This window comes from Phodopus roborovskii, unplaced genomic scaffold (assembly GCF_943737965.1).
Source record: "Phodopus roborovskii unplaced genomic scaffold, PHOROB, whole genome shotgun sequence".
Classification (NCBI taxonomy): Eukaryota; Metazoa; Chordata; class Mammalia; order Rodentia; family Cricetidae; genus Phodopus; species Phodopus roborovskii.
In genome coordinates this window covers 280,652-400,278 of record NW_026126409.1, presented here as the reverse complement: position 1 = coordinate 400,278, position 119,627 = coordinate 280,652, and the positions used below count along the sequence as shown (strand labels likewise).

General features: G+C 44.8%; 1 protein-coding gene across 1 annotated transcript; it reads right to left on the bottom strand.

Moving 5' to 3' along the window:
* Window positions 1-21,722: 21,722 nt before the first annotated feature.
* Window positions 21,723-73,722, bottom strand: Lzts1 (leucine zipper tumor suppressor 1). The gene is made up of 4 exons (XM_051181913.1): window positions 73,569-73,722; window positions 31,456-31,925; window positions 28,472-29,269; window positions 21,723-25,215 (listed from the first exon to the last, which is right to left on the bottom strand). Exons 2-4 carry the CDS (start codon window positions 31,798-31,800, stop codon window positions 24,553-24,555), a joined length of 1,806 nt encoding a protein of 601 aa, XP_051037870.1. The 5' UTR covers window positions 31,801-31,925; window positions 73,569-73,722; the 3' UTR covers window positions 21,723-24,552.
* Window positions 73,723-119,627: the final 45,905 nt, after the last annotated feature.

Sequence of the window (119,627 nt, the reverse complement as noted above, 5' to 3'; positions counted from 1 at the left end):
TCAGGTTGCATTTATTAACAAACCTTGATTAAGACAGATAGACTTGGGCCGGGGCTGGAGCTGGAGAGATCATTCAGCAGTTTAGAGCACAGACTGTTCTTGCAGAGTTCCTGAGTTCAGTTCCCAGCTGTAATGGATCTGGTGCCCTCTTCTGGTGTGCTTGAAGACGACAGAACACTCATACACAAAATACATGAGTAAATAAATCTTTCAAAAAAAGAAAAGCAGTCAGGGCTGTTGGTTAAGTAGCACTCTTGCTAGTTTGTTAATTTTTTTTTCTTGGTGAAAACGTTTACTAAGGGAGCCTTCTAATAAAGAAAAATTTAAATGGCAGATATCTTCAAACAGCTGACTGCTGCTTCGTGGATATTTTGTGTAGGTGAAAGACCTTTTTACAGATTAATGTCATCAGTACCTCACCAAGGTGCTGCTTTCCTGTGTGAGCCATGAATGTTTGAAGTCTTTGAGCAGTCTGCCTCTGAAGTCTTCTGAGGCTGGAGTGAGGGCAGGTGGGCTCAGTCTGGTAAAATGGGGTTCAGTAAGAAGACACCAAGAACAGTATAGTAGGTAGGTCTGGTGAAGCAAGCCTGAAGTCCTGGCAGGCAGGAGAATCAGATGTCCAACATCATCCTCAAGTACATAAATTCAAGGCTAATGTACTGGGCTGTATTGTCCAGAAAAACAGGAAAAGAACAACAAAGGCACTTCTTAGTGGGAAGTAAGTGTGTGTGTGTGTGTGTGTGTGTGTGTGTGTGTGTGTGTGTGTGTGTAAGAACATAAGTAGAAGGAAACTTTTGTTTGCTGGCATTTTAAAACAAAACAAAAGTGATATTCCGTAGCCAAAGTGACTTTATACCAAACCATTTTTCCATTCAGGGTTGAGCACCTGCCACATGCTCAGGGAGCCAGTGATGCCCCTCTTCCAAGGCAGCAGTTACCCTCATGACTCGTGTTTGGGAACAATGAGAAATCTCTTCCAGTCACCACAGATCTGTCTCCTTGCCAGCATTTGTTTGCACTACTAGGAATTGTCCAGTCCACCTGATCAGTCAAACATACCTCCTGTTTTGGAGATGCAAACATCTACCCGGTTACCCTTAGTCTGGGTAGACTCAAGACTGGGGCTGGCTGGTCTGTAGGAGTCTGAGGGCTGCCAGTCTGGGTTGGAACATGCATGACCCTGGGTTCAGTCACAATAAGTAATATACATGTCACGCTACTTTTCTCCTAAAGGATTTCACCTCCAGATGACCAGAGCATTTTATAAATCGGTTGGGTTTTAAGTAGAAATGGCATTGTTCCATATCAAAAAAAAAAAAAAAAAAAGGTGGGGTTGACACTCATTGTCACACAGGGAATATCCTTTAAACTTAATCAGTTGTATTTCCCATAGTTCTGTGTCTCCTCCAGCATCCCCTTCTTAAGTCCCTGTGAGTTCCCAGCACTCTTGAGCCAAGGATTTGTCTGAAGTCCCAGAACTTTAGTAGGATACATAAAGGTATGTGCATGCTCCACCATCTCTGATAGTCTAGAGTCTCCAACATAGATGTTCATATCAGAGTTCTGCCTGTGAAATGAAGTAAGGGAATTAGGGGTATATAGACAAGAACCTGAAATTGCATATCCTTGCCTGTGGCTCTGTTCACTTCCACAAAGCAGCACAGGCCACACTGAGCTCCCGAGAGGCTGGGCAGTCAGTGACTCACCTGTGGAGCTCCACCTGTTGATCAGTGCTCTAAAGAATGTGCTCTAATTAGTTACAGTTTTTTAACTTTTATAAGCCAAGCAGGATATGAAGGTGATTCAATGGGTAGGTCTTATGTGTAGGCTTGTGCATAGAACCTGAGTTCAAGACCCCATTCCACAAAGTGGCAGAAGAAAACAACTCCTAAGAGTTTTCCTCTGACCACATGTGTGCTGGCACACTCCTGCATGCAAACAGTACCTCATTTCATGGGCAATAAGGCTTTTACCTATTCCATCACTGAGCATTGTAAACCCAGATCTTTCCTTGAAAAGGTACATTGTTCAGTTTGTATTTATTTGTGAATTCCCTGGAAGGCAAATGGGATGTAAAGGCTCAGCCCCTGAGAATCCAAGCCCCCCCCCCCAATGTGGGTGGCCAGAAGGTGTGCAAGTGCTGAACATGGCCTTGAGACCAAGCCAGTGAGGCCAGGACTCTGATGCAAGCTGAAATGACTGGAAACCTCACTGTGCTTTGAGCTAAGACATTCTGTTGCCTGGTTCGGTTGAGCTTTTCCTAGGACCTACTCTTCAGCAGCACTCAGACATAGCTCCTTATCGCTTCCTCTAGGAATGTGCTTTTGACCAGGAAAAGAAACTTCTTTATCACTTCAAGCATCCTGAATAGAAGAGTTTTTAGAATGGAAGAAGCATGGAGAAGTTAGAGGTAGGGCAGGGTTTTTAGTGTGGAAACAGAGCAGTAAAGAGCACAGGAAATAAAGGGCATGACCCTCAGACTGGGTGAAGTTACTATAGAAATCTTTTACCCCCTCCTTTCCTAAGAAGCATTTCACCTTTGGAACCCTGGGGAGGGGCTGGGGCTGCCCCCTCAGGTGAGAGGCAGAGCCAGCCCTCCTACACCCATGCCATCAGGGCCAGCTCTCCCATGCTAAAGAGTGACGGTTCTCTTGCTTCCGTACCCAGCAGAAAGCAGGCCAGCCCAGCATGGCCCTCTGATTGCACCACACATGGTTTCTATGGCCCCTGTGGTAACATGGACCACAGACCTCAGCTGCATTAGGACCACCGATCCGGACATGGCCCTCTGCAGCAGCTCGGGCCTGGACAACATCATGGCTCCTGGTGATAGCACAAGTCACTCAGATCAACATGGTTCTGGTGGTAGATCAGCCCTCAGATACCAACAAGGCCACAGGTTGCAGCCAAGACCCAGACTTCCTCACATGGCCTTTGCTGGCAACACTGGCCTCAATCTTCAACAAAGATCCCCTCCCCCTAGCTGCAGTAGGACCAATGGACATAGACATGGTCCTTGGCAACAGCTGGGCCTGGATGTCACCAATGCCCTAGGTGTCAGGGCAGACCACTTAGATTGTCATGGCCCTCAGGACACCAACATGGACTCAGGTGGTGGCCCAGACCTAGGACATCATATGGTCTTCCATGGTAAGCAGGAGCCATGGACATGAACACAAACCCTGGCTGCAGTAGGGCCACGGGGTCATTTCACTCTTAAGCGCCTCAACACCTTGTGAAAATATACCATAGTTACCCATGCATTTTGCTATGAACTATGAAATATGGGTTTTAAGCCATGAGGGAATTTAATAAACGTTCAGATTCATGTGCTCACATAGGGACATGAAGTATAGAATGTGCCCTGAGTCACTGAAGGAGATGCAGAATACTGTACAATCTCCCATTTAAGTACACGCACTGATCTTTAGCATAGTCTTAGACCCTCATATCTATATTCTCCATACATTCCGTGCTGTACCCACCATAAGTCATTCCGTATTTTACCCCCAACTTTGCTTGTCCCAGGCAACTGTCACTGACCATCCTATGTGGATTGCCTATTCTATCTTTTTTGGAATCATAGTATGTTGTTCTTTGTGCCTGCCTTATTTTACTACATGTTAAAACATGTCACACTTCATTTACTTTTGTTTCTGAATAATATCCATTAATAAGTATATTATATTGCACATATCTAGTCATTGATTGGTGGTTCGTTTACACTTTGGGATTACCATAATAACGTTTGCATAGGTGCTTTTGTGTGGGTGTGTTTCATTGGCTTTGTGCATATATTATGTAAAGAACAGATCTATCGTTTCCCTTAAGGGTTAACCCAGTGTGGCAGACCAGGAACCTGACTAGGAACCATCCCTAGAAAGACAGGTCCCCCTGATTATACTACTTTTTCTTCCCACAGTCCCCACCCCAATGCGGTCCCTAAGAGCCACAAGGGGTCTGCCCATTACCCTAAAGAAGAGCTATCCTTTTCCTAGCTATGCCAGAGCCTAAGCACGCTCTTATGCTTTCACTGATGCCCTGGGCTTCCTTACACCTCCTAAAGCTACCCACCCCACCCTACCCCACCCCCACTACTGCTGTCAGTGGTTGGCCTTCCTCCGGCTTCTTTTTCCATTATCCATGGCCCCCCAGCTGCCTGCTGACCTTGGAGTTTTCCTCAGACTTTTGAGTCCACTCCTTGTTTTTGAGCTTCCATTCCTGTCTATTCTTAAATTCCTTTACTAATGAGACTCAGAGTCCCAAGTGACACATTTCCCAGGTGTCATGTGATGGCCCTGCTGGGACTTCCCAAGATTGCAGGGTCACATGGGAACTATATGTTTAGTATTTTCCTAAAGGCCCTAGTGGTGTGTGGGACAGGTTCTTTGTTGTTTTAATGCTAAAGGATCTGGTTTGTTTGGGAAAGGACTAACTTCTAGAACTCTTTCTGGCTTTTTAAAGATAAACATACTTAATGTCATTTTTTTTTTTAAGACCAACAAAGGGCTAGAGAGATGGCTCAGTGGTTAAGAGCACTGACTGCTCTTCCAGAAGACTGATGTTCAATTTCTAGCACTCATATGCTGGTTCATATCTGTAATTTGAGTTCCAGTGGATGGGATACCCTCTTCTGACCTCCTTGGGCACTAGGCATGCATGAAGGAAAAACAAAACGCTCATACACAAAATAATTTTAAAAGTTCTCTGAAAAATGAATGGTGATTTATAGTCCTACCCTCAGGGGTCATTTCCATTCAAAAGCACTAGTATTCCTTCCTCAAAAATTGAAATTGAATGTTAAGAAAAATTTCCTTTTTAAGCTGGGTGTGGGAGTAAACACTTGAGAGGCAGTGACAGGCTAATCTCTGAGTTGGATGCCTGATGGGAGATGTCATTCTGTAAACATGTTTCTCTTATTGGTTAATGAATAAAACCCTGTTGGCCAATAGGAAAGCAAGATAGGAGGACTAGGAGACAAGGAAGATTCTGAGAGATGTAGTAGGAGAGTCAAGATGTAGAGACTTGAGGAAGAGGTCTGAATCCTCTCTTCGGTAAGATAAGGCCATGTGGAAATACTTAGATTAATAGAAATGGGTTAATATTTAAGACAGAGCAAGCCAATAAGAAACACTAGTAACAGGCCAACAGCTTTATATCTAATACAGCATCTCTGTGTGTTATTTGGGGCTGACAAGACTCTGGGACTAGGCTGGCAGGGAAACTGCTTGTGACAGATGCCAGTATGGCCTACAGAGCAAGTTCTACACAGAGAAAGCCTGTTTTGAAAAACTCCAATTTCAAGGGGGAAAAAAATGTATTAGAAGTATAGCAGTATATATAGAAAATTGCTTATGTAGAGAAGACTGTTAGTGTGGCAATGTGATAACTTGATCAGTGTTCACAATGTGAATCCCTGCATCAGACATTGCACACTGGACAAGACATTTCTGGCATTTCAGAAGTCCCCACTCTGCCCACCCCACCCCACTCTACCCTTCTGTATGACAAACCACTGTAGAAAATCCAGTATCCCTGACATCAAAAGCCATATAGAAAAAATTACCAAAACTCAGAAAAAACAGCTTTCTAATTCAATGTGCAAAGATGCTTACTGTTGTGCCTAGAAAGATGCTCCATCCATGGAACTCACATAAAGATGACAGACAGAACCAACTCCCGAACGTTGTCTCTGTCCAAAACGTGTGTTGTGGTGCCCTCACTCAAAGAAACAGTTGTTTTGTTTTTGAGTTAGTCTTAAATCATAGTAAACCATGTCACTGCTGGCTCCCTGAGTTTTCAATTACTTGTGCTTCTGGAAGCCTGGGGCATGTGCTTTGCAAAGGTAGGTGCACTTACTCTAGTGTCCCCAGTTAGGCTAGAGAAAGCAGGAAACCACATAATTTTAATTCCGAGAATTTTCAGTTCGGGTCTGTGGCCAGTACAACATCCCTGGGTCCAGTATTCCTTCTTTGAAAACCAGTGACATCTCTTAGCATCTTGGTCTTATCCCTAGTACATTAACAGACCTGACTTGAGAGGATGCCATGTGAAGATGCTCTACAGCAACAACAGCATTAACCCAAGGAACATCATCACTACACTCAAGACTCCTACTCCTTCCTGACTGTTGTGTAGGTGGTAAGCACCATCTCCACACTCTCCACCTCAGCCTAGATAGAAGGAAATTCTTCTCAACTCTGGGTAAGCCATCTCAGAACAGACCTGATATATTCCCCCAGCTCTCTCCTTCCTGGACTTAGGTTCCCTGGTCTCCCCTTTATGTAGATACATAAAACAGAATAAGCAACTGACTTCAGCTCTAATTTGGGTGATTTGGGCTCTTTGGGTAGGCACTTTGTCCTCTGACAGTTATGTGGAAATTAAAGGGTTTGCTATACAGTCCCTTGGAAGATTCTGAGAGCATTGCTGTTCTCAACACTATCCCAAACATCAACCTATGACATATTTCTGCTCTTCACAGGGTGGGCAGAGTGAGCGTCCCTGTCCTCTGCCTGAGACTCAGGGAGGTACAGTAACTGACCCAGACTTAGTGGCAAATTGACAACAGTGCCCTTCTGTCATTTCATGTCCCTGCTGTGTGTACAAGCTCCCAGATTGTGACAGCTTAGTGCAGAAGGTGGTAGGCTTTGAGAAGAGCAGATCCAAGGTGGGATCTGGCTTCAGTCTAATGAAAATTTAGACAATATTGCCTTCGATTCTGCTTAATTAAGTTAGGACAATACCCACTCTATAGGTGTAACTGCAAAATCCCGCAGGGTATCTGCTTTACTTGCTTAACCACCATGACAAATGTTTAATCTCAGCCTCAGTTACTGTGTAGTCAAAGACCTTTTATTTCATGCAGCTTGGTCTTTTTCTTCATAGTGGTGAAATGGATTCATAACTATTGAGAAATCAATCCCCTCACTTTGGGCTCTTCTTTCCTTCCCCTGGAGGACAGTCTGAGCAAGGATCAGGCCCACATTGTCAGGTAGTTACAGAAATCTAAGCAGATGAAATCTACTTAGAAGGTATACTCTAAAATCCAATTCAAACAAGACTTCATCTCTCAGAAGAGCCTGTGCTCCACAGCCTGCTTCATTGTGTCTCTTGGTGGCTGTTGGGAGCTTCTGTTTTGTTAATGCTGGAACGGAAGCCAGATGGTAGTAACTTGATAAAGTTCACACTCCCAGGTTGTTCCCACAGACCTATGCTTTAGTTAGGATGTCATGACCAGGCCCTTAAAGCTTGTCAAAGACGTGACAGTAACCATGGATGTGGCCCATGGGGTGGACAATCTCAGGTCTTCCAGAATTGTATTCTTCAACAAAACTGAGGGAGAAGGGCACAAGACAAACATTTCATTAGAGCAAAATACAGTGGCAGACCATTGTGAGCTTGTGTGGCCTTTTCAATACTCACTACCACTGCTCCAAACCAGGTCAGAAGAGAGCAGTAGAGCCACAGCAAGCATGGTTATCACAGCCCCGGGAGGTCCAGTGTACCCGTAGGAAGAAGATCTTTCCTTTCTCCTACATGATGTTCAATGGGGGACAGATCTTGAGGGTGTGGGGTGGTGGCAACTAGGGAGCTCTTGTAGCTTCAGAACAAAACAGGATCCTGTGGTTCCTGGTAGAGAGCCAGAACAGCACAAGGAACAGCTCCCAACCTCAGAAAGCCACACTTTGCAGGCTCCATTGCACTGTATCCTCTGAGAAAGGGTCCCCTTTCTGAGGAAAGGCCACAGTACAGAAGGCCCGGCATCATATCCAGTTATCAGCTGAGCTTGCTCAAGAGAGGAGCCATTCTCCTAAGCTCTGGTGACATGTTCAGACCCAAGATCCAGTCCCTACTACTTAAAAGTTTGCTCATAGATAATGTCCAGAATATTCATCACCACATTGGTCATGAACTTGGAAATAGTCTCAACTATGGGAGAGAGAGTAGGGGTTGATACCTAATCCCTATATAGGTGACTGACATGTCACAGTGTCTCAACAAGTACTACTTGTTTCATGGAGTTTCGGAAAGGGCTAGGCATGCCTGTGCCAAGGCTTTCTTCCTTCTTCTTTGCTGCTCTTGGCATTGCTGGAGCCTGCTCTGCTCTCTTGTTGGCTCAATAGCAGCTATCCCACTGCTATTGTCACAGCTTGAAGCCCTTGAAAATCTTAAGTGTGTCTTAATCAGTGAAATGTTTAGGGACACTTAGTCCAGCTGTGTGCACTGATGAATGAGGAATATCCAATTTTTTTTAATATTTTGAAATAGTGATACATTCATATAATATGTTTTTTTTTTACCAAACTGGACCCCAATTCCCTCCTCTCCAATACATCCTCTACCCTCTCATGTGTTTCTCTCCCAATTTAAAGGGAGTCCACTTAGTGCTACTTTTATGTACATAGATGTGGGACTGTGAGTAGACTCCTAAGCCAACCATCCCTGAAGAAAACTGATTCTCCCTTACCCAGAAGCCATTAATTGCCAATAGTTTCTCAGGGGTGCCAGTATTCTTAACTCATTATAAGAGTAAAATTCTTAAAAACCAAACAACAGCAACAATTGCTGCATTTCCACTTTTCACCACAAGGTGTCAATAGACCATGCAGAAAAGCAGTTGGATTCTTTTGGGCAGCAGAGGGTACCTCTGATATTCCTCCCAGAGTCGCTGAGTGAAATTCTCCTAGAATTTTCTTTCTCTACCTCCCCCTGCTCTCTTTCCAATTGTCTGACTTTGTATTCTCAACTGTTTCACACCAAAGATCTCACCAAGGTTTCCTCCCCTAGGATGGAGAGAAGTGGCCAGAATCTGCACTTACTATGAGCCTGGCAGTGATCTCAAGGTTTACTGAAACTACTGGGTTTAATTGCCAAGGCAATTCTGGGAGCAGCCATTAGTTATGATAAGGAAGCTGCATAAGGAGATTTAGATCCCAATAGCCTTCCACAGGGCTTTTCCTACATGCCCCAGAGGTGAAACCTTAGCTCTGTTTCAAGTGAAATCACCAGGCTTTAAAGAATCTCATATGAATGCCTTTTATCCTCTCCACACTGTGACTAGAGCAGCCCTGGCCCTGTATCTTTTCCCAATGCAGACAAGCAGATGGGAAACATAGCTATTCCTGGAAAAACACATTCCAAGACACAGAAGGATGCCTGAACCTTTTATTCCCTCAAGCCACTTCATGGCTGTCATTGATCTATCCCAGTTTCCCTCTTTGTACTACTCTTGGGCTTTGACAATGAGCACTTTGGTGCTGTGAACAGCTCAGCAGACACTAAGGCTACTTCCTGTAAGTAAGGGGAAGGTGCTAGCTCTGAGTGGGAGAGAGATGGTGTCAGATTTTATTATGCTATCCAGAGGCATGTACAATTCAAAGCTCAAGGAGTGTGTGTGTGTGTGTGTGTGTGTGTGTGTGTGTGTACATGCATCTGTGTGTGCATATGTGTTTGTGTATATGATACACAAGGCCTCACAAATGCTAGAGAGAATATAGCTCTACCACTGAGCTACATCCCAGCTCTTTGCTCTTTCATTGTTTTTATTTCGAGACAGGATATTGTAAAGATGTCCAGACTATCTTGAATTCACTGCTCAGGCACACCTTGATCGTCCTGCCTTAGCCTTCCAAGTAGGTGGTACAGGTCTATGTTGCCAGACCGTTCCGTCTAATACATTTGAGCCATGGGAGAAACTGAGGGAGTGGCATCTCAAATAACTAGTGTACAGCTGGATGCTTTTTTCTCAGTGCTGCTTCCCCAAAGGTCTGTGGGTGCCAGTGGGGAGTATTCAGTATTACTGTTTATTTTTTAATTTTATAAACTTAGTTGTTTTGAAAAGTTGCAATTATATATAAAAAAAAAAAAATCACACACCAAGTTAACCAGACCAAAGTCTATACAACTCATGGAACACTTAGTATAGGCAGTTGGGATAGAAGCTGTCGACCTGCATATTATTAAATCTTACACTTTCAGTACTGGATATATTTTGCGCACTTTTCTACAACCAAACCAAAAATAAAGAATAAGCCCACAGCAGAATTAGAACTAGATAGACAATTAGCTTTACATCTTCTTTCACATCTGTGTCCATGCTTCATTCCGCCCTTCATCATCCCTTATATTTAGGGGACTGTATGCGTAGGAATAGTTTTCTTCTCATTCTCTTTTCTTCATGTTGTTCTGGACCTACATGCATACTTGTTCACATGTGTAAATACATTATTGTCTGGATTCCACATATGGAAATGAACCTGTGACTTTTTTCTCTCTGCAAATTGTATGACCTTACTTACTATTTATTATACAACCTAAGTCTGTTTTTTTTTTTAAGTTGGAACTGAGTAGTATTCCATTTTACATATATTTCAAATTTTCAATATCCAAATGGTGAGATAGTTTTTGAAATAACTATTCAGTTATCCCTAGGCATCAGGGAAATGCAAATTCCCTACTCTGAGATGCCGCCTCACCCCAGTCACAAGGGCTATCATCGACAAATATGACAATAACTGTTGGGGAGGATGTGGGGAGAAAGGAACTATTATTACTCATTGTTGGTGGGGGTGCAAATAAATATGGCCATTGTGGAAACTAGTTTGGAAATTTCTCAGAAAATAAAAAATAGAACTACCATGTGACAGGATTTCACCCCCCAGGTATATACCCAGAGAACTACATGCCCTACCACAGTCATATCTGAATCCCCTTGTTTATTGCTCCTCTACACTATAGCAAAAAAATGGTTCCAACCTGGTGCCAGATGGATACTAAGTGTTTTCTTAGGGCAAACTGTTCAGCAAACAATCCCATTTTATTGATGGGAAAATGGATAACTGGATCCAATCCTCAGATCCAACCCATATGCCCACTGCAGTCATTTCTGTTCTGATTCCCAAGCTCTGGTATTTGGAGCAGATCCCTCCAGTGTGGGGTGCTGGCTTAGGCGTCTCTCTCGTTTAAAATAATTAATAATAATAATAATAATAATAATAATAAGTATAAATAATGACGCTGATAATAATACCTCTGGGTTTGAGGTGGGACTGAAGGGGTGAGCTAGAGCAAGCAGCTGGGACGGCGATGACGCAATGGGCCAAGCCTGCACTTACTTCCTCATCACCAAATCACTCTCAGATCGAATCCCATCTGCTCCCCACCCCCACTCCTTTCTGCGACCGGCCCAGATGCCCCAAGGCTCCTGTCAGAAGGCTACTATTAAACAAAGGGCCACGCCCCCTCCCAAAGCCCAGGCAAAGCAGCCAGGACAGCCGTGTCGACAGCAGATTTCTAAGCAGATGCAGAAATGGGCCCGCAGCTGCCGCTGAGCACACCAGCGCTCTGTGTTTTCTAATTCCTTCTCCCTGCTAAGTGCTGATTGCCGGGCTCTGCCTGGGGCCCCCCATCCTTCCAACCACCTGACTTTAGCCAGTGGGGCACTAAGAGGACAGAGCAGCTGGCAGGGCGCACTTCCGGCGAAGGCCTAGCTGTGCAGCAGATGCGAAGCACTGATTATTCCGGGGGGGGGGTGGGGTGGGTTGGGGGACAGGCAGGCTCCGCCACAGACCTGTATTTGCACTTCAAAGGGGTCTGGCCCCAGTGCCCCACTCCGGGGACCCAGCCTTGTTCTGGGGAAAATCAAGTTGCTTTGAGTGAGTTACCCACCCCCTTCCTAACAGGGGGCGGGTTTAAACAACCCCTAGAAGTTAATGCCCACTTGCTAGACATCCCCAGGGACCTCCCCCAGTCTAGCAACTCTCTTAAGAGTGCGTTTCCATCTGGATACTCACAGGGACACAGCAAACCTAGCTCTATTTACACTGGCTATCTTTTTTTCTTTTTAAAAAGCAGCCTCATTATGTAGCCCAGGCTTTCCTTTCCCTCACAGAGATCCTCTGTGCCCACCTGTCAAGTGTCAGGATTAAAGCACCAGCCGGCTTCTGTCTCAATTCTTTCAATACCCCTTGTTAGGGTTTGGATTCTCTGTGTGTCCTTACAAGATAAGCTGATGTCCCAGTCCCCAAGCACCTCAGAGTGAGGCCTTATTTGCCTATGTGGTCATTGTATATGTGATTGGTTAAGATGAGGAAGCCAGGGCAGAATTTGGAGAGTTGTAGCTACAAAGAAAGAGACACCTGGAACTCTGAAAAGTGAGGAAGGATCACCCCACCCCACCCATTCCCCAGCAGTTTTGTGAAGGAGTATGACCCTGCCAAGGCCTCACTTAATCTTGGATTCCTGGACCCTACAATCTTGAGGGAACAAATTTCTGGTGGGGCAGCCAAGTTTGTAGTACATCTGGCTGGGAAAAAAATAAATCCCTATAAGTACGGAAGTACTCAGCTTATTTTATTAGTAGGAAACTGAGACCTGGACTGCCAGGTTTCCCTGTCCTCAGAGAGAGCTAAGGGCTATGTTCAAACATCACTTATCTAGGCAGTTTCTAGCTATCTTTTGTTAGTTGGAAGAACCAGCCCTGATTGTCCTTCTGCTCTCCATTCCCCATCCTCTCCATTACACATGTGCGTGTGGGCGCGTACACACACACACACACACACACACACACACACACACACACACACACCTTCCATGTACACAATGGAGCTTACAGTAATTAAGATTGACCAGGCCCCTGGTCAATGGAAAGGTACTGACTGAGCTATAGCCAGCTCCTCTCCTCCACTCTGCTCCTGTCTGTCAGTAGGCCTGGGTTATAATTATATGTGTTTATGTCTTAGCCAGACAGCTAATTCTGAGGATAGAATCCTGGAGCTCATCCCTTTGCCTCACCTCAGCAAATACCAATTTAATTTGGGAGCCTCTTGCACTGTAGAGTGTTTGGGATTCAAAGGAAATCAGCACCAAAGGAATTAGATTCTTCCAGCTGGCAGGCAGGAAAGCTGTACTCTTCCTTATGTCTGTGAGTCAATAGGAGGCACCTGACCCACAGAAACGGGGCCTGCTGCCAGTTTGGTCTTCACCTTTTTAGAAGCCTCTGTGACATAGTTTCCCCATACCCCGTGCCTCAGCTGGGAGGATCTTACAATGCATGAGTTGTGACACAGCGAGAGAAGCCAGGCTGAAAATGAAGGCTTCAGGAACCCAAGGGGAAATGTCCCCAGCTCCACTCCAAGCTTCCTAAGGCTCCCCCTTTCACAAATGCTGGCATTCTGGCAGGGACTGAACACAAGTTTTGGATAAATCCTGTTAAGTCCTGGATAAGTCCTATAACCTGACCCAACCCTCTTTCAGCGAGCTGGCAACATAGCTGGTGATGTTTCCAGAGTGTTTAGGGTACGGTCCTGAGCCCTGGCGAGCCCAGTAAATAAGGTGGTCTCTCATCCCAATATACCAAGTGAAGAGAAAAGTGACAATATTGAAAAGTACAAAAAGCAGATGTATTCTATGTGGTCACACTGGGAAGAACAAAGGAGTCAATGACCTCCAAGACTGCCTTTTGGTTTATTCCTGAGGTTTAGATTTAAATAAAATGCAAGAGGTATACATAATTAAGGAACCTTAGTCAGGTCACCAAGTCTCCAGTCAAAAGCCTGATGAGTTCCTTTTTAGAGACACCTCCTCCCCCTTAGACAAGGCTGGATCTTGGCTTTGCTGAAGAAAAGACTGTCAGGGTGACCCAGTGTGACACTGAGTTCAAGTTTATTGAGCACATTTTTAAAACTGATTGGAAGCACAAGAGTTTATAGGCAGAAAGGCGCTGGGGGAAAGAATAAGATGTGGATTTCTCAAAGAAGAGTCACACTACAAGGGTGACAGGCTTTTGGAAGCTTTTGGAATGCTCTCTTTCAATGGGTCCCTGAGTGACCCTTCCCTCCTTTATCTCTGTTTTTCATGACTGAGATCATATATAGGGTGGCTCCCAGGATGTCTGCAGCTGGACTATCATCTGGTGAGACAGATTCTAGAGTCACTGGGGGTTGCACAAGGGAGTTTGAACATGTCCTTGTCCAGTAAAGGGGGTTTTTGGTGCAGTCCAGCAAACTGCAGGTTTAGAGCTGGGAAGGGAGCAGGGCCTTCATCAAATCTTCATTCTGTTTGGATTCTTGTTTCTCAACTGGCAGGAAGCTTCAACTAGACTCTGGGGTTCCTTTCCTATTCATGTCCCCATAATTTTCCCTGTCTTCCTGTTCTGCTCACCATCTATACTAGTTTGCTTTCTATTGCTATGATAAATACCACAGCTAAAAGCAACTTAGGTAAGGAAGAGTTTATTTAAGCTTTGAATGGGGGGGGGAGGACCATGAAAGGACATGACTGCTCATAGCATGGTGGAGGAGGCTTATTGTAGATATGTGGAAGAGTATAGCCAGAGGCAGAGCTGTCAATGGGAGGGAGATTGGGGAGAGTACAGAGTGGACAAGTCCAGATTGAACTGGAAGGCAGGGGGTGGATGGAAGAGAGGAGAGAATGGAACCAGGTATGCAGTCAGGAGACCCAAATACAAAGAGAGTTGTTGGGTTATATAGGGAAGAGTCCACTGGGTAGAGTGTGGAGTATGCCAGCCAGGGGATGTTGTAACAGATAAGGACTGAGGGATGAGGGAGAACCTGGTGGATGTGGTAAATAGGCACCTCAGCCATTTGCCTTAGAGTTGAAACCTAACAAATTTACACTTCCAGCTAATTCATCACTCAGGGAAATCAGAGCAGGACAGAAGCAGGAACGGTGGAGAGGAGATGCTTACTAGCTCTGGTTCGTATTCAACTAGCTTTCTTACACAGCCAGGCCCACCTGGCCAGTATATCAGTGTGGATGTGTATATGTGTGTAGGGGTGGATATGTGTAGGTGCGGGTATATATGTGTGTGCTTATAGGTGTGGACATGTATATTATGCATGTAAGTATACAAGTATATAGAGGTAGATATCTTTGTTGGGGTTTTTATTGCTGTGAAGAGGCACATTGACCATGGCAATTGTAAATGGAGACTTTTCTCCATCTAGTCTGGGTCCTACTGGACTGGTTTCTCTCTGCCCATCAGGTCCTGGCAGCCACTGTGAAATAACCATTCAGAGACTTAATATTTATTTATAATTGTTTGGTCATTGGCTCAGGCTTATTGGCTAGCTCTCTCTCTTAATTATTAACCCATTTCTATTAATCTGTGCATTACCACATGGCCTTGGCTTACCTAGGTGATGCCCTAGCATCCTGCCTCCTTAGTGGCTACATGGCATATGTGTCTCTCTGTTCTTTCTCCTTGTCTCTTTGTTCGGAAGTCCTGCCTAGGAATTTGTCCATTGGCCAAAACAGCTTTAGTCATCAACCAATAGAAAAAACATGTAGTCACAGCATATAGAGGACATCCCCCATCACGTAACTCTTATAAGAAAGAAAACATTTAATTGGGGAGGCTCACTTACAGTTTCAGAAGTTCAGTCCATTATTATCATGAAAGGGAGCATGGCAGCAAGCAGGTCGATGAAGTGTTGGATTGTTGAGAGTCCTACATCTTGCAAGTTGACTGAGACATCTGGTAGTATCCTAAGTATAGGAAACCTCAAAGCCTACCCCCAACAAAGCTGTACCTGTTAGGAATAAGGTATATGGTGAACCTTGGTGGATTCCATGGCAGGCAAGGGTGACCTAGGTGGGGAACAAACATGCCAGACAGACAGAGCTTAAGTGAGAAGTTTTATTAGAAAGGGGAGGGGGAAGGAAAGAGAAAAGAGGTAAAGAGACACAGAGACAGAGAGAGGACAGAAGAGGGAGACAGGAAAGGTCCTGTCTGCCTGAGAGGAACAGAGGTAAAAAGAGTAGAAATAGAGTGGGAAAGAGAGGTAAGTGGACAGGGGTCTTTTTTAAAAAGGGTCCTTTGCACCTGCGTGCAGACTAGTAGTCATGGAACCCTTGGCTGACCAGGGTACTGCCTAAGTGCATTCTGCCAGGTGATGGGGCAGGCCAGCAAAATGCCTGAATCCTTACAATACCCACTCCAACAAAGTCACTCCTCCATGAGATTATGGGGGCCAATTACATTCAAACTACCAGTGTGAGGGTGTTTCTGCATATGAAACACCTCATTTCTCATTGTTTTATTTCACCCTGCCTTCCAGAGAACTTCAGTGTGCTTCACCATGTCTGTCCATGAAGCTGACCTAGCATGTGCTCAACCACAGTCACTAGGGCCCCTGCACTCAGACAGAATGGCCTAAGAACCAGAAGCCAGGCTGCCCATAGGACTCTTATCAGTTGTCTCAACACACTTTGAGCAATCTCCTTGACACTTAAGGGTCCAACTGCCTGTACATAGTGATCTGGAAGGTTCTTGCAAAACAAGTCTCATAGCCTAGCTGCCTGTGACATCACACTAGGCAGTGACTGGCAGAGGAAGAATCTGTTTCTAAGCTATTGTGCTCTTTAGAGCATCCTGGAAAAGGCCTGAGACACACATGTACATCCACCTATAAAAACTCACATCTATACCCACAGTCATATGTGTATATGTATACTTCTACATTATGCATACATCCACACTGACACACATGTATATCTACATGAAGATCTATACATAAATGTAGCCATACCTATACACATTCATACACATACATATATACACATATTCATTAACACATGTATAGGCATTCATACATGAGCATATACATACACACACATAAACATCACACACAATAGATATATCTATATTTATTCCCCTACACATTCATGTATACATCTGAACATATACATACTGTGGTGCTTTGAATGATATACATACCTCATAGACTTAGGATACTTAGTTCCTAAGTGCTGTTTGGGGAAGTTTAGGAGGTGGCATCTTGCTGAAGGAAGTGCATCACTGGGGATAGGATTTAAGAGTTTAAAGACTTGTGCCATTTCCACTTTGACTCTCTACTTTGTATCTGTGATTCAAAATGTGAGCTCTCAGATTGCTTCTCCAGACATCATGCCTAACTACTGCCTGCTTCTAAGTTGCCCCTGCTATTGAGGCTTAAACCCTCTGCAACCCTAAGTCCAAATAAACTCTTTCATAAGGCACTGAGGTGTTAGAAAAGTAACTAATACACTATTCACAAACATTCCCAAACATACAGCCCCCCACATCCACACACTCACACTCAACATACTTACACTTTCCACACATGAAAATATGCACTGCCTCCTCTTAAACTCAGTTTTCAACATTAACTTAAGACAGCTACAATGAAGCCTATTTACTCTCATGTGTGTACATATGTGTACATGGTGTGTCTGTGCAAGCAGTGGTTTTGAAAACCTCATGTGGCTGGACCTTTGGCAATCTGTAAGAGGGAAAATCACTGCTTAGCTATGACACACCAAGCTGTCCTGTGGGACTGGGCCCAAGACTACCATTTCCTTGGTGACCAGATGGCAGGGACCAGAAGCAGGGCTTTGGACTGGGAACCTGACTTGGTTTTCTCTATAGTTTAGGCCTCTCTGTGATGCCAGCTCCCATTCAGAGCTGGCCAGTTGGCATGCATGTGGCCCCTTCTGCTTGCTAAGTTGGTCTTTGGGGCCCAGTCAGGTGGACACCGGAGCCAACATTTCCCTGGAAAGCATATGACCCCACAGGGAGGGCTGAGACCTGTCTGATAGTGCTGTTGGGGTTTCCAGTGGCTGAGGTGTTCCACCCACAATGAGCCGGGCCTTCATTGTCTCCAGAGTGGAGGCTTGGAGAGCCATCCTTGCAGTTCCTCTACGTGGTAGTTTGTACCTCCAGGATGGTGGAGTTTCATGAAAGCGTGGCAGGGCAGGGCAAGCCCCTAGCTCTGGTATAGTATTTTTCAGGACTCAGAAGATGGTGGCTCAGGAGCACTTTAGGCCACTCTGATGAACATTGCTGGTCATTGCCTTTACATTCTTTCCTCCTTCACTGTGCACAGACATAACTTTATTGGCCAGCAATGAGTGGGCCTGGTACTATGGCTCAACCAAGAGCTGGATCAACAAGGTCACCGGACCCCTCTTTACATGGAAAATGGACAGAGGGCCCCAAAGCAAGTGAAAAGCTTGAGCATCCCCCAGCCTCAGCCAGAGAGCATTTGTCATCTCTTTTGGTAGACGTTAATAGTGTCCCTCCCACCTGCTGGGCTGGAGAGTTCTACTTGAACTGGGCATTGCCGGCTGTGTATTCCACTTTATGTGGCCCTGTAGTCCAACAGGGTGCCATCTGAGTGACAAGTCATTTGGGCATATTGACCTGTTATTTTTAGAATGAGGAATTTGACTGACCTCACCTGCCACTGACTACAAATTCTTAACTCTCCTTAGTTCTCAATTAGCTGCAACTGAGGCAATTTGAGTATGTGTGTCTGTGTGTGTGTGTGTGTGTGTGTGTGTGTGTGTGTGTGTGTGTGTGTGTATGTGTATGTACTTTCAGCAGGCTGGCACTGTGTAATAGATCTAAAATATCAGAACAGGGAGGGAAGCTGTGCTCAGAAGTGGTGGTGAGTGATGGTTTTGTTTCCTTTTTGAGACTCAGAGTCACAGGCTGCTCCTGTGAGTTGGGTCACAGGTCACTAACTTGAACCATGCCAACTCCAGCAAATCTCTTTGTTCTTTCTTCTCCCACCTATACCCTCTCACCCAGAACCTTGTCCCCCAAAAAAACAGTCTTCTAGAATTGAGGGCAGGATGCTGCGGGATGCTGCAGGATGCTGGAGAGTCTCTTCCCACAGGGCAGAGACTCAGCAGCCTAGGGAGCACAGGTGCAGCAGGCCTTCATCAGGGCCTGAAGCCGTGATATTATACCATCAAGCACCAATGATCATACTAACACTCAGGGTTGGTGGAGATAACAATGACAGTAATTCATGTCACACTGCTCAGCACCAGGGGAGTCTAGAGGTGAGTGTAGGCAACCCAGATTCTGCAGTTAATCACCACATCATGCTGTGGGGTTTAGAGTCGAGTCCAGGATTGATAGGCAGGTTAGGGTCTTTGGATGATGAGTAAGAGAAATTTCTCAGGGTTGCCTCTATTAAGGAGCCTTCTGAACCCCATGGCTGTTTCTGATACATGTTATCATAGAAGCCCTTAGAGACTGCTAAAGGTCAGTGGGAGATCAGTAGGAGCCATGGAAGGTTTTGAGAGGAAAAAAGGCATGATGGCAGGAGCCTTAGGGGCACATACCTGTTAACAGCAATGGGTCAATGGGCTTGGAATAAGGACAGAGGAGTGGAGTTAGTCATGGGGTCAAGCTTAAGCAGCTTCTTTGACCTCAAAACCAGCCAGACATCTGGTCCTTGTTTTTGTTTCTCTACTAAAGAGAGATGAGACTATCTTTCCAAGTGTCTAGGACATCTGACATGTTTGTTGACTCCTTGATATCCTCAGATTGGCCAATAGATGTAGGAAAAGAGGGATGAGCTTTAAGGAATGGGCCGGACTTCCAGGATCGGGGATTCGATAGGGAAAATGAGAGAGTGAGGAGTTAACTATGGCTTGCTTCCAAAGTGCAAGGCAAGGCTGATAGAACAGAGCTGTGCAGGAAGTGTGAAGCATACAACAGGCTGAACAAACACCTTCCTAGTGTGACGAAACAAACAAAAGCAACAGTATGTTTGGATAAATTCCTTTCAGCCCAATATTTCATTGTCAAATTACTTAATGAAGTCTGGAGTAAAGGTCAGTGGTAGAGCACTTGTCTCATGTGTGCAAGGCTGTGGTTTCATCCCCAGAATTAAATATAACTTTTTAAATTTGTTTTTAAATTTACTTATGTGGAGACAAGCAAAGAACTGTGTTGATTTTAGCATCACTGCAAGAATCATACCACTTAACAAGACTTCCACTTTTGGGCATGGAAGAACACATTTGAAGCTTTTCAAAGGCTGTAAGGTGATGGAGCTAGTACTAGATGGAAGGCAGGTGAGGTTATAGATTACCCAGGTGAGAATGGGAGGTGATAGGGATTATGGGATAAGCAGTACAGGGCACAGCAGTCAGAGAAGAACTGCAGGTCCCCTCACTAGGAAGATGTCTATTGAGGCTCTGAGAGAAGATTCTCAAGAAAGGAGTTGAGGAGACGTCCAAGCTGAGATTTTCCTTTTTCTGTACCAATGGCCTTGTTACATTCCCTTCAGACACATAACTGTCTCCATAGCCAGCATGTGCCACCCTGCTTATGACCTTGCTTGTGTAAAACTTGTTTGCTTGGAGAATGCAAACTGTCTTAGAAGAAAGGATTCTTTTGTTTGGTTTTCAGAGACAGAGTCTCTATGTATAGTGCTCACTATATAGACCAAGCTGGCCTCGAACTCCACTTGCCTCTGCTTCCCAAATGCTGGAGTGGTGCCACATGCCTTTGATCTGAGCTCTCAGGAAACAGAGGCAGACAACAGCTGGTTGGGGAGAAACTTCAGGACAGCATGACGTCCCAGAATCAATTGACTAAGTGTGTGCTACTGAAGAGGCTCAGGAAGGATCATGGACTGGTAGGCCTCCCTCCTTACGCCTGTATGCACAGGATTTGATATATTTGGATAACAATACCTGCTGCAACCCTGTGATGATGTCCGTGCAGGCTGGCCCAGGCTGAGGTCTGAGCTGCTTGCTATCAGAAGAGCTCTCCTCTCTCTCTCTCCTCTCTCTCTCTTTCTCGTTCTCTCTCTCTGAATCAGCATGGGATGATGAGGTGGTGTGGGGAGACCCCTTTGCTTCCCATTTTGCTGCCTCTCTTCAGTGGGAAAGCTTTTGTGTATGAAACTAAATAAAAATCTTTTTTTTTTTTAACCTTTTTAAGTGTTATGGTTCTGGGGGTCATGATGCTGGCAGGGTCTCTAAACAAATCTCTGCTGCATGTGGCTTTGGCTGGGTCCTAGCTGAGATGCTGGGATTAGGGACCTTCTTGCTCCAGCACAGTAAGAGGCTTCTGCCTTCTGACATGAAATCCCAGGGCTCCCAAGAAAGTTAAAGTGGAAGCTGCCAAGATTTCCAACATTTATGCTAAAGTTGGCAACATGGTTCTGCTGCTTAATTCCCCAGAGTCTGCCGCCAGTAAAGGGGAGGGGCCAATCTTCCAGAGTGTCATATTTGGGTTGGGTTATTATGAATACCACACTCCTAGCTGGCCACCTTCCCTAACATCAGCCTCAAATGACCTTCCTTTCCCCAGAGGCATTGTTTTTTGCCCACGGGCCTTTAATTTTCTCTTTGCTTGTCCCTCTGTCATCTGTCACAATAGTGGCTCTCTTTTGAGTCTAGGATCTGGACCCCAAACCAGGAATGCCCATCAAGGTGAACCAGGTGGAACAGTTAGTTTCAGACAGGCGGCACAGATGGTAGCTGTGTGATAGCATTCCCGCCTAGGGGCCTAGAGGATTGGCAACAATAGTTACTCTAGTCCCCTTGCCAAAAGCCCATGTGCCATGGGTCAAATATTGGCTATGAGGTGAGCAGCTGGTAGAGGGAGGAGCTGAGAGGCTATGGTTGGGAAGGGGCATATTTCTGAAGTCACTGGCCCCTGGTTCCCTCCCTCTTTCCTCTAGGTCAGCCCAAAACACATGTCACATGTAAGGTCACCAGACGAGTGAAGACAGGGTTCTCCAGGTCACAGAGCTGCCTTCCTCAAGGCCTCTAAGTGAGGACCATCCCAGCTGACACAAAGGGACATTGCCTTTCTGGCTCTGAAGGGAGAGGTCACCAGAAGTTGCCTGCTACATCTTGGCAGAGGAGCAGGGATTAGCTTGAAGAGACAAGAGTGACATGACTGTGAAGACATGAAAAATGGCATTCTTTATTCATAAATAAAAACATAAAATTACCAGAAATAGTTTACAGAGCCAACAAAGAACTTTGAAAATAAAACAAGATGAAGCCATCGAGAGCAAAGCAAACCACAAACAAGGGAGAGAAAAATAACTATGTACATAGTCTTCAAAATGCCAATCCCTTAGAAACCAGTCTCTGCCAAGGGCTCCAGAGTGGTCAAAGGGGAAAGCAGGTGCCATTGAGGGGTGCTGCGGTCTGTTACGTGGCATCTGAGGAGAGCTCAGGTCCTAGGGAAATCTCTGGTCCAGCCTGGCTTTCCCTTGGACATCTCTCTCACCAGAGACACAGCCAAGCTAGAGCCAGGGACAAGAGGATCAGCAAGCATCTTTTTTTTTTCAGAGGAGAGATGGCCAGTCCTCCAAATGGTCTCCTGCTGAAGCTTAAGGGCACCTAAAGAGAATAGAAGTGAGCAAGGGGAACAGCAGCATTCCCAGACCAGACACCTCTGGGGAACAGCATGGTTCTGAAAGGCAAACCACAGCAGGCTTACTTGTCTGACCTGAACCTACACATCCCATCCCCACTCAATGGCTGTTCAATCTGAGCCTCCCAACACGAGCATGGACCACAGAGAGTGAGGGTACTTTACCCTCAAGAAGCCCACAAGAAGGAAAGTCTACTGGGTTACAGCACATTTGCATCTTGGAGTTACCCTGGGATCTGGGGCTGTTAGCATCTTGGGTGGGTATCTGCCACGTTGATTGTTGGACAAGTCCCAGACAAAGGTCTCAAAGATGACCTGGGGTAGGACCATTGGGCAGTGACATGGGGAGAACTCCCTGTGAGTAGAAGGCACCTGACACAGATACAGAGTACAAGCTTTGTGCCTGTGTGCCTGCCCCAGGCATGGCACCCATGTCTTCCTGAACAAGGACTCCATGGCACAGCCCTGGACTTCTGGCTGTTCTTTCAGGGGGTGGGGACCTTCAGTCTAGGGAGGGACAGCTAACCTCCATCTTGTTCTCCCTCTGTTGGACAGTCTCAGTGGGAAGGAGGAGTCAAAAAAGGCACAGACTGGTAGAGAACAAAGGACCGAGGGCCATGATTTCTTTTTAACTGGACTGTGGACCTGTGCCCAGTGGAGGGTATGACTCTGCAAGTGGGGTGTGTGTGTGTGCTATCATCTTTGGCCTGTAAATTCCAGGTTTAAATTGAGCATGTGACTATGGGCAATGGTAGATCAGAGGACATTGGAAGTCAGCTGGAGAGAGGCCAAGCCCTACCCTCGGATCAGACAGCAGAGCCATCTACAGGGGAGGCATGTAGTCTGCAGACACTAGGAAGGGAAGAAAGCCCCTGGAAAGACAGGGTCCACCTAGGGACTCTAGGGGCCAGCATTAGGGAGGTAGAAGGGTTAATTCCTGGACTGCCAAGCACCCAGACCCTCCCTTGTATCTCCTATTCCCTGGGTCCCGCCCACCAGGCAAGCACATGGCTCAGGAATCCAGCAAGGGCTGGGTGTCCTACCAACAACAGCTGTGGTAAGAGCCAAAAATAGAATATGGAGCAGCCTGGCTGCCTGCTTATTCTGGCTTGCTTTGGAAATACAGAATGGGAGCTGGGAGGGAAGAGAAGAAGATAATCCCTTGAACCAAGCAACTGTACTTCCCTCTGTCCCTAGCACTAGATAATCTTCAAAAGACAAGTCCCACAGGTTCACTTGCTGTTCTCTAGACTGAATCTTTACAGCATGGGGCTACATGTGGTGGGAGTAGACTCTGTGCATGTGCCTTGTATCAAACCCCCAACCCTGGACTGCAGCCCACTCAGCACTGGTGACCCTTCCCAATCTATGCAAAGTCCTAACATAGCTCTGAAGATGCTGTAGGGGAAGAGATGCTGCTGATTAGGGCTACAGGCAAGGGAGGCTTAATGCCCAGCTCCCACGTATACTATCTAAGTGGATGGATTATTCTGGATCCAAGCAAGAGTGATATGGGGGGGCATTCTATATTGGCTGCTGGCCAACTGAACCATTCAGGGAAGCCCCTGGGGCCTTGCCTCAGTTAGACCAAGTAGGAGGCTCCCCAGGAACAGCTGGGAAGCTATGCCTCATGTCATTTCCGTGCATCCCACCAGGGGCCCCAATATCTATGGCTTTAAAAAGAGTGATCACTGAGGGTAAAGGGGCTGTGCAGTTCATTTTAGACTTTGAATCTCAATGTCTGCCATGGGTCTTTCCCTTCACCTCTACTCTGACCTCTGGGAGACCTGTGACAGCTCTGTAATGCAGAACTGTCCACCACCACCCCTCCTCCCATGGCTTGCTGACTATACTGTGTGGCAACCTAACCCCTCCACCTCCACAGTCAGAGAACAGGCTACAGTGAATAGTGTCCAAGGCTTCTGGTTACACATGGCTTCTTTCTATCTCAAGGCATTCCAATATGCCTAGGGGGTGACAGGGGTTTGGGGATGACAGAGAAGATGTTTCTGCCCTTGGGTGGCCATTTGGCCTGTATGGCAGTTGCCCCAGTGCCTGATGGACTGCCTGTCTCACTACTTCGAATGAGACCCAAGTTGAAGGAAACATCAACCAATCCATGGAGCTCCCTGAACACATCTCCAGGAGAGTTCAGGGTTCAGAGATCAAGGTCCAATAAGAAGCAGGGTTAGTTAGACTAAAAAAGGCAAGAGGGGAGGAAAGGCTATGTCGTGACCCCTACCCACCACTGAGGAGTCTGGGCCCCAGAGCTGACTTCTCTCTTGGAACAGGTTTAGCTCTCCCTGCCTTCTGGGGTCCAGTCGCCAACCCTCTGTCCCCTAGGCAGCCCCTCAGATCTCAGTGGCTATGATGTCCTCATAGGGAATGTCAGCTCCCTCCAGGTCAATCTCAAAGGGCTCCCCTGCACCATCCCCACGGGCCAGCTGCTGCAGGGCCTTCTCTAGACGCTGGTTGCGCTGGTACATGGCCAAATAGCTCTGTTGCAGCTGCTTTTGGTACTGGATCACTTTCTCTTTCTCTTCCTTCCACACCAAGCGCTCATGCTGGAAGCCTGAGGACATCTGGTCATGGCCTTGCCTCTCCTCCTTCAGCTCAGCCCGCAGTCGCTCCAGCTCCCGCTGCAGGGCAGGGATGTCCTCTGAGAAAGTAGGCCCCACCCCCAGAGGCCCCAGGGATGCAGCTTCTCGATGCAGGGCAGCCTGGGCCTGCAGCTCCAGCAGCTCCTGCTCCAAAAGGTTCACCTTCTCTCTCAGCAGTTCTGCCTCATTCTTCTTGCGCTGCAATTCATTCTCACAGACCTCCAACTCCAGCCCCTTGGTGCGCAGGGCACTCTCCAAGTCCTGTGTCTTCAACTCCATGCCCTCCAGCTTGCCCCGAGTGTCCTTCAGCTGTGCCTTCAGACTGAGGATCTCGCTGGCCTTAGTGTTCACCTCTATCTGGGACTCTTTGAGCTGTTGCTTCAGAAGAGAGATCTCACCTGACTTCTGGCACACCTGCCAAGGGTGGGGTGAGAAAGGGTGAGATATGGTGCCAGAAGTGATTGGCATCCTAAGATGACATCTCCACTTCCTAAAGGGTTCAGGCTGCCCTTGACTGGGTGCCATCAACATGGTTCTCATGAATGTAGACAATCTACTTTTCTTGCCTGCATTTTCCAAAGGCCTACCTCATCTCCACTTCAGGCTCCACACCCCAATCTGTGCCCCAACCCAAGGCAACATGCTACTCAATAATCAGTGGCTTACTCTGCCCACTGCTCTGGCTCTACCACTTACCTTTAACACCAGGGATCCAAGCTTGAGGGTACAAATGCCCAAACCTCACACCTGCATGTACTCAGCCCTGCACTCACCTCTGGGTAAAACCATTCCACTTTGTCCTGCTGCACCCCACAAGCCCAAAGGCAGTGTCCAGTACATATCTGCCAAACAATGAACTGTGGGCTTCCTCCCTTCCTGGCTTCTCCAACCACTTCAACACCCATTCATTGGCCATGAAAGCTAGGCCAAGAGCACAATTAAGTCAGGTCAGTGTGCCTCTGGGGTCTTGGCTCTTTGGAGTCATAAGCATTATTTAGGGCCATGGTATGGTTTGAAGTGTTGGTATACGCCAGCCTATTCATATCAAGCCCTTCTCAGATATCTCCTCTCACCTCCGACTAAAAAAGAAAGCATGAAAGAAAAAAAGTTTAAAAGAAAATGCCTGCCTAGCATGCATGGGGCCCTGTGCTTGATCCCCACCATGAACTTCTCCCACAAACAAGGAAGCCTGGTGACCAAAGCCAGTTAGACTAATAAAATGAAGGCCAGGGTTTGGCACTACAGAATGGATTCTTGGAACAAAACCAGAGGCCATCACCCCTGAATTTCCCCTTTCCTCTCCCAGTAAAGCTCCCGCTTTGTTCCCAGTGAAACCCTGACCAATGTAAAGGAGAACACAGTCTCACCACCATGCACAGCTAAAGCCCAGAGTTTCTTGACAAGGACATTGCCAAACCTCACATATCTCCCAAAGCCCACATGTTAAAAGCCTGGTTTCCAGTGTGGTAACACTGAGAGCTAGTGGAACTTCCTAGAAGCAAGGCCTAGTGGAAGATGTTTCATCATTGTCCCTTGAAGGGGACTGTGGGTCCTGGTCCCTTCTTTGTTCCCTTCTTTGCTTCCTGGCTATGAGGTGACAGTTGCATGGCCACATGCCCCAACCATGATATGCTGTTTCATCCCAGGCCCAAACCAACAGTTTGCCAGTGGATCATGAAGTGAAACCTCCAATACTACAAACCTTTCTTTGTTGTAAATTGCCTATCTTGTGCATTTTGTTACAATGACAAAAACAAAAAAACAAAAACAAAAACAAACAAAAAAAACCCTGTAACCTACCAAGCCTATATTAGTCTGAGGGAGTGAGGGAGTGAGGACAGTCTGAAGTACAGGCTTTGAATCCCACTTGGATCACTTATGTACCAGGTGAAGCTGGCACACATTAGCATGGAGACAACACACAGCTAAAAATGTGAACTCTGAAGATGGTTAAGGTGAATTGGCTCACAAGGTCAACTCATTTGTCTCCAACCCTGACGAGCTGGATTCTATCACTGGAACCCGCATGGTGAAAAGAGCCAACTCTGGAAAGTTGACCTCTGACCTCCACATTTGGGCTGTGGCATGTACATACCCACCCCCCAAATAATTAATAAAAATAAGAGCTTTCGGTCTTCATTCCTTTTGTTTGTTTTGCTTTTCAAGACAGAGTTTCTCTGTACAGCTTTGGAGCTTGGAACTAGCTCTTGTAGACCAGGCTGGTCCTGAACTCATAGAGATCCGCCTGCCTCTGCCTCCCAAGTGCTAGGATTAAGGGTGTGCATGGGCCACCACTGCCTGGCTCCAGTCCACATTCTAATAGTTAAAGCCTAAATTGGTCTTTCATATGTATCAGATGTTAACCAAGTCACTTGGCCAGATATTACTATTGTAACTAATCTGTGTGTCAGTTTTCTAATTATAAACTGAAAATCTCTAACATACCTACTTCATAATATGGTTATAGGGGTTAGATAGAAGAACACGGTATTTCCTAAATTCCCTGTAAATTAAATGGGTTTATAACAATATTTCTGCCACCATTTATTATTTTTTATTGTTTGCTATTATTTTGCTAAGTAGGAACAAGATCGTTGTAATATCCAACTTAGTTTTAGACTGGACTATAAAGATGGATGACAAAGACCAACACTCACTTTTTATCTCTGAAATGCACAAAAGGTCCCTTTCTTTGCCCTTCTTGTGACTCTTGTCACTTTACAGGCAGTCAGGGCCACACTGCTGATGGTGAGCCATTCCATCCAGGCGTGATGCTAATTCACCCAATGGAACAACTTCCTTTCTTCCTTCCGTCTTTCCTTCCTTCCTTCCATAGAATTTTCAGAGTGAACACCAATACTGATGTGCACATACCCTCCCTGCCTTCCTGGGCCATGAGGGCTGCTCAGGGTAGAGATGGGGGAAGCTACTTTCCAGCTAGCAAGATTCATGAAGGGACCCTGACTGCTCTCCAGCAGGCTAGGCTCATAAGACTCATTCCGAAATGACTGAAGGGCTGAAGAAATAGACCCAGGATGGAGTGTTTTGTTAGCAAATGTGAGGCTCTAGATTTGATCTTCAGCACGCGCACGCACACGCGCGCAAAGAAAACTCAAGACAAAAAGAAAACAAAAGTAGTCACCAAAGTGGGACTATGTGTCTGTTTGTCCTTTTTCTTCTTTGCACAGTGTTTAAATCTCAGTAGGAGCTGAATTTACACCTCAACAAGGGGGGGGGTCAATTTCATCACTGGCTGCCTTCCACTCACAACAGTGTTAGGGCCCTTGTCCCCAAGGCACCAAGCAGACCCATTCCTTCTCTAGGATTCTCAGACCCAACAGATACAGGCACAACTATGCTTCTGCCTAGTCTCCCATATGTGAGATCAGCCCTGAGGCAGCCTGGCTGAACCTCCCTGTCTGGGTTTTGGCTTCCCACCAAAGACTAGGCTAGTAAATTCAAAGACTGGGGACCATTAGGAGGGTGATGGAACGAGCAAGAAACATAGTCAGTCCTGACTCAGAGCATCCCCTATGCTAGTTCACTCAGGAGCCCCTTCCTCAGTCATAAAGCTGTCTCTTTAGCAGCATAGGCCCTAGCGTTCCACTGGATACTGCTTTGCCAGCACAGGTGTAGGTAGCAAAGCCAGGGCGGGCTAGTAGAATCTCACCTCCCACTGGGTCTCCTCCAGTGCAGGGGCGAAGTTGGTCTTCTCCCGCTCGTAGGACCTCAGCTTGGTCTCCAGCAGATCCTGCTCCTTCATGAGGCTCTCGAGCTCCTGCCGTAGCTGCCGTTTCTCCTGCTGCAGCTGTAACACCTGCAGCTGGAGAACCTGCTGTGTGCGCTGGGTCTTCTGAGAGGCTGGCTTCAGCTTGCCCTTAGGTTCCATGCACTCCAGCTCGTCCCTGGTTCGCCTTGGCCGCTCCTCAAAGGTCTGACCAGAGACAAACTCCTTCTCATCGAAACTGCGCTGTAGCTTGTGCAGCGCGCTTTCCCTCTGCCGCAGCTTGTGCTCCAGCTCCTGGATGGTGCACTCGTCCGTGGAGAGTGGGGAACGCACGCATGAGGAGCCCTTGTCTACCTTGCTTGGGTGAGCCAGCTTGCTGCCCCCATCAGAGAATGACAGAGCCTTTAGGCTCATCATATTACTGTCCTGAAGGATAATGCCTTGTGTAATGTTGTGGGCTGAACCCCCAAAACGGCTGGTAGGCCCCACAGGGGTGACCAGAGGATCCAGCTGGTAGCTGCTGGTGGTGCTGTGTGTGGGCAGGCTAGACATGGAGTTCCGGCCTGAGTCAGACAGTGCCGCTGAGCACAGGCCTGGCTTCAGCTCCTGTTCCTTGGGCTTGTCTGGAGGCATGGGGTGAGGCTGGTGGCTGGCGCTCTCGGGTGAAGAGTGGAGAATGGCTCCTGACCGTGGCAGCACAGGCTTGAAGGCAGTGGGCCTCACTGCCCCCTTATCAGAGCTCTGGGGAAACAAAGGAGCACATAGCCTTGATTGTCTCTCCCACACTCATCTTACCTTTTCTCACTGTAGATGCACTTGGGCCATCCTCATGAGCCCACCTGAGCTAAGGAGGACAAGTGACACCTTTCTTGGTTGGCAGCCATGGCAAATCTTGTCATTAGCTCTGGGCCGGCTGAGTATAGAACACCTTTCTTGTGTATATGTGAGTATGTGTGTGTGTGTGTACACACATGCACAGCATACATGTGGAAGTCAGAGGACAACTTACAGGAGACCAGTCTCTCCTTCCGCCATGTGGGAGTCAGGTTGTTATCTTGGTGGCAAGCCCTCAACTGCTGAGCCATTTCACCCACCCGAGTATACCATTCTTAAGAAACCCTCTGAGGGGACTGGAGGCAGTGGTTAAGAACACTGGCTGCTCTTCCAGAGGAAGATTCTGTTCCCCATACTCAAATAGTGGCTCACAACTGTTTTAAAACTCTAATTCCAGAGAATTTGACACACTCTTCTGGCCTTTGTGCAAACCAGGCTCAACTGTGGTACACATACATACATGCAGCTAAAAACTCATATACATAAAAAATAAAATAAAAATAGACAAATCTTTTTTAAAAAGATGAAAACACTTGAAGGCCAGGCTGATGGCATACCCAGTTAGTCATTAACTTGAGAGGCAGAGGCAGGCAGAACCTCTTCAGTGATGGCCTAGGTAGGCACTGTACTAACAGCAGTAGCTGTCACCGGATCCCAGCACTCTAGGGAGGTTAGATGGGCACAGAGGTGTGGTGCAGCCAGGATGGCAAGCTGTGTAAACACAGCACCTCCTTGCCCTCCGTCTCTTCCATTTAGCTTAGCTCAAGGCTGAATCACTACTTCCAGGCCAGGTTGGAAGATCATTTGGAATAGAAGTCCTTTCTGAAACTTACAGTTTCCCCCAGTGGGGGATCTTCGCCTTTCAAAAGACCTTTGTTTGGAAAACTCTGCAAGCATGGGCATCTTTCTTATTCTGCCTTGAGAATCCCTGGTCCTAAAAATCTCAGCTCTGAAATGCTCCAGAATCTGTAAGGCTTTTTGAGTCTAGACAAGATGCCAAGAGTGGAAAAAATCCAACACTAGGAGATTTTGGGTTGGTTTGTGCATAAATTATTTAAAACATTACATAATCACCTTCCACTTAGATATCTAACGTCCATGCAAATATTTCATACTCTGAAAGACAACAACCCTGAAGCCTCTGGCACTCCTGTTCCCAACATTTCAGATAAGGGGTATTTAACCCATGCTTTAGAGTGGGCGTGGGGACTGAATAGGTAACTTGTTTCCAATGTGCACTAGTGAGGCTTATGAGATCTTGAACTGTTGGATGATGGGAGATGTCATTCTGTAAATATGTTTCTCATACTGGTTAATGAATAAAGCACTGTTGGCCAATAGGAAAGCAAGATAGGTGGGACTAGGAGACAAGGAGGATTCCAGGAAGGAGTAGGGAGGAGTCAGCATGTAGAGACTGGAGAAAACAGAGGTCTGGACCCACTCTCCAGTAAGATGAGACCACGTGGAAATACTTAGATTAATAGAAATGGATTAATAATTAAGACAGAGCTAGCTGATAAGAAACTAGTACCTGGCCAACAGCATTATATCAAATACAAAGTCTCAGTGTGTTAATTGGGGCTGGTGCCACGGTGGGTCCAGGCTAGCAGAAAAAAAACATACTCATTACAGTTGGAGGGGCTGGATTTCTGAATACCCAGGGCTCTTTGTGGGCATCCCAGCTTGTCTGATAACAAAATTCCATGGCTCATCTCCAGCCAAGAGGCCAGAAACCAAACTACAGATAGGGCAGGGATAGAGTGAGGATGCTCACTTCCCAGAGGCCCAGAGGCCCCCTTCTTCCCTAGCCTGTGAACTTGCTGACATTTGGCCTACCTGAACCATCCAGATTATATCCCAGCAGAGCCCAGAAAGGCTGAGGCTCACCACTGCCCTTTGTTCCAGGGCAAACCAAAGACTTCCGGTTTAGGGAATAGACTTTTGATTTCTGAAGTGAGGCCAAATGCTTCTGCTCTCATCACTGCTGCTCTGGCCTCTTGCAGGGCTAAATGCTTGAACCAGGGTACTCATCCCAACTACTTCTCATCCTGTTCCAACTCCCCCAGACACTTTTGTCAAAGAATCCCACTTACCATTTCTAGCTGATTGGAGAAAGGCATGAGCTTAGGTGGGGTGGCTGGGTCAAAATCTACTCCAGCCTGACCCCCCATGTCCCCACTGGATAGGGCTGTGTAGTCTGGGTGATGGGAGCCTCGGGCCTTTTGGCTGACCTTAATGTAGAAGAAGTCTTCGCTTTTTCCCATTTTGGAGCTGGACTTGCCACGTCCTGAGTCCTGGGAGAAGCCAAATTTCAGCAGCCCATCTGAGTACCGGTTGAGCTTCTTCAAGTGGGAGGATTTGCGCAGCTTGTACTGTGAGGCACGACAATGCTTGCTGTGGAAGCTGTGGCCTGAGATGAGGCTGCTGACACTGCCCATGGTGATACGTGGCCAAGGGCCTGTGGACTAGCTTGGAGACACTGTAGCAGCAAAATGTAGTCCTGGCTCAGCCAGGGGTCTGTGGTCAGAGCAAAATCCTCTCAGAGCATGGGAGAGCCATGAACCTGGAAAGACACACAGAGAGATCATAAATCTAGGCATAGCACTGTCATGATTTCAGGGGTGTTACTATTCCTGCCATGAAACCTGGATGGTAGAGAAATTTATGTCAGACACATGCTTGCGATGCCTCTTCTCTAAGTAGTTCTATCATTCTGATATGAGAAGGTCAGAGTGAGGTGGCATCCTATGTGTTGGGCATGCAGTGGGAGCTGAAGCACTACACATGATCATGGGACCCCTATGTAGTGTCATATGGATAGACAGCCCATAGCTAATCTACAGGACCCCCACTATGCTAAGGAGAAGTCAGGATGTTTTTTATGTGGGGGGGGGACAAGAAATGACAGAGTTCTGTATACCCGGGGAGTACTGAGGTTTAGATGCATCCCTCAGTATTTATGTTTTGGAAACTCAGTCTCCAGTGTCGTATGTTCATGGTATTTGGGAATGTGATTTGAACTCGGTAGGATTAGATGAGATCATGATGCAGGGAGTCTATGATGGCATTAGTGGCTCTGTAAGAGGAAGTAAACCCAGGAGTGATGGCACAGGCCTATCATCCCAGAACTTAAGAAGGTAGATGCAGGAGGATGGAGAATTCAAGGCTAGCCTAGGCTGTGTGTTAAATTAAAGACAGAAAAAGGCTAGGCTACATCATAGTAGGAACCCATCTTTTTAGGAGAGAGGGCGAATAAGGAGGAAGAGGGGGAGGAGCAGGAAAGAGACACAATTGGACACTTGCTCTACCTGGAAATTTGCTGCCCTGTACATCCCCTCCCCTAGGGGGCAGGGAGCAGCCAAAGAGCATTCTTCTTCACAGCAAGAAGGACTTGACCAAATGTGAATGCCCTACCCTTCCTGAACTTCTTAGGCTTCAGAACACAAGTTGAATGTGCCTAGATTCTTTATGAATTATTCTGTTTATGGCCTTCTGTCATAGCAACAGTGATGTCATCAGACTTGTATTAGAGGAGATCTTGAGAAACTGAGAAGCAGGCCATGGAAATCTGGGAAGGACAAAGCTTCAAGAAGCTGTAAGTACAAAAGCCCTGAGTGCCTGAGGCAGCATGCGCTTCTTGGGACCAGCTGGGGCACCATCCTAACTGGAAAGCCACTGGGTTGGCAAGGTCAACTAGAGAAGCAGCCACAGCAGGCAGAGAGCCTGCAGGTAGGGTCCAGGGAGCAGGGATCTTAGGTGACTGCAAGGATTTTAGTTTGACTGAGACAGAAAGGAGGAGTGTAAGCCAGGAACAACTTTATTTCCTGTGATGTGGAAGGCTGCTGTGGCAGGTGGGTAAAAGGGGCTGCCGAGGGTCAGATGAAGCATGCTTCTGCAGTGCAGTGTGATGCTTGGCACAGGACATGTGCCCCTACAGATGTGTCTAGGATAAACAGAAGTCTATGACAGCATGGTGCCTTCAAAAGCCAGTGACAGATGAAGTCTAACTACAATATGGGGCACTTTGTGTCTTAAGTTTGAATGCTAATGGTTTCCCACAAGCTTGTGTGTTGGAATACTTGGTCCCCAGCTGGTAGCACTGCTTTCAGAAGTTGTGAAGCATTCTGGACTGGGATCTAACAAGCAAACATAGGGCCACATGAGTAAAAAAGAGGGCTATAGCCAGTTGCAGTTTCGTCCGGAGTACTCTGTTTCTGGATCCATCAAGATGTGTGTGGTAGGGCTGCCGAGATGTCTCCATGGATAAAGTGTTTGCCATGCAAGTGGGAGGCATGGAATTCAGATTCTCAGAACCCACATAAGTACAGGGCAGGCACAGTGACCCACCTGCAATTCCAGTCAGTACCCAGGAGGATCCTCCAAGCAGCCTGGCTAGCATCAGCAAGCCCAAGGTTCAAGTTACAGACCTTGTTTCAATATAAAGAGGTAGAGAGCTTGGATTCAATATAGAGAAGGATGCTTGTCATCAACTTCTGGCCTCCATGTACATATGAATACATGTACATCTACATACATGTGTGTCCATATACATGTGAACACACATAACCAGATCACAAATATACACATATGCAAACAAAACACAACAAAGAGCCCCAGCTACATAATTTGGCCTTGGTAGTCTGTGACCCTCTCAAACTCTGAAGTGACATCAACCTTCCTCCCCTCCTGCAAGTTGTTTCTGTCAGGTATTCTAGTGCAGGAACAAGGAAGGTAAGTGATAAACATATTAAACAAATATGCTATACCTGCCACCTCCTTTCACCTGGCTCTTGAATCAAAGGTAAGATGGCCAATGACTTCCCCATTTGCTTGTTACATGGATTATAAACACTGTGTGTCTACAACACAAACCCTTCCAGGCTTCCCATCATTCTGCATCCTTTCCTGATATCCACAGTCACAGCCACACCCCTTCTCTCTTTGCACTGAGCACAAGAGACTTTGTCCACTTAGGACATGCACATCTGCTGTTTTTGGCCATGTAAGTCACTGTCATCCTTTGCTCTCAGCTCACCTCCTGTTACCCTAGACAAGCACAGCTCCTCCACTGTGTTCCACAACCAATACACTCATTTCCATCTAATAATTCCTTTAGCCTATAACATTCTTTTTAGTTGTAATTTATTGTACTTATCTCCACCAGAATTTGAATCTATGGCAACAAATACTTTGTATCTGGGGCTCCCAGAACAAAATTGAGGAAGGCTACTATAATGCTGTGGCCTCAGTCAGCCAGCTTACCACTGAGCAATGGGGGCCTTGGACTTAGATCTGTACATCACCATCTGCTAGATAAACATAGGTCCATGCTATCACATGCTGTTGGGGATGTAGATGCAGAGATGTTTAGCTTCTGTCCCAGTGACCAAACTGAGTCTCCAAGGTTGTGAGGGAGCCTAGAGGAGAAAATAGGGATGGGAACCTCCAGCCACACCTTCATTTCCTGTAAGTACAAATGCCAGGAAGGTTCCAGGAGCCCCGAGTGGCAGCTTGGGTGACTTGCTGTGTACAAGTTTCATACTGGGTGCTCAGAAATGGGAGAAAACAAAGACTGTTAGGAGTAAAGGGAGGGGTGGACAAAGGAGAGACACCTCTGTCCCAAAGAGAGCAGTCCTGTCCCTTAGTCCATAGGGAGCTGTAAAGTTCAAGGTTTCTCTGGGATCCACTTGAAACCAAACTCATTACTCCGTAAGTGTCCAGACTTGTTTTATTGTCAATTCAGAGAGCATTCCAGCAAACTGGGTTGTAATCCAGTCTTATTCTCACCCACCCCCCTCCATCAAAATTGATGCCTCTCTCCTCTGCAAGGACAGGGTAAAGGGGCACCTTCCAATGCTTGGGAAACGAATTTTATTGGCCAAGGGGAAAAGCAGGAGCCATATAGATCTTAAGAGATTCCGGAACGGAAAAAGAAGAGGGAAGAAGCCACTTTGAGTGTGGTAGGGTAGCCTAGGCTACACAAGCTCTTAGGAACAGATGAGTCTAACTCAGATGTCTTGTCTGAGGAGCTCCAAAGAGAATAGGAACCCAAAGTAGCCTCTAGTTCTCAGAACCCCTACCGGGGAAATTCAGGGCCCCACTATCCCAGCACCACAGCAGTAAGCACGCACCCTCTTCCAGTCCCAGCCCGCATTGCGCTTCACTACACCAGTACAGGAAATGGGCTAGGGTCGAAATTGAGGGCATCCCACCCCTGTTCTGCACTCTCCTCTTCAAAGGAAATCGGGCTGAAGCAGATGTGACAGTAACATTCTTGTTTATCCCCTCCAGAAAGTGGAAGAAGAGACATGGGGTTGAAAGGAGTTTGTCTCAATTCCAAACCAATGGTCTTCCTTGCCATGGGGCAAAGAAGTTGGGCCTAGCCCATAACATAGGCTTCAGGCCTAAGGGAGAGAGGCCCTGGGCATCCATGCAATCGCATCCTCTTCCTCTCCCCAACATGGCCAGAGAAGTCACTGGCCAAGCTCGGGATGAGCAGCTTCTAGCTGCCCACTTGGTTCTCTCCCTCCCGCTGCCCTCCTTCCCTCTGTACCCTCTTCTTCTGCGGGGAGGGGTCTTGACGAGGAGGTGAGGTAGGTAGGACAGACTTGCTTCTGGTCTGGCACTCACAGCCATACCATGAACCCTTCACTGTTTTCAGGAACAGCTGGCACAGATTCTGTATGAGAAGTATCCAGTATTGCAGCCCCCTCCCCCATACAGGGTCCCCACACAGACCCCATATACAGGGTCCCATGGTCCTGAAGCAGGAAGAGACCTCAGAACAAGGCTGAATGCTCACCTTCATGAGCAGAGAGTCTTAAGTCTTCCCTGGGCTCAGTTTCCAATCACAGCATGAGGCGAATTGGATTCACTTTTGTGGTTTTTGACTTCTTAAGAATTTAATAAGAATTACTGTCCCCTCATCAGAAAAATGCACCCTACAACCTCTTGGCTAAGACTTCTGAGGGCTCCTTGACCACTAGCGACTGACCCTTGATTGGCCTACTTTAAAAACATGAATACACGCTCCAACAGGAACTCTGGTGAGAAAGTTTGGCCTTGGCTTATGAACTTGACTTGGCTGCTCCCCTCTGGGGACTGGAAGGATGGGAAAATGGGAGCGATGTCAGGGTGAAAGAGCTAAGAAAATGAGTGGTGTGACCTCAGTCCCCTCACAACTTCAGACCCAGCTGCCCCAATTCCCAAGGTGCGAGCATGTTTGAGACTGGATTCCAAAGGAATTCCCAATCCAGGCGTGGTACTGTACTCCCTAAAAGAAGAGGTAATTTGGGACCAGCCTGTGCTACATAGCAAGGCCCTGTCTTAAGAAAGTAAAAAGGGATAGGATCACCAGGTATTTAGACTGGGAGGCCCCCTAGTTAGGGCAACAGTGCTCATCATACTGTGCCTCCACTTGGCTGTCTGGTACCTGGCAATCCATTATGCCACCTATATTCTTGCATTTCATTCTTATTTTAACACAGGTTTTTAAAAGTTGAAATACTAACAAAACTGACCCAAGGACTGGAGAGGCTAAAATCACATTCTGCTCTTATATAGGACCTGTTTCAGTTCCCAGAACCCACACAGTGGCTTGCAGCAGTCTGTAACTCCAGTTCTGGGGGATCCAATATCTTCTACTGACCCCCAAGAGCACCAGGGGTACACAAAGTACACACACACACACACACACACAAAAAAAAAACAAAAACAAAAAAAAAAAAAAAAAAAAAAAAAACAAAAAAACAAAAAAACCCCACAGATTCACAGGATTCATGGGGGGGGGAGGGGGAGGGGGAACGATTCTAGTCTGACAGCTGGGGAACCAGCATAAGACTAAATCAGGCCCCCTGAATATGGCTGTCAGTTGGGGGGGGGCTGGGCAGTCTAGGGGGCCCTCAACAGTGGAATCAGTATTCATCCCTAGTTCAAAGCCCATTCTTATGGAAGGAAACTCTCTCAGCCTAGATACACAGGGGAAGGCCCAGGTCCTGCCCCAAATAATGTGACAGACTTTGATGATTCCCCATGGAAGGCCTCACCCTCCCTGGGGAGTGGAAGGGGCATGGAGTGAGGGGGTTAGTGGGGGGAGTGGGAGGAAGGGAAGGAGAAGGAACTGAGATTGGTATATAAAATAAGATTGTTTTTAATTTAAATAAAAATTAATTTTAAAAACTCAAGCACTCCATGAAGTATTAACAATTGTTAAAATGCTGACTTGTTGATTTCAGAAATAAAACATGGCAGAGCTGGGCTCCCCATCCCACATTGTCCCCAACCCCTTACCTCAAAGTCTCTCCCCAAGGGAAGCTAGTTCCTTGAATTTGACTTATGCCACTTAAACTTCATTCAGGTCAGTGAGGTGTAGCTAGCATCCCCTATTGCCTGGGTACATCCATGGGGGCTAGTTCTTCACAGTGCAAATGCTCTCTGCTCAAACCTAGACACTGCGTTGCCAAAACTCTCCTATATATGACAACTTTGGCACACACATGAGAGCTCTTCTAAATTTGTTCTATTGAGGTCTTGGAGGCCCCAGTCTTTAATTGAATTCTTCCAGGACAGCTGACACCTGAGCCCCTTATTAGCCAAGAAGGCAGGCAGGAAGATGAGACATTAAGCCCCCAAACCACACTTCGCCCTTTCACAAGAAAGCAAGAACAGGGTCAGTCACTTTATGGCAGGGCAGTCTGTGGCTGGGTTTTTCTTAACAGATGCTGTCAATGTGGGGGGAGGGGTGGAAGGAGCCCTGAGAGTCAAGAAGCTTCAGTCGAAGCTTCAGTCGGAAGAATTTCAGTAACTCTGTAGCAGCCAGATGGGACAAACAGCATGTCCATGAGATCTTTCATAACACGGAAGCCAGAGAGAGCTTGGGCATCTTATGCCTAAGTCTTTCATGATATAGAGGCTCATGTGGGAAGGAACCATACCAGATTATAGACCTCAAGTTCCAGGACCACAGCATACTTTTTAGATATTAATGGGACAAGGCCAGCTGGGCTCCATTTATAGATGGGACCAGTTAGATTGGACCAATTATTCTCTAGGGGTGATATATGGATAGGTGTATGTGTGTTTGCCTATTAGAATGCAAAGTGTATGAGAATGTATGAGTAATCGCACATATGTGAACACATGTGTGTGAGAGAAAAAGTGTGATTGTGGACAACACCATGTGTGACTGACTGTGTGTATGAGTGCATGTGCATGCATGTGTGCCAGTGCAAACATGTATTAGAGCAGGCATGATTGTGTGAGTGTGTGGGCAAGTGTGCATGTGTGAGAATATATGAGTTTGAGAATGAGAGCACGATTGGGTGAGCTTGAGTGCATTTCATTATGAGAAAGTGGCATTAGGAGGGGAATCTGTGTGGTTATTTTTTGTGAGTCCTGTCTGCAGATATAGCTGGCAGCTTCTGAGTAGGGCAAAAGCTCTGCCCCAGCCCTGCCATCCCTCTAAGCAAAGGTTCTAATTTTGGCTACTGGAAGCACCTCCTAGGTTTTTTTTTTTTTTCTATATTAAGCTCTCTCTTCTGAACTCATTCATATACAGTCCCTTGGGGCAGACCATGGTCAAGCACAGTGGAAAGCAGGGGTCTCCTGAAGAACTGGAACCCACTTGAAGCCATTTTCTCTGTAAAGGAAGATGAAAGCCATGCCTGGTTTGGCTCATTGCTCATCTTCCTGTTTTAAGCAACTGATCACCCCAGAGAGAAGTGAATTCACCCTCTATCACCCCAAAGTAGTCCTGTTCACAGTCTTTGGCCAAGCCAAAGGAATGTAAGCCTGGGTTTCTGTTGCCAAGGATCTGAGAGAGGTGCAGGTACATAGACTCAAGTAGGAGTTTACACAGCAATACGGATTTAGCTGAAAGGCCAAGACACTCGTTTGCCAAGTTGCTGGGGGTCAGGGCCCCTCTAGCCCTAGTATAGAAATGCTTTTTCATAATTGTGTGCAGGAGGTGGATGTTCAGACTGCAGTTGTCTGGCCCATCTTTTAGAACCATGGCAGAACAGGCTGTCTGGCCAGGCCACTCTTCCTAGCCCTGTGCCTTTACACTTTGCTTCAGAGTCCAGTGTGAAGGACAGCTGTTCTCTGTGAGGAGCCACACATTGGATAGAAGCTAGGCTGGGTGTTACAGAACCTGAGCTGATTAGGGTTCTGCCTCACTCCACCTCTGGGCCCCTTATTTCACTTTCGGGACTTGGCTCACTGTTGTTCTGGCTGGCAGGGAACAACAGTGCACAAGAAGAAACCATTCAGTTCCATTTCTCAGGCCCCACATCACCACACACCTTACATGCTCTCAACAAAGGACCACAGATAGATGCACCCACTCTCATCTGGCATAAGAATCATTATCAGGGCCTGTCTCACAGGAGGTGGAACTTCACAGAAAACCCTGGTATGCTGGTGCCTGTGATGGCAAGTCTGCTGAAGAGGGCCTGTACAGATCCAACAAGGACAGATCATTTCTGATTCAGAAAAGCTCTGGCCACAATTCTAAGCAGCCGAATACACTAGTTTAATAAGTGAGTATATAATATTCCTGTAAGGTTTATTGAAGCAACCAAACAATATGCTTTGGGAAAGAAGAAAAATGGTGAAGAGTACTTTGGAAGTGTTGTGGACATCATCAAGAACCATCAGCACAACCCCCTGGTTCTTATTGACAGTCATAATAGCACAAAGGAGTCTACAAGACTGAAATATGCTGTGAAAGTTTCATAAAGAAAGAGACATCGATACCACACTGTTCCAGATCATTCCCCTGTTTCTTCTTTTGAGAAAACTTCATATTCTGGATATGGATCTTCAGCAATAACAGAGAAGACAATGAAGCCACCGAGGTGGTAAACTTTACTCCTTCATAAGATGCTCACGTGAGCTTTTCTAGTGCCCGATCTGATGAAGAAATAGCTGGGGAAGTTCAATTATTGTGCTACTAATATTCTCCAAATAAATAAAGGTACTTAAAAGAAAAAAAAAAAAAGAATCATTATCAGTCAGAATCTCCATCTCCTTGAGTGTCAGATAACTGCAGCTGATAGCAACTCCAGCCATCAAAACATGGAAGGAAATTATATAGAGATATATATTGACCAAAATTAAGGCAGAAAAACACTGGCAGACTGTAATGGCTAAACCTGTGAACTTGGCATGCCTGGGGACTTGTGTGTGAGAGAGTTCTAGCCCGGGTTGTATAGGTGTTACAATTTCATGGGCTAGGGTCCCTGACTGTATGTGATGGAGAAAGTGAACTAAGCACTAATATTGTCCTTCTCATCTTCCTGTCCATAGATGCAATGTAACATCTGTCTCATGCTGCTGCTGCTGCCATGATTTCCCCCTCTCACACATTCTACCCACACATCCCAATTCATACAGAGTCCAGAGCAAAAAGTAAGTGCCACCATTGACCTCTTTCCCATCTGGATATTCAACCCAGTTGACCCTATCCCATAAATAGCTAGAAAGAACATGAACTGCTTCATGATGCCTCGTTGAACCCTCCAATTGGGAGCCAGAATAAGCCCTTTCTTCCTTCCTGAAGTTTCTTTGGTCAAGATACTTTTCCACAACAATGGGAACAGAAACTAATACAGTAACTGCCAACCAGATCTTCTGAAATTAGATGTGTGGAAAGATGCAAGAAATCCACCCTCACATGTCTTCAAGTCAGAACAGTGAGTCTTGGACTAGAAAAATGGATAAGGCATCTGCTGTGTAATAAGTGTGAGGACCAGAGTCTGGATCTCTAGAAGCTATGTAAGAGCAAGCAGCCACCTGTAAATCCAGCATGGAGTCAGGAATGATTAGCCTAGCTATACTAGTCAGCTACACCCTCACAGAGAAACCCTACATCAATAAATAAAATAGACATCCATAGAGAAAGACACCTAGTATTAACCTTTGGTCTCTACAGGCATATCCACACACATACACATGCTCCAGCACACACACAAGCACAGGCCCTTCAGAAAGCATCCCGGTTGCTGCTAGGGATAAGTTTACAGCATCTTCTAGGCAAAGATGCTTCTCCCTCCAGTAGGAGGGCTGCTCAATCTTGCAGACCCAGGAAACTAGTCTGAGGCATCTGTCAGCTATACCAGATTGGCAGATGGACCTCCAGGCACCTCTCCAAAAGAGCTCTATCAGGGGCTAAGGGGCACGTCCCAGGTCTAACTGAGTACCCTTCGATGACTGCCTCTCAAGCTACTTTGCTCTGGCTGGTTCACCTTTTCCTATCTAGAATTCTTCCCAGTGATTCAGCTCCTTGTCCTTGACCCCTCTCTCTTTTGCTTGTGGGTGGGGTGGGGTAGGGGTGGGGAGCAAGGCTAGGGAAGGGGTAAGTCCAGTTTGCAAGCTTCAATGCCTAGAGAGCTCCATGTGGGGAGCTCAATACATACTTTCTGAGTGAATAGATGAATGAAAAAAAGAGGCAAGGACGGAGGAGGAAGGGGTGGGGAGCGTGGGAGGTGAGAGGCAAGGCTGAGGGTGCTAATGGGGAGCAGGCTGTTGGTGGGTTGAGAGCACAAGCCCACACAGTTCTCAATTAAGTGAACTTGGATACAGAGACAAGGCAGAAAGTGAAAGGGTAATCACTGGCAGTCTGAGTCATTCCATCACACAATCAGAAGCAATTCTGCTTCTCACTGCTCTGGAGGAATCAAAACCACTCTGCCCTGCAGCCTTTTGTGTGCAGGTCGGCAGCAGAATGCTGCCAGCTGAGCCTTCCTCCATATGGGTGGGCAGCTTGTGTTTCAGCAGCAGCTGATTGACGTCTCCCCTCAGGAAGATGATTGCCATCCCAACCTCCTGCTTTTCAAACACAAAGTCCCGGTTACCTGCAAAGCTCAGGCAAATTTACCCTACTGCCACTGGTGTGGCTGTGCCTACAAAAGCAAGCCAAAGGTATTCTCATTCAAATGCATGGCTCTTGGTGCTGTGGGGTGCCAACGCCTGGCAGGCTGGGCAGTACTGGCGTGGGACAGACAGTTGGACAGATGGACCAAGAACGGAGATTCTGATCTTAGAGATCAGGATGCGTGCGAACAAGGAGGGTTGGACAGCTGCCTAGATACTTTGCCATTTCATGTGAACAGACATAAATGATTTTGAGGCCAATTTAGATTGGGAAGGATCTGAAAAACCAGTGATGAAACAACCGTGGATTTGGGGAAGAGGTATGTTGACGCCCTGTTAGCACCATGACATTCCGGCTCTGAGAACTAGAGCTGGCATTTGGTTAGCACTTGGCCAATTGGATATTCTCAAGTCTATCTAGACTGGATATGTCTTGAACTCCCTGAGTTCTGAAGGTTAATGACTCTGAGAAGTGCTTCTGTGGGTCTCTTGAAAATTCTGATTTTTCCAGTCACTGTTTCCACATGAAGATCCTGTCTACTGACTTACCCATTCCATTCCATCCCAAACGCCAGAGACAAGGAGCGCCTTTCTGATGGCATCCTTTGAATACAGAGATGGTGGGGTCCATCCTGGGCTATCACAGAGGCAACCCCTTCCATAACCTGGGCATAAGGCACATCTGGTAAAGAAGGCTAAGAAGCCTTGGGAGTTGGCAGGCATAGAAAGGCCCAGGTTGCAGATGAAATGACAAATGGAGAAATACTTTTATTTATTGGTTGGTTTTCTAAGATAGAATCTTGCTGGGTGTGGTATCACACACCTTTAAGCCCAGCACTGGAGAGGCAGAGGCAGATGGATACATAGCAAGTTCTAGGAAGTCAAGGCTAAAAAAGTGAGATTGTGTCTTCAAAATAGATAGGCAGATAGACAGATAGATGATAGACAGACAGATAGATGGACAGATAAAGACAGTGTCTCATATAGCTCAGACTGGCCTTAAACTTCTAGCTTTAAACTTACTGTACAGCTGAAGATGACCTTCACTGTCTGATGCCCCTGCTTCTAAATCTCAGGTACTGGCATTATAGGTGCCGGCCACCACACCTCCCTCATGTGGTGCTAGGAATTGAACCCAGAACTTCCAGCATTCTAGACAAGCTCTCTACCAGCTGAGCTATATCACCAGCTCTGGAAGAACTTTTTCTTTCTTACGTTGGTTTTCTGAGACAGGGTTTCTCTGTGTAACAGGCCTAGAATTAGCTTTGTAGACCAGGTTGGCCTGGAAGTCACAGAACTCTGCCTGCCTCTGCTTCCCAAGTACTGGGATTAAAGGTGTGTGCCACCACCTCCCCAATCTGGGAGAACTTTTAAGCACAGAAATGCTTCAGCATTCCACACTCAGAAGCCATGGCAAGGTCTGTGACTGTCTGAGACCATCAGCAAGGGTCCATAAGCTTGCTTCCTGCTTATGTCTGTTTATAACTTCAAAAGAAAGGGTGGGGGTAGAAATAGCGTTCTGAAAGGTACCATTTAAAAAACACTCAGATCAGAGTCAAGATGAGATCATGTGCCTCGCCTGCACCCCAGCAACCTGAGACGTCCAATGTCATCATCAGTCACCAAACCTAGTGAAGGCCAGGCAGACATGTGTAACTTGTAACAAAAGATGAAACGGGAAAAGATAGGAATCCTTTGCTTCTTACAAGATCTTGAGGAGGGGAAGATGGAAAACAACAGTGGGCAGGCATGGGAGAATGGGGGGCAACAAAGTAAGCAGCAGATGCCTGCTTGGCCGCTCCCTCTTCCCTACCCTATTCTGGCTTCTCCATGCCTATTGTGTGTGTGTGTGTGTGTGTGTGTGTGTGTGTGTGTGTGTGTGTGTGTGTGTGTGTGTGTGTGTTAGTATGTGCACGAATGTTGGGGATATGTGTTGAGTGGGCATTTTGTGTGGTATGTTTGTCATGTGTCTTTGTTTATGCTGTGCTGTGCCAGGTGGGAGTGGGGAGGTTTCTGGAGTGGGGAGACATAAAAGAGATAACTGGTGGACTACAAAATGAAGGGAGCCCCGCAAAGCCACCCAGCCCTAGTGCTTGTTGGGTGTAGTCCGCTTCAGTTAAGTATTGCGTACACCTGAGTTTGTTATATCGAGTGCTGCATTCATGGGCTGTTCCTGGTGTGTCTCTCCCTGGCTTGACCTGAAAACCTCTCTCAGTGTCATTTGATGTGTCTGGCCAGGGAATGTGATTTCTGTCACTTCTGTTCTGCCTCGCCCCCTCATCCTTTTTCTAGGACTTACCCTTGTTGGAACCAGAGCCTCATATTCAACAAATTGCCTAAGACTCCTCTGAACCTGTGGTCCTAGAGCCTGCTCTAGCGAAAACAACCACAAACCTCTTCAGAAGCCCAGAACATCAGCAGGTTGCCACCTAGCTGCCACCCCAGTCTTTGATTTTGTCCCCTTGATACCAGTGAACCTTCCTTCAATGTTAACAGTTGGCACATGGAGACAGACACTCTGAAAAAGCTTGTGGAGATCAGGGACATGAGAGTTACCAGAGCTACACCCCAAGACCTTTATGCATTTCCAGCCCCAGTGATGCTGTCCCAACATGCCATCACTGCTTCTCAGTGACTTTCCACATGCTCACCTTTCTGCTGGAATGACCTTCTCTGACCCACTGAAGCTGCTCAGGCAGGTGCGGGGAATATGGAGAAGTACCTTTCCCTGACCACTGCCTTGTTTGGCTGTGTCTGGAAAAAGCAATGCTGTCCTGTGTGAAATCAAATCCCACATCACAAGCCTCCATTGCCTGGGGGCTGGATGATGGTGCATAGAGACTGCTCAGAGCTAAGGCCCCTGATGCCGACTGACATTGGAGACCCATGGTTCAGGGATTTTCTTTGCACCTCTATCACTCCTTGGGAGTAGGCATTTTGTCTTATTTTCCTCAGGAAATTAGGTAAGTGTGTGAATTTGAGTTGGATGTCTGTTTAATTATATTCCATCTGAATAACTAACTACGTTAGGACAACAGATAAAAGTTGGGATTCACAGTCACCTTACCATGGAGGTCATGGGTCAGCCATATTTCTTCTAATAATGGACAAACATGGGTGAAGAGCAAGTTTAGCATCATCCCCCCCCCACGCTTTTTTTAATAGACAGGGATTATGTATCACAGACTGGCCTTGATCATTTTATATATCTAAGAATGAGCCTGAAGTTCCTACCTCCTGAGTGCTAGAATTATACAGTTATATGCCACTATGCCTGGGTTATGCAACACTGGATATCAAATCCAGGGCTTTGGGCATGTGAAGCAAGCACTCTACCAACCGAGCTGCATCTTCCGCCCCAGGTATTAAGTACTCAAGAGACAACGAAGAAGTTAGGCACCACAGCTAACTCATCAGCTGCTCATGCTCTCCTGCGAGATCCTCATGTCACCTGTTCCTATAATGACCATAGGCAGGCATTACTCACAGCATTAGGGACCGGGTTTCTTGAGGCCACAGCTTAAAAAGCTGATTCTAGAAATTGGGATTTCTGGCTCACGGGCCACAGCTCACTCTTCATGAACCTGTACAGCTTGGCTACATGGGGTAGCCAAGACAGCCTGGCAGGGCAGGCTCTACTGACTTTCACATTCTAGAACGTGTATCATAGCAACTTCTAAATGGAGACAGATATGTCCTAGGAGGGATTAACTGCCAGGAACACTGCATTGTCATAGCATTCTAAGTATTTACCAAACACCCAATATGTGGTCACCATCAGGGCCCTGTCACTTTGGCAGTGATCACGACAGAGTCCTCCTTCACAGATAAAGTTATATGAGAAAATGGCGAAGTTGTTTGGCTTCAAGCTCCTATACAAGACCATTCTTTCCTCCCAGCTCATCCCCCATTATCCAAGCTATATTCACTATGCTGGCTGCTTTTGATCCATAGTGTAAGAATCATTGGCACAACTAGGATGACACTAAACATCTGGGGTCATTTATGACTGTGTCTTCAAAAACTCTTTACTGCTGACCACTGTCCCTCACATTTGGTTATATTTCCTCCTAGAGCACTGCAAGCCATAATTTAAGGGCCTAGGTCTTGTGGTGTCACTGTCTTCCCTCTTTCTTCCCACTCTATTCCCTGTGAATTCTTCCTTTTCTTCCATGGGCCTCCCAGGCTTCTCTACTCTGATTCCCATGCCTAAGCCCTGGTGTGGTTCTGATAACACTTCCACAGGGAAGATGACTATGTGTATGAAAGGCATGCACCCTCTCTCTGCTCCTTTTTTCTCTTTTATAATTTGAAATAAGACTTTGGTGTGTAGCCCCAACTAGCCTTGCACCCCTAATCCTCTGACCTCAGCTCCTGAGTACTGGGATGAGGCTGGGAGTTAAGGATGTCATGAGTGGGCATGTAGGGCTCTCTCTGTTCCTTCTTAGAAGAGCATCCATCATCAATCACAGTCCAGTGAAGCTTCTCTTTCCTCCTGTCTCCTCTCAAAGACCACAAGCAATTTTATCAAGTACTGTATTCCCAACCTCTAGCACAGTTACTGGTGCAGAGTTTAGTATTAGTGTTTAGAAATAGGATTCCATAAACCAGGGTTTCTCTATACAACAGCCCTGTCCTGGAACTTGCTTTGTAGACTCAGCTGGTCTTGAACTCATATAGATCCACCTGCTTCTGCCTCCTGAGTACTGGGATTAAGATGTGTACTACCATTCCTGGTTTACAATGTTTGCATATTAAAAAAAAAAAAGCCTAATGTGGTGATGCATACCTTTCATCCCAGCACTTGGAGGGCAGAGGCAGATGGATCTCTGTGAGTTTGAGGCCAGCCTGATCTACATATTTGGGTTCCAAGACAGCCAGGGCTTTCTAGAAAGAGCCTGTCTCAAAATAAAACAACAAATGTTTCCATCCTTAAACTTCAGCCTAGGGGACACCTTGGAATGTATGCAATGGCTCTAGCACAGCTGTGACAAACCTGGCCTCAGCATGTACTAAGTAAGACTACTAGTTACTTTCATGTATCTGTGACAAACAGTTGACAAGACTCCTTAGAAGTAATTATTTTGCCTCTCAGTTTTAGTGGGCTCAACCCATCATGACAGGAAAGACATTTATGCCAGAAAGGATAATACCAGTATTTTGCTGGCTTGTCCCTGACACCCAGACAAGAGGGTGGTGCTATTCCCATTCAAGGTGTGTCTTCTTCCCACTGGAAATCTTCTCAAAGACACACAAAAATGTGTGCCTTGCCATCTCCTGGGTGATGTTCCCATGAGACTGACAATGAAGCTGACTGTCACAGTAGGCAAGCACCGTCCAGTGGACCTTGGTAGTACTGTACATAGCCTATACCTGATCAGACTGCGGCAGTGGAAGGCATGTATAGACTTGTGCTATACCTTCCTGCTGTGGATTTACTGACTGACATAACCTTTAAGGGTGTAGGTGTAGTTATGGGTTTGTGTGGATACTAACCTGTGTTTCAGGAAAAGGATCTAGGATGTACTGAGCACCTTGCTGCCTTAATTTGCCTGGAGCCTTGGAATTCCTGGAGCATAAGACTTCAGTCCCAAGCAATGATAAACTCTAAGTATCACTGGGGTCTTGAGGGAAGGCCTACACAAGCAGGAGGCTGGGATGTATAGAAAACAAAACTAAATTAGTCAACAAAATCCGCTGATCTGACACTTAATGGGAGATGTCATTCTGTAAATGTTTCTCATATTGCTTAATGAATAAAGCACTATTGGCCAGTAGGAAAGCAAGATAGGCGGGACTAGGAGACAAAGAGGAGAGAGAAAGTAGTAGGGAGAAGATTGAAGATGGGAGATGGAGAGAGAAGAATGCCAGCCTCTCTCTCCGGTAAGATAAGACCACATGGAAGTACTTATATTAATAGAAATGGTTTAATATTTAAGAGAGAGCCATCAGATAAGAAACAAGTAACTGGCTAATAGCATTATACCAAATACAGAGTCTGTGTGTTATTTGGGGCTGGTGCAACGGTGAGTCCAGACTGGCAGGGAAAAAAACATACACAACAGACCCTTGGTCCTCATCAAGTAGCCTGCTGGGGTAAGGTGATTAAATAAATAGAAAGATCCAGTAGCTGCATGTATGTTTCAGTGGTGCTAGCTGCCTCTCAAGATATGATCTTGAGCTTGTTTGCAGACAACAGAGAATATTGTATGGAGAAGTTGGGTGATTCATTAAACTGGGGGCAGGAGGAATAAGTAGAACATGAAGGGATATCATCATCCCCATCCTTCTGCTTCAGGCAGAACAGAAACCTCCCTGCACACATCACAGGGTGGGGCAGAGGAATGGAAGAGAACCTGAGTAGGTGGGAGAAATCTAAGAAGGTGTGGGAGGGAAGGGAGTGAAAGGGAATCCTCCCAGTGAAAGGAAGACTGGAGAGGGGGGTTGAGGAGAGGAGCAGGAAAAAATGGTAGAAGATGGAAAGAGCTGGTTGGCTACAGATAAACAGCAGGAGAGGGAGGGGCTAGTCTGGGTCTCAGAAGAGAGTTGATTGTAATGAAGATGAAGTGACCCCAGAGGACCAAAGCTAGGCAAGGAAGGGTGATAGTGCAAGGCCAAAGCAGAGGTATACACTGAGTGTGAAGACAGCATCATAGTACCACTGCTGCCAGATGCTGCCAGAGGTGGGGTTTCTTTTGTGTGTATGTCACAATGCTGGGTAAGCTGTGACCAGAACACATAAGGGGCAAGGGGGTAGATATGAACAAGTGCAATGTTATATACATGTGAAAATGTCACAGAAAAAAATTATCTTGTATATTAACTAAAAATAATTTTAAAAGTTTTTAGAGTCAGGATCTCACTACGTAGTTCCGACTGACTAGCCTTGAATTCACTATGAAGACCACCTTAATCTTACACTCATAGAGATTTGCCTGACTTTGCCTTCTGAGTGCTGGGATTAAAGTCATATTTCATGACACCAGGGTGTAATATTAAAATGATAATTAACTTTTGTTTTGTTTGTTTTTTTCTTTGATATGGAAATGTCACTCTTTGCCACTGGCTTGCCTAGAATTCATTATGGAGATCAGGCTGATCTTGAACTTATATTTACTTGCCTTTGCCTCTGAGTGTCACCACACCTCATACTATTGATGCTTTTTTTTTTAAACAGGTAACATGAAGCAACTACACACTCTCTCTCTCTCTCTCTCTCTCTCTCTCTCTCTCTCTTTCTCCAGGCTGGAGATCAAACCCAGGTTTTTATATGAAGTAACAAAATTAAAGTTGATAAATGAGAATCTGTTTATGGTGGAAAAGTAAAACAAAAGAAATAATGTAATCAGGCTAGATTTGTGTTGTCTGATCATTAACAGGTACAATGACTTAATTCTAAATATGTCTCCAATACTGGTCATCAGAACTGAGTGTAAGAGTAAGAGACATTAAAGGTATTTACCTTTAATGGAACGAATCATGAAAGACATGATCTAAGAACTGAACTTTTCCCTATGAATCCAACATCCCTATCACCCCAGGGTGCAGTCTGTCCTCAAAGTACCCTTGTCTGTTTCTACCACTACAGAACCAGAGTCTAAAACAGTTTGTCAGCATCCTGGCATCAACCCAGAGTGCTGTCCATGTCTACTGCCAACTCTGTCTTGATGCAATCTGGAAATTCTGGCATTGGAGGAAAGCTGGTAGAAGACAATGAAAGCAGAAAGGCTAGCCAACTGTAAGTACTGGTGACTGCTGAACTCACCACTATAACTATACCATTGAGCTCAGAGTCTGACACACAGTTGGAGCACAACAAATGCTCATTGAGAAAATGGATGAAATGTTGCATCAGCTAGAAGTTATATTTGTAAAACACTGACCCAATCTCTTCCATCTGGGAACCCTAGAAACTTCTTTGAAATCACTGCCTTAATTTCCATTTCAAAAATCACTACTCACTTACAACCCTGTCCCAAGCTTGGGAGTTTGAAGACATTGTCCCTAACTAAAGGTGTTGCTTTTGGCTGCTATGGAACTTTGGAGTGAGGTCTGGATGATGATGTTAGCCACTACAAGTGGGCCTTTGGGAACCCTGATGTTGAATATTGATCAACAAGCTTTAAAATCACCTAACAGACAAGTGTTTGGGTATCTCCGTGCATGATGTTTCCAGATGCTCTTTTAACTGGGAAGATCTGCCATGAAAATAGGTTGTGGTGATATCCTGCTTGTACAAATAAAGCCTGTCTGAAGTTCAGAGAATGGAGCTTGCCACTAGCTAACCATAGAGGTCTGGAGGTCAGTACAGACAGACAGGAAGTGAGATGGCTAGGCAGAGAGAAGATATAAATGGGCAGAAACACAAAATTGCTCTCTTGTCTGCTGAGATGCTAAGGAGGTAAGGTATGGCAGTGGTTGCTCCTTCTCTCTGTTCTCTCAGCATTTTCCTCTATATATCCAACTCCAGGTTTTTATTATTTGGACCAATTAAGAACTCCATTTACAATAGGTGGTACAATTCTGTATCCTGGAATTCTGGACTGCATAAAAAGGTGAAAACTACCTGAGCACCATCATCCATTGCTCTCTGCTTCCTGACTAAGGACATGAGGTTCCCAGGCACCCCAAGCCTCTACCACCATGGCAGACTCTACCCTTGAACTGCAAGCCAGAATAAATCTTTCTAAAGATTTCACTCCTTTCTAAAGGAGTGATTTTATTGCATATGTCAGTTATTTCATTTCCCAGCAATAAGTCTCACTAATCCATGGGTTATGCCAGCCTCCAGCTCTGGTCTGATACTCTACCTAATCCACCAGTATAAGCAGCTGCCACCTCAAGCTGCTGGCACTGCATATGGAACCGCTCTAGCTGCCTTGTCCTCCCAGCCATGATGGTTTCCTTCTGAAACCAGGAGCCAAAGTCACTTTCCCTTAAGTTGATCTGTAAGGTATTGTCACAGAGTATGTAATATGTCTTAGCACCTGCTTCTTTCTATTTCTGTTCAGTCCTTCATCTACCATCAATCCTCCCCATACCCTCCTGATAATACTATACCACCTGTAAGCACATACCACCTCCTGGCCTTGTTAAGGCTATTGGCTCACCTAGAATCTCTTCCATGACTGACCCCCAGTCTATTCCACTCAAAGCCTACAAAGTCTCATCCTCTGGCCCATGTCAACAACCCCCCTCTAAGAAAACCTTCCTACTTTTACTTTGTTGGATTGTTTAATCTTTCTCATTAAACCAGTTGTTTCTAACATGACTTGTTTTGTTTGTTTATTTGTTTGCTTTTGTTGTTTAAAAAAATCCATGTGTCACCCCTTACAAGCCTTTGGGATCCTTTTAGATTAACCCTAGTTCATTCATCTTCATATACCCAGCTAAACTGTCTGTGCAGACATGGACGCAGGGTGTGGAGGTAGGAGAGGTGTCAGAGAGGTTCAAAGAGGTTGGTAGAGGGAACATTAGTGGGTTGCTGTTAAGAAAATAAAACTGTGGCTTTAGAAACTGAATGTTCTTTTCCTAACTCAGATATACCAAGAAGCAGAAGTACCACTAAGACAGGAAGGAGCCCTTATACCATTCCCCTTCGGTAAAAAGACCAGTTCCCTTAGGCACTGCTCCCTCAATTAACCCCAGGTTTCGCCAGAGAAGACATGGTCACACTTTCCTCCTGTTTTCCATCCTTTCATTGGGAGAACTAGCCTTGATCTCAGAGCAGTTCCATAATAAGGGTGTGTGCTTCTGCAGGCTTCCATCTGCCCAGTCATCTTGCTAATTGGACCAACTCTGTTTCCTCCGGCGCCTGGTTCTGATAGGCAGAAAAGTCCTCTTCAGTTTTTGTTGGATGTAGTTAGTGTTCCTGCTGGCCCCTTCTTGGGAGTTCACTTGTCATTCAGGCCTCATGAAAGACTCCCTTACAACTACTCATTCACTGTAGTTCATTGTCCCTGCCCATTCATCCACATTCATGGGTATAATTCCTCCAGCAGCCACATGCACAGGGACGTGTGCATGTGTGTTGAGACCCCCATGTCCCTATAAGCACTGAGGACACTTGAATAAAAGGCAGTGTCGCCTGAATGAAGAACTGCTCCCCCCTCTAATGGATAGCCAGTCTGTTGTACTCAAGTTATTTCAAGAAATAACAGGAAAATGCATGGCTGCTGAAAGCTGAGAAGGAGGAGGGGCAGGGTGATCCTGGCAGCCAACTTCTTAAAGCACTGTCAGGGACTGGAGTCCAGATAGTGCAGCAGGCTCCCATCCTTCCTCAACCAGCCCATTCTGGAGACACATTCCACCGTGCATGGCCCTCTCACACTTCCTAGGTATCTTTCACTTTCCTACTTTGAATCCTGTTCCGTTCAACCAGCAGCTCTGCTCTTTTTGTTTTGGTTTGTTTATTTGTAGGGTGGTGCTGTGAATGCCAGACAAATGCTCTCTGCTGAGTTAGGTCCCCAGCTCTTCATAATACTTTTAAAGTGGTTATTATCACTTTAGGAAGCAAAGCAAAGCTAAGACCATGAAATAGGAAATATGAGAAAAATAGCCAAAGGACCATTTTATTAATCATCTACTACTTGACCACTGGAGGATGCCTGTGGGCCACCCCCATCACCAGCCTTGATTCTCCCTGACATGAGGGCTTGACCATCTCTGGAAAGTCTTAAGTCAGGGCCTACTTTGATCCAAGCTTTAACTGACAGAGACTTCCCTGGTTGTCCTGCACAGGCCCAGAAGCCAATGGGCTTATTAGCAATGCCCTGCCAGTGCTGCCAAAGCCACTTCATGGACTCAAGAGATTTCAAATGTTGGGCTTCATACATCTCTTTATAGCAAGCAGCCATGTGGAATGACTGTCCCATGTATACAGCAAGCTCAGAACATCCCCAGATGCTGTTTGTACTCACCCACCTCAAGTTGTGACATTTAAAAATGTCTCTAGACATTGCCACATATTCCCTGGGGAACAAAATCCTCCTCAGTTGAAAGCCGTTGATATAACCACCCTGAGTTTTTCCTAAAGTTTAGATGACATGCTAACATATGTAGGTATCTCACATAGCAATTGAGTACACAGGAGATGATCATATGTGTTAGTTCGTTTAATACTTTAAGTAAAAATTCTATAATTCCCCCTCCCATGCTCACTCACCAGGGGTCGAGTGTCACAATCCCTAGAGAAGAGTTGTCCAAGCCAAGTGGTATCACTAGTAGCTTCATTAATCTCAAGATAAAGAACAGCAGGCATCTTCAGAGGCTCCAGTGTATTTGGAACTGTGTGAAGGGAAAGTGGGGGAGTGTAGTTTTCTATGGTCTAGAATTGTGTTATATTGCTGCCTTTGTTTTTTGTTTTTTGGCTTTTTTGTTTGTTTTTTGTTTTTGTTGTTTAGGTGCTGGACCTAGTATTTAGCACAAGCTACACTGAACTATATTCTCAGTGCATTTTCACAGTTTGTTTTCATTTTAGAGAACATGTCTTAATAAGTTGCCCAGGCTAGCCTCAGACTCACTTTGCAGCCCAGCAAGAACTTGAATCCTTTTAATCCAGTCTCCCAGGTAGCGGAAGTTACATTTAGACCAACACACTCATATACTGATACCTAATTACCAATGGGATGAAGGCCTTTGAGAAGCAGTTAGGTCACATGGGTAGAGCCCTCAAAAAATGGGAATAGTATCCTTATAAGAAGAGGCCCCAGAAAGCTGCCATATCCCCCATGACACAGAGACCATGCAAGAAAGCACACTCTATAAAGTAGAAATTGGACCCTCACCAGACCCTGAATCTGCTAGCACCTTCTTCATCTTCAACTTCTTAGTCCTCAGAAATTGAAAAAAAAAATCTGTTGCTTGAAAGTCATGGGATCTATAACTTTACTTTTATAGCAGCTCAACAAGAGTCAGACATTACTGGAGGCCCAGAGACTGAAGCAATTTAGGAGTCATTTCCAAGGAGACAATCCATTTCTGTATCAGTTCCTTCTCTCCTCCTTGCTGTTCTGGGAGGACACAGAGTTCATGCTAGATGAGATAACAAGGACAGCTTGGAGAAAAAGTTGAGAGTCTGTTGTCATGGCTAGAGCACTGGAGGAAAGATCTAGGCTCTGCAGGCTGAAAGCCCAGGCCACAGAGGAGAAGCTTCCTGCCCTGAATGCCCACTATACACCTGGTCTCAAGTGCTGTGACCATCCTATTTGCCCAGAGTGTGGGCTTCCTCTGTGTACACTCAGGGCATGTTGACTCTGGAGGTTGCACTTCCTTAACAACTAGAACCTTCCAAGTCAGCACTGGCTTCTTCCAGAACAAAAGCAACAGAACACTGTCATCCCTGAACCTCTGCAGGGACTGGTCCAGGAATCTATTCCAATTTCAAAATGTGCAGATATTCAGATCTCTTCTCTTTCCTCTCCCTCCTTTTCCTTTTTAAGGCAAAAATTCTACCACTCAACTACATCCCACCCAGATCTTGGTTTTTTGAGAACTTGCTATGTATTCTAGGCTGATCTTTAACCCACAATTTTTCTGCCTTAGCCTCTCAAGTGTTGAGATTACAGAATTACGCCAACACCTCAAGCCTTAAGTCCATGATATAAAGTGGTGTATTTTCTTATTCACAATGTCCTGTATTTTAAATCATGTCTGCATTAATTTTAACACCCACCAAAATGTAAGTGCTATGTGAATAGTTGTTATATTGCATTGCCCAAGGAATCATGATTTCTTTCTTCCTTCCTTTCTTTCTTTTTTTGGTCTGCACATGCTCAGTATGTACACAACTGTTTTTCTCTACATATTTTTGACCCAAGGTATTGGTTAAATCCACAGATGTAGAGCCTGCAGATAGAGAGGGACTTGAGGTAATCTGAGGGGCTCAACTTTTTCATTGTGTGTATATGTGTGTGTGTGTGTGTGTGTGTGTGTGTGTGTGTGTGTGTGTGAGAGAGAGAGACTGTGTGTGTACATGAGTCAAAGGTCAACCTAGGGAATCATTCCTCAGGTGCTGTTCTTTTTTTTATTTTTTTATTTTCCGAATGTCTCACAAGTTAGGCTAGGCTAGGTAGTGAATGATCCTCAATATCTACCTCCCAGGGCTGGGATAACAAGCACATAACACTACGACAGGCTTTTTGTTTTCTATAAACATCTATGCTAGAGATTGAACATGGGTTCTCATGCTTGCATGGCAAGCCCTTTACCAACCAAGCAGCTCCCTATTACCCCACCCTCTCTTTCTTAATTTTTTTTAAAAGAATTAGTGTTATCTGCACGTGATGCATGGATGTGGGGCTACACAAACCACAACATAAGTGTAGATGTCCAAGGACAACTTTATGGAGTCTGTTTTCTCCTTCCACTTTCATATGGGTTGTAGGGATCGAACTCAAGACATCAGTCTTTACAGCAAGTGCTTTAACCCACCACACCATCTCACTAGCCCTCAGCCTGTCTTTCTTGATGGTGAAACAGCAATGATAATGGACTTGACCAGGTGACCAGACTTGTTCTGCAACACTAGTCATTAACTAGGTATATGGCCTTGACTCAGTCCATTCTCTCTAGGGATTCCTGTCATCCGCCCTCAAGCAGGCTGGCAACTGCTCCCTAAAGTGCACTGGGTACATCTACAGACCTCAGTGACCCCATCTACTCTGAGGAGGAAGAAAGGGCTATCGATGAGTACTCAACCACCACCAAGTACAATCTCCCACTCAGGGTGCAAGGCCATGCCTGAGCCACTGGAAAAGGAGTTGACAGATGAAAGGGGCTGAACTGACAGGATAAGCATAGGCCAAGGCCAAGGCCAGCCATCTCAGGAAGGCAGAGCTCAGGAGTCCTTCTAAAAATTCATTAGAGCATATGTGACAGGAGCTGGGACCCACAGCAGCTGAGAGCCCAGCAGAGCAGCTGAAGGGGAAGAATTTGTTGTTTTGTTTTAAGTCGCAAGATTAGTTGAGAAAGTTAAAATAAAAATACACTTTTTGCTTGGTTGTTGTTGCTGTTGTTGCCAGAGAATAGAGAACTAAGGACTGCAAAGGTGTGTTTTGCAGACTTTGTATATGTTGTACACTGGCTGATGTATGGACTGGATTCTGGGCACCTAGCCTAGCCACATTCAAAGGTCTCCTCTGCGTGTGTCACATCTGCCTCTCATCCTCTACTTTAGGACCACTGTGGCCTTCTACTCAAGGAACAGTGACATCATAGAGGATGGCCCGCTTGCTCCCCTGCCTCCAGCTTTCTCCACAAATGTCATTCTAAGCATGGATTTCAAACACTCCATCACTGTCACCAAGTAACCTCCATATTCATCTCCTCAAGACCCAAGCAACTACCTGATAGTCTCAGAAAACCTCTCCATAAAATCATGACTCGATAAGCTCTGACTTTTACTTTGAAATAGGGTCTCAATAGGTAGGTTTGGCTAGCCTCACAGTATCCATCCTCCTTCCTCCACCTGACTCAGCAGTCAGGACTACAGGTATGAGCTAGGATATGCAGTTTTAAAGGTGATATGTGAAAATTATAATTTACTTTCTATGTGAGAGCTTGTCCAAGCCTCTCAATGCCCTGAGTCTCTTTCTTTATCTCTGAAAATGATTTACGGTTCTTACCTGGTGACCCCATAGGCACACCATGAGGATCAATTACACAGTAATTGTCAAAGGGCTTTCTACAGTGTGAAGGTCAGAACTAGTAACCAATGTCCATTCAAGATAGTCTGCACATTGTTTCCCTTCATGGGGATTCTTCTTCATTTACTGGTCAGGTAAATCCTGACCCCACAATCTCCCCCCATCTCCCCACACCACACCCTCAGTTATAAACACCAAATCCATATCAATAAAGACTAAAGCTGGAAGGTGGATGTTACCAGACATAATCAAGACAGTGCCAAGCTGTGCACAGTGGCACACTCCTGTGATCCCAGCAATTTAGTAGAAGCCGGAGAATCAAGAATTCAAAATTACCTTAGCTATACAGTGAATATGGCTATACGGTCAGCACAGGAGACACAAAACCCTGCCACAAAAAAAAAAAAAAAAAAAAAAAAAAAAAAAAAAGAAAGAAAGAAAAGGAAAAGATGGTATTTACATATGGTTAGATTGACCGAATCAGAAACAGAACTCCACACAGGGCCCCTGATTTATGACGGAGGTGACAACTGCAGAGCAGTGGGAAAGTAGCTGCTGGTATCCATTTGGAAAAATATTCCAGGTCTTGATCATCTATCTATATTAATTATTATTATTTTGGGTGTTTTGTGAGACAGGGTCTCAGGTGGCAGAAACTGGCCTCAAACTTGCTATGCAGTTAAGATGACATTGAACTCTGCCTTCCAAGTGTTGGGATTACAACATCATTAAAACAAAACAAGAGTCAGGGTCTTATTTAGGTCAGGCTGGCCTCAGAGTTACTCAGTACCTAGGGTGACCTTGAACTTCTGATCCTCGTGCTCCCTGCCACCTCCCAGGCTCTGAGATTACAGGTATGTTTCAGCACACCTGGTGGTGGCGCTAAGAATCAAAGCAAGGGCTTTGTGCACCATAGGTAATCATGATACTAACCTGTCCTCTGCCATGATATCATGAAGAAATTCATCATGATTCCTACTTAGCACTGCATATAAACATACAATCCTGGGAAGATTATAGACACAAAAACAGAATTCAAAACACTAAAGTTTCTAAAAAAAAAAAAAGGTGATTTTCTTGATTTTTGCAAATACCTCTCAGGCAGGGCATAAAATGCACTACTGTGAAGGAAAAACACTGATAAGTAAGAATTCCTCTTTGTCAAGGAGTTCCATTAAGAGCAAAAAGACAAAGCCCTAAGTGGAGAAAGACATTTATAGTACAAGTATCTGGTAAAGAACTTGTCAGAACACACAACAATGATCTCATAAATTCTCAGTAAAAAGACACAAGTCAAGTTCAAAGTGAGTGAAAAATCTGAACAAGTGATTTGTAAAATAGGATATACAGTGGATAAGACATGTTCTGCATGACTAGTTATCTGGAAAACATACGCTAAGGTCATAAGCAATAGCCCCTAGATAGTGACTAGAATGGCAAAATGAAAAGCCTTATAATAACAAGTGTGGGCAAGGATGAGGAGGGTGTGAAACTCATCCACTGTTGACAATGGTACAGATGGGCTTTGCCACCCTTGGACATGCAGCCAGAATGTCTATTCAAGCTAATCATATGACCCAGTAGTTCCATTCCTACATACCCTGGGAGAGGTGGTCACAGGATCACTAAGAGTCCTAGCAACTTTGTGTTAAGAGTCCCCAAGTGGAAAAGCCTGGAAACTTAAATACCTGCTATTACTAGATGGGTACATTCATAGAGAAGAGAATAAAGAGAATAATAGAGTGGCTCTTACATACAACAGCATCAGCCACCTTTAAAAGAGTACATGGTGTGATTCTGCTGGTAAGAGAGATAAAAGTCACCATGCCACAGTTCTGCAGAGATGACTCAGCATTTAAGAGCACTAACTGTTCTTCTAGAAGTACTGGGTTCAATTTCCAGCCCCCACATGGCAGCTTACAACCATCAGTAACTGTAGTCCCAATCCCTCTTCTGGTGTACACACACTTAAATAAATAAATATAAAAATAAATAATTTTTTAGGTCATCATGCTAGCAACTGAGAAAAAAGGCCGGTTTCTGTTCTTGTTTAATTTTAAAATTCTTGCCTCTTTTGCTTTTATTTTGACACAGGAACTCATGTAGATCAGGCTAGCCTCCAACTCACTGGTACTGAAAAAGACATTAAAATTTCTGCTCCTCCTGCCTCTATCTTCTAAGTGCTGGGATTATAGGAGTATACCACCACAGTCTGCTAAAGCCCGCATGTCTTGATGTGTGTTCTATTGATATGAAAACTTGCCCCTCATAACTTGCACACATTTCTGTATGGCATACACAAATATTTCAATGTGCTTTTATTTAAAATTTAGTCACAATAATCTTGCAAAGAAAGATACACCAAAGGGATAAGAAATGTATTCAGTGTTACATGGGGATGAAAAGCACAGCCAGGACTCTGCATTCCTACATAGCACCTCCTGCCTTCATATTCGATTCCTTTCACATTTCTAGCTCAGCTCCTCCCTGGGTTTAGAGCTACCAAAGTCAGAGACTTGAACTGTTTTTGCAGCCGGTACAGGTCTGGAAGTCATAGTTCTGAGCATGTTCACTGAGGAACGGAGGTCAGACACAAAAATCCTATTGCTCACCCACTTGGACTTCCCTTTCTTCCCTTTCCTCATGTACTGGCCTTCTGCTCTGACTCTGACAGACCTCCTAAACTTACCCTGGCCCTTTTTTGTTTTTGTTTTTTGTTTTTTTTTTCTCCTTAAACCTCTCTGTACTGCTGGGGTTGTACCCCACCCAAGGCAAGTGCTCTTCCTCTGAGTCTCATCTCCAGTAGCCCCAGCTCTTGACTCTTCCTCAATACTTGGCCAAATCAGTGCCATCTTTGGGGCTGGCAGATGCCAGCCATATACCCAGAAGGGCAGGTAAAAAAGAATAAATGAAGGGGGCAGTTATGATGGCTTGTTCCTCCTTGGGCTATCACGCCACCGCTCAGCCATAGACACCAGCCATATCCAACATAATCCAGGTGTATGATGGACACAACTCCATGTGGTATCAGCTCAGACATCAACTCTCATCTCTCTCTGGCCCCAAAGAGCTGCTGTCTCCCTGCCTAGCAAGCTTCTTCCTCCAAAAAGGGAGGGAAGCATCTGTCTGGACTGGCAGCTCAGTAGGTTAGGGCAGGACTGTCTTCCTGTCACCTCCTCCCCCACACAGCTGGGAATCCTTCCATCACTGCCTCCCAAAGAACCAAGACCTGGATATTGATAAGAGCATCTGCTGAAAAGGCTGCCTGCAAACCTCCCCTCCCCCAGCTCAGGATTCTCCTGCCTCCAGCCCCAGGCAGTGCCCCACCCTGAAGCATCAGTCAACTTCAAGCTAGGGGATAAGGTTTCCTGTCAGCTGCCTTGGGCTTCTCAGGAATTTTTGACACTAGACAAAGCATGACGTATGCAAGATAAAACCTCATCCCATCTCACAGGGGCAGGTTTCACCCCATCTGACCACAGCAGGAAACTCATTACCCAGTTTTGTTTTTTTAATTTATTTATTTTATGTGCATTGGTGTTCTGCCATGGATGTCAGGTCCCTGGAACTGGAATTACAGACAGTTGTGAGCCACCACCATGTGATTCTGGGAATTGAACCTGGGTCCTCTGGAATAACAATCAGTGCTCTTAACCACTGAGCCATCTCTCCAGCTCCAGGAAATTCATTACTCTGAGTTTTATGTCTGGCCAATGGTATGCTATGCCTTAAATGTAGGCTCAGTGACAGTCCAGCAAACAATGGCGTCAGGTTTGGAATGTCCATTTGTACTCTGATGCTTCCCAGTAGGTTTTCCTGTCCCTGAAGACCCTACCCAACTCTACCCCAAGCTTTGCCCTCTTTCCTTCTTAAGTGCTCTCCCCTCCACTCACCTGGATCTGCTGTAACCCTTGCAGTCCTTTTCCTCCTAGCCCTGGGCCTTGCTGTCACTTCTCTAGCTTTCTGGTTCCTATCTACAATCTGGAGTTAAATGTCCTCACTCTTCTTAGCCACATCATAGAGGTGAGAGGGGACCTTGCACGTGCTTTCTGTTGTCCTCCCTCCCACCCCAAGACCTAGGAGAAAAGGAAACCTTGTAAGTATCCCTATCTAAGCTTCATAAAGGCTGGGGAAAAATTAGGGCTGTAGCATGGCGACAAGGAACAGGAGGTCAGCATTACATATGCTATATAGTCAAGAAGATGTTAGGACATTAGGGTTTCAACAGAAGTGCTTCTGGCTAAAGATGGATGAGTCTGATCCCATCCACACCCAGGGTTGGGTTGTTGTTACCTGCCTGAGAATCAAGGCAAAGCAAGCAGAGGAAAATAGGAGATGGCTTCAGTTGAAACCTCTGGGTCCATTCTTTGTATCACAGTGGGAGGGACTAGGGTTAGTCCCTCCCTACTCCTTAAGGGCTTCTGGTATTTCCTTTCCTTTAAGCTAGCCCTGAGGATGCCATAGGGAACCTGACAGACAGCCTGTCCTCAGGGAGTTTATAATGTATGTGCTAGATCAGTGATTGCAGAGGTTCTCCAAGCATTCTTCCAAACAATGTCTCCTAATCTTTTAGACTAATGTACTCCCTATTTTAGTCGGCTCCAAAGGATCCAAATGAAAATGTTCTCAAAATTCTTTTGATCATGAAAAGACAGGAAATAGAGCTAAGGGCACTGTGAACCTGTAAATCTGGAGAAAAAATATATGAAGAATCTGAGCTTCAGCGATCCCACTAATGTCTTGAGTCACCAAGTCCCATATGTTAAGAAAAGAAAGAAAAGAATAGAAGAAACAAAACAAGAATCAAACTCTTAATTATACCCTGGTCCCTTCACAAGTGAGATTTCCCTCTACCCAGCAGAGGTGGGGAACAGGAAGAAAGTCAACTGGAGATTTGTTTGGGGGACTGTGCATGCTAGGTAAGTGATTCCCCAGCCTGGGAGGGGTGGGGAAAGGGGAGGTTGCCAGCATGTGTAGCTGTGAAAGCCAGAGGACAAAGTCAGGTTGTCTGCATATGCTTACACAAGTATTTTTAGAGAAATACTGTATCATATTGTGTGTGTGTGTGTGTGTGTGTGTGTGTGTGTGTGTGTGTGTGTGTGTGTTGAGATAGAGTTTCCCTAAACTGGCTTAAGCTGTTCTTGAATTTACTCTGCAACCCAGGCGTGCCTTAGTTTCCCAAGAAGCTGGGTCTGTATGTATGGCAAGAGAAACCTGCACTCAGAATTTTGAGATGCCAGTTACCTCCAGAAGGTCCCTTGCTGTCACTCAGGGTTGAAATGGATTTACCTGTCATGGTTCAGATTGAGAAAGTCCCTCTCAATAAGGCCAAGCAGGCAGGTGGTTGCTCAAAGGAGGGTTCCCTTACTCTGGCCTCACAGACTGCCTAGTCCAGCTGCCTGGGAAGCACAGGTCTGGGCAAGGCAAGAAGACCAGCACTGCAATTAAACAAGCCCAGCAATTGGGAGTTCCCAGGAGATCCTCACTGGCCTCTGGCTCCCTCATCCTGGAGCTTGCAGTGACTGGCGGAAAGCAGGAAAGGGAAAGGAGGACAACGGGCTTGCTGCCACCTCTTCATGTTTCCTGTGCTGTGCTGCACCTTTGCAGAGCTTTCTGGGTAGAGAATCTTAATCAGAGACCTCAAGGTAGCAATGTGTTTTTGACTTCTGGCATGTGTCCCAAAAAGAGAGTAAGATACAATTCCAAGCTGCCTTGTGCTTCATTAATGAGTTTCCTATCTCTCTTCAGCTTGGGAGTCTCTGAAGCAAGGTCAAGTGGGAGTTTAATAGTCATCTCTGGGACTGTGCAGAGGGCAGCCTTTGAACTCTGCCCACAGTGGGTGGTTCCCATCACTGAATCATTTATAATTTAAGCAGGAGAGTTGAGATTGCCTGGAGGGAAATGCCTGGGCTTCATTGGGATTCATAGTAGTTTAAGAGCTCTGGTCCTCACACCTAGTTCTAGAACCAAAGGGTCTACAAACTAGTCTGTACAAACAACCACAGCACTCCTCTTTTACACTTGACAGCAGCTAAGGAAGCCTGTCATGGGTAGAGACACCACTCTCTCCCTGGTAGATTCTAACATATTGGGAATGATTGCTGAACTTTGACAATGCAGGTTCTCACATCTCAACCTCAGATTGGACACTTTAATATCTGTATACCTCTGAGGGAGTCACCTCAACACACAGCTACACCTTTAACAAGAAAAGTTTCCTCCACTGTGTGTGTGGAGAGGGCTAGAGGAGGGTGAGCAAGGAGGAGAAGGAAGGCAATACAGAGCCCTCCTGGATGGTGCATTAAACTCCAGCCTACACACTTCCTGTGGGAGCACTTGGATGCTTCCTTCATAGGAAAATGTGTCCCCAATAGGAGCAACTTCTCCCAGGCCCACTCAGTCTGCCCCCGCCTGACTTTGTCTAATGCTATTTAGGCAGAGAGAAGCTTCTCATCTTCCTATGCAGGATTCAACACTTGGGAAGACTCAGCAGACGTGGGCCATCTTGCATCTGAAGAACTGCTGCAAGGTGAACACACAGAGAAGTTCCCTCGTATTTGTTTTCCTTCCTGTTCTTAGGCATCAACATAATCCTGGAATTAGGCAGCTGGGAAAGCCATTGGCTTTGGAATAGGAGTTTGGAGAAGAAGGAAAATGAGGAGAATGGACCCCTTTCCAGACAGTGGTCAGCTGGGGTAGTTCTTCCCACCCAGGGTCTGTACACATCCTTACTGAGATGGAATATCTGGTCTTGGTGGGGTGCAAGGAAGCCAACTGGATCGCATGGTTCCTGATCCTGTCCTCCTACCCACTGCCTCTCCTAGGCATTCTGCACTAGCCATTCTGAGCAAGAAATTAATTTTCAGTGCTGACTCAATACAATAATGCCACTCATTACCCAGCACCCTTTCATAGGTAGTCTGAGTTTCAATTTTGTCAAATGGACACGTGAGATGGAGATCAAGGAACAAAGCTGGAAATCACTCCTTGACAGTTTTCAGTTGTCACCCACTCTGGTCATCACATTAATTGCCATCACCAGAGTAAATCAATAAAATGTTAATGCACAGGCTGACCCTAAAGCTGCCCCTTCTTGACCTACACGAGGGCCTCGTGACCCTCTCTCATACACACGAAACTCAACTTAAGGCATTTGCTTCCTTTGAAAGTAATGGGGAGGGATTTTTCTTATACTGGCTCATATATTCCCACAGCAGTTCTACATAAAACTCAATTCATTTTGCAAATACAAGACTGAGGCTCAGAGAGGCCGAGTGACTTGCCCACGGCATACAGACAGACAATATGCCCCAGAGCTAGGTCCTAAAACCTGCTGTCCTGGCTCCACTGCTGTCACTGTGACAAAATAAAGGGATAAAAATCATTTTAGGGGAGAAAGAGTTATTTAGCTTCCAGTTCTAGTCCATCACTGGAGGGAAATCAAGGCAGGCCCTGAACCGGCCATTCAAGTTCATGGTCAAGAGCAGAGAGAAAAGGAATGCATTCATGCCTGCTGCTCAGATCTCTTTGCCTGTTCATCTCAAATTTAGGACCCAAAGCCAGGGAATAATGGTGCCTCCCCCCAGTCTCTCCTAACTCCTTCTCACACTGATAGCCTTTTTCTTTGATTATTATTACATACATATATATCATTTCTAGTCTGAGTCTTCCTGCATCCGTTAATATAATTAAGACAATCCCCCACAGGCATGCTGGCAGGCCAGCCTGATCCAGATAATCCTTCACCGAGACTCATTCCAAGTGATTACAGACTGTGGCAAGCTGGACAATTAAAACCAAACATCACAATTCGTCTGCCAGTTGTTTGCCTGATCCCAAGCCCTATTTCATTGCTGTCAACATCCCTAGCTGAGCCACAACATTGGTTCATGGGCTTCAGGGCTCATCTACACTCCTGCTACGCACCAGGATGCTGCCTGGGTGAGGGGAGCTCTCCCTGGAAGCAGACAGGGTGGCATGGTTGGATGGCCCTTGAAGAGTGCCACATTAGTTGTCACAGCACAGTTCAGCTGGTGGGGTGTTTCAAAGATAGATATATGTCTACATTCCTGCCACCCAGAATCTCCATTATTCTATGATTTTAAGAAGGAATTAAAGCAAAACAAACTGGGCTCTGGGGGTTCAAACTGAGATTTGTTGGAGCTGAGTAAAGTAAAAGAAATTTGGGGAAGAATTGTTGTAGAGTAAGGAGGGGTAAGGAGCATGTGCTACAGACTGAATACTATTTAGGAATTCTTCTACCCTTGAAGCCTGGCAGGCTTTTTAGTTCTCTGAACCATTTGGAACCTTAGACTTGAACTCTTGATGTAGGAGCTGTGTAAAAGTAACCCTTGGAGGATTCTAAGTCAATGGAGGTCAGGAGCCTCTTAGAGGGCTCACAGAGACTGTGTAAACAGCTTTCCTAATCTGATAGAAGAGAAAATGAAGGCTCAGGAAAAGCCATGGTGCTGCCCACACCTGCCCACCAGCCACTGTGGTTGCTGAGACTGAGCAGGGGCAGCTGCAAGTCTGGCAGGGGGAGAAGCCCAAGGCAGCTGGAAACTCTCTGGGGCCTCCTTCAGTAGCCAGTCTCCTGTACTGTGCAGGTGGAGCGGGTGGGGGGTGGGGGCATGCTCCTCTGGGCTTTTCTTGTTTTCCCCCACCTGCCTGCAGTGCGGTTTGTCTGCTGGCGCCACAGAGCCATTAACACTGGGGGAATTTGATCAGTGAAGAGGGGGTGTTGTCTCAAGATGTGAGCCCAGTACAACCCTCCCTCCGACCCCCCCTTCCATCTTCCATCGGGGGCTCTGGGACTAAACATCTGAAGGCTCCAAACATCAGACAGCTGCCCTGTATGCTCAACTTCTTTTCTGGAACACTGCTCCCCATGACCCCATGAGTTTGCTTGCTGCTCAGAGGCTGGTGATCATGATCTAGCTCAGGATCAGGGCAAGTGGAAGGTCAGGTGTAGCCCTGGGACTTCTTGTCTCCTTCCTTTGACAGTTTTTAATGCTCCTTAGCAGTGTATGGTCTCCTGTTCTCGGGATTTCTCTATTATTTTGCCCAAGCAGAGGACATGAAGAAGGAAGGTACTGGGTCCAGGAGCACACTAGCTCTCAAGTCCTCTTGGGTTAGTATGTTCTTCTCCCTGGATGACCAAACCCATGCACACCATCAGCAACATATAGTAACTCCTGTCCAGTGCTTTGTCCTGCTGCTGCAGCCACAGATGCTCCGTTCTCCAGCTCCCACAAGCCCCAATACAATGCCAGGCGTAAGACTTGCCCTAGACAAAGGCCTTTCCTTGAGGGACATTAGCAGGGTTTCTGCTTCTCTGCACTGTCTGATCTTTATGTAATGCCTTCCCTCCCTGATGCTTTCTCACTGAAATGGCAGCCACACTCTTCATGATTCTTCAACATTACTTTCCTCATCCAGTGTGCCTTGTTTAGCACAGGAAAACCCAAAGGGCCACCATAAACCTGGCTACCATCTGTCTCAGTTATCAAGCTGAATCCAGCCTGTGCCCAGGGCATTGGGCACAGGGTACTCATTCTCCTTCAAAGGGCTTCTAATCTCAGCTGGGAGGAAAGACAGAGCTGAAAAGCTAAATCTAACACCTGAGGACAAATGCTCACTAGGAGCAACAAAATCATACTGTAGAATTCAAGGGACAGAGTCCCTCCTTGTGGCTCCTGTCCCTTCCTCCTTCTAGATCAGAAGGAGCCACCCCTCAGATGCCTTAGCTCCCTGACATGTGGCACAGCCTCACCATCTAATGTCATTGGGGTACCCAGGGAAAGGTGCTGGCAAGCCCCAGCTTTGCCTCCCTGCCCCCTTTCACTCCCTCTTACCTCCTTCCCTCTCGCCCCTCTCCATGCATGTCTATACTCAATTCTCTCTTTACAGCAGGAATATAATGTTCGGCTGCTTTACACCCACTCTGAACGCTGCCAGCGAATAATGACTAAGGTGGTGGGTGGAAGTACAGCAAGTTGAGACCAATTTAGCAGTCCAGGGTGCCAGGAGGAGGGTGATTTAGCATCAAATGGCTTTGCAACAGCAAAGAGAATGAAGCTGCCCCCAAAGCCAGCAGGACACTGAGCCAAGTACACAGCCCTGCCCTGAGTGCCTGGGGCAGACTTCCAGCCACCTGGAAGTCTACTGGATGAGATGCACATACAGGGTTTCAAAGCAAAGAACAAAAGTCACTCCCATCACTGATCTCAGTTCTACTGGGGGGACCCCTTTCCTCAAGCTGGGGCTTTCAACCAGGCTGGATCCTCCCTTGGCAGGATCTGCAGCTGCAAAGAGCCCATAGCTCCCCAAACTGCTATAGGGATAATAGACATTGAGGTTCTGTGGTGTCAAGGGGTGGGCTGAATGAGCACACCTCTGGTCATGCCACAGAGAGGCAACTCAGGAAGGCAGGGTGTGGAACCTTCAGGTGTTAAGATCTTGAGAGTAACATGAAGAGATTGTGCATATGTGCATGGGTGTCTCAGGGGAGCATATTTCAGGACAGGCAAAGTCAGGAGATGAATAAAATAAAAGAAGGGAGGGAGGAAGGGTGGGAAGGAGGAGGGAGGGAGGGAAGTAGAAAGGGAGGGAGAGGAAGGGGGAGGGAGAGGGGGGAGAGGGAGAGAGAGCATGCTGTGCTCTGGCAACTGCCCTGAGGGCAGCCATCTCCCCCACAGTGATTAAGTGACAAAGCAAAGCTATTGGTGGTCTACCGAGGGCAGCCTTTGTTCCAGGTAGTGGACACACAACCCACATCACATCTACTTAGGTGATAATTTAGCCTATCACTTAGTAAGAAAATTAGACTTCTGCTGAATTGATTAGTGCAATTCCCTCTCTGTGCTGTTTCCTTTCACTCTCCCGCCAACGCATTTTTCCTATGACACTCCACCCTCAACTGGGGGAAACTCCAATGGGTGATAAACCTTGGAGTCTGGCTTCCACATGGTGGAAGGAAAGTGTATTGATTCACAGCAAAGGTGTTGTGGCCATGTTTTATTCTGGAACTTGCCTGGTTTGTACCAGATGAAATAGGTTAAAGCTGAATCTTGCCATGTCAGTTATGGATCATTAATTGAGCTTCTTTAGATGAAGTATTTACTCTAATTTCATGTAGACTTTATCAATTAATGTCATGAGTTAACCAATTTTTAAAGAGAAATCTAAAATGTTAAAGTCATTCTTTAAAGCAAAGCCCAAGTAGATATCCATCCCTAGCTACTTCCTGGCTTGATTTGAGTTTAACAGATATGTGACATATTTGTATAATTTAGGGTTAAGAGGAATACAATAAAACTAAAGAAAAACTTGAGGCCTTTGTCATCCTCAATTTACAATAATTACTAGAGTAGCTTAGTTCTTACAATTAAGAAATTTAACTAGTCTATTTAATTTATCTGTAGGGGGCATACATGCTATGATGCCAAGAGTACCTTGTATGAGTCTATTCTTTCCTTCCACCATGTGGGACCCAGGGAGTCGAGCTTGGTGGCAAGTACATTTACCCACTGAACCCACCCTGCTGGCTCAAATGCTAAAGATATCTCTTTTCTTGTTTATTAGGCTTTCCCCAGCAACTTAGGGAGCCTACATCTATTCATAAGGCCAGGGGCTGAGAGAATAGCACCAAGCTAAGATACAATCTGAGCATATATACAAGACCCTGGGTTCTACATCCAGCACACTACTCCCTCCACTGACAAGGAGAAAAAACACAAATCAATTACTCCCACTATCTTTATAACCATGCTGCAACCAGGCCTCAAGTCAGTTGGGTTTAGGGCTCAACACTCAATTGAAAATCCTGGGTGAGTTCCTTGACTTTGCATAGGTCAGTGAAAGGTTATTAATGATAGTAACAGGAAGCAGAAAGTCCTCTTTTAAAATGTGGTTTTTGCTTGTTTGTTTTTTGGTTTGTCAATACAGGGTTTCCTTGTGTGACTTTGGAGCCTGTCCTGGAACTAGCTCTTATAGACCAGGCTGGTCTCGAACTCACAAAGATCCACCTCTTCGGAGGCCTCTGCCTCGGAAGTGCTGGGATTAAAGGCATGTGCACCACCACTGCCTGGCTCAAGTGTAGTTTCTATGCAAAAAAAAAAAAAAAAAAAAAAAAAAAAAAAAAAAAAAACAACAACAAAACTATGAAATAACTGTTGGGGGAAGTCTGGAACCATTCAAAGCAAACCTGGGCCTGTGCTGGTATAGGACTCTATCTAGCCCTAGCACTGAGAGGCTGGCCTAGGAGGATCAGGGTTTCAAGGTTATCTTTGGCTCCATAGACAGTTCAAGGCCAACTTGGGGCTTATATAAAATCCTGTCCTTAAAAAAAATCTAAAGAAAAGAAAGTGAACTCAAAGAGTCTTGACATAAATTGCTTTCCAGACAGTTACATACTTCTTGATTGGTAAGACCTCCCAATCTCCACTCTGGAACTATCTAAGGAGGTGGCAGTCTAGCTAGAAGCCACAGCCTACGAAGATGACTAAAGAGCCTGGGAGGCCAGCCCAGCCAGGCCTAAGTTTAGCCAAGGTCTCTTGCCCACTCCCCTAAATCTTAAAGGAGTAATGTAACTCTGGAGGCCAAGCTGCAAACTACTGCAGTTACTTCCCACTTCTCATTCACTTCTGTCAGGAGGGAGGCGGCACGGTCCCCAGAGGGTTCTGGTTTTTGTTTTCCATTTTTTTAAAGAAAAAATTATTTCATTGTACATTCCAACCACAGTTCCCCTTCCCACCTCTCCTCCTGCCCTCCTCACCTCCATCCAACCCTTCTCACCACCCCCCTGACCCACCCACAGTCCACTCCTCCTCAAGGGTAAGAGCTCCCATGAGAAGTCAACATAGTCTGGCACAACAGGTTGGGGCAGGGCCAGGCCCCTCTTCCATGCATTAAGACTGAGCATGGCATCCCACCATGGGGAGTGGGCTCTAACAAGCTAGCTCACGTACCAGGTTTGTATCATGGTCCTACTGCCAGAGGCCTCTCAGCCAGTAAGAGCTTCACAGCTGTCTCCTATATAGGGAGGTCCTAGTTCGCTCCCCTGGGGTCTCTCCCCCCACCTAGGGGGTTCTTTCCAGCCCTCAACTGCAACATGGAACACTGGCCTTACCTACTCTTTACATCCGATTTAGGTGCATCTTCCAGGCTGAGCTCCTGACCACCTCCTCTCTGGCTTCTCCAGTTCACTTTAATCTTAAGACTGCTGTTGTGGTCCCATTTTCAGTGTGATTGTCACTAATTCATAAATACTAGGTTCTCTTTCTAGTTATCATCACCAAGTTTAGCCTCCAGGAATTAGTTCACCTTTTCAAAAGTATCATTCATTTCTCTAGCACCTCACATAGACAAGGCATTTAACAACCAGTGGAATAAGGGCTAGGAATATAGCTCAGTACATGCGTGTAGGCCTAGGTTTGATCCCAAGCACTGAATTCAGGTGTAGTGGCACAAGCCTATAATCTAAGAACTATTAAAGGAACAGATATTCAAGGTCATTCTTAGCTATGTAATTATTTCAGGCCCACCTGGGCTACATGAGACCCTGTCTCAAAACACATCTTAAATAAATAATAATGAAGTGCAAGTTTTCAAGCTGGAATAATGATCTTCCAAAAAAACATTAAAATCAGAGCATATGTGGACAACACCATATGAGACATGATGAGCAACAATGCTAAGAATATGTGGCTCTAGTCTTGGACTTGGATAAAGCATGGCCAAATTGGTTCTCATCTCTCAGAGAAGCCTCAGAGTGTCTAGACTGTAGCAGCAAGGAGATCCATCCAAAGGTAGATTCAAAGAGCTAGTTGGAAAGTTTTTTTTTTTTTTTTTTAATCCCCTTATCTTTGTTCTAGAACAATATGCCCTGAAGCTCTGAAGGGACAAACTCTAGACCCCAGGTCTAAATCAGGCCTAGTACCTTCTCCTGCCACATCTACTTTGTGGGTTGACAAACACATACAGTAGGTAAAGCAAGAGTTTCCTTGTTTCTAAAAACTGCTAGGACCAGGCCTGGGATGGAGCACACTTGTCTAGGCAGGGCCTTATAACACAGCAAGGGAAGTGAGGGGTCACATCAGGGAAGTGTGTCCATGCAGAAATCTATCACTGGAACCAGAGCTCCCTGGCAGCCTCTTTCCTAACACTCTATTAAAACAAACACTGAGAGTCTGTTCCAAGCAGCCAGACACTACACCCTGAGCTGGGATTTACTGTATGACCTCTGCCTCAGAAGCTCTGTAGTTTTTGGGAAGCTGTGGGTCTATGTGGTAACAGCTGTAGTAATATTTCAGAAGAAGGTATGGAATCTGAACCCAGGGAAATGGGTGTCGAACTATCCTACAGTGGCAGGTCCCTGTGGTTAAAATAAAGGTGTAATATCTGATGGCACTCAGCAGATGGTATTAAACTTTGTTGCAATATTGTTCATACATGAGTTGACTATAAGTTGTTTTAAAGTAGCTTATTTTCCATTACCTTATTTACTGTTGTATGTTTTTTTGTTTCCTGTGTTTGAGATTGTCTCAGGTAGCCCAGGTTGATCTTGAACTTCCTATGTGGTCAAGACTGGCCTTGAATTTCTGATCCTCCAATCTCCACCTGGGTAAGGTTTGATTACAACCTGTGCCATCATATGAAGTTTTATGTAGTGCTAAGGCTCAAATCCGGAGCCTGTGCATGGTAAGCAAGCAGTCTTCCAACAAAACTGTAATTCCAGCCTATGATATTCATCCCTAAGCTTCACGGCCAAGTCCCAGGACCTTGCATTTTGTAGCATCCAATGACAATTTGTGAAATGAATGTTAAACAAGTGCAAAGACATAAAATAAGTTTTCGGGATTAGAGGCCATTTTTATCCAGTTAGAGCCCATCTACTTCTTCACCCATACATGCAGACATCTGGCTTCTTAACACTGCATGGCAATTATGCACTCTCACACTCAGAGTATTGGCACACCCAGCCCACTCCACCCAGCACACTTCTTCTACCTCAGCTTCTGCCAACCATTGGAGGTAGATAGACAGACAAGAATATCTCCTTCAGTCACGAAAGTGCACAGACTGAATTGTTAAAGCAGATTTGCCCTGCAGAGTACACCAAGACTGCTAGAAATATTAATATAAAAAATTGCAAAAGCAAATGTCTGACCCTCAGCTTGCATAAAGACCCCCTAGAAAGATACTCTTCTTTCTTTTCTCACATACTTTTCTTCTCACCTCTAGCAGGTGAGTGCTTGCTTTTTGAAGTTCATTAGCAATGGGACTGGAAGAACAACACCCTTCCCTTTTGGTGCCTCAGTTTCTTCTCTGGCAGACACAGAGTAAATCATATCTTATGCTAACCTGGTAGTTATGCTGTGAGGATAAAGGAGATAACAAATGAGATAATGTCTATGATGCACAGAAAATAGTCAGAAGAAAGGGCTGGATAAATACAAGGTGTGGGCCATGCCTGATTAGGGTGTATTCTCTGCCCACAGACTCCTGCCCACACTCTGCTCTGTGGCAACCTTGAACACTCTTACCCCTATAAAATCTAAGTCTAATACCCATGTGCATCCACCTCTCAAACACCTCCATTTTCCCTTTGCCTTCCTGCAGAAATTGTTTTTGAACTTGAAGGAAGCTCAGGTTACAAACCCTCAAATGCCCCTTCCAGCAGCCAGGTTCTGCATGATGGAAGAATTGCATGCAGGCAGCTCATCTCTCTGTGGATGGGCCCTGAGACTCCAGAAGACTGTGCTTCTAGGAAAGAGAGGGGGCCCTTTGGTGGAGAAGCCCCTGTGAGGGCTGCCCAGAACCTATTAGCCAAACAGCAACTCAAGGAGCATGCGGAAAGGCTGAGGGCAGCGAGGGCGCTTGGATTCCTGAACATCCCTTGTGCTTTAGGACTGAAGCCAAGAGGTCTGCAGCGCTTTCCCAGGCGTGGCAACCCAAGGGCGAGCAGAATATTCACATGCCCCAGGGTTTACTCTCTTGCACTTGGAGCAGGCAGGAAAGCATCACCTGGCCCTGGGTGTTTGGGTTGCCTGTTGCTACTGAGTTAAGCTGGGGCAGAATGAGCTGCCTGGGTGGAGGGGATCTGACCCCCCATGGTAAGTGAGGAAAAGCAGAGAACTGAAGCCCTGCGTCCAAGCTTATTCCTTGTTATACCTTCTAGGGAGACGCAACGCACCATCAAAGTTCTACTGGCAAGGTAAAGTTCACTAGCCAGTCCCAACTGCTGGATCCTCTTTCTGGGGCTTCAGTCCCCATGATCTCACTTCCTCACCTCTGAATTCTTCACCTCCACATTCATGTCACCTAACACATGTCTCCAAGATCAAATTCAGGTTTGGGAGGACCCCCACCCCCCCGCCCCAACCCCAATCTGACAGAGACAAAGACAGAATGATTGACTGACGCACCTCATTTCCTCCCGGCTGGGGCCAGATCAGCAACATATGCAGTGACAGGGGAGAAGAACCCTCCACCTCGCGCCCGACAGTTACATGAAGAAACAAAGACACCTAGACAGACGCAGGCACAGACAGACAAAGACCGACAGACGAGCGGACGCACTCCCGAAGTGGCATGCTGCGGGGATCGCAGGTTTCCCTGCGTCTGGGCTCCTGGCATGGCTGCAGACACTCTGCAGGCGAGGAACAAGACCCTGGGTACCCGCACCTTACCTGTCTGTTCTCCTGCACCTCGGGGCTAGCTGCAAATGGCTGCAGATTTTGATTTTTCGGTGTATTTTGTCTTGTGTCCCTGTCTCCTTTTCTGTAGAGCTGCTGGACCCAGCTCTCAAGTCCCGCCTGGGAGCAGCAGAAGGGCAGGGAAACTTTCGGACTGGAACCCTGTCGTAGTTACCCGGCTCCCGCCAGCCTGCTCGGGCGCGCTGGCCGCTGAGCCAGGTCCTCAGCCGCGGGCGGGGCGGGGCGGGGCGGGGCGGGGCGGGGCGGGGCGGGGCACGGGAGGGGCGGGACCAGCGTCGGAGCCACTCATTGGCCCGTGCTGCCGGCGCCCCGTCCTGCTCTCTCCTCGGCCTTTGTTCCCGGCTGACAGCTGGGGTTGCTCTGACCTCCTGGCTCCTCTGTGCCCACAGTCAGGCTTCGCAGTTTCTTCGCTCACTTCATCACACCCCACTCAGGGCTCCCGTCTGCTCAGCTTTTCTCTCTCTTCCTCATGTTTTTTTCCCGTCTTGCACTATCTGCTCGGTTCCCGCTTTCACTACCTGCATTCTGTTTGCCTTCTGCATTCTTCTCTTCTTTGCTGCTGCTACCTCATACCAGTAATGTCGCCAGTACTTCTGCTCCTGCAAAAGGTTGGATTTCTTGATTCAAGGGTCAAACTAGCGGCCTAGAGGGGTTACAAGGGTCTTACCATCACCCCGCTGGTCTTCCAGACTGGAACCAAGAGCTGCTCAACAATTTCAGTTAGAATTTTGCCACTTCGGAAGCCGGGCCTGGTGGTGCAAGCCTGTAATCCCAGAGGCTTGGAAGGCTGAAACCGGAGTACTGTAAATTCAAGGCCGGTTTGGGGGGGGGAGGACACACAAAACAAGTTCAATGCCAGTCTAAGCACTGAAGTATGATATTATCTCAAAATATGAAGTGGAAATATGAGGCAGGAGGAGTGGCGGCTGGAAAAGAAGCCTAGCAGCAGAGGTTGAGACCTTAGTTCTGATCCCCAGTACTGACCAAAAACAGCAGCCACTCACTTCTTCACCCCCTGCCTGAGGGTACACTGAGGGTTAAATTGTGAAAAATAGGCCACAGCCTAAGGTGCTGCCGGAAAGCATCAGCCCAGGCCTGAAAGTGGCAGGTTAAGGAGAGGGGTGGGGGGGAGGGGAGAAGGGAGTACTAATAGATTGGGGGAAGCAGAATGTTTCCGACACTCTCCTGACTCTGGATTAATTTTAGATTCTATTTGATTCTTTAATTCTAGGCTTACTGAACAGAATACAACAATAGGAGGGAAACAGATACTTGGGAGACTGAGACAGGAGAGAGCTGCCAGTTTCATTCTAGTCTGTCTCTCCATCTGAGAAAGAAGTATTTCTCCTGCCCCTCAAGGTTCCAGACCTAGGGTACCATCTTACTCACACCTCTGCAACCACCACAGGCAGACTGACCTCTGTTGGCTAAAGTCTCCGTCCCACTTACTAACTCAGCATAAGCATGACTACTCAGAAGTGAAAGTGCCTCGGGAATCGGGCTGAATAGGAGGCTACAGGAGCAACCATCTGGCACAGGAGACTAAAGGGTCAGTGGGTTCCAGACCCGACCTCTGTCAAACTCAACTTTGTCATAGAATGTGACGTCCCAGGGAACTGGGCAAAGGATCTCAGGAGCTTCCTGGTTATGTCTCTACACTGTCACAGCCTTGGCTGGACCTTGGTTTCCTCTTCTGAAAAGTGGGTGATTTGGATAACACTTTTTTCCCTCTTTTGAGACATATTTTTCCTAAGTAGTCCAGGTTGGCCTTGAGTTCAGGATTTACCTTTGGAGAGCTAGATTACAAGTGATTCACTATGACTGGGATACCCTCTCTGCAGTACTGGCATCTCTGTCAGAGACACTGTGGGTGGAGGACTGGGTTTCCCATACATCTTACTGTGTCCCAGCTAGGCAGAAGGTGGGCAGTGTTTGGGTGGGTGTGCCCTTGGAACTGGGTGCACCCTGGGTCAGCAGAGCATCCTAAGAAAGGTGTCTTGAGAGTAGAGGAGGCAAATTGATGAGAGGAAAGCTGTGATGGATTGTACAATACATGTATGTGTGTAACATGCCTGCACACTTATAAACCTAAAGAACATGACTTCAGCAAGACAAAAACCACAATAAATTCCTTATTCCAAGAGAAAGGCACTGCCATGACTAGATGTACCTACCCTCTTACCCCAGCAGAATTCTCAAAGTCCATCCTCCTCTTCCTCATCCATCTAAGGCAGTATCCATCACACTGACCTATGCCTGAAGCAGGGCTAGAAAGGTAGGTCACAAAACCTGTTGTCATATTTATTTGTCCATGGCAGTCTGTGTTGGTAGACAAATTCTCAAGAGAATGGGGCAAGGAGTTTCTTAGTTCTAAACCAACCTGGTATTCAGAGCTAGTGGTTACAAAAGTCTACTGATGTCACCCATCTGTCTTCTAAGATAGAGTTTCATTGTTTTGACTGTGTCTTATCCAGCTCTAGAACCCATGGCTGGCCCAGATCAGTGAAACCAGATGTTTGTCTCATCCTTAAGTTTCCTGTTCTAAGACTGCATTCTTTTCACTTGACAGCAAATCTTTCAAACCCAACATTTGTGAACAGCAAGCACATATACAAAATCTTTAAATGAATGCTGTCAGGGGTAGAGTGTAGTATACAGGACAATGTCTCAAATGGTTAGAATCTGATTCAGAAGGCCCACATTCAACCCTATTGCTTCAAACTTAGTCTTTCCGTAACCTTTTTGAAACTCCATTTTCCATCAGTAAAACGGGTCTGATAACACTTGCACTATCTTTCTGCCAATGGGACACTATAAAGAATGAATAAAATGAAACGTGGTATGAATATAAAATGTCACATGGTCACTTAATAAAGTCTAAACTTTAGGACCTTGCATTGTAAGATAACAAAGGCTGACTATATTTAAGTGAGTCTGGAACTCTCCAAAAGTAGAAAACAAGAAAGGCTGGTTTTCATGGATATTAAGCTGTCCTCTGGCTTTTGAGGGGTGTCCTTGATACCCTCTGGACTTTCATGAGTAGTCCTTGCTATATGCCTTGCAACCAGAATGTGTGTTTTCTACTTCTATTTATAAGTATTAGTGTTGAGATAAGGTCTCATGCGGCCCATTCTGATTTTGAACGTATAACTCTCAAGGAGGGTTATCTTAAATTTCTTACCCTCCTGGGTCCACCTCCCAAGCATTGGGACCACAAGAATGACGGGGCCTGGTTTATGGGGTGATCATCCTTTAGTAAGCCTTTTCATGTAAGTGCAAGATTAAGCCAGACTACAAAGAAATGAGAAAGCCTGAGTAAATTTCTCCCTCCTTTTCAGTAGAATGTAGCACATTATTTGTAATTCAGCATTCTAGCTCAGAAAGGTCCTGGCCTGTTACCTGTACCTCTGTAGTGGTTTTGCTAAGTTTGCTTGAAGCTGTGAATCAACAGGGATGTTTCCATTTGCAAGTAGCCAAAAAGGCCAACACAGCCTGGCTTAAACAATAGGAAAACATATCTGGAATTAATAATCACAAACTTAATGCCTAGCTTGGGTCATACCTTCACAGTGGTGGTAGCTCTGGTCATTCCCTCCCACTCTTTGCTGTCTGATTGTCAGGCTTGCCCCCAGCATGGTAGCTTCATGGTGACATTTTGACATTATGAGTCTAGGTGTCTTTGTTCCAGTATCTCCTATGATCATTAAAACCATTCCTGGTACCCAACAGATTCAAACACTATCTTTAGTAGTGCGTGGAACACTCAAGAAAATTACCTACATTGGCTTTGTCCCATCTCTTGAGAAAGGGGTTGACTAGAGATTGGGCTATACCTCTGTAGATCACTTTTGTTGTCAAGTAGTGGACAGCCATGTAGCAAAGTATCCTTCCAGCCTCGCTGTAATATGGCACTCTTCTGTCTATCTGACACTTAACAAAGTACAAAGCCCATACTGTGCCCATGCTCTCTCTTCTTATATACAGCCTCTCTAGAACAGAGAATTTCCTAGAGTTCCCCAACCTCCAGAGTGAGTCTTCTAGGATCACCAATAGTCCAGCACAATAAAGCCAGTGCTGTTATAACAGAACTCTCAAACCAAACACCTGGCTCCTTGGAGCCTGGAGTGCGTGTGACTTTTTTTTTTTTTCTTTTTTCTTTTTTTTGACAGTGTGTGGTGGTTTGAATGAGAAATGCCCTCATTGTTTCAAGCATTTGAACACGTGGTCATCAGGATTGGTATACTCTTGGAGAGCTTATGGGAAGGTGCAGTCTTGACAGAAGTGTGTCATTGGAAGGATTTGAGAATATAAACCTTCATCCATTTCCAGTTCACAATGGGCTTCATGCTGTTAAAAGATGTGGTCTCAGCTTCCTGCTCCTGCTGCCATGCCTGCCACATTCTAGTCATTATGAAATCATAAGCCACATAACACTTGCTTAATATTATGTGGATAAACTCTTCCAGAAGCTGCTTTTGGTCGTGATGATTTATCACAGGAACAAAAAGAGAGTAAAGACACAAGGTGTCCCTGTGTAGCCCAGGAATTTACTGACTAGGCCTGTAAACTCATTGAAATCCTCCTGCCTCAACCTTCTAAGTGCTAAGATTATGGGCACACACTCCCATGAGCCAGTCACTGTATACAACATGGTGGACTTCCTTTTCTAATAGATTGTAAGAGCTGCACTCAATGCGCCACACACGACAGGCATTCCACAAACACCTAATGAAGAGACCACTTCCCCAGTGATACTCACACTGCTCCTGTGCACATGGTTGGTGGCTAATGGGCTAATTGGCTTTGAGCTCATTTCTCCCCAGGGCTGAGGAATGGCATGCAGACAAAGAAGTTGGCACAACCCTTGTCAGTTCTGAGGGAGGCCTCTTTCAAATAGGCCCTGTCATGCTCACATTTGCTCAGTGCCCTAAACTCATTTAAACAAATAGAGCATAGGCTTCTGAGAAATCATTTAGTTTCCCTATGGGGAATGTTAGCACATTCATTTCCTCCTCCCAGAGGGGAGTTAAAAAACAACAGAGAGTTCTGAGACCCAGGGTGCTGCAATTTAATTTACTCATTTACACAGGCCTGTCTGCCACACTGAGAGGCCAGTATTCTCTACAGGCTGTGGCAATTTGGGGGAGAGAAGATGTTGTCTTCGGTTTGAGAATCCTGTTCACCTGCCTTCCTGACAAAGCTGTCACAATCCTTAGGCTTTGAGCTAGTGTCTCAATTCTTCCCTGTTACTGTAAACAGTAAATTCCCTATTTGTGACCATATATTTTGCTTACATTCTAATCCCAGGAAATGGATACCATGTTATCACCTGAATATTAGGGAGGGACAGAGGGGCCAAGAGAGGACACAATGGGCAATTGCATGAGGGACCTTTGAGGCTGCTTACATCATTTTCCCCCAGCAAAAGCAAGTGAGAACAGGACAGTTGCACCTTACAGCCAGAAGAAGCTTTAGCTACCTTAACTAATTTTGCCTTCAAGGATTTTTGCCTTCTATCTAGCTCCAATAGAAAATTTGACAATAGCACTAGTTTTCTTTATGCGTATACGGTGAATGCATGAATGTGTTCATGCAAATGGGTGCTTGTGTTCGGGGAAGTAGGTATAGATACACATATGTGCTGAGGCCAGGACTTGGCATGAAGTGTCTTCCTCTATCATTTTTTTTTTAATTTCTCTGTATTGTTTTGGAGCCTGTCCTGGAACTCGTTCTGTAGACCAGGCTGGCCTGGAACTCACAGAAATCCTGCCTCTATCCCCTACCCCTCACCCCAGTGCTGAGATTAAAGGCATGTGCCACCAACATCCTGATCCTCTATCATTCTTTACATTTGATTTTTTTTTTTTTTTATTTTAGAGACAGGACGTCACTGTATGGTCCATACTAGCCTCAAACTCACAGCAGTCTGCCTGCCTCTGCCCAACTGCATGCATGCGGGATTAAAGGTGTGCACCACCACAAGCAGGCCTTTATTTATTTATTTATTTATTTTAATTTTTTTTTTTTTTTTTTGAAACAGGGTCTCTTGTTAAACCTGGAGCTGCCTAATTTGGCTAGACTGGCTGGCTAGCAAGCTCCTGGCATCTTTCTGTCTCTGCTGCCCAATGCTGGGGTTGCAAATGACACCACCATGCTTAGCCTTTTACATGGACTGGGAATCTGAACTCAGGCCACCATGCTTGTGTACGTAGCCAACACCCAAACTTCATTTTTCGTAAGGGTTCCTAGAATGAGGACAGATAGAGCTTCAGGCCTATGGTTTCTAAATCCTTGTGACCAACCAATTATTGTTGAATATATTAAAAATACTTTGTCTATTCTGAACATATATAGACTTTTATTTTCTTATCATTATTCACTAGTTGTATTGGGTATTATAAGTAATCTGGTGATAATTTAAAGTCTACAGAAGGATTGCCAAAGTTTTATACATAGACACGCTGCTGTTTCTTGTGAGGGACTTGAGCATCTGTGGCTTTTGGCATCTTCAATAGCATGGCTGTGTACCTACCTCCTAGTGTTGCCATAGAGATTAGGTGAGTTGATAGGGTGCTTGCCTAACATGCTTGAATCTTTGGTTCAATCATCAGAAGTGAATAAAATAAATGTACTGGCTGAGTCTGTAACCCTACCACTAGAGAGGTAGAGGCAGGCTGATCAGAAGTTCAAGGTCATCCTCGGCGATGTTTAGAGTCTGAGACAAGACCTAGCTTGCTAAATGGGTAGAAACTCATTGTATATTTTGCTGTTGTTATTGCTAAAATGTATTTTGTGATCTTTATGGAGCTGGCCTCAAACTGTAATGGTCCTGCCATCCTGCCTGCCGCAGCTGAGTGCCCCTGTGCTCCACTTAGCACATAACAGTGGTCTGCCCCATCACTCCTGCTCTCATCAGAAATGTCTTTCCTCCTTCTCTCTTCTCTCTCTTCTCTTTGCAATGGCCTTTTCCCACATGATGTTATAAAGAAAGAAACATTGTGGTCCTGTAGTCCTGGAGAGGGGAAATAGGCTTGTATTCTGTAGGCATTTGCTTGGCCTAGTCTCTTGCCTCTCAGAGGGGGAAAAAAAAAATAGCAATATAATTCCACAGGCTTCATTACCTCAAAAACTTGAGACTCCAAATAACGTCTAATAGAATTCTCAGAGGTAGTGACTGCTACAAAATGGAGCCCTTCCCACTGAGGTGGGTGAGGTTGAGTTTAACACTGCCTCCTTCCAACTGACCCCACCTTCTTCCTTAGGAGCCTTTGAATTTTATCTCAGGCGATAATTAAATGAATGTGGCCATTGTAAACTTCCTGGCTTTCAGAGTGGTCAAAGAAGCTACTTGAGAGGACCACAGCATTTGGCTTGTCATCGAAATCCCAGGCCAGTGGTTGGTTCAGAGCTGATCAGGCTGCCAAAAGTAAGGGTCCTTGCTTGGAAGCGGGAGTGGCAGACCCAGACCAGGGAACCCATCCAGAATGGCAGCTTGAGAGGAAGTAGCTGGCTGTTTGTTCTGGAACCTCTTCTAGTGTTTAGAATGTTCTCTCTCATTAATCCTATTTAAAGCCCTGCTGCTGAGAGGGAAGGTGCAGAGTCCTGTTTCAACTTGAGTTGTGAGGTTCCCTTAGCAGCCTCTGCTACAAGGCCAGGCTCAGGGATTGGGGGTGTAGAGGGACTCCAGGGACTGCTGCTGCTGGCTGTCAGTCACACTGAGGAGAGAGGCTCAAGCTTTCTTTCCCTTCCTGCTTGGTGTTGACTGGCCAGCGACTGGCGCTGTTTGCTTGGGGGGGGGGGGGGAGAAGATGCTTGTCGGTTCTGCTGAAGAAGGGGTGTTGGAGAGAAGTGACTGACTCCATTGAAGTGCATGAGGGAGGCAGTAACAAAATAGGGGGCTCTTGTGCAAGAGCTTGCCTGGGAAAGTCCCTCTCCCTCTGGGCATGAGGAGGGCTCTAGCTTCATTTAAAAGCTAAAACCAAAGCATTCTTCCTTTAGGGTTCTCATGGAAGAGTCTGATGTGGGGAAAAGGAATCTTCCCTGCCTCAAAACGCTGTTGTGGAATCAGCCTGCTATTAATAATATAGGGCCAGCCATTTGCAGAGAAAGAACAGCAGGCCATGTTGACCTCTGTGTTACTATTTCTGAGAATCCCAAAGGACATCCCCTGTTCAAACTATCTCCTGGTAATTGACAGCCAGAACCAGCCAGAACCTATGGGCAGTGCAGAGGACAAGCAGCCTTTTTGTGTGTCTGCATCTGATGAAATGCCAGGGGATTTGTCTATAAAGAGGAGAGAGTGCCCTTCCCCATTTATATATCTCATTGTTTGGCCACCAGAACCAAACAAAGTGACCCAGAATGCCTAGTTTGCAGCCTCTTTATTCAAAGCAAGCCTTTAATCCCAAACACCCTGGAGGCAGAGGCAGGCAGACTGAGTTCAGCTAGCCTGGTAAACACAGGGAGTTCTACACCATCCAGGGTTACATTGAAAAACAAAACAGAACCTTCAAGGAGCAAGTTCCCCTTGGACTATTCCTTTGTTGTTTTGAGAGGGTTCTCGCTGTACATCTCTGGCTGGTCTTGAACTTCCAAGGCGTCTATCTGAGTATCTTCAGTACTGGGATTACAGGACTGTGCTACCTCACTGGGCTCCCTGGGTCTTTTTAAAAATTAGCATATATTTTTATACATGATGATGGGTTTCATGCATATGATGTACTTTACCTTAGGCACTACAATTATCCTCTCTTGTTCCCTCCCACACCAGATCCCCTTCATGTACCTACCTTTCTATTTTCTTTTCTTTTTGTGACCCATTGTACTTTTTGGAATTTATTACAAGATTCTAGGTGGGAGATTATAAGAACATGGGACTCTTACTAGGGAATTCTAATTGTCTTCAAAGATGCTCCTATAGAAAGAAGTATTCTTTCTATAGCAATTCTTTCCTAGCAATTCTGGCCAGCAGTTGAGAAAAAGCTCCTGTGCCGTGATCAGACAAACACCTTGGCAAAAACAAAATCTTATAGTGTTGTCTGCTGACTCAGGAGATATGCCAATAGGAAATGAAACTTGGAAACTCAGGACAAACACTAGCGAAGTGCCCTTTGTAAAGGCACTTGCTTTTTTGTATCTTGATTTTTTTTTCCTCTCAATAAATTGGGGATAAATAAATACACCTCTTGTTCACCTTTGGCCTGCATGAGTGTGACAGGAGACTGAGTGAACCTAGGGGCTGCAAATATAAGGTAATTTTCACACTTGGGACTCTCAGGCTGTCCTTGATGCCTATTTGGCGATACTACTGTTATCTTGATGCACAGCCAACTTCAGTATGATTTGCATTAAACTCCCACAATGCCAGGCACCATTCTCATTGCCTTGAAAGCAGTTGTGGAAAATATGCTATTTTAAGACTTAAAACTGGAGGAAAAATACTCTAATGTACATAAAGGAATGATTTAACTGGATTGTACTCCAGAGGAAAGGAGAGACATTTATATTAACTTCTGGTCAACTGGAATTTCATGTTATATAGCAAGGGGAATTGACTTGAGAAAACCAAGTCAGCAGCCTCACTGTAACTGAGAAGGGAAAGAGAGGGACACATACAAACTATCTTTAAGGTGTCTCTGGGATGGCCATCAAGAAATGGATCCTTCTAGATTTCCTTCTTTGTTTCAAGAATTTTGCACTTTCAAAATGCAGAGTCTCTCTTTTGAATCCCACACCCCCACTTCCCACTCCCATCCTCACCCCCTTAGAGATGAGAAAACAGAAGAAAGAAATTCCACCAAAGCAGTGATCCACAGAACAAGGCAGAAAACATGTCTGTCACACCACACTTCCCCCATTTTTGACACTTAAACTGAAGCACACAGCATCCTAGAAACTGATGTAGCACCATGTCATCCTGACCAATGTCTCAACCATGCAAGAATTCTCACCACAGCACACACAGCAGGTAGTTATCCAACTTGTCTGGAAGGTTTGTGTTAACAAATAACTTGCTTCTCTCTGAGACAAATCATTCTAAGTTCTAGGGAGTTCAGGCAAATAGAAGCAAAGATCTTGAAGGGCCAAGCAGTGTTAGGCTGTAATATCAGGTACCTTGTAGTCTAAGGTAAAGGGACTGCAAGGTCAAGTGCCTGGGTAACTTAGCAAGACTCTGTCTCAACATGCCTGAGGAAAGAGGCAAGGAAACTAAAGGTGTGTGGGGGGGGGGCATATCTTGAAATTTGTTTCTGTAATGTATATTCAGTGGTTTATTAGTAAAGGGGCAGTACAGTTCAGAAATGATGTAATAGTGGTTCCAGGCCTAAAGGATGGGCCTACCAAGAACTGATGGGTGAACTCAAGGCTTTGCCAAGTGTTTGGTCTTCTGTTCCTTTGCACAACCCCAATAAACCTTCTTTCTGTAGATATCTCAGAGCCCCAATTCAGTCTACTTGAGGCTTTTCCTCGGATTCACATCCCTGTACATGTCATCACTGTGTGATGTGCATCCTTCATTCATTCATTCACTAGCTGCTCAGTGGTATGCTAGGTGCTCCAAGCAGAGTAGTGTACAAGGTGAATTTATTTGTCCATGTCTTCATGGGACTCCCACAATCAATGATCCAGGAGAGATGATGACTTAAGTAAAGCACTGTTTTAGTATCATGCATATCCACAAATGGTATTAGAGAAGGTACTGGATCTGTGTTCTTGCCAATAGGCAGCCTTCATGCTTGGGTCCTATGTCATGCTGGGTTTTCATGCTTATTTTTGGGTTTGTTTGTTTGTTTTGAGACAGGGTTCCCCCTTGAATTCCTTGTTGACTTGGAACTCACTCTTTTGATCAGGTTGGTCTCTGATGTGCACTGATCTTCCTACTTCCAAACTGTTAGGCTTCCAGGCATGTCCCACCACATCCCGCCCTCATGTTGTACTTTTAGGATATCTGGGGTACTTACTTGTTGTATTGCCATGATGAAATACCTGACTAAGGTGATTTTAGGAAGGAAATATTTATTTGGCTCATAGTTTTAGGATGTACACTCTGTCAAGATGGTGAAATCATTGTGGTGGGTACCTTCCCTGTGAGGGTCTGCTGTGGGGACTTTCCAGCCTTCTTCCTCTTAGTTCAGTAGACCAGAAGCAAGGTGATAGTGACTGAGCTCTACCCCCACCCCCCAAAAAATCAGGGATGCAATTCCAATAGTTAGGCCCCATCTCCCCAAGACTGCAAAACCACACCAAGTGTTCAATCACAGGAAGCTGGCTTCTGGTACCCCAAGGTCAGCTAAACTATTTGATATATTAGTCAGACCTGCTTTTTGTTTTTGAAGGGAAATGCAGCAATTCAGAACTTGCTCAAATTCAATTTTACCTTTTGGGCTTTGGCCCGAAATTCTGGGCTCTAACAATCTCTTCTCCAGTCTCTTTCTTTGTTTTACTATATTATTTCTCTTTCTTGTTTTTGTTTCTGCTAACAAAGATAAATTTGCAAGCATTAGGAACACAGTGGGGTTATCTCAGTTCCTAGTAGTTTATTCATTAGGACCAGAAAAACTTCACTGTGAGATCTCAGAGAAAGAACTGTTATTTGTAAATGAGGAGGTGACCACAGAAGCTGCAAAAAGGACAATGATGCTGGGGACCCATCTGCTACTGAGATATCCCCTCTTCCCTTTCGTTTTCCTACAGATGTCCTTCTTCTGTCTGTAGTCTCTCTCTCCCTCCTTTTGTCTCTCCTTCCCTCCATTCCCTTTTCCTCCCTCCCTCCCTCCCTTCCTCCTTCCCTCTCCCCATGGTTCCTACCTGTTATCTTTTCTTTGTGTCTTTGTAGTCTGCTCTGTGCTGTCAGCTGCATTTGCTCATTTTAAAAGCACAGAAAAAATGATTAAGTCAGTCACCACTACCCAGAATCTTGCAACTGCATAGCCCTAGCTATTTAGATTAGACACTGTCCCTGATCTAATCAGCTACAGATGAGACTGTGACATTGTGTTAAAACCAGCATAGTCACCAAATGCCTAAGGAACTCTGGCAGGATGGGTGTGAGTGTGCAGGCTGGAACTCACTGAAAGTGCCTGACTCTGCAACTAGCTCTTCACTTATATTGGACACTGACTCTCGAACCACTTGTATTATGTTTCCTGAGCTTCATCCCTTTATGTCTCTATTTTGAACCTGGTATCTCCTCTTTCTCTTCCTGTGTGTGCCAGAAGCAAGAATCACAGTCCCTGATACTTGTCACTTGAGCTGGTGGAGATTTACTGCCTTTAATCTACTTGATGCATGTTGTAACAGGAATGCCTTGTGCACCAACAAAGACACTCTCCAAATGTGTGGTAGAATTTGCCTGCCATGTACCCTCTCTTCTTGTTTCTAAATCTATCCTTTGTGGCCGACTAAGAAGGAATACTCAGAGGGTTGTTCTCTGAGAGGCTGGAGGTGTACAAATCCATGATCCCCGTGGACATTGTGACTGGTACTGGCGTTCATATTCTTAGCTACATTAGAGTCATTACAAAAAACTTTTTGTGATCAGGAGGGCAGATGAGGATCTATCTCTAAGTACGAAATTAAAACACACTATTAGCCCTTATCCACAGGGAATCTGTTCCAAGATCCCCAGTGGATGATTGAAGTTATAAATATGTATATTGTATACATTTTATAATGCTTTCCTGTAAACATATACTTATGATAAAGTTTAACTTACAAATTATACACAGAAAAAAATTGACAATAACTAATGATTTAATAAGGCAATTATAAAAACACACTATAATAAAAGTTATGTGACTTTAGTCTCCCCCAACCCTCCACTAAGACAGGGTATCATATGGCTATAAGACAGGGTCTCAAATGGCTCAGGCTGCCTTTGAACTCACCATGTAACAATATAACCTTGAACTTTTGATCTTCCTGGCTCCATTCCCCAAGTACTGGGATTATAGGTTTTTGTGCACCACTATTCCCGGTTTTATGTTGTACTGGGTCCTGAATCCAGGACAAGCATGCTATCAACTGAGCTACATTCCCAGTCCCAATATTTTCTCATACTGTACTTTCTTGTGAGAAGTTAAAGTAGTGTAATTCCTGTTATGTAATGGGACTAAGTGGTGCAGATGTTAGGATACAGTGTGAAGATTGATATAGAGGGTTGCCAACACACAATTATTGTAATATCACAGCAGTCTATTGGATAACCAAGAAGGCTATCTAATAACTTATGGGAAGGTAATACATATAGCAGAGTACATAGTATGAGATGTTTTATGTTCTGGTCAGGATGGAATGAGAAGGCATGAAATTTTATCTTGTTACTTAAGGTGCAATTTGAAAATTACGAATTACCTATTTCTGGAATTTTCCTGGTAATTTAACTTGGACTATAGTTGGCTGTGGGTAACAAAAATAGGTAAGGGAGAAACTACTTTATTATACAAGGATAGAAATGGCTGTGAGAGGGCCAGCAAAATGTTTAAAAGGGTAAAAGTACTCCTCGGGACCCACATAATGGAAGGAGAGAACTGATTCCTACAATTTGCCTTCTGACTACCACTTGAATGTTATAGCAATACAAACACACAATAAATAAATACATATAACAAAATTTTGATAAGAAAAGGCTCTATGTTTATCCAGAGATTTTCTTTAAAAAATATAAAATTTTTAAAGGCAAGGTTTCATGGAGTTCAAACTGCCTTCAAACTCACTATGCTGCTGAAGTTGCCACTGAACTCTTGATCCTCCTGCCTCTGTCTTTCAAGGGCTGAGATTATTGATCTATGCCACCCATCCTAGCTATTCAGCGATTTTCAAAGTAATGGATATTTGTCACAAATGCAGTCTCAGGGAGGAGCCTCACACTGGAACTGTCAGTCTGTGTTTTAGCAAGTATTCTATATGGTTTTGATGCATATTCAGTTGGCAATTGCTACTTTTTCTCCTGATAAATCTTTTGAAAAAAGTTACTAACTCTAATAAAGGGCAACATACATGTACAATGTGCATTCTAGATATTTATTTATTTATTTTGGTTTTTTGAGACAGGGTTTCTCTGTATTGCTTTGGAGACTGTCCTGGAACTAGCTTTGTAGACAAGGCTGGTCTCGAACTCACAGAGATCTGCCTACCTCTGCCTCCTGAGTGCTGGGATTAAAGGCGTGTACCACCAACACCCGGCATGCATTCTAGATACTTATAATAGCAAGGACACAATTTTGTGTGTGCATAGTATATAAACATATATATTAAAAATATCATGCTTGTTTATAATGATGTGTGTTTTGGGTTCGCTAGAGTAATAGGACTTACAGAATGAATTTCTCTCTCTCCCTCTTTCTTTCTCTCTACACACACACACACACACACACACACACACACACACACACACAAAATGCCATATTTGGTACTCGGCATTTGTCTCTGCTGTTTGCAGATCTGGCATCCAGCATCAGTTGTAGCCAGGTCAGCCTTTGTGAGCAAATGTCAGTGTTTTCAAGCCTGTGCATGTTTTTCTCTGTCATCATGGCCACTTTGTTGATGGCTCCACTGGGCAATGACAGGAATAACGGGGAAAGAGATTTACTGTCCGCAAAACAGGTCATCCTATCTATTTGGTTATTGAACTCCTCAGCTCAAGTCACCTTTTGATGAGCATTTACATGGGACACAAGTATTGTCACATCCTTTGCCTTCACATAGATTTGGAGACATCTATCCACATACTTCCTCAGATGTCTTTCTTACGAATTTTCCAATCATGCTCTTTCCAAGTCGCTGACCATTCAGCCAGTTTGAGGGGACCCTACAGGTGTCCATGAAAGGAAGCAAACTGTAAAAAGGTGGGAATGAAAACTCAGTTTAGATTGACTTTATCTACCTGGATCAGACTTGGAGAGTTTGTTCCCAACAAATTTAAGCATAGTATAACTTAGAAAAAGATTTCTGGTGTAATACAATCCCTGGTGTATAAGACAATAAAATTACATCAGAACTCAACTCAGGGCACACACCATTTCTTCCAGGAAGCTAGGTTCTAGAGATAGGCTATCTGTACTAGCTTAAGGGCCTAAGGAAGGGTCTGGGCTTGACTCGGTCATACAGATAGTGTAGATAGAGCTATTAGCTACCTGTGATAGTGGTTGTGGGAATTTGGGGGAGCCTCTGGCAATACAGATAATGTAAGCGTCATTTAGACTACTAGGTGTCTCTGGTCCTGGTTGTGGGAGCTTGGGGATCCCCTGGCTGTAAGAGTCATTTAGATTACCAGCCATCTTTGGTACTAGTTGCACAGGCTTAATATGGCCTGATCCAACAGATAACACAAATGCTAGGCTGTTAGTCACTTTCAATTTCCAGCTTTCTGGGTGGAAAAGCAGGTTTTTTGTTTGTTTGTTTGTTTGGTTTGTTTTGTTTGTTTGTTTGTTTTGTTTTCTTTCATCTTTCCTATTGGAAAGACAATCCTGTGTGCTTAGTGTTCCTGGTTTCTTTGGAGATCTGTGGGTGCAAGTTCCTTTGTGCTGCGCCTCTAACACCAACCCATTGCCTACAGCTCATGAATCAGTGAACAGTCTCACATCTGGCCATGTCTCCTTTCAAACAAAATGTATGACCATGTGTACTGTCCAAAGTTCTGCCCACTGGGAAGGTTTTCCCTCACCAGTGTCTTTCAGGCTTGTCCTTGAAAGGATGTAATACACCACTTTTGGGCCATGACTGCATTACATGCAGAGCCCTAGTCTTCTCTTCCTCAGTCAACTGATTGGTGATAGGACACACTTCATAAAGCTATAGTTGCATGACAGCAGACTGCACTGTAACAGGAGTGGCAAACATAAGCATTTGAGCAACTTCTTCATGTAACCTTCTCTGACTTGATCACATACATACCACTTCCATTTGATAACAGACCGCTGCTGTGCATGTCCCATTTTATGATTTGGTTGTTAAGATGACATCCAGCTTGTAATGGGAAACTCAGGTTGCATGGTAATTCAGTGGTCAATTGTCAAAAATTCAGCTTCCACTAAGGCCCAGTAGGTCACCAGCTGTCTTTCAAAGGGAGAATAGTTACAGATGATGCTAGAGGCTTATTCCAAACTCTCAAAGGTTTATTCTATGAATCACCTACAGGGGCTCAAACAATATCCCTACCTGCCAATGATACTCCCAGTACCATCAGGTCTGCTGGATCACACGGTCCAAGTGGTAGAGCAGCCTGCATAGGAGCCTGGGCCTATTGAAGAGCCTCCTCCTGTTCTAGACTCCAAATGAAGCAAGCAGATTTCCAAGTCACTTAGTATATGGGCCAGAGTAACACACCCAAGTGTTTGGTCCCCAGAATCTCAGTAGGCTCATTAAAGGTTGTTATTCTTTCTTGCTGGGGGAGCTCAGATACAATAACTTATCTTTTACCTGCAAGCCCCATATGACTGGGCTCCTAAGAATTTCACTGAGGTACATGGCCTTTGAATTTTGGTCAGATTTATTTTCTATCCTCTATTGCCCTTGTATCTTATCCTACTTAGTTGGTTCAATTAGTAAAACATCATCAATATAGTACATCAATGTGAAGTTTTCTGGAAGAGACAATCAAGAGCCCATCTAACTATTCTACAGGACACAGAGAAAAAAGACTAACAAACTGCCAATGCAGGCAGATGGTTTAAAAGTTCCTGCTTCACTGAGAAGTCTGTCAGACACACTGTGGCCTATGGACTGAAGATGGATGCTCCAACATTACAGAAGAATTTTGGGCTACTGTCTAGGCAGCAAGATGTCTCTGTCAATTCTAAAGTTTATATATTATCTGTAAGAAGTACGGTTTTTTTCAGCCCGCCGCCCGGTCTTGTCCTGTCGCTGCGCCAGCCCCAAATAACACACAGAGACTCTGTATTTGATATTATACTGTTTGCCAGTTACTACTTTCTTATCGGCTAGCTCTGTCTTAAGTATTAACCCATTTGTGTTAATCTATGCATTTCCACGTGGTCTTCTTACCCGGAGCCGGCTGCCACAGACTGCTCTCTCCAGACTCTCCATCTTGACTCCTCACTTACTACTCCTATTTCCTCCTTGTCTCCTAGTCCCGCCTATCTTCCTTTCCTATTGGCCAACAGTGCTTTATTATTAACCAGTATGAGAAACATATCTACATAATGGCATTTCCCATCATCTCCTCTTTTCTGTTTAAATAAAAAGAAGGGTTTTAACCTTAACATAGCAAAATATATCACATAACAGTTATCAAATAAGAATCACAGTTAACACTATTTAGTTCATTAACATTTAGCAAGATTTAAGAAAATATTTCATCATCTATTTTATCTTTGTGTGTCTAAAGTCTAAGTAACTTATCTTTAAGTCTAACTAAGGAAAACTATAACCATAACTATCTGTCTTCAACTCCTTTGAAGACCACAGAAGGATAATATATAAACTCTAGAAATGACTGAGACAACTCACTGTCTGGTCACCAGAAGTTCTTTTGTAATCTTTCATCTTTAGCCCATAGGCCATAGTGTGTCTGGCAGACTCTTCAGCAAAGCAGGAAACTTTAAACTGTCTTCTTGTATTGGCAGTTTGTCAGTCACTTTTTTTTGTGTCCTGTAGACTGTCTCGCAGACTCTTCCATGAAGCAGGAACTCTATAGCAATGTCCATCTTGAATCAGCAGTCACTTTTTTGTAGGTCCTGTATATCCAGTTTATATAGCACAAAGTCAAACAGTCCAGACAAGAGCAGTATCTTGTCCAAATGGCTAGTCTTGCCATATTGGAAGCAAACTCTACAACAAGTTTCTTCAATGTCCATCTTCCTTTCTGACACAGGTGGTCTTGCCAGGAACAATTATGTCGCATTGTCAAGAAAAACCCTAAACCATTTTAAATGCCATATTCTGTAGGTCTTTGAAAGGTTTGAAGAATTCCTATCTATCTCAAATACATCTCTACATATCTAGAAAACCTAACTCACCTAGCTATAAGTTTTTACTATTATAGGTAACTATCTAAAATCTGTACTAAATTATACATTACATTTTTAAATGAGCTATATAAACACAATACATAAACAAGAAGAGAAATATACATATCACAACATTGACCTTAAATTGTATCAATAAATGAAAATCCATTCCAAAACAAAGTATTCATATCTATACCATAATTCCCTTTTTACCTTTAAAAAGATATTGGTTGTGATCATTAACCATTTATAACCAACCCCATTTAAACAATATTTGGGAATTTGGGCGTCGTTCTTTCCAAACTACTTCCTGCTGGTAAAGGGCGCTGTCATGGGGGAATCCTAAGAAGACGCAGAAATCTGTGGTCTTCGACGGAGTTGAAGATAGATAGTTATGGCTATGGTTTCATTAGTTATAATAAAAGATATAATAAAAGTTACAAATAAGATTTTATACTCACAAAGATAGGATAGATGATAGGATAATTTCTTTAAATTTGTCAAATGTTTACAGACTAAATATTGTAATTATACTTCTTGCTTAATAACTGTTTTGTTATGTATACTTTTACTATATTTTATTTAGATAGAAAAGATACGATGATAAGAAATGTTGTTCTGTATATGTTTATCTTATTGATTAATGAATAAAACACTGATTGGCTGATTGGCCAGACAGGGAGTGATTTAGCTGGGCAGAATCAGAATATAAGCAGGGACAAACAGGAAATCGCTCTCTTCTCTACAGAGATGCTGAGGAGTCACAATGTAGCAGGCAAAGGAATTCCCCAGTAAGATAAGACCATGTGGAAATATATGGATTAATAGAAATGGGTTAAATATCAAGACAGAGCTAGCCAATAAGGGATTTTAGCCAATGGCAAACAGCTTTATAACAAAACAAACAAACAAAAAAATCCCCTCTAAAAGTTATGGTACGGCTGGAGTTACCACATCTGGTACAAAAGCTGCAACTGGAGTCACTACCTGATTGAATTTTCAATAGTCAACTGTCATTCTCCATGATCCATTTGTTCCCTGGCACTGTTCAGACAGGAAAGTTAAAGGGAGATGTAGTGGGAACCTCCATCCCTGCATCTTTCAAGCCCTTGATGGTGGCACTAATCTCTGCAATTCCTCTAGGGATGTGATACTGTTTTTGATTCATTATTTTCTTCTGTAGCAGCAACTCTAAAGACTTCCATTTAGCCTTTCCAATCATAATAGCCCTCACTCCACAGGTTAGTGGACAAATGTGAGAATTCTGTCAATTTCTAAATATATCTATCCCAATTATATACTCTGGAATGGGGAAAATAAAACCACAGGACGAGTAGGGGGATCCACTGGACCTAGTATGAGTATGACTTCAGTCAAAACTCCACTGACCACTTAATTTCCATAAGCCCCTACTTTAGCTAAAAGGCCACAGTATTTCTTGTGGTCTCCCAGAACCAGTGTTAACTCAGAACTAGTATCCAACAGACCTCCAGAAAGTCTAATTGCTTCCTTTCCTCTTGCGGTGAATTGAAAGAAGACAGCCCCCCAAAGGAATGACACTATTTGAAATTGTATCACTGTTGGAGCGGGCTTTGAGATTTCTTTTGCTCAAGCTTTGCTCAGTGTGACACTGAGACCACTTCCTGCTCCCTGCAAGAGGTGGGACTCTCAGTTATTTCTCCAGAACATGTCTGCCTGCCAGCAGCCATGTCCTACCATGATGATAATGGACTGAACCTCTGAACTATAAGTGAGCCACAGTAAAATGTTTTTCTTTATAAGAGCTTCTGTGGTCATAGTATCTCTTCACAGCAATAGAAACCTTAAACCACCCCCCCCACACACACACACAATGTATGCTTACCTTGTGAGAAAGAAAGGCTAGATGTTCCTTTAGAGATGGACTTGGAAAAGGTTAACAGTAAAAGTTTTAGGTATTTTATGAAGGTCTTTCATGGGAACCTGGCACCTCTTCATTCAAGGGGTTCTGGATCTGCAAACTGGCTCAAGTCTGGCAATTGATTCACAGGTTGAGATTCCCTTTTGTCATGATTCCATGTAGCCTTTCATTTGTTTGAGAATTTTTCCATTTATACTGATCAAACAAAAATTCAGTGGACTTTTCTATTTTATGCCTGGAAACATCATGATTGATTAGTCAGTATCAAAGCCCCATAGGAGTCAGTCCATCATAAAATCACTTCACCTTTGTTGACCATTGAGGCCATTTTGGACATTGCTTTGTCTATACAACCCATTACATAACTATAATCATCTTCCCTTTGGCAAGTCAGAGCTGCCTCCTGGCCTCTGCTACCACAGGTCCCAGTTAAACCTATTGAATTTTATCCATATAACTGAGCATCAGCATCTCCAAACCTAAGGTCCAGCACATAGAGAAGGGTGACAACATATTGCGGTAAATAAGGATCAGGATAAACAAATAGGCCGAATAGATGTTTATTCAGGGAGAAATAACTTACAACCTAGACAGATGAACACCAGGAAATTCAACCCGATCCTCTCCTGTCCAAGTCACGCCAGAAAAAGCTCCTTTCCTGGCCCCCTCCGACCTCCTTCCACAGGTCACTTCCGCCCATGGCTCCACCCCCCAATGGGCGTGGTCAGTGCCACAGAAGGACTATCTCACTACAACAACAAAACTCTTCAAATGTGCTGGTGCCCTCTCCCCATTTTGCACGTTATAGGAGGATGACTGAAGGGCAGTTTTCTGTGCCTTCCCATTGTGAAGGACTGAGACTGTAGGGCACAATGTACCCACTCTAGCATTGCAATTTCCCTGAGCCTTAAAATCTCATCATCAACATTAAGCCAGGGCGTATCAGGCCTTAACAACTCCTCTTCAGTAGGCCATTTTTTGACACATGTTTCAATCAATCATTCAGACAAACTTTTGACACCTTTTCAAACTGTGTGAAGGGGCTAGAGAGGTGGCTCAGTGTTCCTCCATTTCTCTTCAGAAAAGAACAGGCCTCCTAGGGATATAAACCAAATAAAACTAAAGAGATGCATTAATACCAGATACAAACCCTCATATTTAGCCTGGGCTAGGCAACTAACTAGGAAGAAAAGGGTTCCAAGAACAGGCAAAAGAGTCAGAGGCACCCCTACTCCCACTGCTAGTCTTACAAAAACCCCAAACTATACAACCACAGCATGTATATAGAACACCCACCAACACAGGATCCATGAAGACTCACAGACTCACACAGGATCCATGAATGCTGCTTCAGTCTCCGTGAGCCCCAATGAGCTGATTTTGTGGGCCATATTCTCCTGCTTTCCTCAACCCATCTGGCTCCTACAATCCTTCTTTACCCTCTTCTATGGCATTCCCTGAGCTCCTCCTGATGTTTGGCTGTGGGTCACTGCATCTGCTCCCATCAGCTGCTGGAAGCCTCTCTGATGATGATTAGGCTAGGCACTGATTTATGAATGTAGTCAGTCATTTCTGGTCTCTGGGCCTTCTGGCTCCTGTCCCTGGGATCCAGGCAATATCAGACATGAAATCCCTTTCGTGGCTTGGCTGCTCCTGCAAGTTCTGAGCCACCATTGCCCTAGCACATCTTGCAGGCAGGAAAGGCTGTTAGCCAAAGGTTTTGTGGCTGGGTTGGTGTCCCAGTTGCACCACTGGTAACATTGCCCAGTTACAGAAGATGGATGGCTCAGGCTCCATTTCCTCCATTACTAGGAGTCCTCACTAGGGTCACCCTCATAGGTTTTAGAAAGTTTCCATTACACTAGGTTTCTACATGGCTCCCCAAATGCCTCCCTATGCCAGTCACCTCTCCCTGTATTCACTCTCTCCACCCTTATCTCCCCATCTGTTCTTCTTGAGAACTCTGTTTAGATCTCTACCCCATTTTTTTTTTTTTTAAGATTATTCGGTTCATTGATATCTAGTTTCTTGGGTTCTTTATATAGTTTGGATATCATTAGCCCTCTGTTGGATGTGGAGTTAGTGAAAATGCTTTCCTACTCTGCAGGATGTTATTTTGTCCTACTGACTGTATTATTTGCCATACAGAAGCTTTTCAGTTTCATGAGGTCCCATTTATTGATTGTCAGTCTTAGTGTTCTGCTTGTCTCCTGTGCTGATGCATTCAAAGCTATTTCCTACTTTCTCTTCAGTCAGGTCCAGTGATTCTAGTATTATGCTGAGGTCTTTGAATCATCTGGACTTGAGTTTTGTGCAGGGTAATAGCTAAGAATCTATTTTCATTTTTCTACGTGCATTTTTCTACAGTTAGAACAGCATCATTTGTTGAAGATGCTTTCTTTTCCCCATTATGTATTTATGGCTTCTTTATAAGAAATCAAATGTCCATGATGTTTGGGTGACACTCTGCCTCACCCCACCCCTAAACCATGCCTAGTCTCAGAAAGCCCAAGAAATGGCTGCTCCTCCCCCAGTGATGCTCAAGACTATGCATGCCTACAGGGTACTTAGACAACCTCTTAAGGAAAGGCCATGTGGTTTTCCAGTTCCTTCTCCCAGTCTTCTCTCCGGGAGCCAGAAGTCCAATTGGGAACATTTGCTCATTAAACATGACTTTTAATTCTTAATTCAGCTTTGTTTGATTTGCTTGTTGGTGGAGAAACCTAATATCGGGATACATACCTTTCACATAAGTATGTGGATTTACATCGGGGTCTTTGAAACAATTGCATTGATCAACCTGTTTGGTTTTTATGCCAATATAATGTGGGTTATTAGTACCATAGATCTGTTGTACAGCCTGAAATCAGGGATGGTGATATCTCTGGAATTTCTTTTATTGTACAGAGTGTTTTAGCTATCCTGGCTTTTTTGATTTTCCATAGGAAATTGAGTATTGCTTTTGGTAGGAAGGCCATTTTTACTATGTTAATCCTGCCAATCCAAGAGTTTGGGAGATCTTTCCATCTTCTGATATCTTCTTCAATTTCTTTCTTCAAAGACTTGGAGTTTTTGTCATATAAGTCTTTTACTTTATATTTTATATTTTTTATATTATTTGGGGCTGTGGTGAAAGGTGTTGTCTCCTTCATTGCTTTCTCAGTCCACTTATCATTTGTATATTGGAGGCCTATTGATTTTTTGTTTTGTTTTGTTTTTTAGTTTATCTTGTATCCAGCCACCTCATTAAAGGTGTTTATCATCTGCTCCCTTGTAGAATTTTGGAGTGGCCTATGTAGACTCTCTTGTCATCTGCAAGTAAAGATACTTTGTTTGCTTCCTTTCCAATGTGTATACCCTTGATCTACCTCAATTGTCTTTTTGCTTTAGTTAAAACTTCAAGTACTATATTGAGTAGCTATGGAGAAAGTAGACAGCCTTGTCTTGTTCATGATTTTAATGGAATTGGTTTGAGTTTCTCTCCATTTAATTTGATGTTGACTGTAGGCTTGCTGTAGGTTGCCTTTACTCTGCTTAGGTATATCCCTTGTATCCTTAATCTCTCCAAGACTTTTATCATGAAGGGGTATTGGATTTTGTCAAAGGCTTTTTGGCATCTAGTAAGATGATCATATGGGTTTTTTTCTTTCAGTTTGTTTATATGTAGATTACATTGAATAATTTTTGTTTGTTGAACATCTCTATATCACTTAGATGAAGCCCACTTGATTATGGTAGATGATCTTTTTGATATTTACTTAGATTCAGTTTGCAAGTATTTTGTTGAATATTTTTGCATCTGTGTTCATAAGAGAAATTAGTCTGTAATTCTCTTTCTTTGTTGAATCTTTGTGTGATTTGAGTATCAGGATGATTGTGGCCTCATAAAATAAATTTGGCAATGTTCTTTCTGTTTTTATTTTGTGAAATAATTTGTGAAATATTGCACTAAAACCATCTGGCCCAGGCTTATTTTTGTTGGGAAACTGCTTCTATTTCCTTAGAGGTTATGGGTCTATTTGCATTGCTTATCTGGTCTTGATTTAACTTTGCTAAGTGGTATCTATCCAGAAAATGATCTTTCTTTCTTTCTTTTTTTTAAGGCTTTTTAAAGTATGACCAAGTGTTTATTTGGATTTCAGCAATGTCTGATGCTATGTTCCCCTTTTCAATTCTGACTTTGTTAATTTGGATAGGCTGTGTCTTTTAGTTAGTTTGAGTAAGGGTTTGTCTATATTGTTGATTTTCTCAAAGAACCAAGTCTCACTTTCTAGATTATTTCCTGCCATCTACTCTTTGCATAAGCTTGGCACTTAGTAGTAAGAATTTTTCTCTTAGCACTGCTTTCATTGTTTTCCATATTTGTGTATACTGTAGATTCATTTTCATTGAATTCTAGGAATTCTTTAATTTCTTTCTCTCTTGACTCAGTAATCAGTAGAGAGTTGATCAGTTTCTATGAGTTTGTTGGCTTTCTGTTGTTTCTGTTGCTGCTGAAACCAAGCTTTAATTCATGGTGGTCTGATAGGCTGCAGGGGTTTATTTCCAGTTTGTTGTATCTGTTGAAACTTTCTTTGTTACTGAGTATGTGGTCAATTTTTGTGAAAGTTCTGTGGGGTACTGAGAGGTTATATTCTTTAGTGTTCCAGTGACACATTCTGTACATAGATTTTTGGTCCATTTGTTTTATAACTTCTGTTAGATACAGTATTTCTCTGTTTAGTTTTTGTCTGGATGATTTGTCCATTGGTGTGAGTGGGGTATTGAAGTCTACCACTATCAATGTGTGAGAGTCAACACGCGTGTTTTAAGTTTTAGTGATATCTCCTTTATAAACGTGCATGCTCTTGGGTTCAGGGCATAGATGTAAAAAATCAACACATCATCTTGGTGGATTTTTCCTGTGATGAAGATGAAATTCCTTCTTCATCTCTTGATTAATTTTGGTTGGAACTCTACTTTCCTAGATATTAGAATATCTACCCTACCTTGCTTCTTGGGTCCCTCTCTTTTTCCAACCCTATACTCTGAAGTAATGTCTACCCTTGATGTTGTTGTGTGTTTCTTGTATGCAGCAGAAGGATGAATCCTATTTTCACATCCATTCTGTTAGTCTGTCATTTTATTGGGGAATTACGTCTACTGACAATTAGAGATATCAATGACCAATAGTTGATAATTACTGTTATTTTGTCAATTGTGTTAGTGTGTGTGTGTGTGTGTGTGTGTGTGTGTGTGTGTGTGTGTGTGTGTGTGGTTTTTTGAGGTAGAGTTTATTTGTGTAGCTCTGACTGCCCTGGACTAGCTCTGTAGACCAGGCTGGCCTTGAACTCACAGAAATCCACCTGCCTCTGTCTTCCAAGTGCTGAATTAAAGGTGTGTGCTACTACCTTCTGGCTTTGTATCTATATAGGTATCTCCTTCTTTAGGTTAGGAAAATTTTCTTCCATGGTTTTGTTGAAAATATTTTCTGAGCCAGGCTGAGTGGCACATCCTAGCACTAGGGAAGCAGAGGCAGGCAGATAAATGAGTTTGAGGCCAGCCTGGGATCCACAGAGAGCTCCAGGCAGCACCTGATAGGTAACAGAGATAGGCAGTTTCTATTCTTCCACTCTCCTTCTTCCTGAGAAATTACATTTGGACAGGATACCCATATATTCTGCACAAATGATTCAAATCTGGAAAATGGCAGTCCATTCTAGGGTCATTTAAAACTCATTAAAATGCTGCCACACCTGTAATCCCAGCACTCGCATGGCTGAGGCAGGAACGTAGTCATTAATTTGAGAGCAGAATAAGCTACATAGTGAATTTCAGACTTGCCTGGGCTCCAGAGTGGCATCTTATCTCCAAAATCCTAAACAAACAACTACTGAAAAAAACAAAACAAAAAACCAAAAACTTCTTTAATACATGTGTGGTAGCTCATTGGTCATAATTACTTTTTGGTACTCTCAATCCCTGTCCCACACTGTATGAACATACAGATGAAGTTTAAGGAAATCCAGCAGCTTTGTTTAAGGAAATGGGGAGGAGGTGGGGGTGGGGGTGGGTGGCAGTGCATAAGATCCTCAGGGAGTGTCCCATACCCAGAGAAGGGCAGCTAGCATTTCCTTTGATTGCTCTCAGCGCACAGGGCTTGGGCAGTGTTTGGCCCATGTTTCTGGCCTGGATAGGCAGCATGCAATTCCTTCCTTCCCTTTCCTTTCCTGAGAGCACAGCTGAGTACGGAAGGAAGGGAAATGAAATAAACATTCCTGCTCCACAGCCCACCAGGGTCACTGCATTCACAGGGCTTCTGAGTCACAGTTGATGTTGACGCTTTTGTGTCATCAGCCCAGGCACTGGATCTGTAAGTGTAAATAAAGGCAGGGGAGGGCAGGGAACTAGTCTCCCAGTAACATTTTGTTCCAATTCACAGCTTAATTTAAAAAAAAAAAAAACACCTTTATTTACTTTCCACATTTAAGCATGGGAGCGCGCACGCGCACACACACACACACACACACACACACAGACACACACACACACACACCATACAGAATTCAGAGGACACCTTGGGTGGCGAGTGAGGTCTCTTTTTCCACCATGTGGGCCCCAGGATCAATCTCAGGTCATCAGGCTTGGCAGCAAGCACATTTGCCCACTAAGCCCCCTTTCCTGCCCAAACCCACAGCTTTTGGCCACAGACCTCTGGTCAGTGGGGATTTCACAGGCCCAGTCTGGCCTGTGTGCCACCTTCAGTGTAAAGTCAAAACTATAAGGCCCCTTTCAGGGAGGTGTTTGACAAGTTAAAGCATCCCTCAGTGAGTCTCCTAAGTGGTCCCCCAGAGCACTTTCAGGCAGTCTTCCTCCTTCTGGGGTTAGCATGTGTTCCACTAGCCAAATAAAGGGGCTGGGAAAAGAGCAAATGTCTCCCCATTAGATGTCTGGGGTATGTAACCCAAGAGCTGGGGCTTCAGTTTTGCATTTCAAGAGCTCAGTTTATACCCTTCTGCCAACCTTGTCTTACAGATGCTCTGATAGTAGGACTCCTTGCTTAATACAATCCTTGCTTCCCACAGTGGTTCTTGTGAAAACCCAGAACCATGATTTTATTTATTTATTTATTTATTTATTTATTTATTTATTTATTTATTTTGGTTCTCAGTTCATTCTGTTTTCAACCCAGTTCACATTCTGTTTTCAACCCACTGAGCACTTTCCTCCTCCTTGCAACAGCTCTACAAACCCTGTATCAAAAAGGTAAAATGCTTAATGGTCTCCCTCTCTGCTGGGTGGGGAGGCAATGGCAAGGACGCTCAATTCATCATTGTTCAGCTTTGTGGGTGGGACAGTAACAAAGGGATACAGATAAAATTGTCTGTATCAACAGTGAACAATCTTCCTAAGACTTGGCAAATGGCTCAGAAATGTAGGGTTTTGTTGATGTGGTTATTGCCAGTTTTCTATAGTGAATAATCCCACACAATAAACGACTCTTTCGGTTCATACCTATGTACTATTTTACAATGAAGTAAAGTGACATGCACATTTGTGTTTATACCTGAGGATGTACGTTCATTGGTGGCTAAGCTTTCATGATTATTCATCTTTCTTTTGTATTGATCCAGGCATGGTAACTAGACCATGACCTTCTTCAGTGTTGGAACTTGCCCTGTGGAACATTGTGATTTTATTTACTTAATTATTTATTCTTACTGCCCAGTGGTCAGATGCTGTGTTCCAATGAAGGTGTTATTTATTGTCCTTAAGCCATCTTGTTCTGGTTTGAATGTAAGTATCCCTATGAGTTTATGTGTTTGAAGGTGACTTTTGGAAAAGGCTCTAGGACCTTCAAGAAGTGGAGCCTTGCTGGAGAGAATGAGTGACTGAGTGGTGATGGGGCTTGAAGTTTTATATATAGTCTGTCCCTACTTTCTCTTCACCTCTCTCTGCTTCTTTAATGTAGATTCAGTGTTACAGGATGAGAATTAGAGCTTTAAAAACAAAATCCCGGCTACCCCTGCCTGCAGATCCCTGGCTTAATTCAATATGTCTGCCCACACAGAGCAACTGATCTCGAGGCCTGCTCCAGCAATGGCCACCATGGGACAGGGCCTTAGAGAACCACGAGAATGTCATCAGCTGTCCCTACCTGAGTGCCAGCACTAAGGAGGCCCAGAGCACTGTGGAGAGAAAATTGCAGTCCAGTTTGTGGACATGGCAAAGGGGGAAGTCTCTAACAGGGGTCGTAAATGTGCAGGCCCTTACCAGTGTCTTCTCTCCACACACCAAGCCTTGGATTGGTCTGACAGAAGCGCTGGCACACTAATGCATGCCTGGGCTGGCTCCCCTAAAGGGACCATGCAGGTGGTGAGGCAAGGAACATCACTGAAGAACGTTGGGACCTGCCTGAGCCAGGCAGTCATTGTTGCCTAAGCTACTGGTGAAAGAGGCTGTCCTCAGTGTCACCACCTTCCACAGCCCTGTGGTCCCAGGGGAGCAGGGCAGTGGGGAATGCCTCCTGACTGTGGCCCTGGCATATGCCCCCTACCAAGCTGTGGGCTTGGTCCGGAGCACCACACCGATGCTGCAGGTATTCAATGGAGCTGTCTTCAGGCCAGAGGTGCCACCACGTAGGGGCCAGCCCCTGCTCATGTTCCGGGCTCAGCCCCCCAACCCTGTGATGCAGCCCACTGTGATTGGCCTCCTGGCGGAGGCAGGTGTGTAGCTGCTTTTCTACCAAACCTCCAAGGTATCTGTCAGAGAGACCTGGCACGTCATGGGCCTCTCATCCCTGCTGCCCAGCCTGGAACCATGGAAGCAGCATGTCTCTGAGTCCTTCCAGTTCTGCTTCTGACCCTGAGGCTCAGAGGCATCAGCCCCTCAGACCTTTCTGAAGAAACCCATTCGCTGTGATCTATAGAGGGAGGAAATCCATGTTCCTGAGGCAGAACCTGGGCACCTGCCTTAAATAACATCTAGTAAAGAGTCTAACGCCAAATAAATAAATAAATACATAAATAAATAGCTAGATAGATAAATTAATAAATAAAAAAAGTTCTGTCCTTACATCTTTTGTTTAGACTTTGAGCGGCTCCAAATGCCAGCCAGCATGTCCTTTCTAATATTTTTACCTAGGAACTAGACTCAAGGCCTTGAATGTTGTAGGGAAACACTCTACCACTGACCTACATCAACAGCTCTACATTTTGATTTCTAAAAGTAATTTACTTTTATTATTGGGATCCAGAAGAGTGTCAGATCTGAATCTGGAGGGACAGGTGATTGTGAACTGCCCCATGTAGTGTTGAGAACTAAAGTCCCCTGCAAGAGCAGTAAAACCTTCTGTAATAATTGCACATCTTCCAGGGATACAGTGTGATATTTTGACACATGATTACAACAGGAATTGACCAAATCTAAATAATTAGTACCTTTGGTTTTCTCACAAATAATTAGCTGATAACATTTTTATTGAATGAATGAGAAACCTTTGTTTTTTTATTTTTTAATAAATGTGGATTTAGGAATGCAATGTAATTTACTAAATGGTAGTTTTCATTAAGATGTGGTAGAATATGTATAATGTTGAACTACTTAACATTCCTATTGATTATATTTTTGCTTGTAGTAGTTTCAGATTATATAGGATAATGCATCTTATGTAAAACCACAGGAAAACAAAGACTATGGATCATTCATCACCAGTCATGTCCTCTCAACAAATCATTCATTCATGTATCCCCACATTGCCCATCCTTACCTGAAGATCAGCACTCTAAATGCTCACTGGGACACAGAGGCAACAGGTACAGACTCTGGTCCAGGGGCTCATAGTGATGGTTGTAATAGACGATACATAAGGATACATATAATAAATGGAATTCTGGCCGGGCGGTGGTGGCGCATGCCTTTGATCCTAGCATGTGGGAGGCAGAGGCCTGCGGATCTCGTGAGTTTGAGGCCAGCCTGGTCTACAGAGCTAGTTCTAGGACAGGTTCCAAAGCAATATAGAGAAACCCTATCTCCAAAAACCAAAGAAGAAAAAAGAAAACAACAACAAAACAACAACAACAACAAAAGAAATGGAATTCTGACTGAATTGTAAGAGAAAGGAGATTTTTTTTTTTTCCAACAAGTAATATGAGCATTTCTGTGAATGGATAGTCGCATCATGGGGCTTTTTAAAAGATAGACAACCTGTTTATGTTAAAATATTTGATACGAGAAAAATATTTCATAAAGCTAGAACAGAGCATGAAAGTCTTGGGGAATGGGTGGGAGAATCTGGGAAATTGTGCTTCACGAATACTAACTAGGAATGAGTCAGCTAGAATGCAGTGGAAGGTCATGGCAGAAAGAGTTGAGGGTCTTAGGAAATGGCTCAGTAGGAAAAGGGCTTGCTGCCCTAGTTCCAAGACCAGAGTTTGGATTCCTACTTTTGACTAGAGATTAGGATCTCAGCACTTGAAAAGCAGAGTTTCCCAAACTTGAGCTGGCTAGATGGTCTAGCTGAAGCTATACTCTCAGGGTTCTATGGCAATAATTAAGATGTGGGGACTGACTATGGAAGAGAGACATGGTGCTAGAGAAGAGGCTGAGAGTTCTACCCCTTGATCCACAGGCACCAGGAAGAGAACTGTGTCTCACACTGGGTGAAGCTTGAGCAAATAGGACCTCAAAGCCTGCCCCTACAGTGACAAGCCACACCTTCTTCAATAAGGGCCTCCTAATAATGCCACCCCCTATAGGCCAAACACCTCCTAATAGTGCCACTCCCTATAGGCCAAGCATTTGGGCACATGAGTCTATGAGGTCATACCTATTCAAACCACTACACTCCAATCCCTGAATCCAAAGACTTGGAGTCATAGCATAATGTAAAAAAATGCATTCAATCCAACTTCAAAGCCCCCATAGCCTATAACATCTTCAATCCTGTTTAAAAGTTCAAAGTTCAAAATGTCTTCTGAGACTCATGTAATCTGTTAATTGTAATGTCCTATAAAATAAAAATAAAAAAATAGTCAGATGTTGGTGGCACATGCCTTTAATCCCAGCACTCGGGAGTCAGAGGCAGGTGGACCTCGGTGAGTTCGAGGCCAGCCTGGTTTATAGAGTGAGTTCCAGGACAGGCTCCAAGTCAATAAAGAGAAACCATGTCTTGAACCACCCCCCCCCACCAAAAAAATAGATCACATACTTCCAACACAAAATGGCACACATTACCATTCCAAAACATTCGGAAGGATGTGTAGTAAGGAAATAATGAACAAAAGCAAGACCAAAAACCAGCTGGGCAAGCTCCAAACTCTTCATCTCCATGTCTGATATCAAAACGCTCTTCAGATCTCCAATTCCTTTCAGCTTTGTTAACAGCAACACACTTCTTTCTCTTGGATTGGTTCCAGTCCCCGTTAGCATCTCTCCTCAGCAGGTATGCCATGATTCTGGCATCTCCAACACACTGGAGCTGCAAGGCAATCCAGGCTTCACCTTCACCATTTCACACAATGGCCTTTCTATTGAGGGACATTCCTGACACACACCTGGCTTCAGCAGCTTTCCTTAGTCAGAGAAAAGAGATTTCTAACCCCTTTTTTCTATCTTTGATTCTAAAGTGAGAACCACATGGCTGAAGTTGTCAAGTTCTGCAGTTTTCTGGGGCTGGAACATGGCCCCCTCATTCAATTACATCTTCACAAACTTTCTGTTTTTGATGGTTTCCTTCACTACCTAAGTTTGACTGTCCTGAAACACATGTAGACCATTCTGGCCTCAAACTCAAAGATATGCCATCCTCTGCCTCTGGGGTGCTGGGATTAAAGGTGTGCACAACCACACCCAACTCTAAACTTTTCTTTAATTTCTTTTCACAAATTGGAAATTTAGTTGGGTGGGATCTTGCCCTGAGGTCACCACACCCTTTATTCTCTTTTCTAATCTGTTTTTCTCCTTGAACAAAGGACTTAACTTCCTTGTACTCCTTTTCTTTTGAAATGTACACTTTTTGCTTTTCCTTGCTTAGCTTGCACCTTTTCCTTATAAATCTTCACTGGAGTTAACACTAATAACCACATAACTAAACTGTTTTTGAGATTTTCTCTGCCAATGGAATTAATCCAAATCTTTTCACTTTAGCTTCAGGTAGACTCTTTGGACAAGGGCAAAAGCAACCAGATTCATCACCAAATATCACAAGAATGAACTCTGGGCAACATACTAAACTTATTCTCCTCTGAAACATCTAGAGTCAGACCCACACATTTCAAATCATCCTCAGTGCCACTGTCTTCCATGCTCCTTAGTAGGAATTACGTCCCACTTAAAGTGTTCAACTGCTTTTGTGACCCAGAGTCCCAATGTACAAAACCTCCAAACAAAAACATGGTCAGGCTTATCATAATAATACCCAGTTCCTGGTATCAACTTCTGTCTTAGGCTGTGAAGAAACACCATGACCATGGCAACAGTTATAAAGGAAAACATTTAATTGGGGCTGGTTTACAGTTAGAGAGGTTTAGTCCATTATCATCACGGCAAGAAGCAAGGCAACATGCAGGCAGACATGTTGCTAGAGAAGAAGCTGAGGGTTCTACATTTTGACCCACAGGCAAAGGAATTGAGCTGTGTCTCACACTGGGCAGTTTGAGCATATGAGACATCAAAGCCCACCCCCCAATAGTGATACACTTCCTCCAGCAAGCCCATACCTACTCCAACAAGGCCACATCTCCTAATAGTGCCATTCCCTATAGCTAAGCATTCAAATACATGAGTCTATGGGGGCCATACTTAATCAAACTGCCACATTAGTATAGGAATTTATTGTCCTTTTACTATTCTTGGACTTTTATAGTGATAAGAATTTTGTGTTTTTCCATGTGTATTACTGGAAAAAACAATGTAGAATTTGTTGAGAGAAAATGGCTGCAATTCCAGGGTGACACCTGCCTATATAGTTAATTTAAAGCCACCTTGGGATACTCAAGATATTACATAAAAATGAAACAAAACACCCAATAATAACAAAAGAAGAATTTCAGATGATGGTGTTGAATCTCCTGGAACTGAAAATATAAGGTAGTTGTGAACTATCATATGAATTCTAAGTGCTGAACTAGGGTCCACTATAAAAGCAGCAAATACTGCTGACATATCTTAGAAAATACTTCTTTATGACAAAATTAAAATGTTTACAACAGGGTCTGGGAAAATGGCTCAGCAGTTAAGAGTATTTTGCAAGTATGAGAATTGAGTTTGAATCCTCAGTACATAAAAATCTAAACATGGCTACAAACATCTGTAACTCCAGCATTAGGGAATAAAAACAGGCGGATCCCGATAACTAGCTGACTAGCCAGTCTAGCACAGTGTATGCTTATGACTCAGTGAGAAACCCTGTCTCAAGGCAATAAGATAGAGAGCAATAAAAGGAGATACCAGAGATCCCACTTTGTCTGCCACATTGTCCACAAACTGGTGCACACACCCACATACTCACATTCATGCAATACAAGGCACATATACACACAGACACATCCATACCTACACAGAAGTATACATAGTTAAAATCAATATAAATAAAGAATATTGAATATTGTCTCAGGGTTTTTTGTTTTGTTTGCTTTTGGGGGGGGGGGGCTTTAACTCACAGAGATCAGCCTGCCTCTGGCTCCCGAATGCTGGGATTAAAGGCAGGCACTACCATTGCCCAGCTTGTCTCAGGGTTTTTATTGATGTAATGAAACACCAGGACAAAGAACAACTTGGGGAGGAAAGAGTTTATTTCTTCTTACTCATCAGGGAATGTCAGGGGAAAAATTCAAAGCTGGAACCTGGAGGCAGGAGCTAAAGAAAGTGCCACCGAGGAACACCGCTTATCGACTCTCAAAATCAAAAATAATTTCTGACACGACCAGCTATTAGAAAATCAGCAGTCTTAAGGACATGCCCTACATTCAGAATGTGGTAGAGAATACAAATACACCAAGGAAAGGAGTCTAAGTCAATGTTAGAAATGGAGATGCCTGAGAAACTTATGGCTGGAGACACGTCCCAGAGAAGATACCTCAGAACCTTATTTTGATGGATTTAAGAATTCAGAACAGTAGCAGCAATGCCAAAGGCACAGTTGTGGCTGTCATAGAGATGGGCTATTAAAAAAAAAAGTAAGGGGAGCTGGGCAGTGATGGCACACACCTTTATTCTCAGCACTCAGGAGGCAGAGGCAGGCATATCTCTGTGTGTTTGGGGCTAGTCTGGTCAACAGAATAAGTTTCAGGTCAGCCAGAGCTGTTACACAGAGAAATCCTGTCTTGAAAAATATGAAAAGAAATAAAGAGAGAAAGAAAGGAAGGAAGTAAGGAAGGAGGAAAGGAGAGGAAGGAAGGAGGAAAGAAGGAAAGGAAGGAGGAAAGAGAGAGAAAGGAAGGAAGAAGGAAAGAAAGGAAGGAAAGAAGGAAGGAAGAAGGAAAGGAAGGAAGGAAGGAAGAAAGAAAGGAAGGAAGGAAGGAAGAAGGGGAAATTTGGTTTAAGCATGTAAAAACACTGAAGGTGGATGCAGGTTTACCTGCCTCATCTAAACAAATTATTTTCAAACAAATATGGAAGTATTTTCACTCCAAAATGGATGAAAGGCCACAGTCCCTTCAGGGAGGCTTAGCTCATTCCTGACATTTGTCTCACTGAGTCAGAATCTCCATAGGTCCTGATGTGTTCAAGGGCCTTCAATGCTAAGAGCCATCACTCTCCCATCTGCTCTTTTTGTCTGTCAGGCTGAGGCCCCCTGGCCCTGTGCACCTGCTTTACAGGCTCTGCCACTTGCTTTCAGGAAAAGACCTTGGCTGTGACTTTGTGACTTGAGGCCACCTCATGGGCTAGCACCTGTGAGTTAAGACTTGAGATTCCTGTCTGGGAGGCTGTGAAAGGTGCTCAGAGTTTAGGTGTGTTAGTCAATGTTCTGACCTTGTAACAAGTACTTGAGGAAAACAACTTGAGGAGAGGAAGCTTATTTGTTTATGTCCTTTAACGCTAAACTGATTAGTCAGAGGAACATGGCATCCCCCTATCTCTGCACACCACCTCCTGCTCTCCATCTGGTGCTAGGCTTATAGACACATACTCTCTTCACACTGGTCCTGGGGTCCTCATTCTTTCCAAATGTGCTGGTTGAAAAAGGATGGTCCCCATAGGCTCACATATTTGAGTAATTAGTCACCAGCGAATGGGACACTGGTAGAATTAGAAAGATTGGGAGGTGTGGCCTTGTTGGAGGAGGTGTGCCACTGGGAGTAGGTTTAACTCAAAAGCTCATGCCAGACCCAGACTCTCTCTCTTCCTGCTGCCTGGGGGTCAGAAGGTAGAATTCTCACCTACTTCTCCAGGACCATGTCTGCTTGCATTGTCATCCCTGCCATGATGATAATGGATTAGTTTCTGAAACTGTGATCAAGTTCCCAATTAAATGCTCTCTTTCATAAAAGTTGCCTTTGCTTACTCATGGCCTCTCTTCACGGTAACAGAACAATGACCAAGACAAATAATAAGCACCTAATGCTTTTATGGGATTGAAAAATACCTAGGAGACTTGTGAAGCATACTTTCCTTTGGTCTGTGGAGGACAGAGACAATTAGCTAAGTGACGAAAACCTTCCCTGGATATGGCCAGCACCTGATTGTTTGGGGGCCTGGATAGAATGAAAGGGGATAAAGGATAGAGCCTGTAAGTGCAGATATTTTGCCTTTCTGCTTCCTGTACCATGAGGAACACTGTTGTCCTTTACCATACTCTCCCTAATATTATGGACCAAAGAAACCTCTGAAATGGTGAGCCAAGGCAAATCCTTCTCTTAACTTGTGTTCGTGGCTACTTGTCATGGTGATGGAAAGTGTCCAGTAACTGCTATCAGCTTTACCTATACCACTTCAGTTTGTGGAGTTACCAAATGAATGACCATGGAGGAGACTGGGAGGAGGAGAAGAGGAAGAGGGACAGCTTCCTACTTTGAACCTGCCATGGTGCACTACATATGACTATTATGGCATCTTCATTTTTGAACTCTGAGGCTCTGTTAACACAAAAGGTTTCCAGCCACGTCCAACCTTTTGACATTCAGGCGAGACATTGTTTTCTATGAAGTTCACACAGTTGAGTTACAACAAGTCATACACACCCCAAAAACCATCCATATTGTTTTGCATAGATTTATGACTTTGAATTAGACTGCATTCCTAGCTATCTTTAGCTTATGTGGCCTGTGGGCTATGGGCATGCCTCAACTAAAGGAGCCACAGGACATTATGGTTCGAATGTAAAAATCCTCCATAGCCTCCCCTGTTTTAACACTTAGTTCCTAGCTGGTAGCACTGTTTTGGGAAGGTGTGAAGCCTTTGGGACAATGGGCTCACCAACAGAAGCTGACTGATATAGGTTATTAAGGTATTGGAATCAGGTGCAGGTTTGGCTTTCAGCATCCTGATACTCTAAGCTATTACCATCTACATTGCAAGCTCCTAACATTGCAGACTGAACTGCTCCAGTTACAGCAGTTTCCCAACCTTCAAATCAGGTGCCCAGACAAACCACTCCACTTTTAGGTTGCATCTGTCAGAGAGTTTGTCATGACAGTGAGAAAGTGACTAATTCAAAGATTTACACTTTTCTCTAGAATTTTGTGGTATTCCTTCCCCCACCCCGCCCTTTTTTTTTTTTTTGCTGTGTGTCCCTCACTTTCAGCTGCCATCCCTCTGTCCCGAAAGTGGTCCCTGGTTTCTGCTCTTTCCCCTTCTGCTTTGATTCTTATCAAAGGGGGCTACATAACTGGTAGCCAGAGTATCTCCCAAGCCCCCACCCCACTACCCACCCCACTAAGCAATTGCTTTTCCTCAGGGCACGTCCTAGGAAATCTGCCTGGCTTGGCACTTGCTCTGCAGCTCAGGCAGGTGGGAAAGGCAGGGAAATTACCAGTTATTTTTAATGTCAGGGCTTTGCTGAGAGCTTGGCAGAATTTCCTTACAGGTTGGAGGCCCCTGGAGGCCCCAGGGCACTGCTTGCCCAATTCCCAGAGTTGAGGCACAGATGGTCCCCATCAGCCCTTAAGTGGGGGGAGGGGTTCGCACTTCAGTGATTCTTTGGAAGGATCTCCAGAGGTCTGGCCCAGCTGGCCATCCTCTGCCCGAAAGTGTGTGTGTGTGGGGGGGGGGTGAGAAACAGCAGATGGGCCTCAAGGTGCAAATTTGGTTCCAATCTCAGTTGCTTTGGGCAGAGGAGGAGAGACACCTCTTTATTAGCAGTGTTTGTTTGGGCATTAACCTGATAGGGTGGGGTGGGGGGATGGAGAGCACTCAAAATTAATGCTGGAGCAGGCCAGCTCAGTCAGCTGCTGAGCTTTTTGTGGGGGTAGTGGTGGAAAAGGACCCTTGGCTGGATAGCACCTGCCTTAAGTAAAGAGGCCTGTTTGGAAGAGATGTCCTTGGAACAGGAAGTCAAGGTCCCCAGAGCAAATGAAGTCAGAACTTCCCCAGATGCAAGGGCTTCCAAGTCTGCAGGGGAGCTCTCTACAGCCAACAGCCAGGTTGTCCCCTGGTGGCTCCTTGGCTAGGATGGCTTCTGCAGCTGTTGTCCTTAGGTTGCTGTTTGCAGGCTTAGTTTTTCCCACTGAACAAGCATGCTTGGGACAGGAAACGGGAACCAAGCCAGTAAAGGTCACCAGTAGAGCTGTCATGTCAGGCTGCTTTGGGACCTCACACCCCAAATCAGTGGGAGAGAGAGAGACACTCCATGAACACAAGGGCCAGAAACTCAGGCCCACCAGCCCATTGGAAAATCACATTTCCAGGGCTACGGAAGGTCAAGGGCAAGGTTAGGAGGAGGCTGCAGTGTTAGAGAGAGGAGAAAAACATTCCTGCCTTTAGTTCGTTAGCTCCAAAAGAAAGAAACTGGACAAGTGGCTAACCATGGTGCCTGTTAGCACACCAAATAAATGCTCACCTCTAGGCTCTGTTCCACAGTCCTAGCTGGCAACCTGGCTCCTCTCAGCTCTTCTCACCCACCCCTACCTTAAACTTCTCCAGCTCATGGGTTTCCCTTTTGATCCTGATGTAGCCCTGCCGGTTCTGCCATGAGCTCTCTTGGCTGCCTCTCTCTTGCCCCCCCCCCCCCCCCCGCCTCTTTCCTCTCTCTCTTCTCTCATTCTCTCCATCTCTTCCTCCATCATGGCCCAGTTTAGTTTACCTGCCATGCTTAGTCTTCTATGGTGTCTCTCTGCTCTGAACTCTTCCAGTTGCCTCTGGCTGTACTACAATAAAAATCTATGATAAATTTTTCTCCTCAACCATACCTTGCAGTAATCATGTCTTCACTTTTCAAATCTGGTGCCAGATCCCCACTTTATACAGCTAAGAGGCCCTGCTTACCCCAGTCCCTGCCTGATCCACCCCAGGCCAGTTGCCCAAATCTCACACAACCTAAATTTCTTGAAGGAAATACCAGGAATTTGCCGACTTCCTTGAGGATCTGTCTCTCTGAGGATATACTGGATAAAACTGACAATGTGACACAGCTTTTTTTCTTTTAAATTTTAATAATACTTTATTATTTAAAACAACTAAAAATTGAAATATATTTAATTAGTTACTTCCTTCCCTTAAGTCCTTCCAGATCCTTTCCTTACCCACTGAAGTTTAAGTTCTTTATCAAAAAACAAACAGACAAAAACCCCACAAAAACCCTAACTAAGAAAACAAATTAAAACCACATACAAAAAAGGAAAAAATACAAAAAAAAACAAAAACCTAAACAAAATGAAACAAAAGCCACCAACCTGTGACAAAAAAAAAAAAAAAAAAAAAAAAGCACACACCACACAACACACAGACCACACACGCCACACACAACTGTGGAGTCCATTGCATGTGTTCGACTACTCCTGATCATGAAGCCTGCCTTGGAGTGGTTAATATACACCCAGAGTCACTTCTTTGTAGAAAACTGGTTTTTTTTTTCTCTTCCAACAGGTATAAATGACACTTCCGTTGTCATTTATACTTGTTGGCTAGGTTTTCACTTAGTCATTTTTTAACAATATAAGACAAGACAAAAGTTATCACCTCAAAGTTGGACAAGACAAAACAACAGAAAGAAAAGAGCCCAAGAAGGCACAAGAATCAGAGAAACCCCCCCCCCCCCATTTGCACACTTAGGAATCCCATAAAAACAGTAACTTGGAAACCATAACACATGCGGAGGACCTGGTGCTGACCCAGGCAGGCCCTGTGCATGCTGCCTCAGTGCCTGTGAGCTCACATGAGCATCGATCGTGTTGATTCAGAGGCCTTGTTCTCCTGGCATCCTCCATCCCCTCTGCCTCTTACATTCTTTCTGCCTTCTCTTTCTTGGGCTTCAGGAATTATGCTGGTCTGTCCCTGTCACCTGGTAGGATGCACTCAGGCAGTGCCCTGGTCAGCCCAGGGTTCCATGAGTACCATTCTGCACGCAGGTGCAAAGGACCCCTTTAAAAGAAAGACCTCTGCCCACTTCCACTCTCTTTTCCAGCTCTCTTCCTCTCTCCTCACTCTCTTTTCCCGCTGTTCCCCTGGAGTAGACAGGACTTTTCCTGTCTCCCTCTTCTCTTCTGTCCTCTGTCTGTGTCTCTTTACCCCTTTTCTCTTTCCTTTCTCCTTCTCTTACCTTTCTAATAAAACCTCTCACTTAAGCTCTGTCTGCATCAGTCACCTTCGCCTGCCATGAAATCCATGCAAGGTTGCTCCCCACAAGCTTTATCATAACACCTGGGCTATCTACTGTCAGATTCTTAGTTACCAAAGCAGTGCCGGGTATGGGTTCCATGTTATGGAGTGGGCCTTAACTCAAACAAGTTACTGGGTTGTATCACCATTGCCCTAGCATATCTTGGAGGCAATATACCATTGTAGAAAAGTTTTGTTTCTGGCCTGGTGTTTACATTTTTCTTTTGAAAGCATGCAGAATACCTTCATGAATTAAAGACACTGGGACATGGGGTGCAGGCACTGTGTAGGCGCCAGCTTAGCATTTCTATGTTCAAGGAGTTCTGTCAGTGTTGTCTTCCGCAGTGGTGTCTTGGGTGACACAGCTTTTTTCTGTCAGGCTGTTTGCTACTAAGAGAGAAAGATCGGGTCAGAAAACTTCTGTTTTCCACAGAGTTCCTCAGGCTGAGGTGGCCAGGCCAGTTCTGGGCAAAGCTCCAGCTACAGTTGAACTCCAGCTTAAAGTAACCCAGAAAGAGATGAAACAGGACCCCACTTCCCAAGTCCCATCTCTCCGTGATTCAATTGGCATGGAAATGTGGGAAAGTGTCCTCACTCAGCCTCAGAGCCTGGGGGATTTCAAAGTGAATTGGTTCAGTAGATCTTCCTTCCTCCCTTCCTCCCTTCCTCCCTTCCTCCCTCCCTTCCTTCCTTCTTTTCTTTTTTCTTTTTTTTACAGGAAATATTTTGGAAGACAGTGTTTTCCCTGAGATGAGTTTTTCAGAAGTACATAGATGTTGTTGTGTCTATTAAAGAAGAATTAAAATGGAATCCAAGGTAGCTTTGGGTATGGGTAGTTTTCTGATATTCTGTGTTTATGCTTGGTTTTGGTGCTGAAGTTAGGCCTAGGGCCTGCTTTGATCACTCACCTCCCTCAACCCTTTGGTATGAACAGCTTCTTTAAATGAAGACTTACTCAGGTGGTCATGCTGGGTTATTTGTAGTCTCCAAAAGATGGGAGGGGGCCATAATAAAGACTGGGGTGGGGTGGGGAGGGAGGTTCTTTGTGGAGATAATAGGTGATACAGTTGATAGGTTTTGTTTTAATTTGTTTTGTGGGATGCTGTGGCCTGACCCCAGGACATTGTGCATGTGTTGCTAAAATTGCTGCCCTGGGGAGATGCAAAGCAATGTCTACCCCTCCTCCCAAGGTCCCACAAGCTGGGTTCTTGAGAACCAATGAATTTATTGGGCTTCTACTGAGTCTAGGTCAGACTTATAGGGGATATGAGCACTGTCCCTCAAACAACAGCATCTGAAAAGCCTTACCCAGTGTGGGTGAGGGCTTCCTCTCTAGTCCAACAGATGGAGCCCCACCTCCCATTCTTCCCCAGCCTTGCTATACTCTAGTCCTTCCCCCAGGCCAGTATGGAGTAGCTAGATACTCAGGCAAGAATCTTGTGCCTTACCTCCCTGCCTCTATTCAGGGGTATAAACCATTACCCAGCCCCGCTGAGATGGTCTTGCAAGGGGCATAAATGAGTTCCCCAATATGGTAGTTTGCTTGGCTCAGAGGAGAACAGTCACTCATAACAGCATGCTATGCAAGTACTTTTTGAGAGAGCTATGGCATCAGTCCTCCTATAATACTTCTTATTTTGAGACAGGACTTCATTAAGTTGCCCAGGTTGGCCTTAGACTCCCTCCACAGTCTCTGGTCTTCTGCCCTGAGTTGCTGGGATTACAGCTATGCCACCAGGCTTGGCTTTGCTTTGTTTTGAAACAGGGTCTTATTGTTAAGCCCAGACTGTTCTGGAATCCACTGTGAAGCCTAGGTTAACTTTGAACTTGTTCTATCCTACTGCCTAAGTCTCCCAAGCTCTAGGATCACATGTATGTACCACACCATCAACAAGATGTGTTTGAGTGGAGAGAGGGCAGCAGAGCAAGTGTGGGGATGAGGTGGGTGGGTGCTGGAGGCCAGGGAGAGTCTTGGGATGAACTTGGGCCCTGGGCTCAACCAAAGCTGCCTTCAAATTTCAGTTATGCTTTGAACCGCCCTTGTGTGACAAACACAACTTAGTACTTTAGCCTTCTGAGTTTGTGATGAAATACTTCTTTAAAGCCACCTGGCATTTGAAGTTATGTGCATTTTTCTGGGGTACAATGCAGGATTTCTCTCATTCTAGGTGCATGCTGTAACACCAAGCCCCAACCCCAATTGGAGGACTTAAAAACTGAGCTGGGTAAGAGAAAGTTGGCAAACATTTCCTTGTATATTTCCCTCTCTGGTCAGAGTGGTGGATGTAAACTTAGGTTTAATTAAGATGAAAAACAATCCACTATTTTGGGTTTTTCTCTGGGAAGCAGGGACAGGGGTGTGTGGGGTTGCTTAGATTCTGCCTGTTTTTCCTAGAAGGAGAGTACTTAGGATTGGTGGTGGATTTTCTGTTACATTTTGGCTGCAGTTCAATGCTCAGATTAACCATCTTTCCAGCTGTCAGGAGCTCACCATGTTGCTGGTTCTCAAATGTCATTAGAGCATCATTTCCTCTGGTCCTGGAACTTCTGTGCACATATGGAAGGGAGACTGGGCTAGTAAGATGCAGTTCCATGGGTGAATGATTGCAAAGATAATGTCTGACTGTTCTTATCCCCTTCATCTCCTTCTCTGTATGGCCTTTCGACTGGTATTGTAGACTTGTTTTTTGTTGTTTTTTTTTTTTTCCTCCTTCTGCCCATATAGTCATCTGGGCCACCATAGGCTCAGTTCAGGACCATTGAATAGAATTCTAGCCTCTTTTTCAGGAATACCGAGGCCAGGATGTTTGGGGTGGATCTTTTCACTTTGTGGTCCTGTCTTAGAATGTGTGACTCTCAACCACTCAACCCCTTGCCAATCACACAGGAGGAACCTGTATGGTGAGAGACGATGCTCACCTCCCAAATCCTCTGTCCTCTGGGCTCATTTTAAACCCGAGTTAATTTGAAAAGACAAAAGATCTTTGTAAACCTATTTGTGTCTCTAACTTCAGCTGCTAGGAACCTGGGGGGACCTGCTGGGACAGTGTGTGCAGGTGAACACAGTATGCTTCAGGAGCCACTCTTCCCCAGCCTTCAAATATCAAAGAGTGAGGTAGATAAAGCTACTTAAAGGAGAGGCTGTGGATTCTTACACTAGTGAGAGAGAATCGACTTCATGGGATGAAAACCATTCATGTTAGAGATGGGTGCTGGGGAAGTGAAATAAACCTCACCCAGCTCAGTCAGGCTGGAATGTGTAAATGTGTATGTGGTGGTGGTTGTAGGGTAAGCTTATTTAGCTTGTTTCACATGTGAAGAATTAGAAACTGATAATGGGGGACTGACCTGCCTGAGACAGATGCATCATTGTAGATTTCCACAAATGACTGTACCTGTTCAAAAGACAGAGGAAGTAAAGCTTCAGGTACCATGAAAGGGGCCACAAATACTAAGCAAGTTCCCCTGCCCTGTTAAAAAATTCTTTTAGGTAACATTCAGTGAGACCTGGGCTACTCCTCTCATTTCTGCTCATACATGGGCATCATGGCTGGGATGGGCCTTGTACACATGGGCCTGCTAATGGGCAGTGAGACAGATGACCTTGTACAGCACTACAGAAGTGAGTCCAAGTGGGGCCTTCCCTGGGACCATGGTTAGAGAAGATATAATGTTTGCATAACAGAAAGAAATCGGGAACCTCTTGTGAGAGCCCAAGTACCTGCTACCTCCCCAGCCTCCTCAATCACACTGAAGCGACAGCAGCCTCTGAAAAGGAAAGCAGTCCAGAGCTGCACTGGGAAGTACCCAGAGACTCCAGTGGTTTTCTGAAAGACAGGAAGTAGGTGGCAATATATGGAAGGGTAAAATTGGGAAGAATAAAGTCCAGACAGAACAAGTTCAGGAAACTGCTCTAGAGCTGAGTACCTTTAACACTCCCGGGGAAGTGTATATTATGTGAGGACTTGCTTTTATAAGCATGATGATAAATACTTTCTCTCACTTTTAGTTTGCAGGGACATCATGGCTGAGGTCTGGCTGCTGCTATCATGCTCTGTGGGCAGCACTGATGATCTGGGCTTTATGGATTTGCCACAGGCCGACAGATGGACCACAGGGAATGGACAGTTTCTGAGGCCTTGTGCTCTGCAAATATCATTGTGTCTGTGTGTTCTTCTACAAGCCTTGGAGTACACAGCTTTGATGAGATTTGAAAAAAAAAAAATCCTCCTGTTCCAAGACTGTCATTTCTCATTGCAGCTTTGCGATGACTTTTCCATTTTCCCATACCTGGGTAGCTGGTGCTTTTTGTCCCAACAGTTGTACAAAATTTAATTAGTGATTTCCCTCATTGCTACAACAGAATAGCTGGTTGAAGCAACTTAAGGGAAAAAGGTTTCAGGGGAATATCACTGCTGTGAGATCTAGCCGCAGGTCTTAAAGCTCTCAGATGTTCACCCTGTGGTCTGAGCTGCCTCTTCTATTCTCAGAACTTCTTCAGTTCAGAGACATTTGTTCTGCATTTATCTGCACATGGGCCTGCATGGACTTCTGGAGCCATCAGTCAGTTCTTACTGGCCAGGAACCACAGCAGTGAGTTAGAGTAAGTTTGGCTGTTCTTCCCTTGTCCCAGAAGATAGCTATATTTAAAGACTGAGCTTTTGGATAAACAACTGTCTTTTGTGGTCATCCTATTCCTGGTCTAAGTGAACATTTTCAAAGTGCTCCTGAGCTTTAAATGAGTCACAGGCATTTGGTGGTGAGATTGTCAAAGTGCCATTTCCTCTGTGAGTTCTCATCGAAGGCAGCTTGGTGCTAAAGGAAGTATTGTCTCTGGATGCAGATAGACCACGGCTTGTGGGAAAGATGAAGTCAGAGGACATGCTGTTGAGTACCAGGAATGACAACTCTTCACTCTAACTAATTTCTCTGAGTGTAACTATTATCTTTAACTTACAGACCATGTTTCCAGAGTCCAACACATCATTGTAACTTAGCCCAGCACAGGAAGCTTCTAAAACAAAGCCATTGCTTTCCTTTATCCTGGACTTGGAATCCAATGTGTGTTCTCTGAAGATGTTGGTATCTTAAATATAATCAGAGTTATGGTGTGTGTGTGTGTGTGTGTGTGTGTGTGTGTGTGTGTGTGTGTGTGTGTATAAAACTAATTCTAGTTCTAATTCTGTTGTTACTTGGCCATGTAACTAGATCAATTCACTTTAGTCTTTAGGACATGCTTCCCTTAGGTGGATTGAATTTAAGAACACCATGGTGGATTAGGAAATTTCTTCAGATTTAGAATCTCCTTTGTAAACAAGTTAGGATGAGGTCATACTGGAAAAATTCCCAAGATGCCTGAACAAGTTGAATGGAGTCTTTATTTTATTGCAGTCAGACAGTAGTAAGAAGCAACCTCGACATCCAGTTTGTTCAAGTTTTTAAGGGCAAAACTGTGATTGTGACATATATAGAAAGGCAGCTCTAGACATCTGCAGCAAGCAAGCTTTGTTTACAGAAGCAGAGAGATAGCAGTTAAGTGGTTAGGCAGTTCTCATAATTGTTTTAGGTCCAGAGACCAGTTTACCTTAGGAATTTATGACTGGTCTAAGTGACCAGAGACCAGTTTTGAAGTGACTAAGATAGTTTGGACAATTAAAGTAGTCTCAGGAATACTTTCACTAGATGACTGGCATAACTACAGTTCAGTAACCCACTACAGGGTGAGTCCTTAAGCAATACAGCTATAGTCTTTATAAGAAGAGGAAAAGACACATGAAAACAGGGACAGATGGCACACACGGAGGATGCCATGTAATGATGGAGGCCAAGACAGACACCAGACAGACATTAGATGAGTCCAGGATCAGCCCTTCCCTCCATCCTAGGTAGAGCCTAGATGGAGGAAGTAGGTGAGGGAGAGCTTGTATGTATGTCTTGGGGCTATCTATATCCTACTTTGTGCCTTTCTTTTTTTTTCCTTTCTCTGCTTCCTGGCAGCCATGATTTGAGCTGCTGTGCTCTGCTATACCCTCTCTTCTATGAAGAAGAAGCTTCTGAAACATGAGCCAAAATAATTCCTGCACTTCAGTTCTCCGGGGTGTGGGGTGTGGGGGTGGGCTGGGGTTGATCACAGTGTTGCCAAAGTAACTGGTGAAACTTCCAGAGTTTTTTCTGTCAAACACTTACTCCTTAGTGTTGTTCTTCTGTTACAGTTATAAGAATAAAAGCTGGAGAAGGGGTGGGCATGAGTGGTGGTCCCGAGTGAGAGTCCCAAGTGAGTGGGGTCCCAAGGTAAAGGACCATGTGGGAGAGCATAGCAAGTTCCATAGCAGGTGAGGGTGACCGAGGTGGGAGGGAACAGAGCTTAAATGAGGAATTTATTTAGAAAGGGGAGCGAGGGAGAAGGGAAGAGACATAGAGGCACCGGGAACA

What these genes read in the sequence shown, in the direction of transcription:
- Lzts1 (XM_051181913.1), bottom strand. Translation starts at nt 31,800, where the DNA reads ATGGGCAGTGTCAGCAGCCTCATCTCAGGCCACAGCTTCCACAGCAAG. An exon ending in TCTCCAATCAGCTAGAAATG is followed by an intron (nt 29,270 to 31,455) that starts GTAAGTGGGATT and finishes TTGTTTCCCCAG; the next exon opens with AGCTCTGATAAGGGGGCAGT. An exon ending in TGGAGGAGACCCAGTGGGAG is followed by an intron (nt 25,216 to 28,471) that starts GTGAGATTCTAC and finishes CACCCTTGGCAG; the next exon opens with GTGTGCCAGAAGTCAGGTGA.